At 36.9% G+C, this 144179-nt stretch overlaps 1 protein-coding gene and 1 long non-coding RNA gene across 6 annotated transcripts; one reads left to right on the top strand and one right to left on the bottom strand.

The window, feature by feature from the left end:
• Positions 1-21887: 21887 nt before the first annotated feature.
• LOC113121246 (uncharacterized) lies at positions 21888-25519 on the bottom strand. Its single transcript, XR_003294694.1, has 3 exons — positions 25301-25519; positions 22706-22795; positions 21888-22166 (listed from the first exon to the last, which is right to left on the bottom strand). It is a non-coding gene; the product is annotated as an uncharacterized LOC113121246 (long non-coding RNA).
• Positions 25520-26318: 799 nt separating this feature from the next.
• Positions 26319-138593, top strand: nrxn3b (neurexin 3b). 5 transcript variants are annotated; one of them, XM_026291552.1, is made up of 7 exons: positions 26319-26568; positions 66248-66429; positions 98398-98569; positions 106314-106403; positions 107433-107743; positions 124154-124232; positions 135601-138593. In XM_026291552.1, exons 1-7 carry the CDS (start codon positions 26334-26336, stop codon positions 136554-136556), a joined length of 2025 nt encoding a protein of 674 aa, XP_026147337.1. In that variant the 5' UTR covers positions 26319-26333; the 3' UTR covers positions 136557-138593. The 5 variants fall into 5 exon arrangements, with proteins under 5 accessions (XP_026147337.1, XP_026147340.1, XP_026147336.1 ...); XM_026291555.1 differs by having other exon boundaries at positions 124151-124232; positions 135925-138593; XM_026291551.1 differs by having other exon boundaries at positions 124151-124232.
• The last annotated feature ends 5586 nt before the right edge of the window (positions 138594-144179 follow it).

Below are 144179 nucleotides of genomic sequence, written 5' to 3'. Positions count from 1 at the left end.
GCACAGGTCTCTCTGGGTGACTGCAAGCCTATTTTCCACATGGCTGAATGAGGTTACAATACTGCTGAGCTCTCGTACAAATGATTGATTTCTCCAAACTCTGCAGCAGAATTGTAATTGTCATGCATGCTGCTTAGCTTTAATATAATCCTCATGTCTGCGTAACAAACTCAACCAGGTCGATCAGCATGTTGAGCGGAGAAAGTCGACTTATCACTAGAATGCAGACAGAACTGATGAAAGCCTCATGCTTAGACAAATGTATTAAAAACAACAACAACAAAAATCATATTTGTAGGTCAAGCGCTATTTTTTCAGTGTTCTACACTTGAAATGTGGATTTAATATATTTAGGGTGTTTAAATCATTCATTCAGCCCATGGATTTGTGTTCCATTGATTTTACATGCAGCCATACTTCTCCTATTATATTTAATTCTATATCCCATGATGCCACATTGTTAACATTGGAAAACCTCCCAAACTTTATGTACTGCTACATAGCATTCTTTTCTGTTTCTAGTTAATTAGAGTGCTTGTGTCCCTGTGGTGTTGTAGCGGACGAAGTGAATGGTTTGAGCTGTGGCTCATTATCAGTGGGAGGCAGCCTCTATCAACACATTGCCCTTGCTGTTTATGTAGGGCTATCTCCGTGTGCAGGAATACATCAGCACTCCAGAGTTGAAGAGTTCACATATACACTTGGGAATTACCTCCATTTGGTTACCGGGAACGATCCAACTGCACAATCTGCTAAATTCAACCCTCTTGCTTGCTTTTCAGTTGCAGATTTATGGGTAAAACAGTCTAAGTAGGGGTGGCCTTTTAGAAAAGGGATTTAAAATATGCCTAGTTTGGTTGTACAATCTGATCAAATCAGCATAAAGACAATAGACATACAAAGGTGATACTGGCCTAGCATTAATATGTTTTGCATGTGAGTTTGTTAGTTGGGATTTTTTATCATCAATATTTAACATAAAAAAACATACATTTAATATATTAATTTAATTCTGTCAATTTACTATTATTTGTATTGTTATTGCAGTAAAATGTATATGCTGTTTTCTGTACATATATTATAAAATTGTGTTTTTTTTTGAGAACCCCAGATAACATTTCTTCTTCATTTCCAAACTGTGAATGCTTGCATATGAAAAGCATGATGGTATCGGCAGTAAAATTGCAGAGGCAACACCACAGAGAGGTGAACTCTGAAGAGCCTTATTGATAACATTATTCCCTGTCCCAACATTTGTTTTCATTTCACAAAGGTTCTCTGTTTGTGTTTGTGTATGCATGTTTGCTTTCTTAGTTTGCTCTTGCTGGACTTTCGATCAGTCCTGTAGAACAGAAAACAAACACTCTGTATTTCCCCAAAGTCCATTTTTTTTTGAGTGCAGCTCACTGCAGTGCCATGTGCAAGCAATCGCTTCTTCCCCTTCACTGCCATCATATGCATTAGACCTATGGATGGCAGATTCAATGGATCTTGTGATACTTTCATCTCTATTTTTATGGTTTTGCTCATACATTATTGAAAGAATACACAAGACCCAACGTACATTGGAAAATATCAGCAAACACATTGTGTGTGCTCTAACATGGCAGTATGAAAAGATCAGGTCGTTCCATCTCTCTAAATGAACAGCTGCCACATTGATCCTGACTGTGGCTCAGAGCTGTGGAAGTACAGTGTGTCCCAGAAGCACCTGTGGACTTGTAATGTGGAATGCGTGTGTTGCTCGACTGTAATGGCGCACTCTTATTTATGTACATGTAACATAGATCTGGTGTGAGTCCTAACAAATGAGGTAGTTGACGATTATGCCATCACTGTCAGCATTATCGTCCCGGCTGCCCATAATTTCTCCTGCCACAATGTGCCTCTGTGAGATCCACATGAGTGACTTTATTGACATGGCAAGAGCTTGTTCATTTCATGGACGGGAAATCTTTAATTTGACTTCCATTTTCTGTCTGGGCTATTTATCCCTACTGTCTGTCTGGACACACTTTACAGCCTCCATCTCCAGATCGATAGCTGATCGGCTGTCGACCCACCTTCACTGAGGGTGTCTTTTAGGACTCTTAATGGGGGTGATGTCCATGGAAACATTACATAACTGTGTGACCTTACCTCAAAAACATTTCCAGACCTAAAAAAAAGGATATTGCATTTATACATTTGTTTTTATTTAAAAAGATCTCTCCAGGCTCATATTGTACAGTGTTACAGGCAGCAACTGTAATAGTCTGTAATCATCTATTACAATTCTGTCATCAATTACTCCCCAACATGTAATTCTAAAACCATAATACTTGTGTTAATCTTCAAAACATACACAAAAACAAATTATTTTAATGAAACTTGAGATTTCTGAACCTAAATTGGTTTAAACCAAGTCTCCTTAAGAGACACTATCACTTTATATGATGAACATTTATTCATTTACATTTAGCTGACGCTTTTATCCAAAGCGACTTACAATTGCTATATATGTCAGAGGTCGCACGCCTCTGGAGCAACTAGGGGTTAAGTGTCTTGCTCAGGGACACATTGGTGCTTCACAGTGGATTCGAACCCAGGTCTCTCACACCAAAGGCATGCGTCTTATCCACTGTGCCAACACCACCCCACATTTGTGCTTTTAAGATATAAGCATCAATCCGTGTACATAAATAGAGCTCAACTATGGTAAATGGACTAGTTTCTAAATTATTTGGGAGTCAACCCTACAATCTTTGCTACCACCATGCTCTGTCTATTGAGCTAAAGGAAAACTACTTTACTGAGATTATGTGTCATTTGAATGAGCAACTTTTTATATTGAGCTGAGGATGTCACCTTTTCACGTCTGAAGTGAATTAGAGTTATTAGATAGAGGACATAAACAGCAGCAAAATGTCAACACCTAATCAGCTCCCAACTGTGAGGTAATTCTACAGGAATCAAGACAGATCAACACATGCAATTTTTAGCTATTCCATTCCCCTGCTTTTATAGCACCTATAAAGCTCCTTTGTGTCATGTGGCTCATTTTGCTTTGCTGCTCACATCCATCTACCAGACATATACTGTGTAGCAATGTTGAAATTTGATCTGATACCAAGAAATGGCCAATATTACGACTCTGTAGACTTTAAATAGGTTTGGAAATAATGCTGTATATGAAAGACTTACAGTGGCATGCACTATATAAAGGTCCTAGATCTTGAATTTTTTTAAAACTCACAACTTGTTTTATAGAGTTTTATTCTACCTAAAGTGTTTTTCAGAAAGATATTTTGTTAGCTGAATAATCATTGCTGTTAAATAACAGTACAGTCAAATGAATACACTGTATATCTGTTTACCTTTGTTTCAAGTAAAGAACTCATGTTCAATTAAACCTGCACAGCTCTGGTTCTGCTATAATAATAATAATAATAATAATAATTATTATTATTATTATTATTATTATTATTATTATTTTGTCTTTTTATTAGTTTTGATATTTATACACAATAGGGAAAAAAACGTAAAAAAATAAATAAAAAAAAAGTAAAGTAGAAACCTAAAGTAGAAATCACTCTTTAAATGTGTATGCTATTTGTCTGTTTATTCAGATGCAGAAGGCAATTTTGTAGACATATGATTAAGAGTGTTTTTTGCTCTGTGGAAAGTCTAGTTAGGATTAACTATGTTAATATAGCAGGTTAGTGAGTGCTTTCTATCTTTTACAATGGACATTATCTTTTATTACAGACCGGGTGATTCACTGTCATCATTAATTGCACCTGTGTTTATGAAGATGTTGTGCCCCGCATGATGGGCTGGCCTGACAATAACCTCTGTCTAGTGGAGTTATACTATTACGAGTGTTTTCGCTCCTTATAGTCTTTGTATCACATCTGATATTTCTATTACATCAGGTAATATCAGCACTCTGAAGAATAAATAAATAAATAAAAAAAACATTTTTCGTTAGTATATGTGGCACCCAGAGTGTTTTTGCCCAGGCTTTAGTAAATACTGTTGTGGCAGCATGGAACAACTTAGCCTGACATCCACTGTGTCTATGGCTCTTCTACAAGACTATGATGGACACGACAGCTGCCCATCTTTCTTGGGTGTAGAACATTTGAATTGTCTCAGATGAAAAGTATGAATTGTCGCACCATGTCGTGGGATCAAATGACTTCTAGGCTAGCCGCAGTAGAGGAACTCTTGACCTCAGAAACACTACTAAAGCAGTGTAAAGAGTCGTCAACGCGTAAAAAGGGTAGAAACTGTGAGTGCTTCTGCTAGTAAGATACGTAAAGAGGATGTCTTAGTCAAAGAGTAGATGCCCTGACATCAGAATTCACCCAGAGTCTTTATTAATTAATCTGCTACCACGTGAGGCTTAACTACATGAAGTGCCAGAACTGCATCAAAGTCAGTTCTGTGAAGGGAAAGAGGATATTTTATCTGAAATGCACTCTCAGACCTCTCAAGATGAATCTCACATCAGAAGCACATGGATCAGGGGAATGAGTAGAAATGGACCAAGATGTTGTTAGACAAGCAATGCAGATGTTGCTGGGCACGTTTGGACCTGGACACTTGTTAGAGGTGCAGCAAGACCTTCCGTTCTTAGTATTCCTCCTTGCAAAGATTACATCAAGGAGCTTCAGAAGCGTTGGGCTAACCCTAAAGCATTTACTCATCATACCAGTGCAAGTAGGGCTTTGGCACCAATGCAGAGGGCAGAGTCTTATGGCCTGGGGCAGATGCCTGAAATGGATCCATTTATTGCCTCTTTTATACTTTCACCAGAGGAAGTATTGAGACCTAATGCTCGTTGTCCACGGCCTCAGTGCAGAATTACAGATGCACTTCTCATTCAGGCATATAGTACAGCTGCATGCATGGGTCACATTGGAAATTCACTCTCCCATCTAATGTTAGCCTTTTTTCCATCTCTTCAATCTATGGAGGGTGAGCCTTCTGTCCAAAATATAAGTGATGCTTCGTTGCAAGCATTTGCATTCATGTCAAGAGACTTGGGTAGATTAAACGCTTACTCAAGCATGCCGCCAAGTTTGGCTGGCACAGTCTCCATTATCAGAAACTTGTAGGAAAACACTACATGACCTTACAGTAATACCAGGCCAGCTGTTTGGCCCAGCTGCACAGGAAACCCTGGAGCATAGTGTTCAGATGAACAAGACCAGACAGGAGCTAGGAAGCTTAAGAAGAGCACCACCATCTCAGGCTAGACAAGAACCTAGGGGAACTGCTCAAAGGAACAAATCAAAGCAATTAGAACAGCCTGCTCAGTACTCTAGAGCTCGAGGTCAAAAATTTTATCAGATGTCTAGGGGGAGAGCACCAGGTCAGCACCCCTCCCCCAAAATAGACTAAAGATCAGGCTTATAGAGCATGATATATCCGGCCCAGCCGTTCAGCAGCTCAATTAAAAAAAAAAAAAAACACCCTAGACCCATGGGTCATGGCAATGTTATCTCATGGGTACAAGTTGCAATTCTGACGACAGGCGCCTTTTTCTTACGATGCAATGATATTGGCACAACAAACAATAGAGCTCCTAGGAAAGGAAGCAAGAATGTTCAGCACAGCTAAGTGAATTTTATTCAATATACTATATAATTCAAAAGAAAGATGGAAGTGTTCGACCTATTCTCGACCTTTGGGAACTGAATCAGTTCCTGAAAGTTTTGGCATTTCACATGCAACACACATTGGATGTCCTTCAGACAATAAACTCACAGCAATGGTTCACCACGATAGATCTGAAGGATGCCTACTTTCAGGTGCCAATCGCACCACAACACAGACAATTTCTTCGCTTTGCATTTCAGGGTCAGGTCAACCAGTTTTGTGTTCTGCCATTTGGCCTGTCTCTGTCTCCACGAGTGTTCACAAGGTGTATATCAACCGCGTTATCTCCAATTCAAGCTCAGGGGGTACAGTTGTTCCTCTATCTGGACAACTGGCTCCTGTGTGCACCATCTCGAGAGCAAGCAATAGAACAGACCAGCCTTCTGATATCTCATGTGACACAACAGGGCCTCAAAGTGATCTTCAACAAGAGCCAGTTAGTTCCATGTCAGCTTGTGAAGTTCACAGGTACAGTACTGGTCTCGAATTTGATGAAAGCCTCACCAACACCTCAGAGAGTGGACAACATCCTGCTCCTCCTTCAATGTTTCTGGATGCATGTCGAGCTTCTATTTAAATGTTTGCTCAGATTGAAGGGCATGTTAGCAGTGGCCTTGATTCCACTTGGTCTGCTTTGGCTATGCCTTTATCAGGTGAACAGTCTGCCTTATGGGTTAACCCCACATGGCACAAGAGAAGAATAGTCAAAATTACAGAAATATACCTTGTTACCTTGAGACATTGGAAAACCTTGCCGAGAAATAGTTCAAAACAATGCGTCACTGACTGGGTTGGGGGGCAGTGTGGCAACACAGAACGATCAGGGGAAACTGGAATTGCTATCAAAATATTTTGGAGTTGAAAGTGGTGCAGCTAGCTCTGGAGCACTTTGGACCGGCCTTACTGAATCATCATGTTCTCATAAGGACAGGCAATACTTCAGTGGTATATCATATCAATCATTAAGGCGGCACGAGATCCAGTCGCTTTCTGAAGTTGACATGCGACCTTCTGACATGGGCTTTCCCTCGATTGGCAAGCATCAGAGCGATGCATGCACAGAGAGTTTCAAATGTGGTGACATATTTCCTGTCCCATCACAGACCTTTATCGGGGGAGTGGAGAATCAATCTGGAGGTAGTTCAGATGATTTGGCATCAATTTGGCAGAGAAAATGTGGATCTCTTTGCCTCAGAGGAGTCAACACACTGCCCTCTGTGGTTCTCATGGACAGAAAAGTCCAGCCCATTAGCTCAGGGTGCACTAGCACATACTTGGCCAGATCTACTACTTTATGACTTTCCTCCAACTCCCGTAATCCTGCCAACTCTCCACAGGATATGGAGAGGACACTACAAGGTGCTTCTAGTTGCACCAAATTGGCCAGGGAGACCATGGTTCCCATTGTTATACAGACTTCTCAGAGGGGAACCCTGGAGTCTGCCCAAAAGACAGGACCTTCTTCTTCAGTTGCAGGTACATATTTTACTGTTAACTTTTCATATGCTATAGTGGACCAAAGAAGGGGCAGCCTCAAAACAGAGGCTGTCACACTGGGTGATAGAAGTATTTATCCAGGCATATAAGGTCAATAATCTTAATGTGCCAGCTGGTATAAGGTGTCATTCAACAAGAAGCATCTCAACATCTTGGGCAGCACTTAAAGGTGTTCCTCTGATGGATATTTGTGCAGCTGCTAATTGGTCATCTGCTGACACCTTTTCTAGATAGCCTACTACAGAGTTAATGTGGCAACCTCTGATACTATGGAGAGAGCAGTTCTGCTGGGATCCTCGACTATTAATTAGGTAGGAGAAGCCTCCTTGTGACTTTATTGTTATGAGGCATCCAGTGTGAAGCACTGCCTCTGGCTGTCATGTAAAATTGAAATAGGTCGAGAGTTACGCATGTAACTGTGGTTCTATGAGTTCTGAGAAGGCTGTCACTCTGAGTCTGGGCGAGAAGATTCCATAGAGAGAGTTTGCCAAATGTCATGGGATTAAATAGGGGAGATCTCCATTAAACTCTGGGTCACGTGATGACTTTGTCATTTGACTCGACCTGTGCATGAGCAAGACAGATAATATTCAGTGTGAATCACTGTCTCTGGCGGTCATCCAGAACTCATAGGACCACAGTTACATGCATAGCTCTCGTTTCCATATCTCTCTCTCTCTCTCTCTCTCTCTCTCTCTCTCTCTCTCTCTCCTCAATGCAAATTAACTTTATGCAAATAATTTTGGATGGAAATGCAAGCCAAATTTATATTAATTCAAAAAGGAATGGGTGTGAATCTGGCTAATTGGTAGTTCCTACTAGCAGGGGCTTACTGCTGTAAAACTATTATAGGGAGAGTATTATTATACTTAAAAGCATTAAATACTCTTGTATGATTGGTAAGAGTATTAAATATCAAATACTGACAAATATGGAAGATTACAGATATTAGAAAATTATTCAAAACCAGCAATAATTGAAACATTCATCCATAATAGTTTGAGTCCTATTGAGAACAGATCTTCTGTTCTCTGTGTCCTGCTGAGTTTCCTTCATAGGCGTTTGGTGTTATAAAAATTTATTTTATTTGTAAACCCTCTGATTTTTTTTAAGCATCAGCAAAAAACATTATTACTGTGAGAATTGCTCTTCAGAATGATGGCCGTTAAGTCAGTGAACAGCAGTCATGTCAGGCTGAATTTTGATTCTCTACAGGTCTCTAGACCCCTGGCCTTTATCTGGGCATGTGGGTGGGCGGAGAGTGACCTCGCTCAATACAGTATTGATTTCCTCATTTGGGTTCATAGCTGGAGTCTAACAGTGGAGCAGAATGTTTCAAGGCTTCATCTTAATATATAACCAAGAGACCGAAAATTAAAAGGAACTTTGAATGCTGTCTGGGCTTGTATAATGGTCATGGTCTGTCGTAAGGCCTTGTTGTCTCAGAGGACATCAAGGTGAAAGACTTTTAGTTCTTTGAACAAGAGATTTCAGTGAATGTAAATGACACTCTTCAAAAGACACAACACAATGTTTATGAGTGTAAAAATTTAAACATTATAGTAAAGTACTCTTGCAACCCATCTGTAATGTTTAGTGTTTAAAAGACAACCCTGGTAGATTTGGGTGGGATTAAACGGGTGGGGAGGGGGTATAATAATAATATCTGCTGCCAAAAAGGATAGTAATTTCAGAGGGAATAACAGATGCTCAGTGTTTCATCAAATCAAAATTAGAAAATTATCATTATTATTATTATTATTATTTTTTTTAAGAAAGGTAATTCATTACTATTTTTAGCCTGCCATTTAGTGGCATGTGGCACTTTTTTACATTGAAGCCAGCGGGTTGTATGGTGATGTATCTGGCATATCCATTGACATAAGTGAATTGCCTTATTATTATCATCTCTAGAACCTTTGAAAAAGTACAGTATTACTTCACGAGCAAGGATTTTCTGAGGGTCAAATTCTTTATCTGGAACTTTATTTAGATCCTGATTCCTGCGGTGGAAACACATTGAGTACTGGCCCAAAGTCCCAAGTTCCTGTGGTGGAAATGGGGCTTAAAAGACTAAGTCAAATGGCAAAGTTGAAAGCATGTTGTAGATTTCAAAAGAGTTTTCTGAAAAGCTGTCGTAATAAGTGCAAGAGCATAATAACACCTTTCATAGTCCTTAGTCTACTGTTTGAACTGAGAATAAACCACCTGTTGAGAGACACATGCATTCATATATTCTGAGCTAATGCCATGGCATGATTGTGGACACCTTAACGTAATTTTTTCTTCTCAACTTTGACTTTTCTCATGTTTTCATGAGTTCTCAGCTCAGACTTTGTTTGTTTTGGGTGATAAGAAAAGCTTCTTTACTTGGTACATTTGCCATCAACTTTAGAGGATTTTCTGTTGAAATTTCCATTCTTTTTATTAGCTGATTATACTTGTGGTCTGAAAAGACAATATGCTACACCATGCTTGAGTGCATCAACGTTCATTTTCTTCTTGTGTTCCTTATTACTCCCAGCTCCTCTCTTGATCTCTCAGTGTGACGGACCTCAGCATGCAGTCAAACAGGCCTGCTTCTCAAGTAGAATGGTGCTGGTGTCATTTTAAAAGCTTTGGTCTGTCGTAAGCTCATAAAATGTGAAAGGGTCTTTGGCGGATGTTCCAGCCTGAGGTCGATTCTGTGGATGGGCACCACCCAGGAATGCACTCAGCCCTTGAAGTCTATTCATCTCGTTTTACCACCGACCACCATTTCTGGTGACTACCTCTTGAATCTCTTCAAGAGAATGCCAAGAGTGTGCAAAGCAGTAATCAAGGCAAAAGGTGGCTACTTTGAAGAACCTAGAATATGACATATTTTCAGTTGTTTCACACTTTTTTGTTATGTATATAATTCCATATATAATTCCACGTGTTGATGCCTTCAGTGTGAATCTACAATTTTCATAGTCATGAAAATAAAGAAAACTCTTTGAATGAGAAGATGTGTGTCCAATATATATATATATATATATATATATATATATATATATATATATATATATATATATATATATATATATGCATCTAAATAAATTAGAATGTAGTGGAAAAGATAATTTATTTCAGTAATTCAACTCAAATTGTGAAACTCGTGTATTAAATAAATTCATTGCACACAGACGAAGTAGTAGTTTAGGTCTAGTATTAAGTTTTTAGTTCTTTTAATTGTGATCTTTTAATTTTGCCAACTTTCAACAAATTAGAATATGGTGACATGCCAATCCAGGCCCGTCGTCAAGGGGGGGCATTGGGGCCAGTGCCCCCCCAAATGACTTTTTGTGCCCCCCTAAACGTAACGCACAGAACAATTAACCAAACTTGCATTACTGTGCATTCACACCGCCGGCGTCGAGAGCGTCAAAGTGGCCGGAAGTCATTCATTTTCAATGTAAACCAGAGAGGAGCTGCGCGGCGCGACTTGGCCTTTGAGAGCGTCGAGCAGAGTTTAAATCAAGGCAACTTTATGGTAATGAGCTATGACGCGGTTGGGCAGCAATCAATCGGAACGTAAAAGTCAACCGCTTGAGAGGATTCCAGAGGACGCAGCTCCGATCACATTAGTTCCAAAGCAAAATAGAAGACAGGTTGATTATTGCTGTTTCGCATTTGCAGTAATCTATGATGTGTCCCTGTTTGCGTACAGGGACATAAAAAAATAATTAAAAGTGATACGTGGACCAAGGTGTCTGAGATCGTTCATTTTAAGTAAAGGATCTTAAAATTTTGTCCACAACAACATTTAATGAGATCAACTTATAACGTTAACCTCCTTGTGGTTAGTCCGCATAAGATCAGCAAGTCTGTTTACTTTGCGGCCACTTTTAATACAAAATAAGAATTCAGTCTACGTGACTACGTCAGACCATCTGAGCGCTCACGAATCTTTCTGCAGCGTCGTGAACAGAACAGCAAGGGCGGTTTTTCACGCTCCCGACGCCGCCGGTGTGAACGCGCAGTTAGACGTATAATATTGAATGTTATTGAATTAGATCATTGCCCTAATAACGTTGTTTCGGCAGAACTTGGCTCACATGAACAGTAATCACTACAACGGTAACACTAGAAATGCATAACACATTACCTTCAGAAATGATTCAGACGATTCATTATTCAACGCATTATTACACAGAACATAATTTTAAATATAATTATACTCATAAATGACTGTTAGAACATCCCAAAACAGCACCCAAACCTTGCAAAGACCTACCTCATTAATTATTCAAATACAACAGCCAATGGCAAGTCTCCAGCAGCAGACCTTTCAATATGTTATTTTTGTGTTAGTAGTTTTATTAATTCAAATTACAATATGCAGTTTGTGTGTAAGTATATGTATATTTATATATAAATCATGCAATTCATTTAGTTAAGCATAAAGTATTGTATTGTTTATACGCAATTCCTTTGCGCAGCTGAGCTGCGCGTTGCATGTGATCTCCGAATAAATTTTTGGCGGTTTTGGAAATGTTAAGAGACAATAAACAGAGACGTTGAGATCAAACGGTGAAGTATTTTATTTGAATAATTGAACAAAACAAGACTATTGTGGTCTATTTTAGTTATAGCCTAATATTGGTTTATGTTATGGTCTGTCTCAGATCATTAAAAAAAGTGTGCCCCCCTATGAAAATTAAATGCCCCCCCATTTGGTTTGTTCTGGCGACGGCCCTGTGCCAATCAGCTAATCAACTCAAAACACCTGCAAAGGTTTCCTAAACCTTCATTCTAGTTCATCTCTTCAGTTTGGTTCACAAGGCTACGCAATCATGGGGAAGGAGGTTGATGGATTATCTCGGCAAAGGAGAAGTGCACACTAACACAGATTTAGACAGATTTGTGAGAGAAATAGGACTTTTGTGTACAAATAAAAAGTCTTAGATCTTTCAAATCATGAAAAATGGGAGCAAAAACAAAAGTGTTGCGTTTAGCATTTTGTTCATTATATATATATATATATATATATATATATATATATATATATATATATATATATATATATATATATATATATATATATATACCCCTGTTCTACAGTAATAGTTTAGGAGTATGAAGACAGCCTGGATGATGATGGTGTATTGTGAATAACGTACCCTGCAATGACCCTTCATCCTCGCCATCAACCATATTTCACAAAATGTACGCTTTGTATATTTTATCTCTATTTCTGGTGGGTCTTTTGTAATGGGATTATTCCACAGGATTTCCAGGGATGAGGAATGGCTTTCCGCTTTCAAAGGCACCGAATGTGTGATGGAAGCCACCTGACACAAAAGAGGGCTGATGGGGGATTGTTTATTTATTTATTTATTTATTTTTGAGTACACCATGGAGATCTGTTTAATATTTGCATTAGTCAGTGCTAGCTGTCACCTTCTTTTCCCTAACCAAAAGAGAAAGGCTGAAAGCATCGCCCACGTAGGTCGATAAAAGCCCATAATTACTGTTCTTTCCATATGCATGAGGCATCTGCATGCAAAATGTCAGTGATGCAGGGTCCCCCACACCACTCCCCCAACCAACTACTGCTTCAAACTGAGATGGCACAAGTGAGCAATGCTCACATGGAGCAGTCAAAACTGCTGTCAGATGATGATGTGCTTAAGGGGCCATTGAGAATCTCCCTCAAAACATAAGACACCTTTACATTAAATTAATTAAAAAAGAGAATATGGAAAATTATTAACGGAAAATTATTCATTTACAGCATGCACCATCATCAAGGAATACAACCTGTGGTCTTTTATATCATCACTCACTGTTCTCAAATAATTTAAGAGAGCTAAGGCCATTTTTCCTTGAGCAGAAAAAAAAAGAAACCATTTTTTTTTTTTTTTTTTTTTTTTTTTTTGCTAGGGTTGTTGGAGCTGGGTTAATGCACCTGTAATGGCTCTGAGAACTAATCACTCTGATTCACTCTGACTAATCATTCCCAGAGATTCATTTTCAGAAACAGTGACGTTCTCATCTCTCCCTGTTAAAATCATCCCTGGTTGAGGTAATCTAGAGAAACCTGCGATTTAGGGAGAGCGAAGTGTGCCTTTTCAATTTGCACTTCTTCTATACTAACAGCATGGCGTAATATCGCAAGAGAAGATCTCTGTCTAATGAAAGTGTTATCCACTCCACTCAACTGTTATCTTTGAAACCAGTCCCTCCCTAAAAGCATTAGTCAATGATGTTTAGCATAGCAACAAAGGAGTGTAAACTGAATTAGTTATTGACATGAATGTGGTATCCATTGCAGAGCAGTTCAACCTGTTCTTCCAGAATTTGTTCTGGTAGGTCGATCCACAAATTGTTGAAATGGTGTTGAACATCTTTATCTTTCACATATCTTTTATATGGTATATTATTGTCCCATGCCATTTCTGAAGGTGGTTGTTTGTTGTCTTGGCTCTTCTGCATTTGCAGAGGACTTTGAAAAATAAAGCTGGCACTCTTTTCTCCAACCAGCACTACACCAGGCACAGTCTGAACAAACGCTAAGATCTAACATTGAGCAATTTACAGTCTAAAAAGAGGTAATTTTCCTCCAGTGAAGCAGTCATGCTTGACCTAGGTCCAAACTTGTGTGCAGAAGGGAAGTAAACGTGGATAATTACCATATCCATTGGCTCGTATTTCTCTGTCCAACTGTGGCAACTCAGACTGATCCTTCTCTGCAACTTTGGGATAAGGGCTTTATACAATCAATTGTTAAAATCTTTATATGTAGTAAAATTATATGTAGTAAAATGTAACAGCACAGCTTGTGGTGGGGTGACTGGAAGAGTTTACTATATAGAAAAAAAATATTATCAACATAATTTTATGATGCATTTTTTATTATTTCATGAGTTTGCACTAGTGCTGCAACGATGCGTCGATGTCATCGATTGTGTCGACTACAAAAATACATCGACATGCGTGAAATGCGTTGACGCGTCACACAGTTTACATCTCGCGTAATGGCATACTTGGAATAGAGAACTTTGCATTCTATCACAAAAACAGAGACCACTGTTATCAAAAGTATGGGAATACGTTAAAACAGAGGCCAAATAAAATGGCCCTTTGATCCCTTTGCAAAACCAATGTGAGCACCTCAGAGGAAAACATCCTGGCGCTCTGCGGTGTTATGGTTTAACTGGTTAACGTGTGATCTGGTGAGCAACTTCCTGGTTCAGATCTCTGCTGCAGATGTGATGGAACGACCGCAGCAGACTCGGCAATTCTAAAAGCACATACAGTTGTGATATTATTAAATGTCTAATAAATGCAGATTTGCTCATCGCATGATTATGATATTCTTGTAAAGATTACAAGTTATTGGTATGATCACCCGTAGCGGCTGAAGTAAGGATAAAATAAAAAATCAAGTAAGTCTGTGTTGGCGCGGGTTTAGGGGAGTTCACATATCATGCCTAAAAACGCGTGGAAAACGCTAGTCGCGCCACTTTCTCCTTCTTTCCAAAGTGCTCGGGCAGTTGCGCCCCTGGGGCGTCTGCCGTTGCTAAGCAACCATGGCATGCTCTCTCCATGAAGACGCGGAAATTTTAACAAAGGATAAATGTATTTGCAGCACTAAAAATCGCTTGCAGAAGCTCTGCTCATAAATTTATTTCAAAATGGCAATCCATATACAGCTATGATCAGCTGTTCCCTCAGCTGAGCTTTCAACGTTGTTACTGGAAAGGATGAAGCTGATTGGTTAGTTCTTGTCACATGACCCGCGGTGCGCTTGCGGCATTCTGAAAAGTTCAGATGTTTTTTACTCGATGTGGTGCGGATGCACCTGTTTCTGTTTGCGCGTCACTTCCATTATGAGCGTGCATACCGCACGCCTACATTGGAAATCCGCGAGACAACAGTCACAAACCAATGAGCTACCCCGAATCAGCTCCAGATCTCTGGAAACCATGAAGAAGAACCCTGACTACATTTTATTGTTTGTGATGCTAAAGAACATTTCATGACGTCTCAGACAACTGTAAATTTGTGGCTACTGTGGTTTAATTATAAACGCTATAATAAACTCATATTTACCATAGTAAAATCATTTTCTTTGCCTCTTTATTTTTGTATACTGAAAAAACTTCAACCACATTGGTTGAAAATGAATAAAGGTTGAAATATTATATTAGAAGTTGTACTTATATTTTTTTTTGTAAAGTTATCCAAAGGATTCATTAGCTAATCAAAAAAGAACATTAGATTAATTATTTATTGTAATAGAGTTGTCGACTAATTGAAAAAATAATTGTTAGATTAGTCACCAGAAAAAATAAACGTTAGTTGCAGCTCTAGTTTGCACCTACATTTAATAGGATTTAGCAAATAATAAGCATATTTGGCATGCTGTCTTGAAGGAGGACTCCAAGCTCGAAATAAAACCTGAACCGATAGAACCCTAATTCCTAGTGAATTCCAAGTGATTTAAGAGTGAGGTGTTGGGGTGTAGGTAGGTAGGGAGGGATGGGATGGTAGGGATGCTGGAAAACTGTCATGGGACATGGGTGAGTTGGCTATGTATATATACAGTATACATATCATGCTATTAAGTTGATCAACTAGACGAGCTCCACTTTTGCTGAATTGGTTGATTATCTGATCTTGCTCCTCCTGAACATTATTAAAAGCACATCATTCTGTACATAAATTAATAAATCAGATCTTGCCTTCCCGAATCTCATTTTAAAGTGACACTTATTGTTTTGTTTTTTTACACTTATTGTTTTTTTGTTTTTGTTTTTTTGTTTTTTTGTGTTTATTGTTACGTTTTGGAACAGCAAAAACAGATGTAGCACAGCTCTTACAAGTATTCATGTGAGATCTGTCTGGTTTCCATAAAGAAAAGCTCACACACTTGCTCCTGATTTATGTATTTATGTAGTCGGGAGTTGTGGCCTATTGGTTGGAGAGTTTGACTCCTAACCCTAGGGTTGTGGGTTTGAATCTCAGGCCGGCAATACCACGACTTAGGTGTTCACAGTGTGTGTGTGTGTGTGTGAGTGTGTGTGTGTGTGTGTGTGTGTGTTTACTGCTCTGTGTGTGTGCACTTTGGATGGGTTAAATGCAGAGCACGAATTCTGAGTATAGGTCACCATACTAGGCTGAATGTCATGTCACTTTAGTCATAGAAAAAATACCTGAATATGGAACACACCATATACATTTTTAAGTTTTCTATAGAAAGAATAACAACATCTTTACAAGTGTGACTGACCAAATATATATATGGTCACACTTTATTTTAAGGTCCAATTCTCACTATTAACTAACCATTAAGTATGACTTTTGCCTCAATTAACTACCTAATTTGCAGCTTATTACTAGTTTATAAGGTAGTTGTTAAGTTAAGGGTATTGGGTAGGATTATGAATGTCATGCATTATATGTAATGTATAAGCACTAATAAACAGCCAATATGTTAATAATGGGCATGCTAATAAGCAACTAGTTATTAGTGACAACTGAACCATACACTAAAATGTTACCGGAAAAATAATCATTCATAATGTCATGTTTTCATCTACTCTAACTTTCATCTACTGAAACAATGTAACAATATACAGAAATAAGCATTATTAATTACTGCGCTAAGACTTGTATTCACATTTTTACTTGTGTACATTGTTACATGTTACTTTAATGTAACATTTTATATTGCCAATGTAATTTTATATTGCCATCTAAAAACTTTTCGCAGTATACCAGTTATGAGAAATGTCTGACCTCCAATAAAACAATGCACACACGTAGTTATTTATAGGTATTTTAGCATCTTGCATGCTGATGACTCTATGGTTGTTAGTCAGGGGTGAAAGCAGGTCAGCTTCACTGTAATCATTGCACATGATTCATTCAGAAAGCTCAATTAAATGTTTGAACAAAGGCATTGAGAGTCAGCCTGTTGTGCGCCAAGACCAAGCACAGCCTTCTTTGTCTCATCAAAAGCTCTCTTTCCATTCACCTGTGGAGCTCCATATCAGGGACCTAGTGCAAATGAGGTACTGGAAACTTTCAACCTTGAGAACTTATATTCTATACAGCAACCACTAGCCATAAATCACAGTACTATGATTGAGCAAGAGGTGTCAACATCAGATGTCTGGGAAGACTGCGACGCTGCTTAGGTTGGAAATGGAAACCTGTAGACATGAGGGGCAAGATTATGAGAGGCAAAACCTAGCAGGGGTTTTCTGCAGTATAGACAGCTCTCTTAAGTGCTGATTGGAGTTTGACTGAACTAAAGTGGGTGGTCATAATTTGGGCTTGATATGAATAGGCTTTGGTTATCTGAAGAACATTCAATATTCCAGATGGAAATTCAGATAATTATGGCTTTCTTATATATAAATAAGTAGATGTTCTATTATATTTATTTTGGTCCATGAGGCATTATTCAATAAATTCATATTTAAACATGAATCATGATAATTAATTTAATGAACATGCACATTTGCTTATTAATTAAATGGGCCTACAGTTTCTCATCATCAGCTTAGTCCCTAGTCTCTGGGGCCTGTAATCTTATACTGAAGCGTGTCATCAAAAAATAAGCATAGACTGCAAAAAAAAAAAAAAAAAAAAAAAAACATTATGTCATCAATTTTGTGTCTTGTTTAAAAAAAATATCTAATGTTATGTAATATTAATGTCATGTAATAATGTGAAAATATGTAATGAAATAATATAATCTTAAACCAAGATAACAATTTTAACAAGCAAAGTTAATATAATAAGATATTTTTTTATTACTTTAATTACAATTTTGTTAGATTTACACAAGGAAAAAAAGTTTCTAAAAATAAATTCTGATATTAAATATACAAATGAAGTGTTGAAGTTTTGCATTTCAAGTAGACTTGTTGGTTTTATAGTTTTAATTGGAAAGCAGTACCAAAATACTGATTAAGAAAATAATTTTGTATTTTTTCCCCATTTCAGAAATAGGAATTATCTTTAAACAAACTATATGCAAACTATATACTGTACAAACTCATCTAGAAATTACACAATTAATAAAAACATCATGTGTGTGATCTACAAAGAGAATTGCTAATTACTGTGAAGTGGGATGTGCAGGGCTCAGGACGTGAAGCAGATGCATTATGAGCACTGCAGGCGTGTTAAAGCACAGTCAATCTCCTCTAGTTTGCCCACTCTCCACATCGCCTGACTGTTGATCACAGCTCATTCTTGTTTAAAGCTTTCCCTCCATGACTATCGAGTCATCACAGTACAGTGGAGACACGTATGTGCTACATTTATACAATAGGCAAAATAAATGGGAACCCATTTGAGACCCCATTATGGCCCTTGTGGGGCTGGTTATTTTCCAGAGAGCTGTTTGTGATGTAATGGCTCTGAATGGAGACAGCTGTGCATTCACAGTAGCTCTGCAGCCTGTGGATGCTGCCACAATTGATTCAAATCTCTGCTCTTTCCTAGAATGATGCCTGGAGCCACCATTTTTATTTATTTCTTCTTCTTCTTCTTCTTCTTCTTCTTCTTCTTTGTGAACAATATGTGGACAATATGGTTGGTTGGAACGACCCGTTGTTTTGCAAAATGTTATATATAAATAATATTAGGTAATAATAATAATAATAGGTGTACACTATCATACTACCTAGCCTAAATGAACCATAGTATATCATGAAATTCAAAGCTGTTATGACAAATTCTTGATCGTCTCACTGTTTTTTTTCTCAATTGCTTTGACAATAAAATCCATTCCATTTCATGAACCAAATATCATAAACCACAGATCTGTTTTCCAACAGAACATTTCAAAACTGTAAACAACATATCTGTTGTAAATGATTGTTTGTCTGATAGTTTAAACAAGATTGAACATTTTTGGCATATGATATGGAGTTCATTCCATTGTGTGAAAGGCCCAGCAGAGGTTGTACTTCCTTCGTCAGCTGAAAAAGTTCAACCTGCCACGGGCACAGATGAGACAGTTCTACTCAGCTGTTATTGAGTCGGTTCTGTGCTCTATAAGTGTCTGGTTTGGGTCAGCCAGCAAATCAGATTTAAGAAGACTGCGATGGACTGTTAGGACAGCAGAAATGATCATTGGTGTGCACCTGCCTTAAACAGATAACATATCCTGCATATAATCTAATTCAAACCTTGCCTTCAACTAGCCCATAAAACCATCAAACACACACCAAAGTATTATGTAAATACATATGCATATCTCTTTATTTATACATTTCTATACAGAATAAAAATGCTCAAATCTGTACATAAATCAGTCTACTGGTCCAAATTCATACACATCATTTATTGTCTTACTATAGAAAGGTGTTTTTTTTTCTTTTTTTTTTTTTTTTTCTTTTTTTGTTCTCATGTCAGATGTGTTTGTATGCATGTAAGTACCAGGAGCAAAAAAACAAACAAAAAAAAACACCATTGTTCCTTGTGTTTTTGTGCACACCTGGCAAATAAAGCTAATTCTAATTCTGATCCATATCCAGATTTATAGTTAGTTTTCGATGTGTATTTGATGGTTTTATGGGCTAGTTGAAGGCAAGGTTTGAATTAGATTATATATGATGCAGTTTTAAATTAAGTGTTTGATGTTCCTTTTAAAAGCTTGATATTTGCAGAAAACAACATACAGTAATACAATTTTTTATAGTTTTCAGGAAATGTGTTTTAGCAATTTCATTATTCATTTATAAAATCTTTATTTCATTTATATTCATAAAATCTAAAGAATGAAATTCCCAGTATAAGTCATGTATTAACAGTATTGACTAACATCTAGCTACTGACAGAAAGCATATGAAATAAACTACAACCCAAATGTGTAGCCTCTGTTTATGCACACAAGCAGAGTGTCTTCACACCTTTATGATGTCCACATCTGTCTCTTCCGTTGTACTCGTTATTATTCTTTATTTTTTTGAAAGGTGGGAGTGAAACATTCATTCATAAGTGATCTCTGTGATGCAATTTTAATCCTCACAATGTACATTCCTCTTTCAATTGCTTCTGTCAGTTTTGATTCTATGAATCATTCATATTTAATGTTGTAAGCCAAGCTGTGGTATCAGAATTGGCCACCCTCCTTCACAACCCATACAACATTAGATTAGTTTTTTTTTACAAACACAACATGAGATTGCTCTAAAATGTGGCTTGCAAATCACTTCCAGTAAACACGAGCATTGGTCAATGTCCGTTGTGCTGAATAGTGCTGAATCAACACTCTGATTCATACACAGAGATGTTGTGTGCTGTTCAGAATTAAATTCATCATACATTTATTTCCAATTCACACTGCTGCTCATAAAGCTTATGTATATCTAGCGTAAGAATACATTTAATTTTTCAGTATGAATTACTCGCCTAACAACAATATCATTCTAATTCAAGTTTCAGTTTCAAGTTTCAGTTTCAAATTCAGTTCAACATTCTGAGTCAATTCGATTTAAATTCACACTGAATTTTCACAACTAATTTTGAATTCAAAATGTAGCCCAGCCCCGATACATTCAGACTTACACATACACAGAATCATGATAACTTTATGGATTCTGTTCATCATTTCTTAACATCTGAAGCAGTTATATCAGATCAGCAAATTGATCCTTATGCAGTTGTTTTTGCTATTTCTATCATACAGAGAGCTTTTTTATCAGCACCCCTTGGCTCTGCTGTGTTCTATCTCTCTTTTATGCTTTTTCTCTCTTTCTGTTAAAAGGACTGTGTGTTCGTATGGCTAAAATGCTGTGAGCCGCACCGTAAGGATTAGCAGTGTGGACATAAAATGTGTTTTGATGATAAAGTGATTTGTTTGTGAGTGTACAGCGCTTGTGGTGTTGCAGATAGTTGCCTTGAAACCAACATAAAAGAACCCTTCAAGTTATTTTACATTGCTCCTGTCGATTATATATATATATATATATATATATATATATATATATATATATATATATATATATATATATATATATTATTATTATTATTTTTTTTCAGAGAGGACATTATTCTTAGCTTTTTTCACCCTTTTTGGACTTTAAAATGTGGCATCATTTACTCCTTATTTATCAGCATAGATTAGCAAACTTTTTTACAATTAGTTTTTTCTCATAATGTTATTGAAATGTGATGCTAATGGTAAAATATTAAAAATAATAATAATAACCAATTGTGTGATGGTTAAACCTGTATTATGCTTTGTAAATGTCCTTTGTAAATATTAAAGTCAACACTGGTGTGAAGCATGAACAGCTCAAAGAGAAACCATTTGGCTCTCTGCCAGCTACTCCAGATCATTGATCAGCATCCAAGGGGATTTTAGAAACCTTTAATAGTTTGTTTGATGTTTGTTTCTTTATGATTTGATTAAGTCTTTCCACTTTGTTGATTAGATGCATTCAAGCATAATGGAATTGGGCAAGCTTGTGAGCTGAAACATAACAACGATCATTAACTACAGTTTTAACTGGCATAGCAGTGTTGCTATTCTTTCTATACACAGCTATGTTTTGTTCAGGTTTAAGGTGTTTACAGGATACTTTTCATGTTTTTTGCTTTTTGATTTGATCAAAAGTTTCTCATTTTTTTTTTATTTTTTGGTTTAGAGGATCAGGCACTTAACCAGCACACTGCTCCAAACATTATTATCATCAAACCTGGATAGATTTACTGCATAAGACACTATAGTAAACATTTCCCTCTCATGAAAACCTACACACAAATTACCAACACGTGTCACACGGTGTCAGAAATCACAGTCATTTAGAGTGAATGAATGCAAATTGAGGGCTGAGAGACTTTTCATCTCGGAGTCAAATTGAATTGGCAGTCTATGGTTTTGCTCTGAGATTGATTTTTATTTAACACCATTGCTTTAAGCGGTCCTCAGAGCCACAGGAAAAGGGACCCTCACTGCCACAAGTGAAACACACTAATGGCACGCAATCTTCAGAGTCAGAAATCAGCCGTTCAGCTGTTCTCTCACTTTTCTGGAAAAAGACAGAACTGAGGTTTTTTTTTTTTTTTTTGTTCCCGAGAAGACCTAATGAGCCATCTGGAGAAAATGAGCCTTGTTTACAAATGTCATTACAAATATTGTGACTTTTACAAGAGAAAAAAAAAAAAAAAAGTTCTGTGTGAGTGCAGTGAAATCATACAAATGCATGGAGCAGCAGTGATGGGATATTAAACCTTGTCTTTTTCTTATTCTTTTTTTCTTCTTTTAATTTTTAATTTCATTTAGAAGTAAGTACAGACAGAATAAATCACATATCTGAGATATGTGCAGTATTCAGAAAGACATTTACAAAGAGCTGAATAGACTGCTGACTATTTTTTAACACCATCAAGAGACAAAACATTCAACATTCCTGATTGTGTAAAGGAGAGGAGAGGAGATGATATACATTAGGAGAAAGGAAAGGAAAGGAAAGGAAAGGAAAGGAAAGGAAAGGAAAGGAAAGGAAAGGAAAGAGAGGAAGAGAGGCATCATAGAACTGTGATGTGAAAATGCTGTGTTGATCTGTACCAGTGCCAAGGGTCTGTGAAACAGTAGTTAAAGAGGTTTGCAGCAGACTTGCAGCGTCAGTCTCATTAAGGCAGACCACATCCTTCCCTCCTGTGAAGAAAATGAATTTCTCATTACCAGACTGCTGAAAGTGAATTATGAAAAAGGTTTTGGAGCATGAGGACCATTTAAATGGTTGGGCAGTGAGTAATAATGTGCTTCAGATGCTTTTTAATCAGTTAGTGAAAACCTGAAAATGTTTGCAGGTGTTTTATGGAATTTGGTCCCAAATTCATTTTAGAATCGGCGTTTGACAGACAAAATACATTCCAATTAATGAGTGGTAATTATGAATAAATTAGATCAAGTAGTTTAAATTAATCAAGGTTATACTGAGAAGTCGGTTGCAAGCCACAAATATGCCATGGTTGTGTTATGTAGAGTTTTGGCTAAATTTTGCATGAGCAACATAGGAAAGATAATTGAGATGAGATAAGGTTGAAGAAACACATGCTTTTTGTTGTTGTTAAAAACGTGTTCTCGTTTTCTAGGGACGGGTCACTGTGTCCTCATCTGGACTCTCTGTGGCTGTGTTAATTTCCTCTCCGATGCTCATGTATATAGCTCATGTTACACGAGGACAATGAGTAAACAAGGCTAATCTCCGCCATACACACAGATTCAAATCTCTTTTGATGAGCCTCTAAAAAGAGGATATTCTTGATGTTTGAGCGTAGGAGGTGACAGATGTTAGATGTGTTTTTGGTTTACACTATTTGTTTTGGTAAAATCCAAACACAAACCTTTTTCCAAGAAAATGTTGTTCTGAAGAGTAGTGGGGGTAAATTAATGGAGTAAATTAATCCTTTTTTTTTTCCAGATTTTTCTAAATGAAGAAGATACGCTAATTGACTTGTTTGACTAATATGTTGACACAGGAAAAGTATAATTTGCTTTTGAAAGAATTGTTTGAGAGTTGTTTGGATTGTGCTTTGGTGCCTTTCAAAATCTGAGCACTAATTTTAATAAAAGGTTGTTTATTTTTTTTTTTTAAGAATGTGTACACGTTTTAGTAAAGAATTTGTACTTGTTTTAATAAAAAAATATGATTGGCAGTTAGCAGCCTTAAAGGTGTAAGAAAGCTAAAACAAAATATTTTCAAAATACTTTCAGCATGTTTTAATACCCCCTGGGGTACACATATCACTAATCAGGAAGATCTATTTGTTTAAAGGAAAGTCCTTTGTTTGTGGTTTATATATATATATATATATATATATATATATATAGTTTGATTCAATTTAGCAGTACTGTTCTGTTGGTATGGTATGCAATTTTGTCTGTTTCCATTGTCAGAAGCTGTGGAGCCACTTTTTTGGTACCCTTCCATTGGGGTACCTAGCACAGTAGTTTGATACCTAAAGGGTGGAGCTAGACTCAAGGCAGAATTAGTTAACAGAGAATAATTACTTTCACACAGGCTTGTAGCTAGCAATGAGGTGACCAAGGTCCAGACCTCTGAAAATATTTCATGTCTGAAAAAAAAAGTTCTCGGAATGATAAATTAAAAAAATAATAATAATAATAATAAATGAAAATTGCCAGATGCCGCTGGTGTGTACAAGTCTTGAGTGAGTTTTGAGAGAGGGCTCAGGTGCAGCCAAATGTTGCCAGATCCAGCTATAAGTGTTTTTGAACTTGTCTTTTCCACTTAATTAGACAGTTTATGAAGTTAAACAAAGTGGGAAGTTGCAGTTTGTAGGCACAGTGATGTCTTTATCTTATCTTGTTTGCAAAATATTTGAAATAAATGTGGTTTATTTTTCATTTCTTTTTCATTTTAAATTTGTTTTTATAGCAATGTTTGGAAACACTGCATAAACTGACAGTTATCAAAAAAGGCCCATGAAAACAGTAGCATTCAACAATGGTACACAGAATAGCAATGCAAACACTAGCCATGAAGAAGCCTATCCTATGTCATTCAGTAATAGTGATAATCTTCACAAATCAAAAAAGGGGTTATAGCATAATTATTAAGCCCACCCCAGAACTCTAACAAATTTTTGAATTTATTTAATTTTAAACTCTGGCTGCAGCCATGCTTGTGCATGCTACAGGGAAAAGCAAAAGATGAATTTTAAGTGTGGAATTGATGCTCCATCTATGACTTTAGCATTATTTCTCATTATTTACTCATATAATGATGTGAAAAAACATAGTTGAAACTGGTCGTACAGTCATCAGCTATAAAACCAACTGAGTTGGAGTATTTTGGAGAAGTTTTACTGCTATGCTCTACCAACAGCACACAAAATGCATACAAACTGAATTGGACAATTAATGTTCAAAAACTTTTGATAGAAAACAAGTAGTTTTTATAATGATTGAAGCACTCCCAAAGTCAGATTTGAAGAAAATCCATTGTTCCCGCTCATAAACACAAGTTCATGTTGGCACTTTAGTGTTCTAGTTTTTCACCTAAGAAATATGATCATTTCTAGAAGACCTGAAAGCAACATTGTCTGCTGAAGCCACAACATTTATTTGCATCGGGCAAAAACTGTATAATCTCAAGATCGGTGAAACATTATACATATTTTGAATCTCTCTCACCATGTGGGATATGGGATTTCAACCCCATCCGAAACATGGAGCAGATCTCTCAGCTCAGATGACATCCTTATCACCAACCTGCTGCAAGAAATGTGATTCTATCGCTGCCTGAAAGGAATCTCTCGCTTTCTCCTGGGTTCTCTCACTTTCCTTGCACTCTATCGCTCGCTCTCACACTCTTCTCGCTCTCTGGCTTCTTCCCGCTGTCGTTTGCAGCTCCCTCTCTTGCGTGTTCTCTCCTCCTCGTGACTCGAAGGCAGCTCACTCCTCTGCAGAGGCAGCCAGCCCTCCTGATTTGCTCGGCGCTGTGAAGCGATTTGCATAGGGCTGGCCCACATCTGAGCAGCTCCCGCCTCCTCTTCCACATCCATCCCATCGTCTCTGTTTAGTTTCACCTGAGTCAAGCCTCCCCATCCATCCCCCCCTCGCTCCTTTCTCTCTCCTCTCTGCCAGCTTCTCTTTCTATCCTCTCTGCTGGAGAGTCTCTGTTCTGTGTCTGTTTCTTGCTCAGTGAGTGTTGGAAAGGGGGCTCGGATCTCAGTCAAGACTTTTGCTTCACTAGCTGTGTGAGCGGACGCAGCATTGGAGAGAGTAAGTGAGCGCCTCTGTGCCTCAGTTAGGGAGAAGAAGAGCAGCACCATTGGAGTGTGGTCACGAGACAGATGATCCAAAGCAGTGGCGCAGGTTGCTGGTCACCACCCATTGACACCCTGCCTCGCTCTTTCTCCTCAGGAGGTGAGCTGGGTCAACCTGGGATACACGGCTCCTTAAATCTGCATCTCAGAAGAGCAGCTGATAAATAACATCTGCTGAAACTGAGGAATAACTATATTTGTGAACTCTCTAAGGACTCCCGTCATCGCTGGCAGAAAAAGTCTTGTCCTAGGATTTTGCTTTGGATTTCGTTCAAAGAGAGTGCTTGCATTCTCTACCATGGGATCTTAACGGACATCAGGTCCTGCTTACCTGTTTCTCTTTCCATTCTGCCTGCTGAAAGCTGTCTACTCTTGCAGCGAGGAGGGGGGCGATAACTATGCGCCCCCATTTCAAGACCCGATATTCCCTGTGGCTTGCCCGCATACTACCCCTGGCCATAGGGTGCATGTTTGGCACCGCATGGGGCTCAAACCCTGATAACACTGTCGTCCTCTCATCCTCCACATTCTCCCATTCTGAGACCCAGCACCACCATCACCCAGCAGGAGCACGGCATCACCTGCCTCCCGTTGCCATCTACCGCTCCCCTGCCCCCCTGCGAGGTGGCCATGGTGAGTTCCTCCCTTCTCCCACCTGCTTTGAGGTGTTACAGATATATGGTAGAGGTCTCGGAAACAGATATATGACAAAGGTCTCAGAAACAGATATATGACAGAGGTCTCACAAGCCTTAACAATTAACATTACTGGCTGATCAACTTACTTGGAGGAGAACTTCAAGATTTGTATATTTGAATACTGTGAGTTTGAATGTGATGGTGCAGCCAGTATGTCCAGGTGTTTGTATGTGCATTAATTTATAATTGAACTACGAATGAGGCTGGTTATTAAGCTTGACTCCATTTACGTAGTTCAGAGTAGTTTCCCCACTATGCTATCGGCAGTGCTACAGCAGATGGGGGTGACAGGAGGAGAGAGTGTGTGCATCGCTAATCTGATTCTGTCAGGTCGTCACCACTCACACACGCACACATTCCAGACCTAATGAGATTCTACCCCTCTGTCCCTGTCCTTCTTCCTCCATCTGTGTGTGTGTGTGTGGATTCTGACTTCCTTCACCCTCCTGGATACAACATTATCTCTGCATCATTTTTTGTTTTGGGGAAGTGTTTACAACTCGCCTTAATATAGGTGTCTTGAGGTGTCTTTTTTTTTTTTTTTTTTTTTTTTTTTGACTCCAGTGGTGTTGATTTCCTTATTTGTTTCCGAACTTTTTAAACATGTCCTTTCACATTTTGACTTTATGAGCCACCCACATACATTACGATGCCCTGGTGGCCCCACTTCTTCAAAATCATCAGAGCACTCTGTGACACTCTTTAAGAAATCCTTGTAGATGTTTCATCTGCCAGGATATAACTGGATATCCAGTCACATGCAGACATGGTTTGATTTTAATTAGGGAATCACACATGGCATATCATTGGGTTAACATTGCAAACTGAAATAATAATAATAATTTCGCACTGTTTTTCATTTGTCATTTGCATCACATTTGTTGACTTGTGTATTTACAAGTAACTCTGCATATTAATCTAGAATACAGTAAATTATTTAAACAGATTAAATTATTAAATATATGAAAATGAGAAATTCAAAATTAATTTGAAAAATCTATACAAAATAACTGACATGCAAAAACTATAAACCTTGGTCTGAGCGGGAAAAGATTTTGAGTATGTGTGTTTAAAGAATGGGGGCTTAGACTGCTCAGCTGTGTTAGAGTTAACTGGATTTCAGTGAAGCAACAGTGATTGGGATTGAGAAAAGGAAACGGATCTTTCTCTTTCACTTCCCTGTTTGAAGACCTCCTCTGTCCTCTGGGATGTGATGCTGAGCTCTGCCAAGGATGAAAATGAAAAAGACACTGTCAGGAGACAGACCCACTACACATAAACACACACACACACACACACACACACACACACAAAGAACGAGAGTCAGTGGTCGTTCTGTCCCTGCCTTTGAAAAAATACTAATTATACTTGAGCACAGCTTATATTATGTGGACAGGGCAAAAATAAAAAATGTCTTTGAAATGTGAAAATCCCTGGGGAGGGGGGGTTATATATATATATATATATATATATATATATATATATATATATATATATATATATATATATATTATACTTTATATAGCTTGGCAAATTACATCAGATGCAAGCAATTCTAAGTATAAATCTAATATAATTTAGTAAGCTTTATTGATATTGATATTGATATTAGAAGAATGGTCCTTTTTGTTATTGTGTTTTATCCGATAAACTTTAGATACATCTGTTACTTGATTTGGAATTTGCTAGCCAGAGGTTGTTATTTGGAGGTGTGGACACAATCTGCTTTCTAGAGAGCATTTGATTGCGCACAAACACAAAAAAAAGTAATTTTGTTTCCCAGAATATGGAATGTTTATATCTGCTAAATGTACATTTTGTCTTTTAAAAGTACACTACCAAGAAATATTCAAAGACATGGAATAAAAGACATAATTTTAAATAAATTGCAATAGTTTGTCTTAAATTTCTCTGGAATGTTATCAATTATTTTTAAAGCGAGTCCATCCATAGTTTTTTTTTTTGTTTTTGTTGTTGTTGTTGTTTGTTTTTTTACATTTGTCATTGTCTCACTTTTTTACTTTCAGGAATATTATCCATAATTCCTTGTAATTATATGTCTTTATATCAACAAAAAAATATACCATAAACATTAGAAGCAATCTGCTGCTGTGGACAGCTGTGTTTTGAACTGGAAGGCCAGTTAAACAAAATACCCCGTAATTTAGAGTTCTCATTGGGAGACATGTACACTCAAACACACACACACACACACACACACACACACACACACACACACACACACACACATACACACACACATATACACACAAACAGTTTCATTTCTATATCCTCCATTTTGGCCTTAGACAGCAAATCAATGGCAGTCTTTGACTCTGCTGGTTATAATAGAGGTTATTTTAGTTTTGTAGGTTTTTTTTTTTTTTTTTTTTTGCTAGTTGTTTGGCAGTCACTCAATTCCCTGGACATCAGAGTCATCGCTAACTAATAGCCATTACAATCCTATGTAATTATGCTCATGGAGCTGAAAAGAGAATATTTAAAAAACGTCTCTTAATTATCTGAAAAGTGATGTTTATTCATTAGAACACACCCCTGCTGATAACTGCCCCATCCATGATGCAAATTCTGTCTTGGATGTTCAAAATCCCTTACACCCTGCAGAAATACGTCCTGCTTCTTACGCTATCCATGCAGCTGATCAAATGCCTTCACATTGCGCGCTTTTACGGAGAACTATTTAAAGCTCAACAAAGAAACAGAGAACTTGATCAGACTAGAGAGCTTTCAAAACTTTCTTCTCCTTCAGTTGTGATCTTGTCAGGAGCTCATGAGCTTTCTTCAAGCTAACACTCTACATTTTCATTGCATCAGTTCAGATAGCAAATTTGTTACACAGCCTAGATCTTACTGTTTATTGTGACATCTAAAACATTGCACACCAAAATGTGATGTTTATATAGTATTGAATGACATGCCTATAAATCACGCACCAAGTGCACTTGAAAGAAATTAGAAAAAATGTATCATGTTTGTTTTTAGTAGCAGTTATTGGACTTTATGTTATCATTTAAACCTTGCCCATGCCTGGTTAAGACCATGGATTGCTGCAGGATATGACTTGACATTTTCCCCTGAGGTTATCAGAGGTTTCACGAGTTCATGCTTACATATAATTTGCTGTGGTATGGTATGCATATTTGGCGTCATGTCCGTCTGTTTATAAAGTCAACTCAAAGTGAGGAGATGGGGTGGGGGAGGGATGCTGATAAACCGTCAATGGATAGAGGTAACTCAGCGATATTAATACTATGGGATTGATTACTTGATTATGGTCCACTTGTGTTGATTAGGCTAAGTATCTGATGCGCTCCTCCCGAATCTTGTTAATAAAACATCATTTAAAGTGAAAGGAAACTTAAAGAAGATCAAGAAAGCAGTTCAGATTGGAGTGTTTAATTGACTTCAAAAAAAAACTGATGACTGCTTGCGCCTTCATGAATGGAGGTGTGTGTAGTCTCACATTGCCAGACTTTTGAACATTGGTCTGTTCCAAAGAGTCTGTTCCACATCTTGTCTGCAAATTATTCTGGCCAAGAACCACCCACTTAAACAGGAAGATCTGAATGACATATACAACAAGGTTGCAAAGGCAACACAACAAAAATGAGTAGAAAGTGGTTTGTCGACACATTTTCTGTCTGTCAAAGAATAAATGAATCAATTTAAGATTATTTCTCCATTTTGAGCCAGTTTAACAATCACATGTTACAGCCATGTATTTGCATTTGTTGGCACAGTTATGCAGTGTTTGAATACAAAGTTTGATCAGGGTATTGGTACTAGAAACTGGGCAGTGTTTATGTTGACAAAATCTGCAACATTTGCTTTGAGGAATTGGCAGGAAGTAGGTGGACATCAGTTATTGTTGAATTCAGATTTGTCTGAAAGCTCTTTCATATATACAGTATGTACTGTATTTACTGAGAAACGTGACCCACAAAAAACATTTTGACCAAGACAAGTAGGCTGTCATTCACCATAAAACTTGGCAGACGTTTGTATGCGGACATTATTTAAATAACCCATATGGGAAAAGTATGCTAGCCTCGTATTTAACAATCACAAACCAAAATAAGTGGAAATTTATTTTTAGTGCTTGTTTAAAGGTACGCTAATATTTTAGAAGCTGCTTGGATTTTGGCCTATAGACCAGTTGTTTCAGTCTGCTGTTTTAAAGATTTGATGCCAGAAACCTTGGCATATGTAGGGAGAAGTGCTTCCTTTGAACCTTAGCAATTATTTAGAAAATCCAGTGCATCTGGACTCTGCATCTGGAAATTGTGTAGAAACCAGCCAGTTAGATTGGAACTGTTAATTTAAGACATTATGCCATTTTTCCATGCATCTGGCAATCTGTGAAACGTGGGAATGTATTCTGGAGACTGAGGCTAAAGAGGGTAAAAAACTTGAATTGGGATCTGACCTATTCAATAAAATCAAAAGTGACGTACCGTATTTAGTTTATGGTGCTATGGTTTCTAGGTCTTTCAGTGCAATCATTGCATTACTGTGTCTTTTGTGACAGTTCATTATGACAACTTGTGATATTTTGTTACTAATTGGAGTTTATTTATTTATTTTATGATGTTTGAGTTATTGAAGACACCATAACTGCATTCATGTTTGTAACTTAAGTGCAAGAACTTTAAAATCTTAGTGTGAAGTTTCACAAGTCAGTTTTAGTTCCTTGATGGCTTCCAATGGAAAAACAATATGGTTGTCAGTGTGTAGCTAATTATCCAGGGTACACTAGGTGAGTGTGCCATTGAGACCATTCTCTGCTCATTAGCTGCCCTGATCGTTAGTTGGTCATTAGAAAAAAAGAAGCTCCTCTTTTTACTTTTTTTTTCTTTCTTTCTTTCTTTTTTTTTCTTTTCTTTTTTGTTAGCTGTGTTTAAGGTTTACTACTCTGGCTGATTAAATTTGCATGCCTTTATTGTGTTTTCTTGTTCAACATTAGGATGTAGTAGGTGGTTTTGTTAAGAAGCCGGGTTCAAATGTGACTTCATTATTGGTTTCAGTTGATGTCACTTTATCATGTTCCTCAGGAAGTATTTCCTACCGTTCTACTGTTGGTAATTCTCTTATCTCTACTGGAGGCCTAGCCGAAAAGGCTAAAAAGGGTGGCTAAAATGTAGTGTGAAGATATTGAGGTGGGATTTGGTCGGGTTCCACAGGTGACATAAGACGGCTGTCCAAGAGGGGTGCAAAGCTTCTGTAATAATAATAATAATAATCATGTTGCAAACTCAGAAAGTAACAGTTTCTAAACTGGTAAGCCACTTTTTGGTATAACAGTGTTGTCTTTTGAGGTTTGTAGCCAGGTTTGTGCAAAACTGGGTATTGTGTCTGTTTGATGTGAAGTTATGTCTTCGATCATGCTATTATCTACTTTGCCTAAATAAGTGCTGAAAAAAAAAAACAGTAAACATAATTGAATATTTCAACTCCTATATAGAGTTTAATTAGCCAAAATATGATTATATAAAGGATGATTTAAATCTTATAATAGTTTTTTTTTTTTTTTTTTTTTTATCCTGATAACTAGACAGTATGGAATTTGATTACATGGCTGCATGTGGAGAACCTGCAAGGGTGGATCATAACAAGGTTTTTGGATGCTTTCAACATAAGTGACCTGGTTAAATCAAACCATTCCCAGTCTTTGTGAAATGAAGAATCCTGCCAAGTACTGTCAGAGTTTCAGTTACTGCCCCAATTAATACTTGTCATAGAAGTATTCCTTGTAATTATAGATTGTCATTGTGATAGTGATCTAAATTTAGAGCAAGTGGTGGGGTGAACTAGCTGGACTCAAGGAATAGTGCCCAGTGTGTATTATTAGCCTTTCACAAGTGTTCAAGGAAGAACAGCAAAAAAGGTTAAAGGCCATAGATGAAGATCCCTATTGAGACTGCTCCTCTCCTGACCTTAACTTTGTCTATCCCCTTTAGTGTACGACGGAGGCCAAATTATGTTCTCTAATTATTCCTCTGCGCTCCATTTGTATCATCCAGCTTTCTACTGAAATCCTGACCTTATCCATTGCTAACTTGATTCTCTTCCCTGAGCCCAAAGTTAAAGTTAGTTTAATGGGTTGTTAGACACTGAGTGAAATATGAAATTGTGTACTAAAACTACAACCTGAACACCCAAGGCTTTTGCAACCTTCAAAAGACTCATTCATGAACACCATCAATCCTGATAATGTACAAGCTCTCTCAGTCTTTGCTCTTACTTGTACTTTCTTAGCAGGTTCGGAACTTTGTGTTTGCAGAATATCTCATATTGAAGATTAATCGCTTTAGCTGTATTCCTCGTTTGCAAGTCATTCTGAACAAAAGCATCTGCTATATGAATACATGTGAACGTATAAAGTAGCAGATCTCACTAGCTAGCTGGTTTCTAAGTTTTGATGTTAACAATGTTTGTGCTTTACAATGACTTGTTCTCTTTTATGGGTCTCCTCTGTCCATCCACCTTTCTTCTGTTCTGTGGAAGAAAATATCTGTCAGGACGATTAATTCTGAGGTGTTCTTTGAGAAGAATGTGATAGCAATAGCATGACAGTCATGCCAGGGAAGCTGGAGGTTCAGGTCATTGTGGAGGTCAGTTTGGGTAGGCTCTGTCTCCTCAATGAGCTCAACCCAGCGAAGAGGAAACGATTCCAGAGATGGTTCTGGGGTAGGATGTGAGTCACACACTCAAACCGCTGTCTTGTCCGTTTAGCGCTGTGAGCTGGATAATATTATTGGTGACTGACCTCCTCACTAACCACCCCCGTCCTTGTCATCTATGTCTTCATCTTTCTTTCTTCTTCTCTTTCTATCATACAATAGCAATGGCACACACATGTGCTTTTATTGTTGCTGCAAATCACCTGGTAACCTCTTTTGAGCTGACACATACAAACAATTCACACAAATGTACAGCAGGGTTGAATACAAATTCAGAATTTCAATTACTGAGTGTGAATTTAAATTGAATTGGCTACACACATTGAAGGATGTTGAACTGGAATTTGTAGTGAAATCACCAGAAAATAAACATTTACTGAATTGCTTTTACACAAGCACATGTTCTGCATGCATTACATTTTTGTCTGATTTTTGCAAACTAGTCTATTTGTGAGTGCCACCAAGTAACAGTTTTACCTAACAATGGTGGCTCTGGGCTTGTGACCAAAAATACACTTATAAGAACAATTTAACATATTGTTGCAGTGATTGGAAAAGGGATTATGTAACTGCATTAACAGGCAATCATTAAAATTAATATATTTATTGTACCGATTTCCATACTGATCATCCGTCTTATTGTGAGCAGTCATTTAATGTAAAATATTTACTAATATACAGGTACCTCTAGAAATTAATATTTACTCAGATTATTGAATGCAGGGTCTGATAAAGTTTATGATAAAAGTTGATAAAAGTATCTTTTACCAGATTTGATGTGATGATCTTGGAATGTGTCAATTGCCCCCATGATAACTCCAACTCCACACTCCAAATAAATGCTGTCAAAAGACTGCTTTATTGTGAAATGCAAACCTGTCATTAGTGGCTGGTGAATTTGAAATGTTTCATACAGGTTCATTAAAAAGCATATATGTGTAATTTATTGTGTCTTAAAGGCATGAACGCTGAGTTATTTGGCCACAGACTGTGAAGGAATTAGTGTTAGGACATTCAGAAGACATGGTGTCACTTCCTGCAATTTCCATATCATCAAACACAGTGTAGGAGGGATGATAGCTTTGTGCACCCACACAAATCCATAATGATATTTAAATCCAATATTTTGCACACACTTGCATAAACACAATCGGGATCCTTACTGATGCTTTGGCGTATGACAGCCTTTCGAGTTTAAGAGATGCTCTTGTCTTGCATCTCTTGTGTATCGGTGCATAGCAGAGTGTCTCTGGGTTCTTCAGAACTCTAACAGCTGTAAAGGGACAAAAAAGAGTATTTTCTTGACTGCTGAACAAAAGATATTGCAAATTCTCTGAAAATGAACGGTGAGACTTATGAGTAAAAAAATTTAAGAGCCAATTTTAGACTACAGAGCTCTCGAAGGAGAATAAAGCATTCAAGGCCTGATCGATGGGCTGGATCAATGACGAGAAGCAAGATCATAGATTATTCAGTGGCTTATTGATGTGCCAGTGGTGAGGAGATCGCATTTAGACTCACATGAACACAGATGCACTCACACATACTCTTGTGTAATGGCAGCAATAGCACAGCAGCAGACACAAACACGTGCAAAGTTTTGTAAAAACTTTGTTATTCACTGGTAAGAAAAATTATTTATTTACTCATAATCTATACTAGAGGTGTGCGATAATATCGTAATTATCGTTTAGCGATATGCAAGCTGACATTATCCAGTCTGTAACTCAAAAAAAAAACAAATCTTGAGAGAAGCTAAAGCTGTATTTATGTCTATCATATCAACATTGAAGTCTTTCATTCCCCAATGATTCTAGTTTTGAATTATTAATTTGTGTCAATGATTCAATGATCAGTTCATAATTTAAATGAACATTTAAATGAATCATCCATTCTAAACATATTGTTTGAATAAATGATTTAGTGGTTAGCATAGCTATAAAAAATTTATTCATTATAAAAAGGCCCATTAGTTTTAAGATTTTAATCCACATTACTTTTTAAAGGTTTACAAATAGGATTTTTTATTATCAATATGTGCATTATGCCAAGCAGACTAATATGTCTGCCAATATCCCATTAAATAACTGGGCTGAAAAAATCCTGTCACACTATGAACAGTACTGAGAAGCATGCCATACAGTACACTACAAAGGCCATTATGCACACAACAACTGCTACAATGCTTGTGCACCTAAAGTATACCCTTATTTCTAAGGGTATGTAGAGGTTTATTTGTCACTTACCATCATTACTTGTTACTTGAAAAAAGGAATCTGATGCACCAAGTTACACCATGTGTGTGTGTTCATCCTCTGCAGTGATGAAAGGGTTTTGGATGGGTTGTCTGTGAGTAAATGCGATGCAGTCTGCTTCTGTTTGTCCCACTCTAACAGCCAACGGCCACTGTCTCTCACAACAGAAGGCTCTCTGTACGTCTTTATGGCTTAAAGCACAAATCAGATGCATGCAGAACATGTGCGTGCAAATATGCATAAGCAGACGTTCATGTATTGTGCGCACTCCTATACTCAAACCCACATGCACACACATACACACAGCTAATAAAAAGAGTGATGCATCGCCCCTGACAGATCATTCCACGCTGTACCAGAATAGCTCCAAACATCTCTGAGCATCTATTGCAATGTTTTCCCAACACGTGCTTTGAGTATCATATCGAAAAGCACTCTGTCTCTCTCACACGACTGAGAAGAGGATTTGTATTGGACGAGTGACTCTTTATGCTCGCTGAATCCACATTTGATTCTAAAATCATTCTGCCGCGCTAATAGCCACTCAAAACAGGGAGGGTATATTCTGACTTGGTTGTATTTCAGAAAGAAAATCTAACCTAAGCTCAATCTTGTCAAGCTTTCTATTACTTGCGGTGTGTAAAAACTATCGCACAATTAACAGAAACCTAAAAGCATTGACACCAAAGTAGTAGATTAAAACTCAGCAGCTAATTTGCTAACGCCACAGGTCTGCCGTTGTGGATCTTAGCGTTGTTGTAAAAGACTGTGGTTGTATGTGATTTCCAGATGGCCTGTCATGCTGATGCTATGCATTTCATTGAAATGCAGGGGGCGAGAGAACGTGAGGGGAAGGGACAGCAAAAGGGGAGACAGTTCGTTCGGAACACATGGACCCATCAGAGCTCTGCGCCTGGCCCATGCAAACCCTGCTAGCAAAACGGGTTGGAGGGAGGGGGCATCGCATCGTGCCTAAACACCGACTATGATCTCATCTTTGATGTGATGACTTTCAGCAGGGCAGAAGGCGAACAGGACTGACTGTCATCCACCGCACAACTCACAGAAAGCCCACAAAACCTCCTGTGTATTCTCTTCTGAGTCTTTATGAACTCAAGGTCTTGGGTGAAGTTGAGGGTTAGATAAATACTTAGCTTCTTATCTACTCAATTATTTAGCTGATAGTTGGGAGACACCTTGATCCAGCGGTGGTTCATTTCAAAATTTCAGCTGCAAAGTGTCTGGTAGAGAGGGACTTTGTTCAAAGTCCTCTCTGATATATGTGGTTGCAGTAAACCACTGAGGTGGTTGTAGTGGTTAAAGATCAGGGCTGGTAACTGGAAGGTTGCTGGGGTTGTTTTTCAAATGAACGAGCATTCACTTATGGGGTGGGGGGGGGGGGGGTTGTGCCTGCAATAAGTTCATGGCACCTTTCTATAGCCCCTTTCACACTGCCATTCCGGCAAATACACAGGTAAAGTGTTCCTGCAATTGTTCCCAACACTGCCAGTGATGACCCGGGATATGTGCGTGCTTTCACACACAACCCTTGAAGATGCCGCAACGACACGTGACATCAGCGCGTGACGTGTAATGTGCGTTAGCGCGGAAAGTGAGGAACTAACTGATCTCTGCTTCATTATAGTTTGCACATATGTTTTCGTTGCGAACGTTGATCTTCCTTCAAAACAGCCGGTAAAAGAGTCGCACGATAACGCGCGTCATCACTTCGACACGGAATTAGATCTGGCTTTTGTTCACACAGTGCTCGTCCCGGGTCGAACCCCGCAATGTTACTAGGTCCCCGACCCGGGTTCAATGCGGTAATCAATCCCGGGACGTGGTTGCTTTCACACAGAAGGCGACCCGGCAATGTTCCGGAAATATTGCGGGTCCGACGTGCAGTGTGAAAGGGGCTTATGACAAGATCACATAAAAGTCAACATAATACAAATTTGTTCTACCTTGTTCGTCATAGTAGACTGATAAGAATAATTAAATAATGCATAAAAAGACACTCAGGGTTCTGGACTCAACAATAAACATTTGTTTTGGTGGTCTGGATTTTGTAGTCAGTCATTTTTCTTTTTCATGCCAACCATTTTTCAATTTTCACTGACCTCACTACTTAGGCCATGTCCACACATACACGGGTGTTTTTCCTTCTTCTGTTTAAAAAAAAAAATAAAATCTCCGTCCACAACAATGGGCCTAAGGATTTTGTCACGGTATCTCTGTGCATTCAAAATGCCATCAATAAAATGCACCTGTGTTTGTTGTCCATGACATATGCCTGTCCATACCATAACCCCACCGCCACCATGGGCCACTCGATCCACAACGTGCATTCCTGTAGTCAGCATGCCATTGGCACGCTCCCTCAAAACTTGTGACCTCTGTAGCATCGTGCTGTGTGATAAAACACATTTTAGAGTGGCCTTTTATTGCAGCCAGCCTAAGGCACACCTGTGCAATAATCATTCTGTCTAATCAGCATCTTGATTTGCCACACCTATGAGGTGAATGGATAAACTCGGCCAAGGAGAAGTGCTCACTAACACAGATTTAGACAGATTCGTGAACAATATTTGAGAGAAATAGGAATTTTGTGTACATAGAAAAAGCCTTAGATCTTTGAGTTCAGCTCATGAAAAAAATGGAGGCAAAACAAAAGTGTTGCATTTAGAATTTTGTTCAGTGTATATTTTAATAAAATATAACAATAAACTATTTTATAAAATTAAAACCGAAGCAACAAGACAACAAGAACTTTTTAAATGCAACTCCTTGACAGCTATGTTTAAGAAAATGTTTGGGAAAGCAACAATGTATAATCACTGTAGGTAATCACAAAGCCTAACAGGGCAAATGCCATTTAATTCACTTGTTCCAGAAATCTATTGTGTTGACCAAGGAAGAACATTAAGTTACTTTAGTGTTTATGGGCACAAAACAATTTAATTTCCAGTCAACTTATTAACACTGCACAATTTAGTCAGCTAATTATCACTGAAGCACAAAATGAATCCAACAACGCTGTAATCCTCCCTCAGTCTTATTTCTTCTTTGTGGAAAAATGTGTCCTGTCCGTAGAATTTAACCATTTACTTACAAATTACATGATCACTCTCCATTATCCTACCACAACATTATGTTTCTCCCCAAACTATTGGTCACATCCAAAATGGTTGTTCCCTCTGCCTCTGTACCTTGGAGACAGCATGTACATGCTAATAGCAAAAAATGCAATTATGAACGTTCTGTTTTTGGTGAGTGCTTTTAATGGAGTTTGGGCACATGTAACAGTAAAACATGTTTCCATTTTCATAGATGAGGTCAGAAAGGTAATTATTATTTGTATTGTGTTTCACAAAATAAAATAAAAAATAATATAAGCTTTACTTTGGTAATAAGACTTTTTTTAAATTACACACACACACAAACACACACACGCATGAGTTTCTCATTCACTCGATTTGGGTTCTGGAGAGTAGGGACACACAGAGGACATAAAACAATGTCCTCTTCTTGGTTATCCTACTACACACCCCATAGGAAAGATCTTTCACGGCTCAAGACGCCACACTGTCTCCCCCAATGACACCCTTGCTCTCTCACAATGCTGTCTGCCAGCCCAGAAACTCAAACCTTCAAGATTCAGACAGGCCAGGACAGCCCACAGGTTAATATGTCCGCACTGTAGACAAATCATTTCCTCATAAAGCAATCCTTTAAAATTCTGAAGGGACATTATAACTTCCAGTACAGAATGTATGGATTCAGCATGACAACTCATGAACCTTAACCTGACATAGTAGCATATGTTCCTGGATAAGTGTCTATGCTTATAAACCTTGCTTATAAACCACATTTAGAGTTAGAAACTATTAAGGTTTGGCCATTTTTTAAGCACAAATAGGCATAAGAGTCGATCCAGAAACATAGACCAAAGACCGTTGCATATACTGTTTAAAGTTAACTACTGTATGAACAGTGTGGTTTAGAATGTGTTAGAGAGGGCTGTAGAAGAGAGGTAGTGATCTGTCTTCATTCTGCAGACAGCAGCAGGGACTCGCAGCATGTGATTATAACTAATGAGTTTTAATGTAGCGGTATTCCTTAATCAGAGGGTTATTGGATGGTGAGTTGGTGTGCAAGAGAGGTAACCAGTCAAGTGAGAATTTTCACACATACTCTCACTCATGACTCTTGAAGTGATTTATCCTTCATCCATTTGTTTCGGTATTTGTGTCCACTTTCCTTCCTTTTTTTCAATCCTTCCTTCCACATTTCTGAAGTTGAATCAGTGGCAAATTAAAAAAAAAGTATATATTTTAATCTTAATTTTTCTTTCTTATATATTTTTTATATATATATATATATATATATATATATATATATATATATATATATATATATATATATATATATATATATATATATATATATATATATAAATAAATTATTAACTGTTGGCTAGATAATGGTAGCTATATGAACTAAAAGGGTAGCTTCGATTTCTTTTAATCAGCCACTGGGCATAAGCCAATTGATGATGATCTGTCATTAGTTCCTTTTCTTTCGATGTCTACAGTACATGTAGCCTTGTTCTCAACTCAACAGTTACTCCCTAGTGACACTAGTGAGCCTACAGGACATTGTAGGACATTAGAGGATAATACTAAGTACTGACTGCTAAATGTTGTGTGCTTATTCTGACATGTTCTTTTGGGAATGGCCTCTTAAAGGTGGCTACGCCAATGAGGGAATAGGCCCAAGGACACATATGGCACATTGGACCCTTGTCCAGCATGTCCAATATAACTGATGCCAGGCCTGGAGGGCACCTGGGATATACACCAGAGAGAGAGAGAGAGAGAGAGAGAGAGAGAGAGAGAGACAGAAAAAGAGAGGCCCTTGTTGTTGTCTCTTTTGCTGAGCTTTTTATTAATTCTTCTTTTTTTTCTAAAATAACAATAATCCGGTAGTATTCAAATCGGCAAAAAGAATTGTCACTGAACCATGAGCATCATCATTCATGTTTTTGAATCATGTTTTAAAGTAGCTTTTGAGCTCTGTAACTTAAAAGCATTTATATGCTTGTTAATTATCTATACTTAGAACTATCTATACTTTCTATAACATACATTTAAATATGCTTTGGCCAATTTATTTATTATTATTATTTATATTTATTTATTTGAAAACTTTGGTTATAATACAATACAATAATACAAATATATTGCATGGTAGGAATAACCCTTTAACATACATGCTTGGTTGCTTGCTTGCTTATTTATTGATTGATTTGAACAGGCTTTTTTAGACAATCGTAAATGTCTGGCTGCCTGTCTATGAGAGGGAAGTCATACTGAAAGCTTTAAGGGACAATTTGCATTGGTAATGGTAATTAAATATGCTGTTTAAATCCATGCACAAAGCCAGGATCTCAGGTGTGTGCTTCCGTAACGGCTTATATAGCTATAGGCAGACCTTAATCAATTTATATCACTCAGTCAGTATGGAACAACAGACTTGGATGTTGAAAGATCGTGTGTGTGTGTGTCTGTCTGTTCCTGGTATTCATTATTATTATATATTTTTTTTTTTTTCAAAAATGTGTGAGGGCTAGGTTTAGGGGTAGGGTAAAGTGGTAGAAAATACCATTTATACAGTAAAAAATCATTATGTATGTGGAATGTCCCCATAATTATATGAATAACAGTGTGTGCATGTGTATGTGTCAGTGTACAAGTGCTATTCATTTGATGGATTTTCTACTCGTGGGTTGGAAAGTGTTGTCAAATGTCTTTCATCAGATAAAATTAACTTCTTCAAATGGAGGTAAATTGCACCCTAGGGAAGTTTGAGATGGTGAATGAAACAGAGAGAGAAAGAGAGAGAGATACAGTACTTGTCAAAAGTTTAGAAGCATTATGGTTTTTAAATGTTTTTTCATGAAGTCTCTTAGCAAGGCAGCATTTATTTGATAAAAAATACAATAAAAAAGGTAAAACTGTGACATAAAATGATCCTGCTCTGTAAATGCGCTTACATCACATCATAGATACTCCCATAGCATGACACAATCGGTCACGAGACACAAGAGCCAATGGCATTTCATAACAGCATTACATAATCGGTCACGAGACACACAAGAGCCAATGGCTGATGTAAGGCTTCTTCTGCCTGCATTTTTTAATTTGCACACAGAGACAGCACACTGGAAGAGCTTCACAGCGGACTGAAATGGGGATCGCGTCTATTCCTGTCACAAATTAAACATTTAGCCTCAGAAGACTTGTAATATAAATATTATTTTTAATAAATTATGCCGGTATTTGGGTTACCTCCTCAGAAATGTGTAAATAAAATAGATGTGACTGTTTACATTGAAAAATCACACCCCAACATATATGCAATAATATGTTTCTTACTTAAAGCAATGGAAGACCCTGCACCTCAAAAAATGACACTAAAGGAGTACCCTGTGCGTCAAAAAGTGACGCCAATGTGTCCTGACCAAGCGTCAATATATGACGAGTTGGGAGTGTAACTGTGTTGGTAACAGAATATGCGAAAAGAAAAACAAAACAAAACAAAACAATAACAGACATTCAACAAAGTCAAAGTAGAAATAAGGATGCTTAGCGCAAATAAATGGGAATATGTAGTCAACAACAACAACAACAAAAACACTCTTTTAGAGAAAACTAGTACAAGCCAACCACCGTGACACTTTCTTGGTGAGAGAGAAAGAGAGAGAGAGAGAGAGAGAGAGAGAGAGAGAGACGCACAAACAAATACACAGGAAATAATACAAACACATGCTTTAATGTTCAAAAAACACATTATTTTTCCAATACTGTCCATTATTGTAGGTCCTCTTATCCCTGCCTCTCTCAAACATGTTGTTTTCTATAAAGTCTCTGGTTCCAAGTGCATTCTGCTCTGATTGGCCAACTGACATAGTGCATTGTGATTGGCCGAACACCATATAAACAACATATAACCTTTTACATATAATTGTAAGCTTCATCTTTCAAAATACATTTAAAAACAGTAAATAATGTCCTTAGGTTTACCATTAGTTCAAGCCAGAATGAGTAACAGACTCGTGTGACAGACACAGTGATGAAGCCCATATTTGTTTGCACTACACAAGCCACAGACGGTTAAGACAACTGACTGAACCCTCTCTCTCTCTCTCACACACACACACACACACACACACACACAAAACTCTGCATTTGAACAGTCAGTACTCAATAGCAAATACTTAAAATAATAACAAAACATACTTACAGTAGCTGATTCAGAAGCTCCGAATAGTTGTAGCAAAATCAGAATTACCTCCTCTTCTAGGTTTACGAAATGGTCATCCATAAAATGGGTTGCTGGTCTGTTGTAAGTAATCTCAAAGATTCCTAAATGCATCTACATTTGGAAACACACAGCATCTCCCTGACATGGCTGCTTCAACACTAACTACAGTTACTGAAACTCGACCTTCTTTATTTGCGTGAACATTTTTGCGGCATTACGCAAATATTTCCACATCGTGACGTAGACGTGGGGGCATGTTTGAATGAGCCGTTTTTGGGGGGCGTGGCAGAGTCTTAACCTTGATACAGAATATCTCTTTGGTTTTTAGACTTTAGTCTCTGTAACTTCAGGGACCTTATCTATGCACAATCAGCTTGTAACACTCCAAAGAGAAAGGAAAACTTAAAAACGCATCATTTTACCCCTTAAATAAGTGAGCAAAAGTTAAAGCGTGGACCCAATTGCACCCTAACCCTTCTTCAAGTGTGAACTCCAAGACAGTTTTTTAGCAAACTGCCATGCATTCTGTCCTCCAGTACATGGTTGAATGACACATTCCTAAATAAAGCCTAATTTGTATACACAGTTTGAGACCATCCTCTTGAGTGCACTGCCACTCAGAGCTCCATTCAGAATCCAGATTCCTGATTAAAGCACTGTAGTCCAGATATACTAGCAGTAATGCTAATCCCCAGCCTCATCCATCCTGTCAATCAAGCAGACAACCCTGTAAACTTAATGATTTATTGATTTTTTTTTTCTTCAAGAAGCTAAAATTATCCTTTTATACCATGCCATCAATAGAAACATGTTTTATGCTGTCCAGACTGTTTTAGAGCAATCACTTAACAGAAATAGTAAGAAGAGGCTTTTGTTAGTTTTCAGGCTGTTTTCTTGTTTTGCCTGAGGAGACTAAATGCAATGTGAAATCTAATGTAGCGTAGCATATTTTGTAGGTAAAAATTGAGTTTGACAAGCACAAAGTAGAAATGATTTAAAGTAGGAGCTCTATCTATTCTATTGTATCACATGGCTCTAGTAATTGTTGTTATTATCAAAGTCTTGTCAGTTTCCACCTGTTAAATTCACAGTTGAATTAATTTGCAACTTCAGAACCCATCCCTTGCTAGCAGTGGCAGCATCTTACGGCAAAATGAGCAAACTGTTCTTTGATTTCTCAAAAGCGAAATATGTTTTTTTAGCCTTAATATGAGCAAATGTAGTTAGTCTTGATAGCCCTTCTTCAGGAGACGTAGGTCTTTGAAGAGGTTAATTGCTTTGTATTGCCTTTTACTGCTTTTGTATTTATAGCTGCAACCATTTAATTAAAAGCAGAGGCCGCTTGTGAAGGTTTGTCAATGCATATTAAAGGCAAGATAAAGCTGTTTGTTTCTAGAAAAGGTATGGTGTCTGTGCTTTGCTTATTTTATATAATCTGATTAAAGGACACTGGTTTGAAAACAGCGGAACTACAATTTATTTTATTTATTTATTTATTTACTTTTAGTTAGTTTAACCCCCACACTGCTGTGCACATCTGCAGTAGCTGATGATGTAATCATCTAAAGCTAGCGCTGTTTCCTTTGTTCTTTTTGGGAGACTGTTTTAATCATTAAGTAGTTTATTATCTTTCATTTAAACTCTTTATTTGCTTTTGATTTAACTCGCTTTGAAAAATAACTGTCGATCAAGGCGATGTAGGGTATAGCAGAAAACAATATGATCTTTTTGTTGTCATGTTTTGTGCAGTCGTTACTCATTTCAAGCTCAAAAAAGGACCGTCATAGTCTCTACACCATAGGATCTGCATCGGTCTTCATTTAAACTTCTGCGCCGTTGTCCACATTTACATGCAGTACACATGCAAACCACTAGTCTGCAGTGTCCACGGGCATGTTGCTTGTGTAACCAGCAGACCACGGCAAAAGCTGAAGAGGAAGCAGCTTGTCGGAGAAGCAGCAATGACGGCGGCAAACGGATATTAAAGAACAGATCATTTATTTAAAACTACAAAAAAAGAGAGATGACAACGGAACAGCAGAAGATGGCATTGTTTCAATCTCCACAAGGACTTGCACCATGGCAGAAAAACTGTTTGTCGTGGACAACAAAGTGACGTAATGAACAATAAAATATATTAGAGTTCAAAACACACACTCACTACTCAAATGTATACGGAGGGAGAGGTACTAGCAGACCAATCACAGTTCTTGCAGTCCGCGTAGATTTGACGTGTTGTCACATTTTTGGAGAGGTGACATTCTTGTCAGGCTACGCCGCAGCCTGCACATACTACACACAACCTATGGCGTAGCTAGGGCGTAATTTTGACGCAGAAGTATAAATTAGCCTTAATACCTATTATCATCCTCTCCTATAGATTTGTTCAGGCATTAGTAAAGTGAACCATCTTCCTGTCAGAAGCTGTTAGTCTCTTTAGCTGAGGACTGTCATGAAATCAGCCCTTCTGTTTCACTCTTCCACAGATTTGACTTGTGAGAACACACACCATGATGTTGTCATGCTTTGGCATGACCATTTTGAAATGCAAATTTGAATTTCCCTCAAAGGTGTACTTTGTTGTCCTGTCACTCGAGGTTGTTTGTCTAAAGTGTAAACATTAATTTGCTTGTTTAGTTAAAGATTATTAATAAACAGCTCTAACAGTTACAGTGGGGTTCTTTTAAAATTATGCTGATGTGAAATTGTGTATTGACTTGGTGTTTAGAGAACTTGTGATGATAAAAAGTGTTAAATTGCACCTACAGTAGCTGATTTTTTTTTTTACATTTTCCAATAGACTCTTCTAGAATAATAAATAATGTAGTTATACTAATGTGGCCAATTCAGCCTGTCTCTTCGTTGTAGCCCATGACTGATTGATGTATGAATATTAACTGCTGAGACTTTAAACCCAATAATGGCAAATCCCATTTGGCCTGTCATATTTTTCAGACTTGGTTTTGAGTAAAGGAGGTATTCCCAAACGGCTTGGGGAAACATTTGACTGCAAAATGAGTTTGTGCTTCTGAATAAATGTTATATTATCTCACAGGTCAGGTGTTATAGGTACACCTTTCCCTTTCAGACTTTGAACAGCTCATTGGCATGTGTGTGCTGTAGGCAATAATGTGTCCTGGCTGATTTGGAGGGATTGCTGTGCTTTGCATGGCAGGTGTTTGCTTGTTGCTAACTCATAATGCCAGTTCTTCCACCGCCTTTCATGCCGCTCCTGAAAGCGTCTGTGCTCTCCCTGAAATTTCTCATCAGTTCAGGCTAAGCACATCTTCAACAAAAGTGTAGAGGAGAGAGAAAGAGAGAGAGGGAAAATGAATGGATATGAATGAGCAAACAAACAGCATGGCATTTATACAAAATGTAGAGAAAGGTTCAAGAAAATTTCTGGCTTGAAAATAATCGTGCAACGTTCAAACTTGCATGCCATCATATTTTAAGACATCACTGTTTCGCTGTTTTGTTAGAAACAGATAGAGCACTGCAAGACAAGTTTACAATGCTATCAGGACCCAGCAGACTGGCAAGGCTGGGATTTCCTATAGACGTCAAAAACAAATAATCCCAACATTTTTTTCTATAGAACATTGTCAAACACAAGCAACATGGCTGGTCCCCCAAAATTTTAAATCCAGTCGTTATTCACTCATTCACCTGTCTTGTCAAACCTGTATGATTTCGTCCTTGAAAAAAAAAAAAAAAGATTACATTTTTTATTCAGTTTTACTTTTCCATTTAATGACAGCATATATTCAAAAGGACAATAAAGGTACCTTTAAAATAGTGCATGTGGCTTTCCCACTTTCTGTGTGAGTAACAGATGGAAATGTTAGTTGTTCTCAATTAAAAGTCCTCCCCTGTACCATAGATCTTTTTGCACTTATAAGCACTTGTCATATTGAGAATGGTCACTAGATACACGGTGTCAGTAGTGACAAACTTTTGATTTAAACATTTGAGTTTACACAATAATTGAATTGACTTTGAGACTAAGGAATGCTTTTATTGTATAAAAAACGATTGTGCCAACATTCTGCTAAACCAAGAAAGAAACTCCAAAGGGTTTGAAACAATGTACCGTTGCATCTCAATAAATTAGAGTGTTGTGGAAAAGTTAATTTATTTCAGTAATTAAACTCAAATTGTGAAACTTGTGTATTAAATAAATTCAGTGCACACAGACTGAAGTAGTTTATGTCTTAAGTCTAATTTTGATGATTTTGTTTGAGATTCACCTGTAAGTAAAGGATCTGAGTAAAGTAAATGGGTGAGGAGATTATAATAGAATTTGCATTTTGTATATTAACTAAGCTTTTACCCAGTAAGAATTCCTTGTAATGGATTTGTTTGTGAACAAACAGCTTGAACTAGCATGGAAAGGGTCTAGCAGGGTTGTTTCTCTTTTTAGTCTCTTCTGAAAATTGCCTCTTGTTTCTGAATATCTTTCCCTTCCTCACTTATATCATCACTGTCAAGCTCTTAATCAGCTGCTTTTAGGAATTTGTGAGACTCATTAAGCATTTCTCTCTTGTTGATAAGGATTGAATACAGATAGCAGGCAGACCTTTGCAGGCCAGTTCATTGGCTTTCCAAGGAGATGAATCACCTGTCCTCCCAGTGGGATCTCACTTCTCTATTTTTGTTTACACCTCGGAGTGTCCCAGGAGAGTGTCGAGATGGGCAATGACATCTCAAGGAGGATATACTTGGATCAATTTGGATAGCTGTAGCCTATGGTGATAAGTCTGTTTGCAGATACAATAATTCACGATTAGAGTATTAGCATGATATCAGTGTTGCAGACTAACTAACTACTGACACCACTAATTTAACAACAGTTTCCAGTGTGGCAGTAGCTCGGCTAAAACAGTGTCACTTTTCAAGTTATAACTGTGTGGTAGCAATCATGTGAAGAGCTAACTATTTTATGTCATATTGTTTTTATCTTACCAAAAAGGTGGACACTTTGCAGGTTTCACTGAAACTTTTCTTTAGTACCTTTAGTACTTTAGTACTTTAATTAATCTAAATACTTCTTCAAAGAAATAGCTGGGCTGTAGCTTCTCTGATATTTGATTCCTCCTGTGCCTTACAGTGTACTTTGTAATAACTTGAATATATTATCAAATTAGCCAAAAACACTACATTTATTAATAAGCTGAGTACCCTAGTGAAAAGGTATTTGAAGTACATTTATTATTTCATGTTAAGTATACTACAAATCCATTTTCATATTTATTTATGTATTAAAAACTGCCCTGCAATTGCACATTTATCATACAAAACTGTTAAGCTTAAAGTCTGCTAAACTGAAACAACTAATTTTGTACTTAATACAATTTATTGTGTGGAAGTAGTCCAGCTAAAGATATATTGAAGTATATTTGATTGTATTAAAGTGAAACTATTGCAAGTATACTTTAGGTGCACTTTAATTACTTAGATTTTAAAGACTGATATTATTCAAAGATCACATAATCCTCTTTAAAATAGTGATATTAAAACACATTTTAGGCTCAATATTAAGAAGTGTGCATTGTGCACAAGTGATACTCCTAATAAAGTTTTCAAAATAATGATACTTCAAATAAAGGGCCCTATTTTAACAATCTGAAACGCAAGTGTCAAAGCGCGAAGCGCAAGTAAGTTTGTGGGCGGGTCTCGGCGCTGTTGCTATTTTCCCGGCGGGATAAATGGCTCTTGCGCCCGGCGCAAATCTAAAATGGGTTGGTCTGAAGTAGCTTCATTATTCATAGGTGTGGTTTGGGCGTAACGTGAAATAAACCAATCAGAGCGTCATCCAACATTCCCTTTAAAAGCAGGTGCGCAAGTTCCATTATGGATTGCTATTATTATGGCGTATTTACCAGGCGCACGCCAGGAGCGGTTCACAGCCGAGGAGACTGATGTTTTTGTAAGAGCAGTGAAAGACAGAGAAGTTGTGTTGTATGGGGATGGGAGAAACCCACCCAAAATAGCGTCGGTTAAACAGGCGTGGGAGGAAATAGCCACAATTGTTTCATCGATTTTTATTTTTTTTTTTCTGGTTCTTGACGGACAAACCAATTTGTCAGATGTCCTTATACATATATGACCTCAAACAGGTCTGATCCTTAATTACTACAATTAGCCTGAATAATTTGTAAGCTAGATTTATGCCTATTTTTTCACATCTTCGTGGCACACCACAATGATTTCCGTCATCTCATGTGTTAATATTTTTTTTAAGTGTAACAATTTATGATTTGCAAAAATAACTGTTGCATCTGTGTAGATTACATGAACAAAGTGTATGCGCGTAGTGCACGCTATACATTATGGTCAAGCATGCGCCCTTAAAATAGCAGAATGAACAACACGCAACGCGCCACTGACTTTAGACTAGGTTTTTTCTGGTCAGTGGCGCAATTGTTTAATGGAACATCAAAATAGCACCAGGGATTGTTTGCGCCGGAACACGCCTCCTTTTTTGCGCTGAACCGCCCAGGGAGCGCAAGTTCATTCACTAGTTTAGCGACGTACTTCTGTGGAGGGAAAAGCGCGCTTTGCGCAGGTGCAAAATAGGAATGACACATGCGTCGGTGTACAAAGTCAATTGCGCTGGGTGCAAGATAGGGCCCAAAGTCTTTGAGTGATACTTCAGTACATAGATTATGTGCTTAGTATGAAATAAATTCTAATCCAATGCAATCCTAATTCCTTGGTTTCTATTTATGCAGTAATACACATTAAGCTAGTAGGTAAATAAACAAACACATACTGGACTATATTTTGCAAGATGATTCTAGTCTTTCTACTTAATAATTAAGCACAAATGCTATTTTGGGGATTTCCGTTTTTCCATTTTCTTTCCTACTTTGTAAAGCTTCCCATTCTTTCCTGCAAAGGTGTAAACCCTGAAATTTGGTATCATTTTAAAGGAAACCCTTTGAAATTATATAAAACACTGTTGAAATTGATAAAAATGACAATATATGCTGTCTGTGTTATAATAAATAGGGAAAAAAACAAGGCGCTTTTTTATTTTATTTGTGTAAACTGAAGTTTGAAATAGTATAGCTCAGGCAATGAAGGGCCTAGCAACTTCAGACTAATGCCATGTGTTTCCAGCACATGTTATCTAATAGAAGAAAAAGGAAATTTATTTCTATCCTAATCTATGCAAAAGTTATTCTATTCCAACTGAAGGAAGGAATAATACCTTTTTTGTATAAAATGTTAATCTAAATAAGTATGAAGTCATCTTTTGCACACTTGCAGTATGGAATAATGTGATATCTGTATATTATTTTACAGAAAACACTCAGAAGTTACATAAAAAGCTGCTGTTTGTGACAAATAGTATTATTTATGTTGTTTCACATATGATGAACCATCTCAAATACAATGTGCTTTTTTTGTGTGTGTGTTTTCTGAACAGTCTTTGAAAGAGAGTAAGTCGGTGTCACACCGGCGGAAGAAGGACTGGGCAGTCACTGTCCTCTGCCTGCCCCCGCTTTTGCGCCTACGTGCTGATATTCGCACCTCTGACTGGAGGACACACTAGCAACATGCATAAATTTATAAAAAAAATATCTGGTCTATCACAATCTAAAATAGAATCCACAATCTCCAGCTTCATATCATTTCATTTATGTCTATTCTGTATGGTGTAAATATTGGCAGACCTCGCCTGTCTCAATCATATATAATATTTAATATTTTATCATCCTGTCTGTTTGTTTTGAATCAAAATCAGCGCTTAATCCGCTCCTCGAAGCTTGTACGCGAACTTCGGAGCGTCAACAAACAAATTTATGTTCATCCACCCAGTACTGTACTGTTTACTGTACCTTCACTGAGATGCGGTCAAGTACTGCACAATTATGAAAATAAACAGATTAGCCTATCGTTAGCGGAGCTTCCACGCTTAAAAATAAAGAATCAAATATATAAAAGCAAGTAGCACGCGTATACGCTTACCAGATGCGCGTCCTGACCTCTCCACGGCGACGGTGGTCATCCATAACTTGTATTATGAATATTATGCATTGTTAATCCGGCGATTCGCCCGCTTGTAGTTTCCCCTCGCGTGGTCTTTGTTTTGAAGCAGCCAAAAACACAATTTCCCATCGGCCAGAGCTTCGTCGGTGTCACACCGGCGGAAGAAGGACTGGGCAGTCACTGTCCTCTCCCTGCCCCCGCTTTTGCGCCTACGTGCTGATATTCGCACCTCTGACTATATTACACGGCTTGTGAATGACAGCTATAATAAAGAGAAAGGCTTTTAGGCACATCAATATGAGTTAGAGATCTGGTCAATCTCACAGCGCTTTGGTCCTGTATGTGCACTTGTACAAAACGCTTTATATCTCAGCAATGGAGGCACGCAGAAACATAAAAATGGTCTTGTTTGAAAGAAGAGATTCTAATCTAAAAGATTATATTGAGTATATAGGTATGTGTGGCTATTTGCGGCTGAATGAAGCGGTGCTAAGATGGATAAATAATAATTTGCAATGAGGTGAGAAATGTTACATCGCGATTCTGTTGAAGATCATTCGATCTGTGATTGTCACACAATAAAATGATCTACATCATCAGATTCCTGAGAATGAGAGCTTTCTTGTAATATATGATTTGACTGTTTTGTGAAAAATATTTTAAATACACATGCTTATGAAAAATTATGCGCAATCGTTAGACGAAAATTTATGGGGGGGGGGGATATATTTCTTAGCTTAATTTGACTACTTTATGTATCATAAAACCCCAATAAAGAATACTCTCTAAGCTTTCAAATGAACCCATATATGGGATGATACCATATAAGGAAGGCTTTGCAAATGAAACACGAACATTTTGCATGCTATTTTTGGACCCGGTACCGGGTCTGCAGAATTTAAGTTAAAAATCTTTTGTAATTGTTTGCAAAATGTCTGAGTAAAAACATTTTTCCAGTGTACACAGAGACTATTAGAAAAACTTACTTGTCCAAAATCTCAGTTCTTCTAAGTAAAAATTTTTGTGTGTTCACTTGTGTATGTACGTTCATTTATGTGTACATTATGTATTATGTATACATACTCATGCACGTTGGAGTGTGGGGTCCAGTGTGTCCGCTGTTACATGTAAGGTGATGATTGTATTTATTCAGGACACACACCGGCTATAAATCATTCACCAAGGGTTGAATAGAGGTAAAGGCTGTGTCCCTTGGTGTCTGTCCATGTCCTTCTGCCGCTGATCAGAGTTTGTGGAAATTCACTCACTCTCACCCTGCAACAAATTCATCATCTCCCTGAGTGCTCATGGATAAATAGAGGACGCTCAAGAGCCCCTAGGTGTGTTAAATTGCACATGTTCAGCAAGAAGGCATCAAAGCGTGTGGACAGAACAAGACTTGTGAAGATCATACAGAAAGAGCTCAAGCCATAGCTTCACAGCCTCACAGAGAAGATTAATACAGCCTGCTCTTAACCAGCGTAATATTTCTTGTTCTTCAAAGGTTTTGCTGAAAGAATAGATGGGTTCATTTCTCATACAAATATGATTTTGTTTTGTTGTTGTTGTTTTTGTTGTTGTTGTTTTCATTGGCCACCATTATTTCATACCGGGATACTGTTGAAATAACCTTCTTCTTTTTTTAGTATGGAGTGATAAAGTGATAAACTGTCATTGATCAGCTTTGCTCAACACAGATTTAAGCAGTTGTTGTGAGATGCCGTGCGTGGGTGTGAAACTTCCCCAGCCTAAGATCATCACATTTTTTTTGCTAATTGAAACCTTTAAATGAATATGTAATAAATGTGTTTTTGTCTTGTTTCCCAGTCAAACATCTGACATCTTTTACATCTGACCTTTTCTGATCAATAAAATAATGAAGCAGTCTTAGTATTAATATTGCCACACAGGTTTGTTTGGTACTTCTCACCATACATTATCATACATTGTCATCATAAAAATTATTAGCAAAGACAAACCTAGCATGACATATAGTGCTGACAGAGGCAAGCACTTATGTAAAAGCAAAAAAAGGTAATCTCTTTCCCTTGAAGTAAACAAAAAAATGAGAATAAAATTCATTCAATGGCCAGTCCCATTCAGTACTTATTGTAGGAATGCGAGTCCAAGAAAGAGATAGTTGTCATGTCAAGATTCTTATCCCATTGAGAATGTATTCACTGATGCCAGAATTTCATGCCAGTATCATCAGTTTGTCTGCTAGCTACATCCTGATCTCACATTTATTACAAAAAAAGCTCAAAGTGATAGCCTTATAAGTCATAAAGATACAGTATACAACAGTTGTTTCAAACAGTAGCGTGCTGTGTTGTTTATGATGTTGTTGCATGTTTAATTCATGTCCATTATCTTAAAAATAAAGATGCAATGGAGGAAAAAAAAAAGTTGTTTGCTTTAGGTGTGTACTGCACAGTTTAAAAAATGCAGTAGGTCATGTGGGTATTCTTTATATGTGGAACATCCACATAAAGTAATGCACATAGTATACACACTGCTTACTGCTTTTCATAAATAGTGGATAATATCCCATGATGAACACCAAGTTTCAGCAGACAGGTTTCATATGTAAACAACTTTTGTTTCACTGGTTTCCAAATATTTATTTTATTATAATAATTTTATTATAGTATACACTGCATTGTATCTCTTCAAGATTACATATTCATATGTATAATGGAGTTATTCCTTTATACCAGCCTTCTATACCTGGTTTTCTCAAACACACAATCTGTTCATTGCTGGAAGGCATCGGAATGCCAAGAAGCCAGTAGTGTCTCCCCCGAGATTATTAAATTATGAATGAGATTGCACTTGCAGCCATCTTTCGATGGGTTATTCTTTCTAATAGTGGATGCTTTGTGTCCAAGGGTCACCACACATGCTGATGCACCAACACACGTTTACTATGATGTTTTAAGGTCCATGGTACCTTATGAATGTGTGTGTGATGGTGCTTCTGATGGAGCTATAGAATAGAATAGAATTTACACTTGCAATTTCTAAATATCCAAATATTCCAATATTATAACCTGCCATCATCCTTTTTTTTTTAGAACAGTAAGCTACAAGAGCAAATTAAATTTTCAAAACCTGCAGTACTCAAACAAGAAAAAAGTGTGTACATCTGCTCAGACCCTGACGTGATGCTTTGCACTTTTCCACGTCAAATATTTTTTTTTACAAATCAAAACGCTTTATAAATGAAGCCTATTATTTTTACTCCAAATATCACCTTGAAAGACCCAACCGACAAGTGTACTGACCAACATTGTCATGGTAAATTCCCATAACCTCTGAAAGGATACTGCGACAGAGATATAGCTTTCTTCAATGGACATTCAAACTCACTTTTTATTATGAATATAAGATTTTAAAAATTATAGTTAATTAGATGTAAGTAATCACACTCCCTCAGTAGTTATCTCTCTCTCATGAAATTCTAAATACAATACAACATACATACAACAAGATTTTTACTTTCAACTCAGTGTACCTACATAACTAGTTTTAAGGTGATATTATCTAATTGTAACAAAGGCTTTGGCTCATCTGGTAAACTGTCATCTTGAGAATTGAACCTATGGCAGAAGGAAATTGTTCCTCACATAAGATACACCCCATTGTTACTTACACACTTGTCCCTTTGATCTGTTGTATAAATGTAATATCACACTTGAAGTTGTGCTTTTTTTTAATTATTATTATTCCAAAACAACTACACGATCACATGGTCCCTTAATAGCATGGTAACTGAAAACTGAAATAAAAATCCATCTGATCACAAACAACAAAGAGTGTATCAGAGCTGTGGTAGAGGTGGAGTGAGATATGGAGTGGAGTGTATATAGTGGAGTGTGTGTGTGTGTGTGTGTGTGTGTGTGTGTGAGAGAGAGAGAGACTTTAAAGAAGTCTTTGAGCAAACCGTCATTCTGTTGCAGTTTTGGTGCAAAACAGAAGACAGCCTTCATGGAGATCTGATTCTCTTGTTCACACACACAAACACACACAACATCCTCTATCTGTTGGGCTGATAGCAAATCAAGCTGTTCTTGAAATTCTCTGAGGTTCTCTATCCTTTGATTGAACCAGTGGGGGGGCTAAATGTCAATGGCTCTGTTCCAGAACCTAGTAAGCTGCCCTGGTGTGTGCTGTTTTCTGTGGCAAAATCTTAACTGAAATGGAACTTTGTCAGTGATAAATATGGCAGCACCACATTGTGGTACTGAATAAATTATACTAAAGAATTATGAATATAATTAATAATGGATCATAGTAAATATCATATACCAACATAGATGTTGCTCTATGTAGAGTACATATATTATTTTACATAGACATTGTGGTAAATTTCCCTTCGCTATCTGTAAAAGTGCATGGAGTAGTCAGGCACCTTTGTTCATTCTGCTTAATCAACAATTAATTTAATTGGCTTGAATTTATAGGCATCCCCTGATGAGGTCTTTATCAATGAGAAAGGTTAACTGAAAAGTAGTACCTACTTTCCATGATTTCTCTCATTCCGTTTTTACAACTCTCTTATCTCCTCTTCTTTATGCTGTCCCTGCAAACTGCCAGCGTGCACAGGGTGCACAAATGTTTTTCAGCCTGGTTTTCATAAGAGCATTTTAAATAAAAGAGCGAACAATATAAATACAACTATTGTATAATACAATACATTACTTATATTGTACATTTTTTTCTTTCTTTTTTATTACAATTTTTTAGGGATTTTCAAACCAAATATCAGCAAGCTTTTATTTTGGCCAGTTGCCAGCAAGTCTGTCCACTGCCCGTTTTAGTGCTGCCAAACGTGAAGCGCATCAGTGAATGAAATGTTCAAATTAAAATCTTATATTAACTAAAACACTGATTAACAGCTGTCAGATATTTTGTATCCAAATGAGTGGCCTGAACTTATTACTGAGCGCATTTATTTATTTTTATTTGGTTGTGCATGCACACATATGCACCACTTATGTGCACCCCTGAGCATGCACTAGTCCTGCTTACAGAGACATATTCCTGAGAGAGATCGCAAGAGACTCCAAATGTCATTTGTCACATCACATTAAATTTCCTCAGTATTTTTATCACCCAATGTTGTACAAATGTTGAATCAAAATCTAAATGAAATAAAGCACAAGAGTATCAGCAATAATCAAACCTAATGGTAAAATGCAATGTACTGCACTGTTATTCAACTGTTCAGTCAAATATATATTATCCAGTGTCCAGAGAAAGCAAACAATGAAAATAAATTAGCTGATGAAAAAAGGAAGTGGTTTATTTTTTCTGTATTTGCATTCAAAGGGTAAAAAGGGTCTTTGACATCAAGGTTTTATTTTATTTATCTTTTTTCTGCTATGTCATTAACACAAGTTCATGCATTTGTCCACTAGTTTCTAAGAAATGTCTGTAGCGTGATTCTACGAGTGACCAGTTTGTGGTCGTCAATTAATGAGCATTAATGAATGTCAAGTTGTCTGTGGAATTACAGTGTATATATGTATATAATGGTATATCTTATATTTGTTTTAGCTGTTTTGGGGGAATATATATTAATATATAATGTTATGTCTTATATCTTAATATATATTATAGATATTAAACTATTAAATGTTATTGTGTGTTATATTAGCTTAATCTGGATTATATTAGTTCACATGAATTTCACATGAAGCTCACCATACTAGAAGCCAAAGAGTACATTTTCCCACCCAATGTCTATCTTCTGATTGTGTGACATCCTTGCAACTTAAAGACCATTGTCTATGAACCTAAAGTATACAATTACAATTTCTGATGTGAAGATGATGCTGGCCTGTGGCAAAGGCATGGTAAAATAAAACAGATTGTGCGATTAGGCTGATGATTTGCTGAATTTCAAATACTGAATTCAGTGAAGAATTCCCTAAATTAGCTAATTGATCCCATTACTTATAATTTATTAAAATATTTACCTATGGGCTTATATTTTCCCTTACAATAAATAAAATATTAGTCTCTTCTTTTTTGTTCTGTTGCTAGAGTAATGTACAATATGTTTTGACAAACTTTTATCTGGAAACCACCTAATTTAAAGAAAACATATTTTTTAACATTCACTTGTATCGCTGTGTTCTCTCTGTTATGGCTTGGCTCTTGGCCACACAGGTGTAAGAACGGTGATTACAAGATTACAAAGAGTGATTACAAATAGGTCAGTCTCTGAAAGACCTACTCATATTAAATTGGAAAACTCCTCTCATGAACCATTGTCTGGATCTTGATGCTGGACAAGGAGGAAATACATCAACGCTTTGGAGAGAGAGAGCATTTGTACTGATTTTCTTGTACTCCTGTGTTTTCATGTTCATGGTTCTACTGTATGTTGAACCACACGGTGAATAGTTTCTGCACTTCCAACATATTGCTTTGTTGAAAGCCCATGAAATACCACCTTAGAATTTAAAATCACAGCTAGCACCAATTGTGCGTGTGTGTGTTTACATTTGTATGCGCCTACTCTGGGTTTTTTTGCAAGTAGTGCAGAATCCAAACATGTAACCAGTGTATGTGCTAATAGATCTGTGTTTCCATGTGCTGTTTCCATGTATTCTTTCATAATGAGAGGGACTGCCTCGAGGACATGCATTCACAGAGATTCAGTTCTTCAACTGTTAAATTGCTATTTGGGCATTGCAGGTATATGAGCAAACAACTAAACACTAGCAGAAGCACATTTTCTTCTTTAAGTGATACACGTTTGTCTTGCTTTGTTACACCTCCACCCTCTTAACCTTGGTGGTATCGTGCAGAACCACAGTTATATTTAGAAAGAGATCAGAATGCAACCTGTGTCAGGGATCTAGGAAGAAGGACCCAATTGCAGAGAGATATAACAAGGGTTTATTGACAGAAGACTGATACAAGAGGTAGTGAAGTTCACAATAGATACCACAACAGGGACACAGTAAACAAACAGCTAGGGAAGGCCACTGGGAAGCTTCAGAAAACAAATGGCAGAATACTTTGGCAACAGAGGGGGCAGCAAGACCAGGCTGATAGAGAAGACCACACAAGGCACCATAGAGCGGAGCTCAGACACTTGTTGACCACCGACTCTGAAACAGACCAAAGGCCAGGCAGTCCAACCAGGTCAGGACACAGGGACAGGTCAGGAACTCGAACAAGACTAGACGGGACAAAGCTCCACAAAAACACAAATTAAAGTCAAGACAAGGAAAAATATAAACAAATTAACTAAGAAAAGTTTAAATAGCAAAATAAGAAATTACCAATTTAACCAACTCAGAATAACCAAACAAAACAATCAACAGAATCAAGACTAGAAAAACTAAATAAATATTACAAATTAAAGCAAAAGGCATAAGTGAAACTTTGGACAGTTGGTGGCGCTAGAGGGAATGACTTTGACACACCAAAATTGGTGTACTTAATGTTGGCACTGTCCTCTATCATAATGTCAAACCATTACAACTTTCCCACAATCGGTTCTATGGGCTGCCATAGACTCCTAGTCGGAAGAAGGAATAATAATAATAATAATAGGAACTGGAATATACATATAATAATAGGAACTGGAATATACATATATTACTCTCATATATACATATATTACTCATATATAAAACACCCATTACTCATGAAGATAATAGGGACAACCCGTTTAGACCAATGCTCCCGGGTGCCCCAACTGTTTTTCCATCGTTAAAATAGCAAGAGTGGATTTGGACATGCCCTGAGTGCAGCTCCGCCATGCCCTTTAAACTTTGCATTTAGATTGTTAAAATAGGGCCCCAACAGTTTGGCATTTTTGGTCATGATTGAGAGTATTGATTGGCAATTTTGTGTCAGTTTATTTCATGTTCTGACATCCAGTTCAAATAAAAGGGGAGCCTAAAATTGCAAGTAGATTCTCTGCCGACTGGAGCCAACAAGTACTTTGTTTGGTTGGTTGGTTGTAGTATGTGCATTAATTAAAGCCTTGTCCCAATGGCATTTTTAGCTCCTGTGATCCTCCTCCGAGTCCACAACACGATGGACTGTTGGGTAATAGTTCACTATATTGTCTGCACCAGTGCAGGGTAGGTATAATGGTGTTTCAGGGGTGCATAGCATCCACAAAGAGCACTCGTGAAGGCCGCAAGACCATGTCTGTGTCGTTTGGGACTGGGCTTGCTTTGTCATAGCTATTTTAACAATTACAAGATGTTTTACAGTAAAATAAGTACATGACAATCTAAAAATTTTGTACCAGGCAGCAAAAATTATAGCAGACCTTATTTGGCTTAAGACTGTATTGAAAGGCATCTTAACTGACTGGTGTAAAATGTGAAAAAGTGTACTTGCAGTACCCAGTGAAAGCAATATTTTGTACAGTAAGTTCATGATCTTCATAGTTACCTTTATACATCAAACAAACACATTGTAAGAGCACACACATACACAAAAACCCTTTGTACACACTAATTTGTGTTAGTATATTAAATTGTAAATGAATGCCATGCATTACACTTTATCAGTGCATTTCTGTAATGAAGTTTTTTAATGAAGTTTTTACCAGCCTGAAATTCCATTAAGAAGACACAAACTGTGGTATGTATTGCTCCAGAAGATGCAATTTGCCCATAATGAATTCATACATAAAACAACAGACTTTCAAAAGCTTTCAGTATTCATTAAAAACAGTCCATTTGTGGCATTATTACAATCTACAGTCTACCTGCCAATTTGGCAGCATTTAAATGGACATGTGCAATTGCTTAAAGCCTTGATGTGATTAAATTTGGTAAATAGCTTTTGTGTGTGTCAGGCATGTGCTAAGTCTACCCGTGCAGGGTCCGCTAGAAACATAGTGTTGTTAGGACTGAATGGTGTCTCTTTTGTTACTTAGCAAATCCAGTGGAACAATTGGCTCTCTGGGGTTCAGTGTGGAAGCAATATTTCATGGCATTCTACATCACTGAGAAGTCATGGTATATGAGGACAACTCCTGAAGACTGAGCTCAGATCTGTGTACATCCTCACAAGAACTACATTTGTAGACACTGAAGAATTCTGAGTGAGATCCTGTGGTTTTGTCTCGATTTCACTCTGTGCCTGAAGCGTGCAATGTATATAATAAAATTGACCTAGCATAGACAAATTAGTTTGGGGAAAGGTTGGTTGGCTCAGCACAGGTCTCATATTTATGCAGTGGCGGAGCTAGAGTTTTATATTGGGGTGGCCAGGGGGTGGCCAAAGTTAATTCAGGAGGTCCATGACAGAAAATCAGTGTATGTTAAAAAATATTTCTATTTCAAATAAGTGCTGCTCTTCTGAACTTTCTGTTCATCAAAGAAACCTGAAACAATTCTACTCAGCTGTTTTCAACATGATCATAATAATTACTTTTTTTGAGCAGCAAATCTGAATATTAGCATGATTTTTGAAGGATAATGCGTTTGGAGTAATGATGGTAAAAATTCAGTTTTGAAATCGCAGGAATAAATTACATTTTAAAATAAATTCAGATAGAAAGCAGTTATTTTAAATAGTAAAATATTTCACAATATTACTGCTTTAGCTGTATTTTGGATCAAGTAAATTTAGGCTTGGAGAGCAGAAGAGGATTCTTAAAAAAAAAATGGCAATGTACACTTTATTCTTTCTACATTTTTCTAAATTAAATTATACAGGGAACCCTAACAATCGTTTTGTATACAAGTTTATATTAGACCATTTTAATAATAACATTATATCTATACATTTTTATTAATTATTTTTTAAAAGTATGAGTAAATATATAAATGTAATTTTTGCATTACATTTTTTCCCCTAGTTTATGGACACTAGTGAGTGGATTTTCTGCTGTTATTACCTTCTCTGTCTTTCCACGGTTGAAACACTCGTTGAGTGATTACATGATACACTATACATTCAGTAAGTTGTAGTGTATCTTTCAACGTGGATCGGATATTCCTTCAGTGTTTACTTCATGCTAATAAGAATGCACTACTGCTTAGCTTGAACTTGAGGCAAAGCAGGAGCGCATGATCCTGGTTATGCTACTAAAGAGCTCCAAAACCATATTTATTGTTTGAAATTCTTAATAAAATTTGAATGAAGATTTTGAATGCTGAGACTTAGTTTCTTGCTGTGTCATGTCTGTCAGCTCGTTGTCTGTGTCCTCGTTGCTCTGCGATGTTTTCCACTCCGTAAGAAAATGAACGCAAGAGCGCGTACACGAGAGGCTGGGAATAGACACGATGAAGTGCGGTGCAGAACACTAGACCAGACGCGTCACATCCTTGATTTTGCGGCTAAAATAAATGCTTCTTTCAGTACGATTAAACAAAGAAAATTAAATAGTAGAATAGTAATTATAGGTGATGCACCCGGGGTGGCAGATCAGATTTCAGGGATGTCCAGTGCCACCCTAGACACCCCTCTGGGTCCGCCACTGTATTTATGCGATGCATTCTCTTTCATCTCACTCACATATGTCTCTCTTTCTCCTGAGACTTAAACCCCATCCACTTGGCATGATGTCTCTTCCCCTTAAGGAATATCAACCAGCTGGGCCTTCAAGCCCAGATGTGCAAATGAGATGTTACAGTTTTAATAACAAATGAATGGTGGAGAAAACGGTGGCAATAAGCTGCCAGTGCACCTGTGGTCTTGTTCCATCTGTACAGTGCCCAAAAATTTTCACAAACATGTTCATTCCTCAATTGCTTCTTTGATCTCATTTTCTTTTTTTCCAAAACCTGGTGAGCTGCCTACAGAGGCAACATTTTAAGACGTCAAAGGCTGTTCCAAAACATAAGCATTTATACAAATGTGTCTCCAAAGGGAACTGACAGTCTTAAGAAAAGTTTCAATGGCATTTTCTTTTAACCTATGTGTAATGCCTAATAGCCTACAGTTGTGTTTATTATAGCACAGCACTCACTGCTTTGTGTACAGGTATTGTACTGTATTTCTGCTTTTCAATAAGCACCATCTGCTGTCAGAGAGTGAATTTAAAGCCTGTCTGTCAGTTTTGTCATTTTTTTTTTTTTTATTCAGACAATGTATCATTATATGTACAATAATAATTCATGATTTTGACTCATGCCTTTTCTTAACAAATGGATTTAAAGGCTGAAATGTGATATTTGTCTTTTCATAAAACTATACATTTAATACCAGTAACATTTCATAATTATTCACTCCAATTTACAGTCATAGAGAAAAATGATACTAGTCTAACTAATATAAAGTTAAATCATTAAAAGCAAGTAAACAGTCAATAAAATAAGAACAAATTAACAAATTACAAGCAACATCAAATAAAAACAATGGAAGAAATATACAAATTAAGTAAGCGGTACTTTACAGTGCTAAAGTAAATATATACAGACACTACGGTTGCCACCCGTCCCTTAAAATACTTAATAATATTTAAAGGTAAAATGATGCATCCCATATCAAGTCAATACGGGACGCGATTTGGCTCGTATTTTACAAATGCCAACACATAATTGAATTAACAAATTAACAAAATATTTTGCAATGTTATAATACTAATAACAATTAGAGGTATTTGAGAAGCTCATTTGTGCGTGATTGCATTTTGGCAGCTTTGATTTCATTCAGAACACGTGCTTTTAAAGCTCTTTCACATGTGTGCATGCAGTAATGCAGTAAACCTGTGCAGTTTAAAACTTCTAGGAGCTCACATCTGCCCTTTGAACACAAAGCTCTCCAGATGTAGGGCTAAATGGGTAAGTTATAAGTGTGTCTGTCCAGTAACATCTCTGTTACATATGGTATCCCTCGTTCCCTGAAGGAGGGAACAGAGACGTCATGTCGGATGAACAATAAATTGGGATATTGCTTCGATAGACCAATCTACTTCGAGTGTAAACTAAACGAGCCAATGCACATTGCCATGCAAATATTGCATCGAGCTACAGCTGATCACAGCGTGAGCATAAACAGGCAGCAGATGCAATGCATACCATGTTTTTGCTGAGAGACCGGGCCGGTGACAATTCCCTCTTGATGGAGGCCAATGCAAGCAAGAGCTACCTTTTAAGGTAAGTCACCTAGAACCTCCGTGTCCCATCCAGGGACCAGACATGAAGAGGTCTGGACGTGAGTCCCATAGGGTGCCCCGTCTCTGAGTCAGAAGATCATTCCTCAGAGGAATTCACCAGGGAGGGACTGTCATGAGGAGCACTAGTTCAGGGAACCAGGTCCAAGTGGGCCAATACAGCGCCACAAGCAAGACCTCCTCCTTGCCCTTCCTGACATTGCACAGTATCTGTACGAGAAAGCTTATTGGGAGAAATGCATACTTGTGCAGGCCCCGCAGCCAGCTGTAGAACAACTGGCAGTGAGAGGTCTCTGGTGAGGTAACAGGTCTACCTGAGCAGCTTTGAAACATCTCCAAATCAGCTGGACCGTACGGGAATGGAGTCGCCACTCTCCCAGGAGTTTAGCTCAAGACAGCTCATCAGCCATACAGTTGAGCAGGCAGAATGTGAATGGCATAAAGTGACCTCAAAACCTTCTGACTCCAAAGGAGGAGGTGGCAAGTGAGTTGCGACATGCAACGGAAGCGCAGACCACCTTGTCGTTGATATACACAATGGTTGATTTGTTGTTCATTCGGACCAGCCTCCCAAATGCACTTTGAGGCGGTTCAAGGCAAGGCGCACTGCTAACAACTCTAGGGTATTGATATGCCAGTGCAGATGGGGGCCCGTCCATACCCCTGACACTGCATGCCTGTTGTACATTGCCCTCCAGCCGGTGGTGAAGGCATCTACAGTATGTAAACCACATCATGCCTACAGACCCATTTCAGGGCCACTCCTGCCCGGAGAAATGTAAGATCTGACAACGGAGTGAAGGTTTGCCACCAGGCCTGTGTAACTTTGACCCGCTGGGTGCCGCACTTCCACGCCAACCTCGGGACTCGGCAATGAATCCAGTGCTGAATTCAAGCAGGTCAGAAACGACCGTGAACATTCCTCTGTGAGGCATGCTCTCTGTTCAACCACATCCAACTCTATTCCAAGAAAAGAGATCCTCTGCATCGGGGAGAGTTGGCTCTTTTTCCAGTTGACCCGAAGACCCAACAGGCTGAGTTGTCGGAGCACCAGGTCCCTTTGCTCGTACAACTGATCCTGAGACCGTGCTAGTATAAGCCATATACTATCGAGATTGTTGAGGATGCGAACAATCTGCTCTCTGAGGGGAACAAGAGCCACCTCTGCGACTTTCGTGAAGACATGGGGGGACAGAGATTGGCCGTAACCTACCGCCTTTCTTGGGTACAATGAAATAAGAGCTGTAAAACTCTGACCCGAACTTGGGGGGACGCCAGACAAACTGAATCGCATAGCCAAGGCTGATGGTCTGCAGAAGACATCGAGACACGTGTGGTAGCACTAGCCAGGCACCCAGATACCTTGCAGGCGGGACAGCGGAACCACAGCCGTACCCACAGTGGGCAGCTTAGTGGACCACAGGGACCCAACACGGGAGGCTTGTGTGGAGGTGCCTTCACCATCCCCCAAAGGCAGCTTCCTCTTTATCTCTCTGGGTTGCCCATCCAAGGGCCAAAAAGTAGAGTGTATAAAAATAAATTTAACAAATTTAATGGAATCCACTCTTAGAGAAGTCCCTCGAAAAATAAAATATGTCTGTTACTCTTAATATATTAAATACATAAAATTTAATGTGTTGTGTTTTACCAGTTTTATATATATATATATATATATATATTTTTTTTTTTTTTACATTATTATGAATTACGCATTGCATTGTGTTGTGTATTAGCGTTGAAGGATTTATATGTAATTTTAACAGAGAATGTACTGCACATTTTCTGACAGGTCATTGTAGATTTTTCTACAGAGTTTATGTAGAATTTTCCAGATTTATTACCTATGAGATTCTGTGACCATTAGAATTCTAGTCTAAATGGCACCTTCTATGTTGCTGTCCATTATGTTGAACATCTGTAATTTTGTCTAAAGTATGGTCCCAGGAATAGATTCCAAAAGGTTTTGATGTTTTAACAGTTACTGGGCATAACTGATTACATGTTTGTCCAGACATTAGTAAATGGTTATGATTTATGAGCAGTAATTGCTATAATTCAAATAAACTTTTTGGATTGTTGCCACTCGTTTTATGTTTTGCAATGCAGGTGATTTTTAAGCATAATGAGAATACCTCCTGAGGAGCCAATGTCCAGCTTATTTCGTTTGCCCTTTTGTTTTTGTAAAATTGCACTTTGAAAAAAGGTTGTTCAATTTTATTTCTCTGCCTGCTTTTGTTCTCTGGTTGCAGATTCATGTATAATGTATGAGGATTTTGAGGTGTTTTTTTTTTCTTTCTTATTCTGGGCGACTTCAAGCTTTTCCCTGGATAGAGCCCCATTTAAGAGGCTTGAGGGCCAAGCATTGATCCCACAGCTCAGCTCAAGGACTGGACACTTCAGCCAAGGTTTAAGAGTCACCATGAAAATTAGGTCACTAAAGCTAGCATAAAAAGATATGTGCTTGTTTAGTGCCCCCAATTGAAGGTTTCACAGTGATCTCAGACAAACTTCTCATTTATTTTGCATGAATCAAAATGATAAATCAAGACCCTGATCATAGGGTAACCAAGGTACCATTTGAAACATATACTAAAAGGTTCTTAAATACACCATGTGATCTATGAAGCTGAGGATTTAGCCAGATGTGTTTTACGTATTAATTTTCTTGAATATGTAAACGCTACTAGGGTTTAACAGAGACCTATTTTTTTTTTTATTATTATTATTATTGTTGTTGTTGTTGTTTTCTCACTCTACAACAATGCAATCTCATGCCCCATCAAGAATAGCTAATGTTCTATTGAAGACACAAGCAAATTACTAGCAATAGGCCAAACATACAACAAAGAGCTGATTGATTAGTTTAACTGTTTTTATTTAGGTCTTCTAAATCTAGTAAAACTCCAGTCAGGAGCAGTGGGTATATTTTTTCTTGCTAAAATTGTTCTTTAGAAAATATTAACAACATAAACAAAAAATGCCTGTTAAAATGCAAGGATGTAATGCACAGATCTGATATTTTTGACACGTCTAATTTTATGCCCCACCTGTTTACATTTTCGGGGACGAACTGATTAAATTTAAATTAAATCCTTTCCGAGACATTTTGACAATTTATGCCTGTAACTGCATCATTGTATTCTTTTCATAAGTTTTTTGCTGCCTGCTTGTTCATTTACAATGCAAGATCAAAGTCTGATAACCCTATTCTTTCTCTATTTCTCCCTGCAGCTGGAGCTACATACATCTTTGGAAAGGGAGGAGGACTTATCACATACACATGGCCCAATAACGAGAGGCCCAGCACTAGAACTGATAGACTGGCGGTGGGCTTCAGCACCACCATCAAGGACGGGATTCTGGTCCGCATTGACAGCGCCCCCAGACTAGGAGACTACATCATGCTCCATATCGTGAGTGTCCAGTCTCCCATAGTGTTTAACAGTTTTGACAGCTGGCATAGTGGCAATTATACAATAGAGCTGAAAATCGTGACTACCGCATTACACTGTGAAACATAGGGATAGGTATCGTTTACATTTTATCGATACTGTTAGCGAAACTATTTGGTGCAAAAAAAAATGTTTAAAAACATTAATATTTGAAAAAGTTATTTTAATAATTCTGAACTTTAGCAACTATATTAAAGTTATTTAGTCAAGAGTAGTAAGTTGTTTTCTCTGTGTTTTCTTTTTATTAACATTAAAGGAATAGTTCACCTAAAAATTACTGTGGCATCATTTACTCACTCAAGTTGTTTTAAACCTGAATGAGTTTCTTTCTTTTGTTGAACATAAAAATATATTTTGAAGAATGTGGGAAACTAAACAGTCAGTGGGGACCAGCAACTATTTGGCAGAATGTGTATTACTTTCCCTTTAAGAGGTGCACGCATATGTTTTCTGTAAACTGCTTACTTTCACTTTAGACATTAACCTTGTTTATATGTTAATCTTGTTTTGATAGTATTAGCGCAATCAGACGATAACTAAGTAATCAGCTGCTATTTGACTGGTGTTGCAGCATGCAAATCAAACGTTTAACCGAGAAGGCTTTAAAATACGCGGAAATAACGAATCAACATTTGATGTGAATGTGTCTCACGAGTTTCAGCTGGAGCCACGAGACATAATACAAAACTAAAAAAAATAATAAAAAAATACCAGTTCTCGGTACTCATCCCTAGTGAAACATAAGACACAAATATATTGCAGTGCTTCATTATATCATAATTTGATCATTACATAAACTGTGGCAAAAATGCAAATGTAACCCACAATCACACATCATAATAGCCTCTCTGACAGCACATTGAAATGCTGGATTTAATTTTCAATTTATAGACCAAAAATAGGTGAATGCTGTCTGGTGTCTTGTTCACTGTTGGGGTGAATTATAATTAGATAAATTTATTAAAAACCGTTTTCAAAGGTGCTTTTGGTGTACCTGTGACCTCAAAGACAGCAAAGTCAAGCAGTAATATTCTGGAATTCACAGAAGTGTTTGTAGGGAATACTGCTGATGCAAGAAAATGGTGATAATGTCTGTAAGAAAGCCAGATTTCAACAGATTGAAAGTCTTTTTCTCCTTTAACGTGTCTGTGAGAGATAATGTACTCAAAGACCATCTGTTTCAAGGAACAGCAACCAAGGCATCTCAGTTTTAAGAGGAAATGAGAGAAAATGTAACTCACTAAGATGAAAGATGTATTGTTTTGATCCCCTGTGAATGGAAGGCCCTCATGGTGTGTGTTCAAGTTGAAATGCTTCTGTTGAATTAGTAAGAGATACACTGAAACGCATGAAATGCTTGTTTATATGGTAATGCATTTTATATTTTTATATGTTTATTACATGTTTTTGCAGTTAATTAAACAAATTAAAAGGTATCTAAAATGAAGTAGTGAAGCTACTAATCCAAGCTACTAACCATTTGTCTCGATTGATTCTCAATGATTGATTCACAGTCCTTGTGCAGTATCTATATATATATATATATATAGAGAGAGAGAGAGAGAGAGAGAGAGAGAGAGAGAGATAGAGTAGCTAAATATTTAATTATGTATTCATCTCTTCATCACTATGTTTTTTAATTGAATAAAAATGTTAATCATTTTTTGCTTTATTAGATTAAAGGGGTCATATGACGTTTTTAAAAGATAACATTATTTTGTGTATTTCGTGTAATGCAATGTGTTTATGCAGTTTAAAGGTAAAGGTATAAAAAAAAAAAAAACTATATTCCACGTACTGTACATTATAGTTTCTCCTCTATGCCTCGCCTTTCGGAAACACGTACATTTTTACAAAGCTCATAATTCTGAAAAGCAAGGTGTGCTCTGATTGGCCAGCTATCCAGTGCATTGTGATTGGCCCGAATACCTCAAGCATGTGACAGAAATGTGACCCCCACTTACCATACTGTGATGATGCCGTGTCCCAGCACGATGCGACAAAACCAATAAAACCATTCTAAACGAGGCATTTGTTTCATTCAGTGGGGACAAAATTACTGATTACAATGACTTACACTATCTTTTAACGCATTGTGTTGCATATTGCACCGTGTAAACATAAAACCATATCTACATTTGTGATCAGAGAAAGACAAACAACAAGCGTTATTCTACACTGCTTGCTCACATTTGAATCAGTGTTAATTTTGACACGAAATTTTAATTTAGTTTTAGTCTTAGTCTTTTGACTATAATTCTTTTTAGTTTTAGTCAAGTTTTAGTCATCTGATTTGTTTTAATTTTAGTCTAATTTTAGTCGACTAAAATTGCTTGGTATTTTAGTCGACTAAAATTGCTTGGTATTTTAGTCGACTAAAATTGCTTGGTATTTTAGTCGACTAAAATTGCTTGGTATTTTAGTCGACTAAAATAAGACTAAAATCAATAACAGATTTACTAGACAATTTTTTACAGCTGGTATAGGAAACAAACTTAACCAAAATATATAAAACACAAATTCAACTTTATTTCAACACAACTGTGTCTTTATTTCGATTCAAAAGCTTTTATGCAGCAACAAACACTGTCATGATAATGTAAACAATAACTAGCTGCCAACTGACCATCAATAAAAGAAAAATAACGTTAGGTCCAGGACCTTAAAGCTTACAGCTGAGCTGAACAATAAGTGCATACATTTAAAGTAAATATTTAATAAGTTGGCAGCTAGGTGGATAAAAAAAGTAACAAGATTTTATAAGGTATTCATTTGTCTAGCAATATTGTATGTTTTAAATACTACAATATTGCTAGATTTGTATGTATAATGATAGGATGTGAACATTCATGTTTCACATGACTAATATAGAAATATTTGTGATATTGTCAACAAGTAGAACATTATAAAATATACTAAACATTAGTATTAATCAAATGTATTTATCATGATATTACGTATTAGTATTGTGCTCTCATCTAATTTGAAGAAGGGGCTATTTTACAGTACTTTTCAGTTCGTAATATTTAATGCTACAACATCTACGCACTGCACTATTCCAATTTTGCTTAGCTCAATAAACAAAAGAACATCGTTGTAAAATTACATTTGAGAAAATGTCCGGGTGGCTCGTCTGTAAATGTCTATTCAAATTGGTGGTGTTCTTGCCACGAATGAGCGCTCTGCGTGCTTTACGCTTTGTTTTGTTTTGTTCGTCGTCAAACGTGAAGTGAGCTGTGGACATTTTGTCGCTCTTTTAGACAGTAGGGACTTTAAGCAACAGCTGCGAATGGAACGGCTACAGCGACCGGAAGTTTGCCGTCACACCGCTGTAGCCAAGAACGTAAAAGTCACTAAGCAACGGTAAAACAGATCAGCGCAACGCAGCATTAATTCATGTATTGAGATCCAAAAAAATATATAATTTAAAAAAGCAAGAGAATGATTGCTTTTGGCGTTAAATGACAATCTTTTGTCAGAAGAGGAATTTTTAATATTGTATGATGTAAATAAGTCTAAAAACAAAACATTTATTTACCTAACCTCTCACGTTGTAGCGACTCTGGCAAATCAGCTGTTCTCCCGTAGTAGACCGTTAAATTAGAACGTCACAAAGTAGCAGTTAAATTCGCGCAGGCGCAATACAACGCCAGAATGGCGTTGCCGTTCCACCAGAGGCTGTTGCTTAAAGTCCCTATCACCTCTTCGAATGCCGACTTCCCGGGAGCTCATAAAAACTGAAAACCTTCGCTTCACGTCTCAATAAGTCAGGCTCTGATTGGTTCTCTTCTCTCATGCAGTCTGTTCTGTTTTGCCGGTTCTTTTGCTCATTCCTCGCATCTCTCCCGTCTGCTGATTTGATTTTCGTCACAGTCTATTTTCGTCTCGTCCTTTATTCGTTGACGATAATGTCAATCAATTTAGTCATAGTTTTAGTCTCCATCAGTGCCTTCTATTTTAGTTTTCGTTTCGTTTTCGTCGGCAAAAATATATTCGTGACGAAAATAATGACGAAAATATTTAGTCAACGAAATTAACACTGATTTGAATCATCAGTGGCAAATTCTTTAAATACGAAAACGTACTTGACTGTGAGTCAGAAGCCCCAGACTGTTGCATCATATGACCCCTTTAACTTGGAAAGTATCTAATTACTGTAGTGTAACTAAAGTTTCAAAGTAGCTTTTCCAATACTTGCATTCAGCATTGTTGTTTGCTCTCTGTCTGAACAGATCTACAGCACATTTTTAGATCCGATACCCCCAGTTGAGAACCACTATGCCAAAAGATAGAGAGAAACTTTACACCTGCTTGTTTGTGATGTGTATGGTGTTTTGAGTCTTGATCAATTCTAATTTCATCCAAGTGGAAATTATAATCAGGTTATCATAGCTCATACTGTTTTCCAACCCAAATGATGAAGAACTGTCTAATAACATCATCAAATCCCACTCAACAATGCACAGCAGGAAACACAACACTCAATATCCCATCAGTTCAGTCAGAAGGGATTCTGATTGGACAAGCAATATGAGCCTATGTGAAGAGACTATACACACAAACACATTCTAAAGATTAACAACATCCCACTGTGAGGCTTCAGTGCAAATTAAATCACTGGCTTTAGACTGAGAAGAAGTGGGACATCATGGGAATCAGCACAGTGAGATCTCTTTGTCAGCTAATTCCTCTAACTAAACACCACATTCTTCACTCAGTCAAATGATCATTGGGGTATTGAATTTAACCTTTCACTTGTTGAAATGCAGTTCTTGAACATCTCAAGAAGTCATGTTGATGATCCAAAGAACTGGATACTTTAGCCAAGAACAAACTGCAAACTTTGGGGGATTGGCACTGCCTTTTTTTTTTTTGCGGGATTGAATTCCCTGAGACAACATTCTGTGTGATTCTGATTTAAACAAGGTTTGTGGATGCACATAGTGTTTATGTTACACCAAACTAACATTAACAACAAGATATGCATAATCATCCAGCAGTTAGTCATATAATAAAACTCCATGAGTTTTGTTTATGCTCTGTTAGCTGCTGCTTGTAAACAGCATGCACACTGTTGATCAAAATGTGTGGGTTGCCCTGAGACTGCAGGGCTGGTGGGAACAACCACAGTGAAGCAAGACAGATGGCATCAAAATTTGCACTTACAGATTTAATGTGAATGTTGGTTGTCCTAACCTGATTTTTCAGGGACAGAGGGAATTCATTTTGAAAATATGATACATAACTTAACTCTGTGTGTGCAGAAATAAGATGAAGAAGAAGGATGACAGCAGTGTTTAGCTGCAGTGTGAATGTGATTTTTGAAATACAGATTTTATTTTTGGCCTCATGCATTTCACCCATAATTTTTATTTGTTTCTTATTTCCGAGTAATTACTCAATCAGTATTCTTTCTAAACAAAGCAAGGGTGGTGTTGCTTATTGTGAGAGTGAGAATTTTAATTTACTCACATTGCCTCCTTTTTCATTGCCAAATCCCACAGGAAAATCAAGTCTTAATGAGTTGTTCCATTGCTGGACTAATGAGGCATTGAAAGAGTTTAAATTCCAAGTCAATTTAACAGTTTCTGTAAACAGGGATATTATCACATGTCTGATTTCATTCTGATGATTTATTTTAGAGTAGAGTGGGTGTGACACCACACTGTTGTTACTGTGTGGTACTCCCAACATGGTACAATAAAATTTGGCCCAACAACAAAAAAAGACTAAATGTGGTGGCAGGGTTTAAAAATCATCAAAACATTGTCTCTCAACTGAAATGTAAAGACTCTAACATTTTTTGAATATTATTTAGCATCTAACAGCAGTGGCCAACTCACCCATGCCCATGCTCACCAGCCAAACCCTGACCTCTTGGTTCCAAATAATAGTGAAAGTTTTCCTCGACAGGTTAATGGACAATAATCACAGCCCTGTTAACAGGGGGACACCATGGACACAGAGAACTCTGTGCATGAGTAATCAGCATATATGCATTGAAAAATGCTGAGCTTTTAACATCTCAGAGTCACAATCAACCCTTTTAACTCTGTCTGAACTTTTCCACTTTAATTCTGAGTTTCCTATTAAAGTCACATCAGATATTTACTGAATATACTGCACAGAGAGCATCTTAAGACATGATGTCAGACAAACAGGGTGCTCCATCCAAATGTATCAGCTTGAACACGGCGTTATTCTATCTCACTCTCACCTGCTTGTGTATTTCAATATTTGATGATTTCTGAAGTGAAAAAGTGCTTTTCCGGGAGTTTAGGAAGAGGCGCCCTCTCTCTATTTTATACATTCAGAGAGTTAAGAGAATAAATGGATTGGATAATGTTGTTGATTTAATAATGTTGTTGTTGTTAGTAGTAGTAGTATATTATAGTGTCAATTTAGAGTAGGAGTGTGGCCAGGAATAGTCGTTATGTGGCCATCCCTTCCAACATTTTCACACACACACACACACATATATTTCATGTATGCAAGATTTGCCAAGCATGAGGAAAACAAACAGCAATAACAATCCTCAGAAATGTTCACTTTTGATTAGTTTGTTCAAGCATGTTACCAAACAAATCTTCACTCTCTAAGGCAGAAGTCTCCAAACTTATCCTTTCTTATCATCCTACTTCTTGTCTGCTTAATCCTATTCCATCTCATCTTCAGAAATCAACTCTGGACCCATCTCTTTTAAAGAACTACAGACGGGTTTCCCTTATTCCTTTCATTGCAAAAACACCAGGATGAGCTGTGTTCAACCAAGTCTCTGCATTTCTTACAGAACACAGAATAACCTCCTCGACAGCAACCAGTCGAATTCTTCAATGCTTATTTTGCTGTATTTGTCCCATGCTTTTGATACGGTTAACCACCAGATCCTCCTGTCAACATTATTGGCAAAGGGCATCTCAGGAACTGCACTCCAGTGGCCCGAGTCTTACCTCTCAGATAGGTCCTTCAAGGTCAGAAAAATGGCTTTTCATACCACTGCTAGGCTGATGACGCTCAACTCTACCTCTCATTCCATCCTGATGATCTGACTATTGCTGCTTGTATCTCAACAACTCAAGCTTGCCAAGACAGAACTGCTTGTGGTTCCATCTATCCCATCTTTTCATCACAATTTCACCATCCAGCACATCAGCCATAACATAAAATCAGCCAGAAACCTTGGAGTTATGATTGATGATCAGCTGACTTTCTCAGACCACATTGCTAAATTCTGCAGATTTGCTTTATTCAACATCAATATGATCAGGCCCTTTCTTTCGGAACATACTTAACAACTCTTTGTTCAAGCTCTTGTTTGGTCCAGACTGGACTATTGCAATGCCCTCTTGGCAGGTCTTCAAGCCAGTTCTTTCAAACCTTGACAATTAATGCAGAATTCAGCAGCAAGATTAATTTTTAATGAGACGAAAATAATGCATGCCACACCTCTGTTTATCAATTTGCACTAGCTTCCATTAGCTGCTCGCATAAAATTCAACTCATTAATGTTTGCCCAGAAAACCACCACTGGCTCTGCACATCTTTACCTAAATTCCTTACTTCAAACGTATGTGTCCTCTTGAAGTTTGCGTTCTGCAAGTGAACATCACTTAATTGTGCATAACAAGAAAGCAAAAAATTACTTTCACCGACTTTAAAATGAAATGTTTCCTCCTGGTTAAATGACCTGCCCAACTCAATCCCAGCAGCTGAGTTCTTAGCCATCTTCAAGAATTGCTAAAAATACGTCTCTAACTCTTGAACTCTATATTCTAATTCTATTCTTTAAAAAAAAATACTATCCTTTTAGACTTGCACTAAAGAACATAAAGCTTATGATGATTAAGACGATTTTCACATCTTAACCAATTTTAAAACCATGGAAGACCATGGGAGACCATAGACATATATATATATATATATATATATATATATATATATATATATATATATATATATATATATATATATATATATATATATATATATATAGTTTTTCTCTATAGATCTCTTGTCCCTGTGAAATTCTTAGAATCATCAAGTGTGTGGTCTTGCAGTCTGGTCGGATCATGTGCATGTTCAAAGGATGTCAAAGCTAAAAATCAGTTGAAACTGTATATATAAAATTAAAGCTGTCAGATGTGATTGATTGATTGATTGATTGATTGAGTTTCAAATATTACAGTATGGCATATTGGTCTATGTTTACTTTACATTTCATTAAGCGGTATAATGGCAGTATACCAATGTACTTTAACTACCAATATCTGTTTAATTTCAAATGTACTGTAGCCATCATAATAATGTAGAATATTATATTATAACAGCAAGCCATATGATTATTCGGAGTCCATCACACATGGCTTAGAAAGAGCACAGGAGAAAAGGCATATTTACCATTAGGGTAACACACTAAAAATAATAATACATTTTAAAAAATCTAGAGGCTTCATAACATACTGCTCAAGCTAAGCAAAACCTATAGAATTTACATATACAAGAGATGTTTGCCAACTCCTTGAGACCGTGAAGCACTTTGCAAGTGTGTCATGGGAATTTTAGAACCCACAATCTGACACTCCAAACATCATGTGTGAGTGGTGAGGAGATAAGGGACCTGTCAATCATATGCCAGAGCTCTGACGGCTACTGAAATCAATGCAAATGCTCAGAGTGAACAGAGGAGAGTGTGAGAAAAGAGAGAAAGAAAGGTTGGTTCAAGTCACAAAGAGTGGCGTTTAATTGTCTGTTTTCCTGTGGCTTTGGCTGCATATTTCCTCCTAGATGTTTATTTCATGGATTTAGATAAAGAAGGAAACACAATGTCTTATTTTCAGTCTTTGGCATTTTTTCTATCAGGAATCAGCACGTTTCTCTCTCTCTGTTTGTTTCCTGCTCATAGCTCAGTGCGAGATGGTACAATGTCACTGTTTGCAGATGTGTATGAATGTGTGTTGGTGTGTGGATGGGAGAGCAAAAGAGTGAAAATGGAGGAGGATAGTGTATGCAGAAATAGAAAGAAAAAAAGAAATAAATAACAATAATAATAATAATAATAATATATATATATATTGGGCCTTGTAAACCTTTACGAAATGAACACTTTAAACACTTTTTGCACTCACTGCAGTAGCATTTAAAAACAATTATTTATCTACTAACAAGCTGTATATTATACAGTATATGCCACATTAAATGTATATTGTTAATGTAATGCATGTTGTTAGTGGTATACATTCTGTAATGTATATTGTATAATATATTAAAATAACAACAAAAAGATTTATTTTACATTATTTATTTTTTATATATATTTAACTGTAATAGCTTTCAATTAACTGAACATGGAAAGTGAAAGCAATGTTATACTTAGTATATGGCACTGTGGGTTTGAGTAACCTGCACAGTGTGTTCTGTATATACTACACATTTTGACAAATTTAGTAACCTATGTCATTGTATCATTGTCATTGTATGTATCCCTTGCATTCATAGCATTCACATGCTATGCACAGTGTACATATATAAAGCAGAGATAGTTAATAGAATAGCTAGTTGGCTGTTCGGAAGATTATTTTGCAGTTTAGTGATCATAGAGAAGCCATTGCATGCTTTTTATTTTTGTTTGTTTTTTGACTATAGAGGGCAGAAAATGTTTACCGTTAACAGTGTCTGTTAAATTACTTTGTTTTGATTAAAAAAATGGAATTAATTACAGCGCTTTCTAAACTTAATTGTAATTAGATTACAGTAGCAAATTAGCTGTGATCTGCTACACCCAACACTACACACAATCATCAAAAAGGCAAGTGTCAAAGAGCTTGTTTATGTGCTAATCCTCAATGCTGGAGAAAAAAACAAACACTTTTCATAATAACAGTTTTAATATACTGTAATATGTACTTATTTGTTGTTATAGCTTTTAAGAGTAATTGTTTATAACACAATGAACACATACTGCTCATAGTTATAATGTATTTTAAGTCTCATATCTTGCAATTTTACTGATGCTACTTAAAGCTGTCAAAGACCACTTGTAAGTAGTAATAATATATATATATATATATATATATATATATATATATATATATATATATATATATTTTTTTTTTTTTTTTTTTTTTTTTTTTTTTTTTTTTTTTTTTCTCAAACAGCCATAAGATCAGATTTCACATTAGTTGAATGTGTAATATGACACATTTGCTTCGAACTATTGTTGTAACCTCAGTTTGATTATTTTTGATTGTACCCTTTAGAGAGATGATGATAAGTCACTCTGTAACTACATAACAACTAGCGGTCAATTAAGTATTAGTGTGTCTGCTACTGTAAATATATGCTAACAATTTATTTTTGATGCTCAACCAACAAATAGACTGACTTTGCAAGTACATCAGCTTATTCTACCATACTAGATTCTACCTTTCTTGAGCATACTAATACTCTAATAAGATGTTAGTTGACAAGTAGTTGCAAAGTTGCTTAAACTATTTACAATGTTAGATTTCTAAGGTTTTCAGTGAAAATGAAATTACTGGTATACATAGTTTGACCATTTCAGGAATTGTATTTTATAATTTTTTTTTTTTTTTCTTCTAAAAACCATAAATCACAGAATATTTGTTAATGCCAGTGGTCTTTGATAAATGAACAGTTATACTCTTTAGTACCAAACAGTAGGAGAGGAGGAATGAAAGCTTATGCATGAATTCTGGCAGGAAGTCTGTTAAGCCATCTCCACATGTACACAGATATTTTCCAATTCCATTTTTAAAAAGTGGAAAAACAATGCACTTCACACCTCAATCATTTGTTTATCAATTTGCACTAACTACCAATAGCTGCTCACAAAAAAATTCAAGGCATTGATGTTTGCCTACAAAACCACAACTGGCTCTGCACCCCTTTACTTAAATTCATTACTTCAGATTTATGTGGCCTATTGAAGCTTGCATTCTGCAAGTTAACGTCAATTAATTGTGTCATCCCAAAGAAGCACACAATCACTTTGTAATATGTTCCCTCCAGGTAGAATGACCTGCTCAACTCAATCCAAGCAGCTGTGTCCTTAGCCATCTTCAAGAATTGGCTAAAAACACATCTCTTCCATCTTTATTTGAGCCTCTAACTCTAGCACTCTCTATTCTAATTCTATTCTAAAAAAAAAAAAAAAAAAACGGGGGGGGGGGGGGAACAAACTAAATTTGTTTAAATCATTTTGTATTCTGTTTTCTTTACATTTATTATACAATTAAAAAAAGCAAAATAGACCTCTAACACTAGCTCACTCGATTATTTTTTTTATATTCTGTATGTTTTCTTTTTATTTATTATATAATTTAGAAAGCCCTTGCTATGTGTACTGCGTTAAGCTAACTGAGACTTGTTATAGCACTTTGCTCATTGCTCATTTGTTGATTTTGATTGCTTCTATTGTCCTCATTTGTAAGTCGCTTGGATAAAAATTCTAATGTCAAAAGCCAAAAACTCAGATTTTGCTGTCTACATGATAACACCACAAAGTGAGTTTTTGAAAATCCTCATGATGTGGTTGTGTTATGTCATTGTCATGAAATATTGGCATTGTGAATCAATCGTGTTGATTTCTGTAATTGTGGCTCCCAATCGGTGGTCCTGTGTCATACAGTGAGAAAGGTTCAAAGAAGGCTTTGTCACTGTCTTTCCACCAAAGATAGCCTGTTATACATCATGATCATTGCATAGTGTGTTTGCTGTTACGATTCACATTATTGACCAGCCAATAAAAATGTGACATGATATAAACACAACATGGTGCTAAAACATAAAACATCTCACCTCAAGCTCTAATGCATTCCTCTTTGGCTGCTCCCACTTTCTTTCAGCACACATAAAAATAAAACTGCTAAATTATGATTTATCATGCTCTTTATGTTTAACACTAGTGCATGCTGATGACCTTTTGTTCTTAATCGTCAATAGGTGTCTACACACGTCATAGCCAATTTTATTAGATCCATGTCGCACAGTGTGACATGCAGTGATCTTAAAGGATTGCTAAAATCATATAATGTGTTTATAATGGGCATATAATGGGCTTTATTCTTTCAAGTTGTGAGGTAGGGCCTCCGAGGATCAGATTTGCTGGTCCAGCACATCCCATAGATGCTCAGTCAGATTGAGATTTTGGGAATTTATAACTCTTTGAACTCTTTGTCTTGTTACTCAAACCATTCCTCAATGTGGCAGGGTACATTAACCTGAAAAGGCAACTGCCATCAGGGAACGCCATTTCCATGAAGGGGTGTATGTATTGTCTGCGACTGTCTTTAGGTAGGTGTTATGTGTCAAAGTAACATCAATCAATCAATCAATCACCTTTATTTATATAGTGCTTTAAACAAAATACATTGCGCCAAAGCACTGAACAACATTCATTTGGAAAACAGTGTCTCAATAATGCAAAATGATAGTTAAAGGCAGTTCATCATTGAATTCAGTTATGTCATCTCTGTTCAGTCGAAATAGTGTCTGTTTTAATTTGCAATCAAGTCAATGATATCGCTGTAGATGAAGTGACCCCAACTAAGCAAGCCAGAGGCGACAGCGGCAAGGAACCGAAACTCCATCGGTGACAGAATGGAGAAAAAAACCTTGGGAGAAACCAGGCTCAGTTGGGGGGCCAGTTCTCCTCTGACCAGACGAAACCAGTAGTTCAATTCCAGGCTGCAGCAAAGTCAGATTGTGCAGAAGAATCATCTGTTTCCTGTGGTCTTGTCCTGGTGCTCCTCTGAGACAAGGTCTTTACAGGGGATCTGTATCTGGGGCTCTAGTTGTCCTGGTCTCCGCTGTCTTTCAGGGCAGTAGAGGTCCTTTCTTGGTGCTGATCCACCATCTGGTCTGGATACGTACTGGATCCGGGTGACTGCAGTGACCCTCTGATCTGGACACAGACTGGATCTGGTGGCCACGGTGACCTCGGAACAAGAGAGAAACAGACAAATATTAGCGTAGATGCCATTATTCTAATGATGTAGAAAGTACGGTGTTATGTGAAGTGTTCCGGTTCCAGTTTACCTAATTAATGCAGCCTAAAAATCCTTTAACGGATTTGGATATTAAAAGCATATTAGTATGTTATGTGTATGCCAGGTTAAAGAGATGGGTCTTTAATCTAGATTTAAACTGCAAGAGTGTGTCTGCCTCCAGAACAATGTTAGGTAGGTTATTCCAGAGTTTAGGCGCCAAATAGGAAAAGGATCTGCCGCCCGCAGTTGATTTTGATATTCTAGGTATTATCAAATTGCCTGAGTTTTGAGAACGTAGCGGACGTAGAGGAGTATAATGTAAAAGGAGCTCATTCAAATACTGAGGTGCTAAACCATTCAGGGCTTTATAAGTAATAAGCAATATTTTAAAATCTATACGATGTTTGATAGGGAGCCAGTGCAGTGTGGACAGGACCGGGCTAATATGGTCATACTTCCTGGTTCTAGTAAGAACTCTTGCTGCTGCATTTTGGACTAGCTGTAATTTGTTTACCAAGCGTGCAGAACAACCACCCAATAAAGCATTACAATAATCTAACCTTGAAGTCATAAATGCATGGATTAACATTTCTGCATTTGACATTGAGAGCATAGGCCGTAATTTAGATATATTTTTGAGATGGAAAAATGCAGTTTTACAAATGCTAGAAACGTGGCTTTCTAAGGGAAAGATTGCGATCAAGTAGCACACCTAGGTTCCTAACTGATGACGAAGAATTGACAGAGCAACCATCAAGTCTTAGACAGTGTTCTAGGTTATTACAAGTAGAGTTTTTAGGCCCTATGATTAACACATCTGTTTTTTCTGAATTTAGCAGTAAGAAATTACTCGTCATCCAATTTTTTATATCGACTATGCATTCCATTAGTTTTTCAAATTGGTGTGTTTCACCGGGCTGCGAGGAAATATAGAGCTGCGTATCATCAGCATAACAGTGAAAGCTAACACCATGTTTCCTGATGATATCTCCCAAGGGTAACATATAAAGCGTGAAGAGTAGCGGCCCTAGAACTGAGCCTTGAGGTACTCCATACTGCACTTGTGATCGATATGATACATCTTCATTCACTGCTACGAACTGATGGCGTCCATATAAGTACGATTTAAACCATGCTAATGCACTTCCACTGATGCCAACAAAGTGTTCAAGTCTATGCAAAAGAATGTTGTGGTCAATTGTGTCAAACGCAGCACTAAGATCCAATAAAACTAATAGAGAGATACACCCACGATCAGATGATAAGAGCAGATCATTTGTAACTCTAAGGAGAGCAGTTTCAGTACTATGATACAGTCTAAATCCTGACTGGAAATCCTCACATATACCATTTTTCTCTAAGAAGGAATATAATTGTGAGGATACCACCTTTTCTAGTATCTTGGACAGAAAAGGGAGATTCGAGATTGGTCTATAATTAACTAGTTCTCTGGGGTCAAGTTGTGGCTTTTTTATGAGAGGCTTAATAACAGCCAGTTTGAAGGTTTTGGGGACATATCCTAATGACAATGAGGAATTAATAATAGTCAGAAGAGGACCTATGACTTCTGGAAGCACCTCTTTTAAGAGCTTAGATGGTATAGGGTCTAACATACATGTTGTAAGTTTAGATGATTTAACAAGTTTATACAATTCTTCCTCTCCTATAGTAGAGAATGAGTGGAACTGTTCCTCAGGGGGTCTATAGTGCACTGTCTGATGCGAAACTGTAGCTGACGGCTGAATGGTTGCAATTTTATCTCTAATAGTATCGATTTTAGAAGTAAAGTAGTTCATAAAGTAACATCCACATGAATGCCAGGACCCAAGGTTTCCTAGCAGAACATTGCCCAGACCATAACACTGCCTCCACCTGTCTATAACCTTCTTCACTTTGGGTGGATGTGTCAAACTCACTGCAAAGCTAATTAACTATTAACACACATTCCTGGAAGTTTTTAGCACTCCTAAGGACTCAGATTAGTTGGATCGGGTGTGGCTAATGATGGTTAGGGCTAAACTACTGCCATAACTTTCCAAGTCAAACAATACACACACCCAGTTGTCCACCTGATCTGAAGGAAAACATGAGCTCTTCTGTGTGACCGGACTAGACAGGCTTGCCACTAACCACTTTTGGTAGATACTAAGCACTGCATACTGGGAACACCCCATAAGACTTGCAATTTTGGATATCCTCTGACACAATCATCTAGCCATCACTATTTGGTCCTAATCAAAGTCATTCAGACATTGCTACTTTGCAGTTTCACCTGTAAGCATAGTGGTTAATGTTAATCGGTGTATATTTTGTTTTATTTAATTTAGCACAGCAATTAAGTAATTTTTTGCAGTGCTTTACTAACAATGTTAAAAATCATTGTGGCATTGTGTTGCTTGGCTTGACCAGAGTTCTGAAGCGCTACACAACTATTGTGTCACATTTTATTCAGCCATCGTTCTATACAGTACTTTCCTGGAGTTCTCGAAGATCTCCTCACTGTAAAATGCTGTGCCAAGAAATACACTTAGAGCTTCATTAAACTAAATTCTCTGTGCAATGCATTCTGGGCTCAGTAGCAGCCGTCAGCCACTCCACATGTGTTCGCACATACCTGGCATATACATGTCTGAGAACTTCTCTCTTGCAGCTAAGTGGAGTACCCATCCGTGCTTAATTTGTGCGGGAACAAGCCAGGTCCAGATCCGGCACCTCCGAAATCCGATCCGGCACATAATTTTGGCAGATCCCGCTCCTCCAGGAGCGGCGTTTCCTTATAGCAGACTATGGCAATTCCATATGCTAACCCAGTCAGGTGTGTCGTGGAAAAATATCCAAACTTCATATCTCTATTATAATTCATTATTATTTTAAATTAGAGTATTTTACAAATATTTAACCAATGATTAGTATTAAGAGCTTGTCAGTAAAACTTTGTAATGCCATTGCATCCTCAAGCTCTCAGCGAAACCTCATAACTTCACCCGGCCTCCTTTGCGATTGACGGGCCGCACACACCCGGAGAAGAAAGATCTACGCTGTAAATAAATAATAAAGTGTACATAAATAACTGATGTTTGAATAGTACAGCATTTTCTTTACTCAACACTGTGTCTGTAAAGGCTAATATGTTTTGAGTGTTTGAAGACCAGATAAGTAGGTTATTTGCCATCTAGTCAATATACTTTTGTAAGTTTTAAATATCCTGTACATAAGCGCTTAATCATTTATGTCATGAGATCTCTCTATCTGCATTTCAGTTGAGTGTGCCATGGAATTGTTTTATTTATCAACACCCACAACAAACATTGCATTGTGTATATTTGTTTGTTTAAGCTCAACAAACTATGAAAAATAACTCTTATATAATACCTTACTCGCAAGGCAGCTTTATACGCATGAACTTTGGATCTGACTGTGAGGGCACATAATACAGCCTCGGGAGCGCGAGAGTACCACATGGTTTAAAATATTTAAAAAGGTGTGCAAATTATAAATTGTTGTGACAATGCAACAATGACAGTGACATTTCTGTCAGCTGTCCCGAAATGTGAGTGAAAGTCCTGTATCGCAGTGTGCAGCAGGTCGCTATAGTACAGACAAGATGCGCTGATGTGAAGCATACTCTGAGAGAGTTCGTCAATTCGAATGGTGGTTTCGAATGACTGATTTAATCTTATAGTTTGTGCGGATTTATTTTATTATTATAACCTACATGCTATATTGAATAAATGCAGGAATTCCCCCATTGTAAATGCTGCAGGAACTATTAAAACCATGCGATGTAGCTACACACAGTTCCCCACCTAAATTTAGGTCCTAATTAAATATAACTCTATTATACAGAGATTTGTAAAATAAAATCCCAAAATCTTTTTCTAAACTTTTTCAAGCCTGGAAACTGCTTTTTTTTTTTTTTTTAAATTGCATGGCATTTCAAAGTTATTCATGACCTTAGAGACCCTAAAAGCAACTGATGCACGCTGTTAATCACTTAAACTGCTCCACCAATGTGATTGTGCAAATCCTCCATTACATCTCCCTTCTGTAATCACGTGCCGGATCCGTTACCCCCGCTTTGTTTCCGGGACCTTGCAATTTACAAATTAAGCACTGGAACCCATCAACCCAGACACTCATTAAGGCCCACAGTCCACTCAGAGCTTTCACTACCTTCATGTCCCTGCAGACTTGGGGAAGAACTGCCTGCCACAGATGCTTTTGTTCTCTGCTCAATCAGCCTCTGTACGGCTGCATTTGCCTTGAAGGGGCTTTGGTGTATTGTCTAACTGTAGGCTGACATAAGCCCTGTGGATATTGCCTTTGAGATGCTACAAACAGAAGGTATTTCAGAAGCTGGAGGAGGTTAAAGTTGATCAGAACATATGTGTGTGAATGAGAGAGAGAGAGAGAGAGAGAGAGAGAGAGAGAGAGAGAGAGAAAGAGAAAGTGTGTGTGTGTGTGTGCGTGTTTTGTGAGGTGGTTTCTGGGCCTCTAAAGAACAAATGTGACATGGGTTTGTATTATCTTAGAACAATTCCAGATTATCTTTCTTAAACAAAAAATAGAGAGATAGAAACCAATTGTAATCAGTATTTTTTTGTTCTTCAGTATAAATATAAAAACGTTTAAAACGTTACATTTCATTGAAAATATCAATCTTTCAGTGTTGTGTGAGAAAATTTGCCTGAGAAAAATATAATCTACAGAGCATTGATTTGTGGGGAGGGGGGAGGGGGTGGCAATGTTTTCATCATCTTTTTAACACATTTTTCAAATAATCCATGTAGCAATAAGTCCCACACTTTTTTCTTATCATTGAGGTGTGTGAGATCAAGATATCACAACTGTGCATATGTGATCACTCCTTTTTCCTATTTTTAACTGCATAAGGAAAATGATTCCATATTGTCTGAACCAGTTTAAAGCATTTCTGTAAAATTGTTGTTATGTCTGAGAAAAACAAACCTGCATATTTAGTTGAAGTATATTCTGATGTGGTGTGCATTTAAATACTTAAAGACTTCAATATTTAAAGACTACACATACTTACTCTACATTTTTCCATTAAAATGCTTAGTATCATATAAATAATTTAAATATAATATCATATTATAGTATACTATCAATATAGTATCAAATAAGCATTTTAAAGCTGCAGTCTGTAAGTTTTGTCTCTCTGTTTGAAAACCTGCAATTACAGCTGTGTGCAGAATTATCTTCCTAGCGTGGGTTATGGTCCGGCGCGGCTCCAGCATGGATGAATCTAATGTTTTGAGGAGTATGTGTGTGTATTACAATAAATTGCGCTACCAATGGTGATTAAGTGCAATGATCGGTTAGCTCATATCACATCAAACCATGCAAATTATTATTATTGTTAAACTTTTTTCTAAAATTATTGATGTATACAAAATCAGCATTGCGTAACTATGTGTAAAGCGTGCATCAGCGTTTAATTTCAGTTTAGCCCAATCTAATTTCTAATTGCCATACCATTCACATTTCATTTTAAGAAATTCTTTAAACCCAAAAAAGCAAATTATGCTCCCTTCGAACTGGTTTTTAAAATAAAGATCTTGTGTAATCCAAGGCTATCTGTTATCAGACGCACATTTGAAAGTGTAATATAATTTAATTTCATTCACATGTGTTTCATAAACTCATAATCCTTTCTGAATTACAATACACCATCAAAATGATAAATGTAATTATTCCATCTCCAGTGAGAAAAGGCTTTAAACGATCCATCATCTGCAGGATCCTCACTTGTGATTTAGCCTACTAACCGGTACAACTTCTTTAGGTTTACAAACGTGAGGTTATACACAGTGCCATGCTCAAATTTTGAGAAAACCTAGCCATACCACTCAAATTAGAAAAAAAATATTATAAGCTTACCGTTGTGAATTGGGCTAAAGCAAGGCGATAGTTTTGAACACTGGCTGGTCATGTGGATCATCTTTAACCCAAAAAAAAATTATGGACTGCAGCTTGAAGTACAAAGCTAAATTTAAAAAGTAAACCTACATTTTAGACCATATTACCATTTGGTGTGTCCTATGTGTTGCACATTACATCGTTCATTCATTCATTCATTCATTCGTTAATTAATTCTAAACCTTTGTGTTAATTTCTAGGTTTAAATGTCTTTTTAAACCCCATATTTTAGCCTTTTGTGCTCTCTCACCAAAACACCATAAAAATATATTGTGCTTGCAACAGTTATTAGAGTGGGTGGTTAAATTATGGAGTTTAAGTAAGGTCTTGAATATAGTCTGTGCAAGTACACGGAAAACAACAGTTTCCAGAGAATCTTGTATAACAGGTTGATCAAATAAAAGTCAATGAAATTTAATACAACTTTTGACTTGTATTTATCTATAATTGAATTCATAACTAATGTTATTTGAACCAAAGGCCTCTTTGCTGTGAGGCGACAACCACTGTGCTGCCCTAGTATCAACTTTTTTTCATAGATATTTTATCTGAGGTTCCTTTATTTATGTACAGTCTATACATTAAAATTTAAAGCATGCATTTATTTTTTTACAAACATATGTGTTATTTATTGAAATTATCACATGATTTGCAACTGCTGCTTCAAAGGATATGGATTATGTGTAGGGTTAGAGCTATGGGTCAGGACTCCATGAATATTTGTAAATATTTCCATATACTGTATATACATGGGAGATTGTTCCTGTTAGAAGTGTTTCTATTTACTGAATTCATGTTTAAAAACTTCAAACGTTCCTCTTTATTGTGTGAACTCCACAGAGGAATGTCAATGAGCTCATCAAAAACCATCCGTCACATGCACGTATAATCCAAAAAGTGCTTTTAACTGTGCAGGCCTACAGAACAGTTGACAGTCATTTCCATTGGGTCGCTCTTTGAAGCTTTTCTGATCTTCTGGCTTCATGGTCATAGGATAGCTAGAGGTATGTGCGTGTTCCTAATATGCAAGTCAAGTTTCTGAGACAGCTTGATTTTGAAATGTCTAGTGCACCAATGAACTAGGCCACTCACAATGATCGTGTTGTAGTGCTATTCCAAAAAGAAGACAGACGACCTGCATTCAACTTGCTATTTTTCCCACCATTTTACCTATATTCATTCTTCCTCTTCTCTGTTGGATAGATCCTTCTCTGTCCATCTTACGGAGCGAACATATGGCTGGTTGGCCAAATGTAACACCCTGTCTCCTCTGATGCAGAGCATGGGGGATATTTTTTTATTTCTTTTTTTAAGATGGACTTTATTAAAAATTGTTCTAGGCTGTTTCACAGCAAGGGGTCCTTCCACATTACAAATAGTCCACCGTTTTCCTTTCTTTTTTTTCAGATGGTTTCTGTCTGTAACCTTGGGTTTTAATCATTGCTTCATTTAGGATTCATTTTCATCTTTAGCCATTGATCATTGCTTAAAAACTGGACAAGGATTCATTGATTAGCGTCAGACATATTGGCAATGCTCATCAACACAGCAGGGAGGGAGGCTACACGCAGAGCTAGATGAGGTCTTCATATGGTAATGGTCTCTTACTGTGAACTTTTTTTTTTTTTTTATGTTGGCATGCTCTAGAGACTCTTGATATGAGAAATAAATGTGCATTAGTGTGCTATGACCTGAGACAAAGAGACCATCACAAATCACAGGAGGACTTCTCCATGAAAGATTTTCTCATCTTGTTTAGACAGCAAGGAACCATTTATCTTGCAAACTGGTTTTCACATCACTTCCACTATTACATTACTGCCCTTTCCTAAGATTTGTTTATTTTGCTGGAGTTTAATACAGATTAGTGCTGGCCAGACAGCAGCCTGTGTCTGCAGTCTTTTGATGCTTTGGCAAGCAAATCTGGGACTGTTGGGGAGCGTGAAAAGGCTCCTTTTGTGCTTCATCAGCATGGCTGACATCTTAGTAAGACTCCATAGCTGGAAAACATCCTTACAATGCAACGGCAGGTTTCAGGTACCCTCCTGCCAAGGATGAGCTTCATTTTTGGACTGAAATCTTGCTATACCTTGCTGAAAAGACAATGTCCGTGCTGGGTCAAGATGCTTTGATGCTGGCCTTGATAGTTTATCTGCAAGACCAGCACTAAACCCACACTAACTAGCATATGTTGCTCTATACTGTAAGGTTGAAAGAACTAAACCAGATTCCAGAAGCTTAATACCGCTTGGCGTGTGACTCTAGGTGACATCCTATCCCCAGTGAACAAACAATGAAAGTGTTCAATTACCAGAACAATCATATAGTCAGATAATTAAATTAATAATAGAATCAGAGATTAATTGGAAACAAACTATTTAAACTGCAGTAATTCACAATAAGCCTAGAAATTCCAAGAAAGGACAAAACAAGGTAAGGTGCACATTGTTTGAACTAATTATACACACACACACACACACACTAGTGTCACGCTAATCATTGCATTAAATGGAGGAATTGCTTGAAGTTTAGCCTCCATCTATCCTACAGTTTTTTTCTGTTACTGCCTCTACATACCAACAATTTTCTGTATTGCCCAACAGTAGCAGGTTGTTGCTGAAAGTCTAGAAATCACTCCAGATTTGCTCCAATACTTCTATGATATTGCTCATTTACTGTAAGTTTCAGGAGCAGGTGATGGTAGATCTGTTTATGCATTCTGCCAGAAGAAAATACTAAATCTAAAGAGCTAACATCTGTTACCATGGCAACCCAAAGCTATCCGTCCATCATCTGAGCTTACTGAACTTTACAGAGCTTTTGTAGCTAGCTAGAGGATGGCAGTGGCCACTATTGACTTAAACTAGGCCAACCCCATCACAATCACTGTTCTGTCTCTTATTTTCTTTACAAGAATTATGTTTATTTAGAACAATCCCTTTATGACCACAACACACAGAGATCTGTCAAGCATACACAACAATTTGAATAGTGAACAATAGATATACAAGATTGTGGAATTAAAATGATTAATACAACACGATTAAATATTGAGGCAATTTTTTGCATCAGCATCGAAAATGTGCATGCATATATTTGGTGTATGTGTCACATTTAAGATTATGTTTCTCAAATGTATGCACAAAAATGTACTGCTATATGAGATCACAAAATACAATATGGAACAAAATGTAATTTAATGCACAAATAAATGTGAAAGCTGTGCAAACTAGAAAACAGGTGTATTTGCATTTAATAAAATAAATCTGTATCACATTAAATGTGCATAAAATAATTAATTTTACATTCTGGCATTTATGCGTATATTCACATTCTTGCACATGGAAACTTTTTTTCCCTTTGTTCTGAGTACATTTCAGGTATGAACTGTTGCAATTAATTTATTTATTGAATGTTAAACAGTGTTTACTTTTTCAGTTGAAAGTTTTTGAAGCACATCTTAGCGTGTAATTCATTATATACTGTAAAATTTAATGAAGGTAGACTAATATTTGAACTATGTAGATATCCATTGTGATGGAATGATGGAAGGCAAGGTGTTGTCAACCAGGCTGGCTGAGCTGACTGAACAAGCTGAACTTTAGTTGCAGTGTGAGACTCTTTTCTATTAATATGCCTGGAGATGGGGAATTGTTCATTGAAAATTGTCAAATGCACTCATTATTACTTCTATTCCACCACCATTTCGATTATAATGAAATGTAAACTAATTGTATTCAGTTGTGTTGCACTAAAACACTCTACTTAGTCAAACACTACTTAGTCAAAAAAAAAAAAATTATGTTTAAAAACACTTCTTTGTAACCTGAGGGCCCAGTCTAGCCATCCCCAAGAAAATATCCTGTTCTGACTTCTTGGCATTCATTTTGTAATGTAACAGTTTTCACTTTTTGTTGTTCATTATCCACTAGTCAGCATAAAATATGAGGTGGCTACAGTGCTGTCAGCTTTGAAAGTGACCGGGTTGTTGACATTATAGTGATTGATTTATATTGAGAAAGACAGAGACAATGACTGTGTCAACCGAAATCTCACTCAAGGTCATAACTGCACCATTGCTGCCGCTCTCTTCTCAATAGAAAGCCAAATCATTTAGTCTATTCGCACTTAAGTGTGTAACAGGCAGCTCGTAAACCAATGCTGCATACATGGCTTGATTTATTTGAGAGGGTAATTGAAATTGCTGCTATGCCACTAGTGAATGCAAAGGGCATTAGTTTGTTAGGTGTATCGCAGAGAAGCTATAATACAGAACCTGATGTTTCCTGATCATCCATGGAGGTCCTGTTGAATTTAGCATACACTAATGATTACGTCCAAGGACAGATCTGCAATTCCCTTCACTTATGGGAACTATACTATTTATACTATTTATCTATATTTATTTTTTCATCATGAGCTACAAACTTATAATATATGTTGTTTTCAACAAAACTTAGCTGTAATACATAATAGAATCACATAAAAGCAAAATGTATTTTTAACAACTGTAATTAGCAGTCATGAGTGAGAGTCTTTAGTAGTACATGGTCTATTTTTAATGGTCGTTTAAGATGATGCAGTTATGGCAATACCAGCAAGAACTATATTAAGATGGGGTTAACGTGATTTTGCCAAGTAAGACATCCAGTTCCTGGATCAACATTTTCTGACGATCCTGGATCAACATTATTGTCCAAAAATATAAACTTAACTCAATCCCTACCCCTAAACCTAACCCTACCCATAATTTGTTCCTAAAATCAGTGGGAAATGATAGTTGATTAACAAAGACCTAAGACCTAACCACTTGGTGAAATCACACTTGCCTGGGGTTAAGGCAGATTTTGTCTATTAAAAGGGCTAAAGTCTTTGGGATATCCTATTCAGAGAGAACTGAACTCATCAAGGCATTTCATAGGGTCTTTAAGCAAAGAAGAAAAAGATAAAGTAATACTCGTTAGCTTTGCAGTGTGCTAAAAACATTTTCAGGAGTCTTCTTGTTTGCATTCAGTAGGAACAACAGGCAATGCGAGATTAATATTTAATAACTCTGACCCAGAGAAAAAAAGATCAAAGTGAAGATTGGGTGTTTGACTTTGAGCGAATAGTGAGACAAAGCCTTTACCCTCCACATTCTCTCCTCTTTTCCTATTGCAAAATGTTGAAGGCTAATGCTGGGTAACACTCCTACAAACATATAACACATGTAATCATGTAAATTATGTTTAAGTAGACAAGACTGTTTTCATACTAAAGTGAAAATGCCATTTTCACCATGTCTCTCTTAGCACAAGGAACGAGGAGTTGCACATTGCCATCAACATTCAGATTTGGCAGGACTTTTTCTACCTATGTCTGCACCCGTTTTGAGTTTAAATTAATCAAGGGCTCAATATGAATATGTATCAACTTTGACTCAGAGAACAGGGTAAGGAGAATCTGCCTTGAAGCACTTAGAGTACTGAAATCAGTAGCAGAGAGATTGCAGAGAAGGCTGAGGTTCGAGGCTGAGGAAGTCTATAATGAATGGAGAGGGAAGTAATTCATGTAATTTCTTAACTAATTAGGTTATTGCTAGCATGTATTCAAAAAGACATGTTTGAAAAACTTTATTAACATTTCCACTTTCATGTTAGCAGGAGTGACATGACTTTAACACCTGCAAACGTCGTGCCTTTTTCACTTTGTATCTTAAGGTCAAATATAATTTTCCCAAATAAGTCTGCAAATTAAATTTCTTTTGAAATGTTAAACTTATTCTTAATCTGTGAGTTATAAAAAGAAATGTAAATATTGATTGTAAATCCTTTAGGGAATATTTATACAAATAAATGCAGGATGATTGTCATGTATTATAGGAATTTTATTCCTGTACTGTACCTTATTTATAAATGTTTCAACTGACAGCATTAGAGCTCAACCCATATTACAATTCTGTACAGTACAAACCAGATTCCAGAAAAGTTGGTACACTTTAAAAATTGTGAATAAAAACATAATGCAATGATGTGGAAGTTTCAAATTTCAATATTTTATTCAGAATACAACATAGATGACATATCAAATGTATAATTTTGAGAGAAATCAATTAATTGATTTTAAATTTCATGGCATCAACACGTCTCAAAAAAGTTGGAACAAGGCCATGTTTACCACTGTGTGGCATCCCCTCTTCTTTTTATAACAGTGTCTGGGGACTGAGGAGACAAGTTGCTAAAGTTTTGGAATAGGAATGTTGTCCCATTATTGTCTAATACAGGCTTGTAGTTGCTCAACCGTCTTAAGTTTTCTTTGTCGCATCTTCCTCTTTATGATGCGCCAAATGTTTTCTATGGGTGAAAGATCTGGACTGCAGGCTGGCCATTTCAGTTCTCGGATCCTTCTAACCTTTCCAGATGTGTAAGCTGCCATGCCACACGCACTCATGCAACCCCACACCATCAGAGATGCAGGCTTCTGAACTGAGCGCTGATAACAACTTGGGTTGTCCTTGTCCTCTTTAGTCTGGATGACATGGCGTCCCAGTTTTCCAAAAAGAACTTCAAATTTTTCGTCTGACCACAGAACATTTTTCAACTTTGCCACAGTCCATTTTAAATGAGTCTTGGCCCAGAAAAAAAATGCCTGTGCTTCTTTATCATGTTTAAATATGGTTTCTTTTTTGACCTATATGACCTACAGTATTTGACCATTGAGTTTTAACCAGCAACGGCGAACTGTAATTGTGTTCACCGACAATTTTTCTGGAAGTATTCCTGAGCCCATGTTGTGATTTTCATTACAGTAGCATTCCTGTATGTGATGCAGTGCCGTCTAAGGGCCTGTAGATCATGGGCATCCAGTATGGTTTTCCATCCTTGACCCTTACGCGCAGAGATTGTTCCACATTCTCTGAATCTTTGGATGATATTATGCACTGTAGATGATGATAACTTCAAACTGCAATTGCAATTTTTCTTTGAGAAACTCTTTTCTGATATTGCTCCATTATTTTTCGCCACAGCATTGGGGGAATTGGTGATCCTCTGCCCATCTTGACTTCTGAGAAACACTGCCATTCTGAGAGGCTCTTTTTATACCCAATCATGTTACCAATTGACCTAATAAGTTGCAAATTGGTCCTCCAGCTGTTACTTATATGTACATTTAACTTTTCCGGACTCTTATTGCAACCTGTTCCAACTTTTTTGGAATGTGTAGCTGTCACAAAATCCAAAATGAGCCAATATTTGGCATGACATTTCAAAATGTCTCACTTTCCACATTTGATATGTTCTCTATATTCTATTGTGAATAAAATGTACGTTTATGAGTTTGTAAATTATCCCATTTCTTTTTTACTCACAATTTGTACAATGTCCCAACTTTTTTTGGAATCGGGTTTGTAGATTTATATGCCATATAATAACATACCGGAATCCATTGTTGGTGTTATCTATCCCTCTGCAATGAGACACATTTATATTTATTTTATATGATTTTGCAAAAGTGTGTCTCTGCTTCAGGCATGTTTCTATTCCATTAAGTCTGTAATATTAATGTTGGAATTACTGTAAGTGTGCAGGAAGGTATTGACAGGGTCATCACTTACTCCAACGATGGGGGCCCTGCAGACTTCCAAATGCTACAAATGTTCCCTGTCATTCTCCAAATATCACAAAATCACTCTAGCATTTCCAGAATTAATGGTGGAATATGCCTGCAGATCTTTGCCCAAACCCAAGCAAGAAGCAATTAATCTCATTCAATCGATTCATCTGCATGTGTCATGATACCTTTTTGATGAGCTCTAACCTAATGCTAAATTGAACTCTTAGGTCATGTACTGTAGATGGCATATGTAAATCCATACACAAGGATTAGATATCTGTTTGATACTGGATGCCCTCATCAAAGGTCGCGTGGTTGTTTGATACTTAAAGCCACAAGTATTTTTGTTCATTTCTGAATCTCCTGAGTAGACATATGAAAGGATACTAGCATTTCCAAAGTGTATATTGTTTACGTGCTCTCAAATAAACTAGATGATAAACTACATTATTAACATTATTTTGATGGTCACTTATACTAGTAGTACAGTAGAAAATTTTGATGATGTGAAACTTCATAATGTTTAAATTGATTAGATATTTAGTCAGGAATTATAGTTTGAAAAATGACTAACTAGTAAAATGTGAAAATGCTGTTGAAAAATAATACAAGTAGATTAATAAAGATTTACTTATGTTTTTGATCTCTGCTGGATCAACCGCTTCATTCTTTTTTCTGAGGAAATTCAAAACTCAAATCCTGAGGTAATCCTCAGTGCATCTTCTTGGGGTAAATTATTTCTTATTCCTCTCAGTGCAAAGCGAACAGTAAAATGAAAAACAAAAATGTAATAAAATTCTCACTGCTTTGTTTGCTGTGGTATGGGCGTTTACACTTCATTTGGAACATTATAATATCAATTACGCGCTCAGCTGCGTGGGCGTGGCCGCATTAGATATAATGAAGGGAGGCATGAAAGATGGGACATCGCATTGTTTTCATATAGATTATTTTATCACAAAATTTGTTTTTGGTAAGACTGGCTTAGTTTAAAAGTATGTCAAGCTTTCTATAGATATATCTCTCATGTCTCTTTGTTGAGTATTTGCTGAATTACAGTTCATTTTAATGACACGTTTCTAAATGAAGATCACAGCAGACCAAGGCTGCAGACAGTGCACCCTGTTTGTTTTCTTTATTTTTTCTTTATTTAATTTTTTTTTACATTATATAATGAATAGCAAGCTAGTGTTAGAGGTATTTTTTGATTGTTAATTGTATAATAAATTAAAAGAAAATAGAATAATAAATGATTATAATGCTAGTGTTTTTTTTTCCTTTTTTTTATCATTAGAATAGAGAGTGCTAGAGTTAGAGGGTCAAATAAAGATGGAAGATATGTGTTTTTAGCTGATTCTTGAAGTTGGCTTAAGAGTCAGCTGCTCAGATTGAGTTGGCGAGGTCATTCCACCAGTAGGGAACATTTCATTTAAAAGTCCATAAAAGTGATTTTGTGCCTTTAGTGGATGGCACAATAAACTGATGTTCACTTGCAGAACACAAACTTCTATAGGGCACATAAGTCTGAAGAAATGAATTTATGTAAATGGGTGCAGAGTCAGGGGTTGGGGGGGGGGTGAGGGGTTACTAAGAAACCAGGACTCGATTGCTTTCATTCCAGATCTACTTGCTGAAATATATTGATTACAGATAATTTGCCTATTATAGCATAATGCATTTCTCATTGCTACTTGTCTCTGTTGAAATGAACTTCAGCAAGCAATTTGCATCCATTGTATCTGTGACAGACAGATACAAGTGCTGATTTGTGTATGTTAAGATTTTGTCATTATAAAATAATTTTTTTTTAACAAAATGGTTAACTTGTGAAGCTGACTTCTATTCCTAGATTGATACAGGGATCACCAGATTGTACTACAACACATGCAACGCATTTGGTGCAAAATGATTCTGTGTAAATACAAACCTACAGGGACAGTTTGAAAGCTGTTCTTTGCACTACACTTTTATACTAATTGTTTATACTAATGATGGTTGCATATGGTTTAGTCCCTTGCCAAGAGATCAAGATTCTGCGTGCAGTGATAGAGGCTTTCTGGGAGAGATTTGATGCCTGGGGCTGGCTTTTTGTTGGAGCCATTGATCGGAGGGACAGAACTGGATTGTGTAGCTTATTACTGGTGTCAGCGAACATTACACGTGGGAGAGATCGAGCCCTTCTTCATCATCGCAGGGCCCTGCTGCAACTCAAATTACTTTTATCACCCTTGGCTACGCTGGTACCACCCACGGCGGAGAAACACCAGACATTATGCTCTCCATCGCAGTGAAATTCTGCAATAACCTTCTAAATGTTTGCCACCATCTGTGAGACATCAGGTATTATATCAGAGAAAGTGCAACATTCAACAAGCATCAATCTTGTGTGCTGTTTCCTTTCTAATGAAAAAAGCAATATAGTGTGTGCTGTCTTAGTGTGCTATATCTTGAATATCGCAATTGATATGGACTATAATAGCATGTAACAATAGTGAGTCATTATTGTTATCATCATTGTGAATGTTTTTTTTTTTTTTTTTTTTCTTTAGAATACAATTTACCTTTACCAGCCCATTCTCTGAAAACACAATGTAATGTTGGCCAATGCAGTGTAATTGAAAATGTCAGTCAAACCAGCCTGGATATGCAAGTAGGGAACCAAGCAGGACTCCAGCTATGTACTAAAACTTGCATTCTGTTTACAGAGTGAGTGATTTGGAAAACAACTAATGCAGCAACTCCATGTCACACAATTGTGCTCCTGGAGGATTTGACTTAGGGCTGATTTCAGTAGAGTTTGGCATTAGCATGTTGCTCGTACATAGTACATAGCATTATTGGGAATCAATTTATTATTTTACACTCTACACCCTTGTTAATCAGTTATCATTTCTTACTGATTTTATGAATAAATTGTGGGTAGGGTTAGGTTTAGGGGAAGGGATTGGGTTAAGTCTATATTTTTGGACAATAATGTTGATCCAGAATCAACTGAAGATGTTGATCTGGGAACATGTCTTACTTGACAAAATCACGGCAACCCTAAGGAGGCAGCAAAAGTTAATTTGTAACATTTTCGCTTAGAGTGCATTAATGAGGACTTAAAATGCTGCCTCTGTAGTTATCTCTCTAGGTTTTAGAACTGAGCATATGTTGCTTGTGGTAGAGAGCTGGTGAGCTGGAAAGAAATGCTTCAGAGAAATCTGTAAAGTCTCCTGACTCACTCCCATTTGTTATAATTTCAACCCTCACAATGGAAAATGTCTAAAATAAGATACTAAGATATCTAATAATCAGATGGTACTGCCCAACCAGCCATTACTTTACAGGAGTTTGCAGATCTCAAGTTGTGCCAGGCATAGTATAGCTGGAATCAGAAAGCTTAAACAGAATCTTAGATCAGCTTGCTGTGCACTGCACTGCTTTTCTTAGCTCTAATGGAGAGCACAAACAGTGCATATTAAAGGGGTCATATTATGCAATTTCTATTGTTCCTTTTCTTTAGTGTGTTTAGTAGCTATTTGTGCATGTATAAGATCTGCAGAGGTACAAAGTTCAAAGTCTCCAACAAAATGATTTATTCCAGGATAAGGTTGTTCCAGACCCCTAAAACAACTCATTCAAACACACCCCCACATCTCTATGTCACGATGTGGAAATATTTGCGTAATGCTGTACAAATGTTCATGCAAAGAAAGAAAGTGTGGTTTAAGGAAATGCAGTAATGTTGTTGCAGCCATGTCAGGGAGACACTGTGTTTCTATGCGAAAGCAAAAGCACTTTATTTGGCCTTTCAAAAGTAGATGCAATGAGGAATCATTGGTTATTAAGATTTATTTACAACAGATGAGCACAACCCAGATGTTTGAATTTTTGCAAACCATTTTATGGACAGCAGTTTTGTGAACCTAGGAGAGGTTAGCTTTTCAACTCTTTTTCTCACCCTACAAGTCTGTTTCTTAAAAAAAAAATAATAATTGGTCAGTTACGACTTTCTGGTGCTTATTCTGAATCAGCTACTGTAAGTATGTTTTCTGAATAGTTTAAGTATTTGCTATTGACTGTTCAAATGCAGAGTTTTGCACTGTGTAGAGTATTGGGTTGTGTGTATGTGTGTGTGAGAGAGAGACAGTGTTAATCACAGTCGAGTCAGCTTTCTTAATCACGGCTTGCGTACTGCAAATACATAAGAATTGATGGTAATCCTAAGGACATTATGTAATGTCTTTACATTTATGTTGAAAGCTGAAGCTTGCAATTATGGAAGGGTGTTACATTTAAATGAAAGCTTAAATAACAAAATAAACACAAAATCTGGGTTGTGCTCATCTGTGCTCAAACAATGCCAAACACAAAATAAAATCCAGTCCTGGTCCTCTCTCATCCTTCACTGTCGCAGGTGGCGCTCATTTTTAAAATCACTCCACGGGCCTCGAATCCGTTCCCATGGCTCTCGGCCCCGCCCCACTCGACAGATGCATTTTAGAGAGGAGGGGCACAGAGTAACAACAATAATGTAAAGTATTTAAAAAAATAATGTGTGCTTTTTTACTTTAAAGCATGTACAGATATTCTGTTACACCAAATACACAAAATAATGATCTTTAAAATAACATCATATGACCCCTTTAATGTAGCCTTCTCCGGCTTTTGGTCTGTCTTCACAAAATTAACGTTCATCATACACCTCTCATTAAAAATATTCCATGCACCTTCTCATGCACTCATGCAGTTGTCAGTTGCGGTAGTTGTACTCTCACCAGCAGACCTTAAGTTACGTTCACTGAAAGTAGAGCATGCTGAGAGTCTTGGGAAGCCCTCAGAAAACACTGAGGATCGGTGAAAGTTGGTATGTGTGGTTGCAGATTAATTTATCACACACTTCAGTACAGCACATCCATGTACTTATTTACCTTCCCTTTTGTATGAAAAATGGCTTTCTCTGAGCCATGCACTGAGGACAGGTAATTACGCTTTCGAAAGGCCTCGTGGGGATTAAATCAAATGACATAGGACAAGAAATGCACTCCATCGAGTCTGGCGTGCCTTGAAACCCTTTCATGATAGCTATGTAAACATGAACAATGGGACCTAGTTCTCCAACAGAGAGTTATGAAGAGTCCCCAAACAGGAGCCATATGGGATACATATGTGAAAGGTGGAGGAGCATATGTTTGTGAATTTGCAGTATGTCAGTACAAAGCGCATTAGTCAACGTTACGTGGAAGTCCCACATTTCTGTTGGTAGCACATTCTTATCAACTGGATATAAAAATGCAGCAGTCTTGGCATCCACATCAGTTTGCGTGCTCTAATTGGCAGCATCATTGCAGAGGTTTCTGAAAGTTGTGTAGCTCCGCTGAGATTGTTTGTGTTGTTTCTATTCCAGGAAGAAGGAAAGGTGGGGGTAACATTCAACATTGGCACGGTGGACATAAGCGTGAAAGAGATGACTACGGAAGTTAACGATGGAAAATATCATGTTGTGCGCTTCACAAGGAATGGGGGAAACGCCACCTTACAAGTGGACAACTGGCCAATCAACGAGCACTTTCCATCAGGTAATAAACACAGCCTGCTAACTACCCAAAGCAAAGATTCTCAGACAGAAGTGTGTTTTTACTGTTTAAACCCACTGGATATCATATGCTCCCAAGGAAATCATGGGTTGGAAGGCAAGGAACAACATCATTTCCCTGCCCATGTAATTTATAATCTGCATGTTTCAAAGCATGCAATTTTTTTGAATCAGGAACAGGTGTTCATAATTACAACACTGATCTCATTTCTGCTGAGGGAAAGGTGTGGAAGAGAAAGGACACAGCAAAGAAGAAAGCAAATGCCACTTAGTTCTCGATCAACCTGGCTTGCGTTGCTTTCTTAATTGTCCTTAGAAACATCCATATGTGGGAGTAATCAAGCCTGGGCACCTGGCCTGCGCACAATGGCAGGCCAAGCTGTTGCCTTTGTCCCCGCGATTAGCACCATGACATCTGGCCAGCTGCTTTTGAGAGGCTTTGAAAGGCAGAGGGAAGAACGGGGCACAGGTTTAAGGCAGTATTGTGGCAGCTACAGCAGCTGTGGGAAAATGAGCCCCGGACCTCTGTGTATCTATGACTCCCAGACTTAGGAAGCCAGCAATGATGGATGAATATAAATGAGTTCATCAAATGCAGCAGAGGTTTATTATAGAAGCTCAAGCGTTTCCTACACAGAGAAATAGGGCGTGCTGAAATACTTCCCTCAAACGCTATCAAAAAAAAAAAAACTCAAAAACCCTTCACACTCAATTAATTTGGGTTCTGTGTCCTCCACTTTGATGTCTCTGTTGCTTCGGCGCCCTCCATGGGATATCTGGCCCATGCACTTCTCGTCCAATTAGAAAACAGCTCTCGTCAGGTTTACTTAAGCTGTATTCAACAGCAGGTCTTTCTAAAGTGAGAAAGGCCAACAATCAGGCGAAGGGGACAAGCAGAAGGACATAGGCTAATGCTGTGCTCCCTATTCAAACTAGTTCTGTAAAAAGACACTGAAAAAGAGCCAGAGATAGCATGCCATTTTCCTTACAGACTATTAGCCCACTCAGAGCTAAATACAGTATACGTGTAAAATGTATACATTGAAAAATAAACCTGTGAGGGGAGGTGTATAGTGGCTTCTGTTGAAGCTGTTGCATCACTCAGTTTTAAATTAGTCTCAGAGAAATGATGTAATGATATAATGATGCAGTCTATGTGAAACATTCATTCAGGAGACATTCCTAGTAGCAACTAGCAGTATTTTAAATGAGGAGATATTTTTACACAGATTGCAGGATATCTGCAGAATCGCTGTAAGTCTTGTGTTTTTTATTTGTATCCAGAGTGTAAACCACAAATTTTTCATAACCTTGTTGATATGAGAATGTTTGTAGTGGAAAAGAAGATATCCAACAAAAGATTTGCAAGGATATATTGCCATATTAACATGACTCATCAAACAGAAAAACCTTCTGAAAGACAAATCTGAACAATTGTTTTTTTTTTTTCTTATTCAATTAGTTTACATCTGTCAACATGCATATGTCGTTGTATCTGTGTGTTCCTTCCATCCATAACACATCTACCTTTCTAGTTACTGTACCTGGCTAGTGTGCTACATTGTTGATCTTATTGTTGATCTTTTTGCTGTATTGTTTGTCTTATTCAGCCTGTATTTATTAAGCAGTTATCCAGTTTATCTAGATATTTATGCCAGAAGAAAAAGAAAAATCTACTTTTGTCACAATAGTAAATACTGAGTGTGCAGTCTATAGCAGGATAAAGTATTCCACACATTCTGTTTGGGTCGTATACTGTTTTAAACGTATATGCCCATTCATGTATTCCATAAATGCAAAAAAATAGCATATTGTGCACAGCATACATACTACAAAATGTTCCTTGTTTGTTTGTTTCTCTTATTAATTCTGGTTAAACATTATAGTACTGCTAAACTCCAGTAGATCCAGTAGTAGGTCATCAAGACCTATTGCTCCCATGAATTCAATCATTATGATATATATTGGCCTCCGTTAAATCTCACATCTTTGCATCAGACAAGTACCCAATATTTAAATACCAATGTATTTTCATAAAATCTTTTGTGTGTGTGTGTAGAGAGAGATCCTTGTCTCCCTTTAGCCATCATTCAGTTGCAAATTTGGAATTCTCTTTCTTTTTCATAGGCATACACACACTGATAATACGCAGTTTGTAATTTGAAAGTTATTGATTTCAGTCCCTGCACCATCTCTTGAGTAATTACAGGCTAGGATTCAAACTCATAGACTGAATAGCACTTGAAGTGCTTCACATCAGTGATGCTCTGCGTTCCTGCCTCACTCAATAAACTGCTATCAGATCCATGCAGCTGTGTTGCCATGGCATGGGATAAGAATTTTGAGGTAGCCATGATTCCTTAGCTTATTCATATTTTTTAACCAAGCCTGAATTGTTGGGGCACACTGAATGGCAGTCAATAAGAAGATGTTTAAAGATATGTAAAGTTATTTGACCAATAAAAAGTTAAGATATTTAAAGTCAAGAAGTGCACAATTAGATTAGGTTAGATTCAACTTTATTGTCATTCTGCAGATTACAAGTACAGAGCTAATGAAATGCAGTTAGCATCTAACCAGAAGTTCAAGAATATAGTGTTTTATATACATTTAAGTGCATAGTAAGTGAAGATGTGATATACATAATGTACAGTGGAGTTGCTATATACAGTATTAAGCAGAGTATGTACAGAATATAAATAGGAGTGCAATGAAGGCATTATATGTACATTATGAACAGCAGCAATGAAGGATTATATATACATTATGAACAGCAGCAGTAAATACAGTTGGATGAGTTTACAATAGTATTGTTAAACAATGTATTCAATGCAAAATAATAGTAGTGCAATTATATTTTTATAGAAATAGTTTACTTTGCTTTGTACTGTAACAACTTTAGACAGTTTACAGTGTAATGGCTTGAACAATGTGCAGTCTGTGCAAAATATGAGTAGTGCAATCCATCTGTGTAAAGTACTGTGACCAGTGCAGTAAGAGAGCAGGTGTAGGTTAGATTGGTGGTGTGGCGTTCAGAAGTGTCACAGCCTCGGGGAAGAAGCTCCTGAGCCTGCTAGTGCAAGAGCAAAGGCTCATGTAAATGCCTGCCAGATTGGAAGGAGGGTGAAAAGTCTATGGTTAGGATGAGAGGCATCCTTGATGATGTGCCTTGCCCTGCCCAGACAGCGCTTATGATAGATGTTCTCAGTGGAAGTTAACTGGGTGCCGGTGATCCATTGAGCAGTTTTCACCACCCGCTGGATTGCTTTGCAGTCAGATGCAGAGCATCATAGTGCAAGGCTAACCAGAGTGACACCAGAGAAATACAATTTTGTTAGAATATGCAATACTTTTGAGCAGCTGTTAAAGATGCTGTATGTAAGTTTTTTGACTTGTCTAAAGCATAAAATACTGTAATATGTTTACAGATTTAGAAAATATGCTAAGTTCCCATACTTGTTTCTCAGAAAATTGAAAACTACATTTAATCATTATTCAATAATTTGTTAACTGTTGGTTAATTTTGTGACATAGACACTATTATTAAACTGAATGAAATCAAGATTCATTCATGTGACCTAAGAATACTAATGTTCAGCTGGAATTACAAAGTTGAAAGTTTGTCTTAAGTTGATGGGCTCTGGCCATGTTGTGTCTGCTCTGAAGAAAACAGAGAAAAAGATAAATTAAATGTAGCAGCAAGGTCAAGCTCCTCATGGGAAATGTTATGAACCTTTCCATCAGGGTATGTTATTAGTAATTGTTTGGCAATAGATTTAGAAGGTGACGCTACAATTAATGAAGTTAAAGTTAAGTCTGCTTTCTAGAATTAATGTTCCTTAACACTAGAACTACAGGAATTCTATGGTCATTCTGACCATTCATACTAGACTGAACTGTATTCCATTTTTGTCATATAATACATTTGAAGCTTCTTTCGAGCTTTTACAATGATTCATTACAATCATATTTTATGATGTCATCACCCTTGCGTAAGAGCTATGTAGACCACTCTTGATGTGCGTATGTCGTTTTATGTCCGCAAAGTTTTTCACTGCAGTGAAAATGTTGTATTTGAAAGTCTAAATGCCCAAAAATATGAGCCAAAGCAGAATATTTCTGTAGATAAAACACTGTTTTCGTCACTGTTCCTAAAACAAAAATATTGGAGGTATCCACCCAGTTTTTTCAGTAAAAGGAATTTTAGCTTAGCAATAGAATATAAAAACAACTAGAACAAAAGTTCTGGACAAAAGGCAACAGTGACGTGCATCTTCAACCTCGGGAAAAAGTGGCAAAAGCAGAAAGTATATGTTGACTGTAATGCGCATGGTCAATTTGACTGTTTTGGCCATTCAGGGTAGAAATACTCAGAACTCTTTTGTGTTTTGTAAGTTAAATAAAGTATCAATGTAATAATAAAATATATAAAAATTTAGGAAAAGTCTGGGTATTATAGTTTAAGCAGTTTTATTTCAAAAGTTACATTTTGCATTTTAGAAATGGTCAGAATGAATACATTGGTAGTTCTAGTGTTAACTCTTCCATTTGTCCAGCAGACTTAATCTCATGGACTAAGTCTAAAACTGAATAGTTATAATGGATGGGTTCTATTCACTTATTCTGGTTGCTTGCTGTTTGCATGATGTTTGTGACTGGAACTGTATAGACAGGTGATAGCAGCAAGGCAATGGTGTGATAATGTAAAACTATTAATTGATGTCCTGCTTAGAGGCAGTCATATGCAGATTTATTGCCCATGTGAAAGAAGAAAAAAAAAATATATATATATATATATATCCTTATAGCCAAGGTTAGATTGTGTCCCAATAAGGAACAGAAACTTTTCACTTCTTACCAGTAGACCATGATGAACTGGCAAAATAATTCATTTCGCACATTGTTTGTATGCTTTCAGCATCTGCTGATGGCCCCCTACCGCAAATCTCTAGTGCTGAAAGAGGACATAGTGACACCATGCCAGCATTTGTTTTGATTAAAGCTGTGCCAACTAAAGAGAGTGATTCAGATATTGTTCTAGTGGGAAACCTACACAAATGTGCTGATGGATGGGAGAAACCGACACCATTGGCTTGTTGGACATCTCTCACAGATTAGAGCTCTTCTGTTGCTCTGATATTTTATGGATGAGATAAGACACTCTAGGATTGTGTTGTGAAGTTAAGCAAGTTCATGCAAACCACCAGCAAATAAATAATGACATACATTATTATTATTATTATTACTGAGATATGATCAGGGCAAATGTTCATGAGATTCACTCATAAGGGTGATGCTGATGATAGCCAGGGTATAGAGAATGGGAATCTGTGTCATGGCATGTTGCATTCTGTGTAATGGTTGCCATATTTTAGACATGCTTAGAAGCACATAGTGTAAACATTTAAAAATCACCACAAAATAACCAAACCTTTTTATATAAGTAATTTTCAGAAAACCATTTACAGTCAGTTATATTTAATAAAAAAAACTATTATGTCAATCTATTAAGTAAGTTGAAAAAAAAAAGTGTTTTGCAAATAATGTACAAATAAATAACTTCACTTGAATGCCTTGAATGAAATTCAAGGTTTCTTACTATTAGAGATTCTTAGTAAGCAGAAGAATGCAGTAAATAAAGAAAATGACTGGGCTCAATCATTCACAGGCAAATCATTGTATTTATAGTATACTGTATAATAAATCTATAGTCAAAAATCCACATTTAAGTTTACCTTACCAAATTTTAGTTTAATTTGAAACCTAGTTCAGTAGTGAATGTAGACATTTTATATGATAACTACTCTCACTGAATAATGTTAACATAAAATGATATAAAATGTTTACATTCACTTCAATCTCTTCTCTAACTCCCAATTCCAAAATTCCCACAATGCATTGTGCTGTAACATCAGTTTCCCATTCTCTATAGCCACTGAACGTTATTTGGAGGTTAGATAGCTTTGCAAAGATCATCGTAATATATTCACTTTAACATAAGAAATATCAAGCACTGGCAAAGTGTCTGATGTCTAAAATGAATGTCCAAACCCTCAAGTTCTCCTGGATCTCTCCAACATGCAGGCCTCCATCCAAAAAGCCACTCCAGCCCCAGGCTTGCATGCGCTGCCCATCAGAATCAAAGGCATCGTCAACCCTGGAAGCTGCTTATTCCCCCCTCTCCCCTTTACCTTGCACACATCCCCCCTGCTTAGCAAGCAGTAACCAGCACACTTTGAAGCCCTTTTTCTGCGTATTTAAAAAGGAAAGCAAAAGAAAAGCGCAGCCTTGAATCGCCACCGGCCTCATCCATTTCACATCTCTGTCACTGCAGAACCTTTGTGTTTCCGAATAGCACTCCTATTCTATGCACCTTTTTCTCTTTCTAGTTTTGAAAAGGTACACTGTGACTCAGCGCTCAGTGACTTATTTAGCTAAGTGAGATGTGTGCTGAGTAACTTTGTTCTTTTGAAGTCCTATTTGCATTTTTTGCTCTCAAGCTGTAGGTTTTTTTTTTTTTTTTTTTTTTCGACTTCTTCTTTTTACCATTACAGGCTCTTCAGAGTACAGCTGTAAAGTAAATTTTCTCCCCACTTGATGAACATGGAAATCCATAGGAACTCAAAAATGTAATTCTGTAATCATCTACTTACCCTCCTGTTGAATTTTACTTACCCAGCATGAAGAGTGTTCATGCTGCTCTTTCTCATGCAGTGAAGTGAGTGGGTACAGATGCTGAGTTTGAAAAAACTTTTAAAAAGCACCATAAAAACATAATGATATAGTGCACTATATGACTTGTTCACTGTATTATCATACTTATAATGCAAAGTATAAAAAATAATTAGCTTAATATCCTTTAGTTTGAAAGACAGACATCCCATTTCATTTACTATGACCAACATTAATCTAAATCATGTTCATGTGCTTGAAATATGAAAAGCTTGACCTTTCTTCGATGATCTGGTTACAACTGGTGCTGTTGGATGTGACATACAGTAAATATACCCAAGATTGCAGATGTTAAATCACTCTAACAGCCCTAACACCTCAGTCCAGTCGGAGGAAGAAGTGTAACAAAGTACGAATAATGGCAAAAATATTCAAGCAGCCCAATGCCTCAGAGGGTTTCCAGGGACCCCGCAGCAGCAGGCCTCACACCATGCTGTAATGATCTCATCTGTATGCAGTGTATTCCTCAAATCGGTGTCATCTCAAGCCTTATTTCCCAGCAGGTTTAGAGCTTCTACATATTATCTCTTTTTATTTCTATCTCTCTCTCTTTCGCATTCACTCACTTTCTCTCTTTCCCTTACATTAATAGTTCATAAAGAGTTCCTTTGCACCTTGAAATGTAAAAGAATATGATATCCAGTGGGAAAACAGTCACACTTCATTTGATTGTTGAGCGGTTGATCACCTGTTACAGACGCTCAGTGGAAATGCAGTTTGAAATGAATTGTTGGCATGTCTCACTTAAACGGTTGCCTGTATTTTGTCTTAAAGCCTGAATGTGGTGTGTGTGATTCTTGTTGCAATAATTATGTGTTAAACTGTTTATTTAGTTGGCTACTGTTTAATAAACAATGCCTTATAATCTTACAACTGAAGAAAATCTTACAATGAAACCTAAACTGCCTATGATAACAAGACCTAAATCATTTTAAACACGGCTAAACATTCTTAAACAGTGTATAAATGTGCAATGTGTCTTTCAAACTTTAAAGGCAACAGCGACAATGAGCGTTATCAAATGGCTAATAAGAAAATTCCATTCAAATATACCCGGCCGGTCGAAGATTGGCTACATGAGAAAGGTAACCCTCACAAGAACTCAGTGTTTCTTTCGTTGATTTTAATTTGCGTTCATATGCTCCTTGTCATGTCGTTTCGTTAGATTTTTGTCCAACCAGGTCTGATGATTCTTTGCCACTAATTAACCTAAAATGTTCATAATTTACTTCCCTTCCCATTACGTAATATTTTTTTATTTTATTTTTTTTTTATTTTTTTTTATGTGGATTGTGATCCTCTTTTGTTATTTCCATCAGATCATTGACCAGTTAAAGGGACTGGTAAACAAGAATAAAACTGCATAAGTACTTAGTAAACCAAATCTCAACAAAAGTCAGGGTGTTTGTTTTTAATTTTCTTTGTAATGATCTTCCATAGTGGTCGAATAATAATAAAAAAAAAACAACAACTTTAATACAGTGCGTTTCCAAAGACAACAAATTGGTGGTGAAGTGAAACGCCACTTTGCTGACCAACACACTTTTTAGTTTGAAGCCGGTGATGAAATCGACCAACACCTCTTCAGTTTCATTCAAAAACAGGATGAAAGGGCGGGGTGACCATTTATCAAATTTACCATTAAAGTGCTTTGGATTATTAAATGCGCTTAAAGGTCATTGCCTAAACTACATAAGATGATTATAAAGTCCCTTTAACACAGTCTAAAACCACATTGAAATCCTATTAGTGGTTCCACATGCATGAATCAAAATGATATTCCTTTGAAATGTATGAAATCCATACACTTCCTTGCCCAATGTAATATAAAATTGTAAATGTGTAAAAGTATTAATTGGCCTGCATTTCTATTTCTAACCATATGAAAAACCATTTGGAATTTTCCCCAAAACATTTGCATGAGAAGCATCTCACAGTGAACATGGCAAAGAAAAAGAAAAAAAGTTAATCATAATTTAGAATTTTTAATACTATGCTTGGATGTTAAAATATAGCCCATTAATGATAACATTAATCAATTAGCTAAATTAAAATATAAATAAATAAATAAAAATCATTCTGATTGTGCCTTCCTTCACTGGTCTTCCCCTCAGGTCGTCAGCTGACCATTTTTAACACTCAAGCCACCATCTCAATAGGCGGTAATGACCGCAAGCAACCATATCAAGGCCAGCTGTCTGGTCTTTATTACAATGGCCTGAAGGTTCTCAACATGGCAGCTGAAGGTCATGCTAACATCAAGATAAATGGCAGTGTGAGACTGGTGGGGGATGTTCCCACCAGCAGAAGTCCCTCACGTAGCACCACCTCCATGCCACCAGAGATGTCCACCACCTTCATCGAGACCACCACCACCCTGTCAACCACCACTACCCGCAAACAGCGCTCACCACCCACCATTCAGGTAAGATCCATTGATTTTCTCCATTAAGTCCATTAAAACAAAGATGTAGACAAAAATGTGTGGATGGCCGAATACCCAGTGTAAATATGTGTTTATTCTGCACTTATGTTTTCATGTAAGACATGAGAAGTTAAGAGACCTCATGTCTAAACCCTTGCCATCTGGTTTCTTAGTATTAAAGTTATCAAATTGTCCCATGTTTCCATGTGTTCCCCTTTGCCTTAGCCATGGCAAGAACAATGGAGTTTGCCATTAAAAAGCATCATACCTTATGGGACTAGTGTACCAAAAAGTCAGCATTTATGTGCTCCAAATAAGGGGAAGATTGTCAGTGAAAAGCATCTTATTTAAGTTTGTTCTTCACACAAAGCTAGCATTATCAGGTGGTTTAGAAAATATTGAATATATGCCTCGTGGAGTATCAACTAACAGAATGCTTTCTTTAACACAGTATGGCATGAGGCCAATGAATGTCTGAACACGGTGACCATTTTATTGATGCAAGGGGGGAAAATGAAGCAGCAGTCTTGGTATTAAAGCCATAACTCTCCCTAGGGCACCGCTCACCAACAGGCCAAGAAGACTTATTCTGTCCTCACCTTTAAACAGATCAACCAGCATAATAATAACCTCTGATGTCAGTGCTGACTGCAGCGTGACTTCATCAATGCGTTGACAACCCAACTAATGATAAGAGCCCTCAAACTCACATGCAGACAATTTCAGGACATGAAGTCTCTTTATCCTTGTTGGCCTTTTGGCCATCTATATTTCCAGTAAGACAGGAGCTGAACACAAAATCACATATTCCATGTCTAAACATGATAACCAGTGTTGCCAGATATCGCGAGACAAATAAGCAACCAGGCCTGTGTAAACAAGCCTAAAACAAGCAACTTTTTCTAAGGACACACCACCCAGGTTCTGGGAAGAGAAAAATAAATAAACTGGATGTATATTGACAATATGTAGCCACAGTTTAAAATCTGTCCCCGCGAATTATAAAAACGTGCACACAGATTGTCAATTTACATCCATGTGGACAGATTGGTAAACTGTGCGCAGTTTTACAAAACTGCACACATGGTACAGTTTATTTATTTTTCCCCCTGAGCTTCAGGACAATGACCACAAGAGGAAGTTAAACCACCTTTTAACATTACAAAACTGATGGGATATCAAATATAGACTGATGTACCCGAGTACTTTATATAAACAGTAAACATCTGATAATTAAATTTTCCACACACAAATAAATATCATCCTGAATTCAAAAATTATTTGTTTATTATTGCATAATAGCAACTCTCCTATAGTCCAGTCAGTCACCATCAGTCGCAACTCGCGCACATTTATTTAAAGTTTACGTCACTCACTGTCGCCGTTTTCTTAACCAAAAAAAGATTGCCCTGCTCTGCCTCTGATTGGCTAGTACTCATTGCCATCTGGCTCAGAGCCAATTAGAAGCAGGATGTGGGTGTAACTCTGCTGTCTCTGTGTGTATGGGGACAGAGAGAACAGGCTAGAACTACGTTTAAATAACATATAGAAAATATCTGCTTGATAACTTATTATGGAGCTGGGAACAAGCCCAAATAAGCAACTACACTTTAGAAACAAGCCCAAAAAACTACCAATATTTGTAAGTGACTTTACAGAAAAACAAGCCCAAAGTCGCGTTTAATAAGCAGACTTGGCAACACTGATGATAAATAGTAGGTCACAGCCCTGAGTGAATGTTACTTATATATTGTGTTAGGTGTTATAAATGTTACCTCACAGCAAAAGGTCCCCAGTTGAGTCATGGCCAACTCAAGAGATCATTCTGTGTGGATTGTGTATGCATGTAGCCCTGTGATGGACAGCCCACCTGTTATGTTTAAAGATGCTGGGATAGAGTCCAGTATTCCTGTGACTAAATGGATGAATGTTAGTGCATGGTTTTGGTCTGTGCTTTTGATGAGCAGTGTTTGGAATAACGGCGTTTAAAGGAACGGCGTTAGGTAACAACGTTATTTTTTCAATAACGGGGTAATCTAACTAATTACTTTTCCCGTCGTTACAACGCCGTTGACGTTGCTGAAAGTATAATTGCGGTGCATTACTATGCATTGATTTAATAAACTATGCAATCCGAACGCACCCCTGGCTCACACAGCGAGTGAGCAGGTGGGTTAATAACGAGATAAGCGATTATGATTGGCTAAGGCAGAGTCACGTGTTTCATGGTAGCCAATCAGAGCCAGTGTTTTTACACACATGCCGGCACATGCGGCAGCGCCAGCGGCGCCAAACACACACACACACACACGCAACAGCTACACAAAGATTTGCAGCAGCAGCAGAAATGGCGAGTCAGGAGCAATCCGATGAAAAGTTGGCATTTTCAAGGTGGAGATACAAGCACTACTTCAAATTCATTGTGGTCAAAGGCAAGAACGTGCATGTAATGTGTACATGTAATGCGTGACGCGCATCTACAAAGCTAGTGGCCAAAAACACTTTTCTTACAAAGATAATACTTGAAGTGCAGGATAAAACTCTTGCTGTCTGTTGACGTGCAATAAATATCGAAAGTTGTGTACGAACACCTGTCTGTTCTACTCATTTCAACTGACTTGTGAAAACTGAAAGAAAAAAAAAATTCTCTGACATATAGCAACATATATTTGTTTTGTTTTTTTTACAATAACGCAAATAGTTACTTTCCCTGGTAACGAGTTACTTTTATTATAGAGTAATTCAGTTACTAACTCTTACTTTTTGAAACAAGTAGTGAGTAACTATAACTAATTGCTTTTTTAAAGTAACGTTCCCAACAGTGTTGATGAGTAAGGTATACTCCTGAATTATTTTTGTTGGGCCTGAAATAACATCAAAATTAAGTGATGTAGGATTAGGTTGAAGGCTAAGGACTGTACCATTCTGATCAACCAATCATTACCCTTTGATTTTTATCAATCGTTGCCCCTTGAGTTAGTTGGGGTTAGGTTAGGGTTAGGAAAATGTATTCCCTACAATATTATGGTCAATGGAAGTTCTATAGAGCACTCATGAAAGCAAATTAATCTGTTATGCATAATAAAAGAGATTCAATGAAACAAATCTCTCATTTTATGAGAACTATATATTTTTCTGCTTTGATTTGTACATTTTGTAAGACACTCTTACATTAATAGCAAAATTAGAGATTCAGGTTATGACCACAGCATTTTTAATAAATTGTATTTAATAAATACTTCTACAGGAATGTCCCCACTCCAGCAAGATCTCCATTTTGGACTTGTTGTAAGTGTATTTTTTTCTAAGACAAGTTCTCCCAGATCAATTTCTAGGCCCTCAGGCAGTTTGATTCATGCTTTGCCCACAAATTAATTTTCCATAGGTCTCACTTTTAGTGTTCCCTTGCTGCATGTCAGCATAGACAGAAAGAGAAATACCTGTAAAAGCTGACAGGTTTTCCAACCCCTGAAGGTCCCAGAATGTGACCAATGTTGGGCTGTTCTGAGTGGTTTGTGGTCTAGTGGCTACACTTGTAAGGTGCTATTTGGCACAGTCCTCTGACTACCCACCCTTGCAGGTCACCCCAGGGTCCGAGAAATAAGAGGTGTATGATCATATTAGCAGATCCAGAAAGGGACAGTAGTGCAATTTCACGCTTAATTAAAGGGTAAGTTCACCCAAATAGCAAAATTATGTCATTAATAACTTACCCTCATGTTGTTCCAAACCAGTAAGACCTCCGTTTATCTTTGGAACACAGTTTAAGATATTTTAGATTTAGTCCTAGAGCTCTCAGTCCCTCCATTGAAGCTCTGTGAACGGTATACTGTCCATGTCCAGAAAGGTAAGAAAAACATAATCAAAGTAGTCCATGTGACATCAGAGGGTCAGTTTGAATTTTTTCATGCATCAAAAATACATTTTGGTCCAAAAATAGCAAAAACTACGACTTCATTCTGCATTGTCTTCTCTTCCGTGTCTGTTGTGAGAGAAAATTCAAAACAAAGCAGTTTTTGAAATCTGGTTTGAATTGCAATCATCGCAAATGACGTCATTAGCGCAAAAGAACCAGTGAACCGTTTTCTTCAACCGGTTTATTGAATCGAACTGTCCGAAAGAAGTACTGATGAACCGAAAACCGATGCAACCGGTTCTTGACCCTTGAACAATTCAATCTATTGTTCATTATCTGGCTCGGCTCGGTGTTCATCTTCAGTTCTCTCTTCACAGCAGTGTGTACTGTTTGAGTAAATGAATTACTCCGGGATATTGGTTTGTTTGAACTCAGATGGAGTGTCAGCCACATTAAAAAAGTTAACAGCTTAAGTCATTTGTGGATTAATGCATATTGCAGACGCAAACCATTTAAAAGGAATCAGTTCAATTTGGTGAACTGGTTCAAAAAGATCCGGTTACATCGAATCAGATTTTTCAGATGTGAAAAATGCAGTTTTACAAATGCTAGAAAAGTGGCTTTCTAAGGAAAGATTGCTATCAAATACCACACCTAGCCCAGACAGCAATATAGTGTTGGCCCAGATCCGGCCCACTTCTGGCCCGTGTGAAATCCATGCGGGCCAGATATGGGCCGGATCTGGGCCGAAACTGCTTGCTGTCTGGGAGGTTCCTAACTGATAACAAAGAATTGACAGAGCAGCCATGTAATAATATTAAAAACTCCATAATCATCGGGAAGAAGGAGGCGGGAACCGGCGCACAATCAAACATCATTTTAATATTCAAAATAAACACAAAACAGCGCACCGGCCCCTCACGGACGACTGTTGCACTCAAATAAAAAGCAAAACATAAAATAAGGCCCAGGCCTGGTCCTCTCTCGTCCTTCACTATTGTCACTCCAGTTTTATATCCTTCCATCTCCTACGTGGGACTCGAGACCCTCCTTGTTCTCACGTCTCTGGGCCCCGCCCCACTCGCCACAAGCCATCAAGTCATTTTTTGGGCTGCTCTCTTCAGGTTGCAAATATGCTCAATATTCCATGGTGTCAGACTGGTTTCCTTTACCTTCCTTTAGTGTAAATGAACAACTGTATTTAAAATGCTAGAAAAGAGAGAGTCCATAGTTTCTGTTACATCGTCAAGTTGTTCTGAGGTTTTGGATATGCTAAGGAATTTGGATACATCAGTAAGATAACTTAAAAACCAGTCTTTTGTAGTAGAAGTGATGGTTCTACTATACTTGTAACGAAGTAGAATTTACAATTTTGGCTATATGAAGTTTGCACAAAACTAAATAATGATCTGAGATACCATTACTTCGCTGCATAATTTCAACACCATCAACATCAATTCCATGTGACAGTATTAAATCTAGAGTATGATTTCGACAATGAGTTGGTCCTGAAACGTGTTGTCTAACCCCAAAAGAGTTCAGAATGTCTATAAATGCTGATCCCAATGCATCTTTTTCATTATCAGCATGGATATTAAAATCACCAACTATTAAAACTTTATCTTCAGCCAGAACTACCTCGGATGTAAAATCACCAAACTCATTAATAAAGTCTGTATGGTGCCCTGGTGGCCTGTATACAGTAGCCAGTACAAACATAACAGGGGATTTATCATTAACATTTGTTTCTCTGGATAATGTTATATGATGCACCATTACTTCAAATGAGTTATACTTGAAGCCTGCCCTCTGAGAAATCCTGAAAACATTGTTATAAATTGAAGACACACCTCCCCCTTTGCCTTTTGGGTGCGGCTCATGTTTATAATGGTAATCTTGGGGGCGGACTCATTTAAGATAATGTAATCATGAGGTTTTAGCCAGGTTTCAATCAAACATAGCACATTTAGATTATGATCAGTGATCATATTATTTACAAAAAGCATTTTCGTAGAAAGGGATCTGATATTCAATAAGCCAATCTTTATCATTTGTTTATCCATATTGCATTGTTTTTTTGTTTGTTGAACCTCAATTAAATTGTTACTCTTAAATTGGTTTGAATGTTTTTTGTATTTCCTAGTTCAGAGAACAGACACAGTCTCTATAGTGTGATATCTAGGTGAAAGAGTCTCTATGTGCTGAGAATTAACCTCTGTAAAGTGAGGCAGCTAGCAGACGGTCGGTTTAGCCAGTCTGTCTGCTTCCTGACCTGGGCCCCAGTTAGTCAAGTATAAGCTCTAAGACTATGTGCCATATTTCTAGAGAGAAGAGCGGCAGCATCCCGGGAGGGATGAAGACCATCTCTTTTCAACAGGTCAGGTCTGCCCCAACAGCTCGTCCAATTGTCTATGAAACCTATGTTATTTTGCAGGCACCACTTAGACATCCAGCCATTGAGTGATGACAATCTGCTATGCATCTCATCACGGTAAGCAGGGAAGGGACCAGAGTATATTACAGTGTCTGACATCGTGCTTGCAAGTTCACACACCTCTTTAAAGTTATTTTTAGTGATCTCTGACTGGCGAAGTCAAACATCATTAGCGCCGGCATGAATAACAATCTTACTGTATTTATGTTTAGCATTAGCAAGCACTTTTAAATTTGCCAAGATGTCAGGCGCTCTGGCTCCCGGTAAACATTTGACTATGGTGGCTGGTGTCTCTATATTCACGTTCCGTACAATAGAATCGCCAATAACTAGAGCACTTTCATCAAGTTTCTCAGTAGGTGCATCACTGAGTGGGGAGAACCTGTTTAATGTTTTGAACGGAACAGAAGAGCTGTGTTTTGACCCACGACTTTGCTGCCTCACTGTTACCCAGTTGTCTTAATTTAAAGTTTGGATGTGTGTCTCTAATTCTGAAATCTACTCTGTTAGCCTAACTATTTCCGTGCATTTATCACATGTGAGTCCCTCATCACCGACAGAGATAGATAAACTGTACATGTGGCAAGAGGTGCAAATAACAATAGCAGGAGAAGCCATTACTCACTATGCTTGATGAGATATTCTTACCAGAGTTGTTTGATTAACTTGTGAAAAACTGGAGTGAGAGAGAGTAGCGAGAGAGATCCATTCATCTCCAGCAAGGGCTATTCACTGAGCCCTGGGCCGCTGTCTGTTCAATGATGTAAGAGGCATTGTAGAAATGCTGACATGACCAAAGACCACACTGAGCATGTTAACAGATGCACACACAACCAAATGTTGTTTAGTAGTGGTAGGTTTTTTTTTTTTTTTTTTTTTTTTTTTTTTTTTCTCACAGAGGGTGCAATCAGCGCCCTTAAAGGAGCAATTATAGGCGCATCAATACTAACAGCTGCAAGCAGTTGTCCATCATATTCTTTTTTCTTAGATGTTGTTAGGCTGTAAGTATTTTTCTCAACCTGGGTGTCTCAGCGACAAATTTGCCTGAAGGTAAAAGGCACATTCCCTCTGTTAACTCTCCTTTACTATGGTTTTTGTCCTGGAATTTTATTTTAGACCCCTTGTCAATGTGTTAGGGCACATACTGTATAGACTAGAGGAAACTCTGATGGAGCAATCTATGGATAGATTGTGAAAGACTGTGAAAACAGATAATACAGTGAATCGGAAGCACAACTAAGCTTGCTTCTCATCCATCAATGGATTTATGTGTCTGAGTTTGTTAAGCAAAAGTTGCAAACATCATAATGCCAGTCCTAGTGTTATGTTGTCTTTGTAGTGCACCATTTTCATTGAAATCAATGATTTTGCAGTATTCTCTGATACGACACAATTCTTGGTGTGTAGGCACCCTTAATCATTGCAGTTGGACACCTGCTGACAGTTATGGAACAGATGATGGGCTTTATCTAGTGTTGCATTATGCCAGATTCCAGCTCTAAGCCTTCAATTCGTTTAGCTGTTTACGTCACCTCTCATCATCCGCCTCCAAACTGAATTACTAATTCCAGTGATTTCAGCTATGTGATGTTTTAACGATGTGTGAGTCACGGATAAAACCTGCAAGCCTCACAAGCATTAGATATGCTATATGACTACTCCATCACCACTATTTGAAATACATGTATGTTGAGGATGTAGTCATTGTGTGATTGTCCAAGTCGTGCACTTAAAGGAGAGTAGTAGTAGGAAATTATCATTTCCACTGAGCAGAAAAATACTATGGCTTCCAATTACTGTAGTTAATGTAGCTGACAGGACACGACTTAATTGTTTGCTGTTTAAGTGTGTGGGAGGAGAGAAATGGTAACGAGATGAAAGTAAAAAAGAGGTCAAGAAAAGTAATGTGAAAATGGAAAGACAACAAACTCACACACTCTATAACAGATTGGGATTTTCTAGTGTCATTTAGTGGCTCAGTTGTTGTGAAAAGTCTGAATACTGTAGCAAGCTTTGTGTGAAAGAACAGATTTACAGTTTGTGTAAAAGAACAGATTTGAGTTGCATGGCATAAGTGTTCTCTTTTTATAGCGGAATATTTAGTTCAATGCTTGCATCTGAAATCATGTTGAATCTAATGTAAATTGTATTTGTGCCAAATAGATCATTGCTTTTTAAAATCACATTGTTGGATCGTCATGTATTGAAAAAAGATATTGTTTCCGTTCTTCAGTAAAGCTTTATATTAGAGAATACTACTGGCTGATAATTATTTGCTTGTTTGCATGCTTATTTCTAGTATACTGGCTGTTTGTTTGTACTTATAAAGCACATGACGTATTTTGAATGATCATATTCTAGATCCCTTAACCGTACCTCATTAGACACTACATTTAATGCAAATGTGTATGTCACTATCTTTTTTGAAGAGCTGCAGTATGTACATAGCCAAAGATTATTGAGTTGTAAGATGTAAAGATTATGAAGGATTTAGAATTTACTGTATGATAAAACGCCCCACTGCGTCTTATACATTTGAAGTTTTCATTTGAACAGCTTTCACTTCAGAGCATTCTCATTCAATCTCCAGGTGTATCTGATTCATAGCAACTCGCACACACAACAATACCTATATGTTGTCACTTCAGGCTGAACTTCCTTCCTTGAACATTGCCTTATGGCTCAGCAGTGGTTGCCTGCAGATGAGCACAGAGCGCATGTACATTAAAATCATGTAAAGGTCAGCAGAAACTAGGTACTTGTTTGCAATCCACGTGGCAATTTTATTTTCCACTCTTTTTCTCATGCGGCACACAGAGAGATGGATGCTGGGTGCCTTGGGACAGCTTGGTGGTCCCAATTACCTGAAGGTGGCAGATGGATGGGGGACTTCCAGGTTGAAGGGCTCATTAGAAAAAAGCATGCAGGGGATGTGTGCGAACATGTGGCCCAGGGAAACAACAATCCTCTGCTCTGCATAAACGACACATTTCCCCTCAATCTATCTCAGCTACCCTGACACTGAGAAGCTATAGGTGTTACAAAAACAAATAGCAGCATTCATGTAAGCATGTAACACAAAACTCCATACAACAGCTTGTGTAAAAAGTATTGGTAAATTACTTGGATGCTTTAGTTGAAGTGGTTCAACTATCAAGGCAACCTTTTACCTAGTTATCTTAACCAAAAACTGTAAATAAAAAGTGTCTGACTACACAGTCCCCAAAATGCATTGTATTGCCCCCAAAAGTGATTAAGTTAGAAGCGTAGTACCATTGCAGTTTACATTTTAGACCAGGGCTCTGAACCGTTTCAAGGAACGAAAATGAAAACCAGGAACAAATGAAATTTTGAGTGGAACAGAACCAGAAAAAAAATCTAATTTTAAACGAGGCTTTTGCATCTGAACTCTTCATATGAAGTAATTAATTTACGCTATTTGAAAATAATATTTTATTTTAAAATGTGCACATTCACTCTTATTCATATGCCTAATAGTCTAAAACACAAAAGTCTTGTCATGTTCATTCTTGATTTATATGAATTATGATCTCCTATTTCCATATATTTTTCATATTATTTTAAACAAATTATCAGAACTTTGAACACTTGGACATTTATGATGTATTATCTTTCACTTCTAGGAACCATGATTTTATTATATGTTCAACATACATGATATTATGATGAATGGAATTATCATTGTTGACAACGTTCCTCAGTTTCAGTATAGGTCTTGGCTGGAGTAGATTTGTATGGCAGCCTTTGTGTGCTGAATCCCACATTGTGCTCACTGAAAGCCCTTTTGAGCTCAGACTCCCTGCAAGATCAGTATTCAAATCAGTACCACTCACATTTAGCCTCTCTAGCCAGCAAGAAGATGACAGTGAGTATATAAGCACAGGGTAAACACACTGCAGCCTTTTCTGACGCTATAATGAAACATCTCAAGAATGATTTATTGTCTGAATGTGGCTGTTGTCTGGACGATGGTTTGGAAGCTCATGGATGCCAGCTCAGATAACCTAATAAATTAGACGCTTTTTCTAGAAGAACCAAAAGATCATTTACATTCATGTCCTGATTTGAGTGTTTGTCTTGACAAAGTATGATTAGATTTTGACTTAAAAATTAGGAGATAATTAATTGCTTTCCATGAAGGAAGTGCCATGATTAATTTAAAAGCAAGAAGATGTGTTATATGGTCTACTTTTATGGTTTGATTGAGTTGATTTTGATTGTTTGGAAAAGAGCATCTTTTTGGCCTTAATCTCTTATTAAGGCCAAAAACATTCTGCATTTTCTTATCTTGCACATTGCACAATATGGGTTTGGAATGACATGAGGTAATGAGTAAAAAATTATTTTAGCAGTTGATTTCTTCAAAGTGTTCCAAAATTAGCGTATCCTTCCATTTTAATCTTTTCAGAAATTTGCCTCAAATTGCTAATTACCTAGAGTTCAGCATTAGCAGCGAAATCCCTTCTTCTTGGCTAACAGACTTTTCTATAATATTTGTAGATTCCAATTATCTGTGTCCTTTGGCCCTCTCCCCCTCTTCTCTGTCCTGTGTGTCTCTTCCCAGATTTCCCTTTCCCTCTGCATCTCCATTACATACGGAGCCACATGTAGTAACTGGACGCTTCATTTTTTCCTGTCCTGATCTCGGGCTGTAATTGAAACATCCTGTTGGGCCAGTGTCGCTCTCTAATTTTAGTCAGTGAGTCTCAGTTCGACGAGGGCAGTTCTGTACGACTGTTTGTCACCACTTCTCTGATGACCTTGCACACTGCGGCAGGGGAGTGATTAAAGATCAAGGCCAAAGACCATTTCCTTTGCCCTGGAAGATAAATGGGCCTGTTTGAAACTGCCTGCAATGGCTTGGAACAATAAGAGTGTGCTGAGTGGAGTCACAGGCATGTACTGTGTATGAAAGAAGGTGCACAAATGCACTTCACATTCATAAAACTAATTCTTTTGTTGTTGTTGTTGTTGTTGTTGTTTTTACAGAAGTTCTAAGTGGCCATGCATTATAATTTATTTTTTTATAAAGTTTTCTCATTATAAAAACATGACAGTTTTACTCTTGCTATAGTAACAAACTCAACTTTGACAGGCATCTGATGGACAACAATGCTGGCGCTCTTACTGTAGCCTATATTTCAGCAAATTTTGCTTTGCCTAGGTAATGACGTCTACAATACATAAATACATTGTTTTTGTAATTAACATGTTTAAATGGCAACAGCGCGAACACAGACAGAGTGCCTTCAGAAGGATGCAGAACTATTCTAAGATCTTTTATAGATGCTTGGATTAAACTCACTTTTAATTTTCCCTTTATCTGAAATAAAATTATATATCTAATTTGTAATTTTTAGTAGTCATTATATGCTGTGACAGATATCATGTGCTTTACAAGCTTCTGTTTGAAAAGAGCGTCCATGTGTACGTGTAGTGTATGTGTGTGTGCAGAAAAAACTATAACAAACTGAATTAAATTAGCCTATGCACTTTACATATACATCACATTTCTCATCAATATGGTTAACAATAAAGATTAAACAAATACATTTTTCAAAATGTTTAGGGTTGAGGAATGAAGAATGAATTCTGCAGTGCCTCTGATTTATTTGCACTTATTTAGTGTTCTCAATACACAGTGTTTCGTTGGAAACAGGGAACATTGGCCAGGCTCCTAAAGGATACAATGCAATGCTTTGTCACGTCTGCAGTGCAGTGTTACATATTCAAAGTCCTGTAGGACACTTGGTGAAGGTGACATTAGCCAGACAACAATGCATTTCATTCTGAAGACAGGCTTGAGCAAAAAGACTTGTGGCAGACCTTTGACAGGGATACTGCCTGACGGCATTGATTCATTGTAATACAAGCTTTTCTCATGTCCGTCTGTCAAAGCCAAGATCTGACATGATAATGCAGATCAGAAGTGACCCAATCGAAATAAGTGAGATGGCTATCTTGTTGGGATTGACAGAGCAGTAGGGTGAGAGCTGATATTTGTTTCTGGAAGTGTTTTCATTGTAGAGATGAAAGTAAACGTGAAAAATGCAGTCTAAATTTGCGTGAAAATGAGACACATGAGTGTCTGGCTATTCACAGTTCCATATCCTCCACCCACTCATATTTCTGGGTTTTGGCGTCTTGTAGACACTGGCATTAGAGAAACAGTTAAATATTTTTGATGCATTGCACTGATGACACTGTACTCATGAGCGTGCTCCTATTACAGGCCGTTACAGTTATTAAACATGCATGAGCTCATAGCCATGGCATTGCACATCTCCATCATATCAGCAATCTGTACATTCTAGACCTCCTCGTGTCTAGTCCCTCATGACTTGTGGTACTGTAAGAGAATCGGGAAATGAAGAATGGAGAATTATTTCCACACAAAATGAGGAATATTTTGCTCCCAAAATAAATTTTTTGTATGGCATGGAGATTTTGTGACAAAATTGGATTTAGCCAGCTGTGAAATTGTTTTTTGTAAAGTACGCCAGCCAGAGAGAGTAGATTTAATATCACAGTGAAAACAGGCTCATCATTGTCAAGCAGGCTGTAAATTCTGTCTAATTCCCGATACCTCCCCATTTCATTTACTTGTTGAAATAACTTTGTCATGTATGTCACAAGAGTAGACTACTGCGAATTCAGTTTGTTTTATGTCCACAAAGCAGTTTCCTTTACATTCATTTTGGTTACAGATATTATACTGTCAGTTTAATGACGTTTTGAAGAAGTACATAACGATTTTGACATACCACCTAACATCATGTGGTCATAATGAGGAGAAAACATTCCTATTGTAATTGCACAATTCATGAACTTCACCAACATCATCATATTGCTCGTTCTTAATCAGATCTAAAGTAACTTGTAACTTACTACTTGAGAAGTCTTTTCATTTGAATACTTTAACTCTCACTCAAGTAATTATTAACATTACTTTTCCTTTTCTTGAGTAACTATTTCTGTCCATATGTGTACTTTTATGATGTACAGAGTTACTATGTTTTAAATCAGTTTCTTAGGATGTACCATTTTAGCTATGATAGAGCCCTTGCAGGGAGCAGACAGCAAAGCAGCACAACTTAAAAGAAGTCTGAGGTTTGTTCTACTAGATTGTAGACTTGTACATTAACACTGTTATTAAGTCTACCCTTTACTTAAATAGGATACACTTTGTTGTTCTGTAGCTGAGTAGTTCACTCTAGGCAGTCTGGAATTGCTTTTGTATTGGACTCATATTTTAGCTGTGGTCACAAACAGTAGATGGGACATTAGTGTCATCTCTGTGGTGCTCTGTATGGCAGAAAGTCATTTCATGGTCAGGGCATGGACTAGCCAGTCCTTTGACACCATTCTGCGACTGGTCATGCACGAACGCATCTGTCAAATCTCTGCTGTGAACTGTAGTGAACAGCAGTAGGGAATTACGGGAGGTGAGGATCCTCTGATCTTGAAGAGGTTTGTCAATGCCACATCTGCTGGTAATGTGACAGGATCACATCTCATTTAACTGTCACTTTGCTGGATCAGTATCCTGTTATACAGCACCATTATAAGAGCAATATGATATTTCTTTTGAGAATTAATTTCTGTGCTGGTCCTAGCTGGTCTAGCTTTCGCCATTCTGCTAACCTGCAAAAAAATAACTGAATTAAGCAGATTTTGAGATTCTGATTATGAAGATACTTTTTGCACAAAGCAGCATTTACAAACAATCACATGTCAAATCCTAAACCTAACATTGGACAGAAATCTATGGATGTATTATGGCAGCAAAACTAAAGAGTGTGTTGCTTTGAATGTAAGAAATTTTCATATTTATATTCATACGTGTAAGTTAAAATTTACACTCACAGCTCTGATGTGAAAAGCTGAATCTCTCGATTTGCAAAAAGGGACAATAATCTAAGTTTTGAATTCAAAGTTTCAGATTAATAGTTACAAATGTGTAAATTAAGCCAATACATTTGACTTGGTATTCAAGTATTACCTGGCAGACAAATAATGTAACATCTTTTATATATTTATCATATTATGTACTGTGGGAAGTATGGTTGTAATATTGTTGAACCACTTTATTTAATGAACATTAAGGCCAATATTAAGGCATACTGTAAGTGAAAATGATAAAAACTGATGCAGACAAGAGAGTAACTTACCAATACCAACATTTGTTTTTGTTTTGTAAAATTCCTGCATGGATTTCAAGTCCTGAGTACAACACAGAATTATCACAAGGGCATAGGTTACCAAAACTGAATTGAGATAATGAGCAGAGTGAGATCTATAGGGTAAAGTGAAGATATGCATGTTGAATTGCTGAAGAATTTACTCAATCAGTCCATTCGTTTACAAGTACGAATATTAATATAAATTCTCACATACAAAACAACGTGCTTTTGTTACCTTCCTAGAAATCTGTAAGTTTTTAATTAAATGATAGCACCTTAAATTTCTAACTTGAAATATATCCCTAATTAAAGGTGAGGTAAGTAATATCTGAGAAATGCAAAAAGTTTATCTTTTAAATTTAAACCCAAATCCTAACCCGCATTTTAACAAATAATCTCTCCAAACCTCCAATCCTTAATTCTAACCCCTACCCCCAATTTCTTTTTTCTAGTCTAAACTCTCAAATCCAATACCAAATCCAGATCATAGGGCCAGATTCATGAAAAGTTATCTTTAACTTCGGTTTTCATCTCCTTTTCTAATGTAAGAATAAAGTTAAGAATATTATGTATTTCCCCAAAACATTTCTTAAGAATATTACAGTATATAAAAAACTTAAACACAAAAACTTAAAAATAAAACAAATCTATTCGCAACACTAGCTACATATAGGTTAATACATATTAATGTTTACTAGTGGATGTGCATGAGAACTCTGAAGTTCCACTAATGATTGATAATGTAAACCATGACTATGATTATGCATGATGTGATTTTTGTACTAAATTCAGAATTCAGTAACAACCTCATTTTTGATTTTCTGATTACAACATCATTTTCAGCAGCGTCCAGCTCCATCTTGAGACACGCTCTTTCAAAATAATTATTTAAAATATACAGTGCATTTATAATTACACATTCTGAACTCCCCTCAAGCTTGTCTCCTTTCTAGAATAGTGTGTTCTTATATACTGATATAAGAACTGAATCAGGCGTTTTAAACATCTAAAACATTCTAAGAGGTGGGTCCCAAAAGCTTATTGGCAAAGAGGAAAACCATACATTTTGCCAGCAGTGAGATTAGGACACAAAGTTTAGACATATTTACCTATGCAGTAGTTCTTACCCTAAAATATGATTGATCAGTAGTAATGTGATCGAGACTTGGCTAGATCACATTAAGATAGTAACATAAGCATACCAGCATCCCCAAACATGTTTAGTATTTTTGTGGCAAGTGTCTCTCAGTCAGACTTTGAGCAGATTAATACAAATGTACTTTTCCCTACAGCATCCTCTGTATCAAAGTATGTAGGCGCTTTCCTAGGCTCGAACCGAATTCTGTTTCATTAGCCTGTCAAACTCAATAATAGTTAGAGCCTGTTTTCTCACAGAGCACTGCAAACTCAATCAGTCCTATGATTTCATAACCCTTGCTTTGTGACAGGGCTTATTTTATCGAGACACAGATCCACTGTGATTAACAGGCTGTGTGTGCATGTGAGGTGAAATACAACACTGCCAGAGTGTCCAGGCTGGGATAGAATGAGAAGGCGGGAACAAGTGTGTTCATAAATCAGAATTGTGGGCTAGAGGAAGGTGCTGATGAGCGAGCAAAAGGCGAGTGTCCAGGGATGGTGATGATCTGTGACGGCCCATGAGAAGCTGGAGATGGTAGGAGATGTATGAAGAGTCAGCTACCATAAATAAACCCAAATAGAAAAACAGCCCTGACATTTAAGTCCCCGGTCTGCTGCCCTTGAGAAATAAGGGTGAGAAGTAAAATATAATTCTTGCTGCAATGATATGTTTTCACTGTTTTTACCTTATGTATTGGTATATTTGACTTAAACCTTTATACTTAAACCTTTGTTCTTTTTGTTTTTTCTCCACACACCACTGGTTGAACCAGCAGACAACAGATGACATTGTGTCCTCTGCAGAATGTTCTAGCGATGACGAGGATCTGGAGGAGTGTGACGGGGGACACACAGGTGGGATGAATGTGTTACGGTTGTGCTTGCTTAAATCTGGTCTTTCAGTCTCTTCTGTTTAAGTTCTCCCTCTCAAAGCATCACCCCCATGACAACCCAGTGTAACTTCAAAAGTGTCACTAAGCATTTTTTCAAGCTCAAAAACTATAGCAGTTAAAAATATATCTATAGTGATATAAAGTGGTATATCACTGATGTACAATAGTATTTGGACACTTAGTTACAATAAATGTCTGTATGTTACTGGGTTAAAATATAAAATATCAAACCAAATGGCTTCTGCAAACTTTTAGGTAAAAGTAAAAAAAAAATATCTGACTTAAAGAAAGCATCTGTCAAGCAATTACATTTAATATAGTGCACATATATATATATATATATATATATATATATATATATATATATATATATATATATATATATATATGTATATATATATATATATATATATATATATATATATATATATATATATATATATATATATATATATATATATATATATATATTTGCTTCCAAGATATGGTTAAAAAAAACATTATTGCTCCAGATAAAAGAAAAGGAACACAGTTTTCTTAATTTTTATATAATTATATATATATATATATATATATATATATATATATATATATATATATATATAATTCTTTAAATAAATGTCATTTGCTTTGATATTTTGTTGTTTATTGTGCAGTGACATTGATACGTTTTAAGACTTGATCTATGTGTCCAAATTCTGTTCAATTTAAGTCTGTGGGCTGATTTCTCTAAATCAGTTAACATGCAAATTATATTGTAAAAGAATAAAATGAGCCAGGAAGCAATGGGCTGTTTCAGAGTTACACTTGAATATGGGGCCGAACATCACTAACATGGTTGTGTGTATATACTAATTTTGTCCTCTCAGCAATCAACAGAGAGCCAAACTTTATGACAAAAGTACAAAATTAGTATCAAACTCCATGTAGTTCACTCTGATGCTTCAAAATGTATCAATCCTGTACACAATGGATTTCTTGCAGTGTGTGTGTGTGCGTGTGTGTGTGCATCTTTGACAGATGATACATTTTGAGTTGTTTAGAAATCAAATAATAATAATGCTTCGAGCATAGAGATTTCTGATGTGTAGCGGACTAACTGCAACAGAAGCAAACCTCCTTCCTGTTTGTTCCTTTGTTTCCTCACATTGAAGGCTTGCCTTAAGTTAAAACATCTAATAGAGAACAGATATCTTCGAATTTCTGTGCTCACGTTTCTCCACACATAGCCTCTGTTTCCTCAAGGTTAAACAAACAATTTTGTGCAGTATAACTATGACATATTAATTAGTATGGTTAAGATAAAACATCATTTTCAGAGAACTTGGGATTCACTGTAATTGTCAGACTCCTGCTGTCAGCCATCGCAGTATATGAAACACTGCTGTTGATTTTAGTGCTTACAAGGCCATTATGGATGCAAGGCTTGTTTGGTTTATGAAAGTTCGATGGTCTGCCTGCTGACCTGTACTGGTACTTCTTAACCAAAGAGCCTTTAATTGCTTCTAAATGTCATCAGAACACTAATTAAGGCCCTTGAATTTACCTCAAACCACACCCTGTGTTATACAAATCATATGTCCTGCATTGACTAGGTTTTTTTTTTTTTACCTTCCACTCCTAAATACACCAATTAAAACCATGTTTGCTGGCATCATGCTTTGATAGTTTATATTTTCAGTTGTAAAAAAAATATTAATTAATTCCAGCAAAAAAAAAAATTGTTTTGTTTTTATCATTTTAAAGCGTGTCCTACCCGTTTACCTTGCAAGCTAGTATCCATATGGTCCGTCATTACCTTTGACTTTACAGATGGCCCCTATTTATTTCTTTGTTAATTTTACCTTATATTTTTCCTCAAACTTACAAGGTCACTCTGCTCATTATCCAAAGATATACTCTGTACTAGTTTTGAAACCTGATGGCAGACAGTTATGCTTTGGATAAATTCTCCCTAACTGTGTTAAATCTAAAACCATCCCCAAGTCCTCTCAAATTCAATGGCAACAGGAAGTATGCCAAGGGACATTTCCAGTGTTACCTTTCATTTCTTCTCATATGACATTCGAAACGAGTACTCTTAGCCACAAACCACCACACTCATGATTTCATGTTGACACAGAAATTCACATAATCAGTCTGACCTTGAGTTCAGATTTCTTGGACAGTTTGCATGATACTTTCTGTTTTGTTCTGTTTTGGTTTAACCTTTTCATGTGGAAAAACATCTTCCTACTGTATCCGCTCTTTTACATTCCATTCATGTGATTTGGGTTTATTTGCTGTATTTCCAAGAATTAGCTCATTTTTACCCTCTTGGGGGACTTTTTCTTTGGTGTCCTCATCCTTCCATTTTCCAGGATTAAAATTAATCCTCCTGTTTTGCCTCATCTTGTGCCGCATGGAATTTTGGTGGTTGAAAAAAAAGAAAGAAATTTTTTTTAATAATTATCTTCCTCATTTTTATGTTTTGTGCCATTAGGCTAAAATAAAACATTGCCATTTCTATACAACAGGAAATAAAAGGCAACAAAATCTTTTCTTGCCATCATATGTTTTAATTATTATTTTTGCCTTGTGTAGGCAACCTCATTCTGTCTCAAGAAAGTTGTGTGAAAGAATGACCACTCCCCCCACCCCTCCATCCCTGATCTTACATCTTTATTTCCTGTGCCTTTCTGCATAGACATGTCTGTTTGAATGCAGATGGCATAAAAAGACTTTTATTGCCACAAAGTATATCTGTTTTTCTATTTGTTGCTACTGATGAGTCGCATTTGAAGCATGCATTGATTGCAAAATAATTTATCCCCAATGATAGATCTCAGTCATGACTCTTGCATGGGTGTTACTGGCTCCATCTTTTGTGCTTCTCCATCCATGAGTTTGCTAACAGGCTGACCATGTGTGCTGTTATCATCTGTCTATGTGCTGATGTCTTTGTCTTTAAATGCTGATTGCTCTATCTGTCTGATGCCTTGCCGTTGTTGTTCTTTCTTGTATTTTTGCACTGTAAAACACATTCTGTGAAACACAAATGAACTAATGGGAATTCCACAAAAAGGCTAAAAAAACATTTATACCAAAAACAGGGATTACGTTGGACTTTTGAAGATGGGGAAACCATAAAATATTATAGTGATTCTAAGTGTGGTGATAGAGGCCAGTTTGCCATGATATGAAATAAACAAATAAATTATCGGTTTTACAAATCAACCGGCTTGTCATGAAGTTCAAACAAATACACTGCATAGAAACTAACCTAGGGTCATTGGAAAAACGTGCCTGTGGTGACATTTCTGCAAATCAATAATTTGTAGCTTCTTGCAAGTGCAATGCTGTACCAAGAATAGCTACCAAACAAGTGTACTACTACGGAAAGCCGTACATATGCATTTAATTATGTGATAATAAATATCAAAATGTTTTATTTTACAAATCATGCAGTATAGTAAAAGTGTTTTTGAGGTCATAATATAGTATTGTGCTTAACTGATAATCTGTCACTGTAATCATATGTTTTGTTGTTTTTTTGTTTTTTTTTACTGCAGATAGTGTTCATTTCAGCAGGAAATAACGTTTTTCCAATGAGACTATGTGTATTTTGATAGAAGCACAACCACAGTGTATAAAAGTAATCACCTATACATGGTTTAACATGGATCACATTAATATATATATATATATATATATATATATATATATATATATATATATATAATTACGAAACAATTTTGACATCCATACTTCAGCTTTAGGATAACCAATAAGTTAAGTTTAAGTTTATGTTTATGTCCTGAATAGATCATAGGAGTGAACTTTACCTGAAGACTAAAAATAAACTCAGACAAACTCATGCACAACTGACACAATTCCAAGTACTTGATGTTTAAATCAAAGGGGAAAAAGCTGGAACCAGTGTAGTTCAAGAAGGAAGAGTCTTTTAAAGTAAAACAGATGCTGTAAGATCCCTAAGGTTTCATCATGCTGTCAGGTGATTGAGATAGAAAAACAAGCAAGACATCAATCAGGTAAAGCATGAAGAGGTGCACAGAGAACATGAGACCCTGAGGAATGGGTCACTGAACCACTGACACAGGCTGAATTTTAGTGTAGTTAGGTCTCATTGGACCGGCTGTCACTTTGAAGCAGCTCTCAGATCAGTTTAAGGTTGTTTAGTTGACACATTTAGCTTAATGGCCATTAAATTGAGCAGAAGACAGTGGTCGCATGCCTCTGGCTGAAGATATTAATTTAACACCTTGGGTCACATCGGGATATGACATGATGAAATTACAGCAATCTGTGACACTCCAAGCCAAAATATGCCTGTGAGAGACATTCAGAAAGACAAACTAGAGAAAACAAAACCACAGCAACTAAACATCACAACTGGGAAGGCCAACAAATTTATCCTATGCTTAAAGCAGCATTATGTAACTTTTTCTATATTCAACATATGCAAAATGTATATAATGACCAAGTACATCATGAATTAATCTTCAAACCCCAAGTTTATGTCTTATCCCGAATCACTACAGTACACTTAAAATAAGTGCTTATGTTTGGATTATTGAAGCCTGGTCAGGTCTTCACCACTGTTAAGTAAAACATGCCTGTGTGAATCGCCATAGATCAGTCCCTCCAGAAAAACACGATTTTGCAATCGCTTGACTTAATGCATAATCAGATATTTATGCACACAAGTAAAGCGCCATTTTCCCCCTATTGCCATGGGAACCTTATGAAGTGACATAATTACGTGACGTGAACATCATCTGCAAACTCCGCGGTGAAACCAGGGTGAAACTTGAAGCGCGCAAATCATTCTTATTTGCCAACAAAAATAAGCGCAAAAGAACGCGCGAAGCAGTTTCCCGATTTGTTACATGACAGTGGAGCCAAATTATATTACGAGAACTTGCGGAAACTGCGGTTTGATGAAACGGTGATTCCCCCAACACCCCCTTCTTACTAGGCTACTAACACTGTTGTAGTTTCATTCAGAAGTTGATGCAACTTTACAGTTGTAAGATTGCACTTTTTTGTTACAGAACAGTACCAAAAACTTACAGTTGTAATTATATTAGTAGTATGTAAAATAATTTACGTTGCAGTAAGAGATTGCAACTTAAATATTCTGTGATTTAGTATGCTTGCTTATCATAGGAAGTGATAAGAAATTACTCTTTACATTAAGGTAGTAGCCTAGTGAGAAAAAGGTGTTGGGGGAATCACCTTTTTTCTCTTTTTCATCAAACCGCAGTTTTTGCAAGTTCACGCAATTTCATCGCATAAAATTGCAAAAATATCCCACATATTCCATCACATTTTTTAAGGAGACGTGCCGCAAAATCAAGGATTTTTGCCCGCAACAATCACAAAAAAATCCGCGTTTTTCTGGAGGGACTGATAGATGTAAACTTAGAGAAGTGGCTCTGTTTAGAAGGTTCTTCCGCGGGATGTGTGTGCTTCTGTTTATTAATCGTTAAAGCGCCAAAAGTTTCATTGTGCTACTTTAAAAAAAACAAAACTTAAAGTTATTACTTTAGTTAAATTAAATGGATAGTTTCTATAGGATTCAATGCTTTCAAAATATATACATTAAATTACTACACGCATGAATTATTGGAGACCTTGAACAGTGTTCATGAACCGCTTCTCTCCTTCAAGCGCTCCACTGTTTACCACCTGTGACTATCACAGGATTGCGCTCGCGCACCGTTCGTCTCTGACGCAGCTGATGACGTGGCTTCTTCTACAGCGATAAAAATTTATAATTGATGCAGTGCTAATTGACATCATTTATTACAGTAAAGAAACTATATATTTTCTACCTTATTCTGTGTAGAAAATTTAAATAATAGCTAAGTAAATGTACTAGCCTATATAAAACAATCAGAAAATTGCCATTAGGAAAAAATTATCGATAACAAATGATTATTGTCAAGCTGTGTATTTGATTTCTTACAGCCAATTAAAAGTAATAAAAAAGAAGAAAATTCATTGTAAAAAATAAAATAAAATTAATTATGATAATACATAGGCTACCTACATAAAATGATTGTATTTGACATTTCTGTCACTTCTGAAATGATGGCTACGCCCCTGGTGTGACAAAATGTTAGCTGTTACATAATAGCCTACTTTTAAAGATCTTTTTTTTATTTTTTTTATCTTGGCTTACCTACATTTTTACAACATGTATGCCATGTCATGACATAGCATCATTAAACTAGCATCTAACAATGGACTTTTTTTTTTCTAACCTATGGCCATAAAGGCTGCTGTGAAATTTGCCCCCTGATTAAGCATTTAATAATACTATGAATGCACTTAAAGAATGCAGAATCAAATCATTATAATCAAACAGAATCCGATTTAATTGTGAATCAAATCACATTGAATCGTTCTATTTGCAAAAATCATTCTTGAATCGAATTGAAAACCTATAAATTGTGAATTGAATCGCTGCCTACCCAAAGATTCAAAGCCCTAGTAGCTGTGCAATCAAGATGACGATATCGCTGCATATTAAGTGTTCCCAACTAAGTCAGAGGCGACAGCAGCAAGGAACCAAAACTCCATCGGTGACAGAATGAAGAAAAAACCTTGGGAGAAACCAGGCTCAGTCTTAGCCACAACAACCTCGGAATAAGAAAGAAACAGACTAATGTTGGTGTAGATGCCATTCTTCTGATGATGTAGCGAGTACATTGTGTGTTATTGGAAGAGTTCCCAGATCCAGTTGTCCTAATTAATGCAGCCTAAAAATCCTTTAACGGATTTGAATATTATAAATGTGCTTTATGTGTAAACCAGGTCTATAATCTAGATTTAAACTGGATAAAGAGATCACTACTTCAATTCATACATGATTAACTGTAAAAGAGGAGAGCAGAGCTCAGAGATTGCCCAATCTAATGCTTTGAGGATATGTCATAAAAGCCAGTTCTTGTATCCAATCTCTGTGTGGAGATCCTCTGCTCCTATTTACCTCAGCACTTCTCATTTCCCACATGTTTTAGTTCTTACACTGGTGATGAGTAAGCAGAGGCTGAGGTGAAGGAGAAGAACCACAACAGTTGCAGTTTGAGCACAATGCACGGCAGCCACAAAAGGATTTGACTGTGGCGAGCTTTCTGAACCACAGGGGCCAGCTCACACAGACTCTTCTTTTAGGGGATCAGGCAGGTTTAGCCCCACACACCTGCGGCATCATCACTGTTTGGCAAGACTCAGCGAAAGCAAAATGGTCAAGGAGTTTAGACACGGATATCCAAACCAAGGACACTCAGATTTGGTTGGGGGCACAGGAGAGAGAGCACTGCTGTGAATGTCAGCTGTTATGGTTGATTTCGTTTCAAATTAACTCCACTCTGAAAGTTCTGTGCAGAAGACATTGCTTTTTTGAGAGTGTTAACAGCTGAGAAAGAGAGTGATCCTTCAGATTTGTTTACAAGAATTAACTCCTGTAAGCAAATGCAGAGAACACTGCAATCTATCTGAGCTGGAGGGTTAATGCAGTGTAGAAGTGTTTGCTTTGTAATTGGGCTAAGCCCAAATAACATTTCCTCCTATCTCCACTCTGCAAAACAAACATAGTCCCCTAAGACAAGCACACAATGTTTGCGCTGAACTAAAACAATGTGAAAATTATCATTGCTTGTTGAAGTGCTAATGTAAGATTAAAGTATTTACCAAGAAACATGGGGGTCCACTGTGGTGCTATTTTTGTGCCTGTGGTTTTAATAGATGCTTTTATCTTAAAGTCATCTAAAGCAGCCTTTAAATCACTTAAATCAATAAGTTAATTTAGCTCACGATGGTCCAGGGAATCAGTAAGCAAGGCTGTGATAAAGTAAACTTTTTGCTGGTTGCTATAAGAAGCTTACTAGATCATCAGTAGCAGCATCAACTACTATTAAACCCATACTGGTCAGCCACACAAAATATTATTTTCTCACATGTACTACATGGATATATTTATGTAAATGTATTATGGTTATTCAGTATATCAGTTAAATGGGTTCTGTCTTATAATACCATTATAATACCATTTTATGGAATTCCCATTCTTTATTGTGATTAATGTTGAGCGAACGGCTGTTGGTTATAAAATGATCTCTGCCAAATATTTCCATTCTAAATTGGCTAGATGCTAGATAAGTCTTTTTCTTTGTATTGAGATTTTGTTGATTCACCTGTATCATTCAAGTTGTTACAGGTGTGTACAATATCCCACAGCCTTTTGCCCAATATCTTGTGACCCTGTTCTCAGCCCTTCTTATCCCAGCTTGCAGTGCTGTGATTCTACTTTCCCTAAATGCAACTTGTTAAAAAGCACGATATCACCTTGCAGTGAAATAAAAAATAAAAAAAGTGATTTTCCCTTTTTTTCCTGAAATACATCCCTGCTTTGTGCTGTCAAGCTACTAACAAAAGATTAACAAAAGAAAACGAATAATGTTATTATTAGTTGTGAAGGTGGTGACTGTACAGTGTCCCTTGACTTCACTATGTACTTTCTGATTATTTTAATCTTGATAGTGTGAGAGAATTGTCAGTTATTTCTATGTGTTTTTATTGCTTTTGTGTTTATACGTGTATACATATATATATCCTCTGGTTTGTGTATATTTATATATGTATATATTTATCTATCCACTGTATATGTATATCTAAATGTTTTTGTATAAAATTATTCAAAAGAGAATTCTATTCAAAATGCTGTATTTCCATAGTTTTCACGAATCAGTATACTGACTAGAGGCATTTGAAACATTTTGTGCTTAATTAGATTAAACAAACAAACAAATAAGCAAACACTTGCATTTCAAGTCAGTTCTATTTATGATTTTTAAACAAACCTAAAAATAATAAGTAATAAAAAATGACCATGAGCTGTCTGTTTGATATTTTAATAAAGTAAGGAATAAAGTGGTCCAGGTTTTTGGATGGAATTCTCCTCAAGTTCAAATAATATTACATTGGTATATTGTTTTATTATTATTTCTATACTGATTCTTGTTCAGTTTTTCTCTCTTTTTTTCTTCTTGTTTAGCTTGGTTAATATTTCAAAGCATTTGAGCATATATATATATACGTAATTAACAAAAATATATGTATATATTTCCTCACCACTATCTACTCCAAATGTTTAAAGTCAGTTAAATACTGATCAACATTTTTCCCAGTTTCCCAATCTGACCTATAAATTGATGAAATCGTAAAAAAAAAAAAAAAAAAAGAAGGGGAAATTGCATGGGACAGAAGTTGCAGCTTAGGGTCTGTAGAGTGTCAGTCTTGAGAGTGCTATATGATCTGGTAGATGGGCATGTATATGCTCATTGTTTGTATATCCCCATCCCTTCCTTACAGCCCAAAGCTCAATTGCCGCCCGACCGCTTCGTACCGCCCTTACATGGACATGGCAACTGACGTACACGTTCACTTCCATCTATGTCATTTCCTACCTAGTCTAGGCTTTCCTCTCTCTCTCTCTTTCTCTCTCTCTCTCTTTATTTCTCTCTCTCTCTTTCTCCCTCCTTCTTTCTCTCTTTTGCCCCTCCCCTTCTCCTCTTAGCAGTGGTACAGTATATACAGTCATTCAATTGATTAAATAATTATTTTTTAAAAATAACAAAGAAAATATGTATCTGTAGATACTTCAAAGCAAAATCATCTTTAAAAACAGAATGTACAGTTTTCTTTTACAGAGAAAAGGATTTATTCATCAAAAGAAAGAACAAATGAGCAGAATGGTGAAGTTATTTTTCATGTCATGGTGTGAATGTATGTGTCGTTGCCTCCCTATATCATCTTGTTTTAGAAAAAAAATATATGATAAAATCAGATGATAATTTGATTGCCTAATTAAATAATCACAGATGAACCATACTTTCCTCACGCATTCTTACACAACTTTCTTAATATATTGTAAATGTTTTCTTCCTGCCAAAATCATGCGGGCAATTTGTTGATGTAAGTCACAGAACTGATTGTATGCTTCCACCTTTAGATGAATTGTTTTATGGGCTTTATTCATTCATTTATTTATTTATTATTTTATTGTATTTTTTTATTCATTCATTTTTTTTGACTAATTATCTTTTTATGTACTTTACTACACTCTTTCTGACTCTCTTTGCATTTGGTTTGCGAATGTTTCTAGTGCTTTGCTCTAACCATCAACCATTGTTTGCATTATTTTAATTTTTCTTTCCTTTTCTTCTTTCCTTTTCTTTCTGTTGTTTGAGACCTGTGCTGCTTTATAGTGTCCTCTGTTTGTAATCAACAAAGCCACCTTGGCTCAAGTTTGAGCAGATTCAACCAACATCTGAATGTTTAACTTATGTGTGTGTGTGTGTGTGTGTGTGTGTGTGTGTGTGTGTGTGTGTGTGTATATATATATATAAATATATATATATATATATATATATATATACACACACACACACACACACACACACACAAGAACAAATCTATACATTTTACTATAAGTCTATACATATGATTTAAAATTTTAACTAAAATTTAGTCTGTTTCACTAAGTCCAGTGTGTTTGTTGTTCTCAAAATTAGACCGTCTCTGTTAAATTGAGTGATGCGAATCGTGTATGATACTACATAGTGCTCACATGTGAGATTAAGTATTCAGGTGTTGTTGAACTGTCATGTGACTTGTGCCATTGTGGCAATTTCATAAGAACTGTCAAAAGGCAATTGGCTTTCATCTCAAGTGTAACAGACTTGAAAGGGAACATAAATAAAGTGATTTTTTTTTTTCTACAGTCTTGATAAGCCACTCAGAAAATTAGAAATCTCATAACAATAATTTTATTTTTTGGGAGAGTTCTATATATTACGCTCTTCATTGGTTCATTGATCCAACAGGATGCTTAGACATAAATTTCCTAAATGAATTCACAACGTGAGCAGTTGCTCAGCTTACAAATCTACACATAGCAATACAAAGATGTTCATGGCTGAACATCAGTCACTCTGAGTTGCAGGGGTGCAGTAATTGTGAGTGATTGGTGTTCTATGTAGAGGTCGGTTAAACAGAGTTTGCCAAAAAGAAAGCTCAAGATATTGCATGTCCCTTCAAGCCTTTTGATAAATTTACCTTGCATTTTTTACATTTCTGTTTTCTCTTTCAGTTCTTTCTTGGTTTGTTTTGGCCATTCTTTTAGACAAATATTTTTTTTTTTGTCATATTTCTTTCCTGATGGTCTTGCTTTGCTTTAATTGGTCATGTACAGTTGCCTGTTTACAAGCAGCCAGATTTGAATGGACACTAATTTCCTTTCTTTTTCTTCTGCTTGCCAGGAGGGGAGTTAGTTATCCCTATTCTAGTTGAGGATCCCATAGACATCCCCCCTGTTTCCACTCGAGCCCCTTTCATCCCCCTTCCCCCGACCCTTCACCCTGTCCTCACCATTATTGAGACCACAAAAGAGTCCCTGTCAATTGCCACTGAGGCGGGGGTACCTTGCTTGTCGGACCAAGGCAGCGATGATTGTGATGATGATGGTGATGATGATGATGGTGATGGCTTGGTGATATCGGGGTTTGGCTCTGGGGAGGCCTTCGACTCTAGCCTCCCCTCTACTGACGATGAAGATTTTTACACCACCTTCTCCTTGGTAACAGATAAGATCTTGACCACGTCGACCTATGAAGGTGGCTACAAAGCTCTTGCGCCCAAGTGGGAAGTAAAGGACTTTAAACCTAGCAAGGCCTCTGAGGCAGGCAGGACTACGGCCATCCCGCCTCTGCCTGACTTCAGGAGCTCAGCGGCATCACCCGTCACGTCTGAGACTGCTCTTAACATCCCAGCTGGGAAAATGAACAACCGTGAGATCAAACCCCAACCTGGCATAGTGCTACTACCACTCCCCACATCTTTCGACATGGACGGCACCAAACCCAGGGGGCCGTATATCACCCAACCCATGTTGCGCACCATCCCCAGTGCTCTGCCCACCATGCCAGGTATCAGGAGAGTGCCTCCTGGTGCCTCAGAGGTAATACGTGAGTCCAGCAGCACTACGGGTATGGTGGTGGGTATTGTCTCTGCTGCCGCCCTGTGCATCCTCATCCTCCTCTATGCCATGTACAAATACAGGAACAGGGACGAGGGCTCCTATCAGGTAGATGAAACACGGAACTACATCAGCAATTCCGCACAGAATAATGGCACAGTAGTCAAAGACAAACATCCCAGCACTAAGGGTGCCAGCAACAAGAGACCCAAAGACAAGGACAAGGAATACTATGTATAAGACAAAATCTGAATGAAAAAACATACACAGAACAACATCTGAGAAATCTTAAACAGAAAACAACAATTTTACACAAAAATCCTTTAAGAACTCAAACACACTGAGTCAAAATGAACCCATTTCCAAGTTATGTGATTTGAAGCACACTTAAGCATATGGTAAGCATAGTGAGAAGGCAAATAGGACTCTGGGGACCTTGATACCTAACTTTCTGTCTGGTTGTGGAACAATGCCAGTGTAAAATATCTCATTGTTACATTGTTATCCCTCAAGTGACTTTCTGAGGTACAAAATCCTTGGTGTAAAAAAAAAAAACAAAAAAAAAAACAACAACAACAAAGCAGCCCTTGTCCGTTGTAACCCTGTACAAATAAATGATGATCGTGGGTAATGGTCATGATTTTGGACATGCATGTGATGTGTGTGATGTAGTACTGATGTCTTTGCAAAGAGGAGAACCAGAGGATGTTGTTTTGGAGATGCAAAGTTGAAAAATTTGCCATAAAACAGTACTTTCCTAACCCACACTGGAGAAGTGTTCCATTAAACAAATTGTATGTTTTTTTGTTTTGTTTGTTTGTTTGTTTTTTTTATATGCGTTTCAGGGGTTTCATGTGGATAAATTACCTCTTTTTTATTGTATTAACATGCATATTTTTCCTTAGTTTCTTTTTTTCCCTCCTTTTTACAGTACATTCTTTTCTTCCAGTATCAGTCAAGGACTAATATACTTTAACTTTCATATTCTGATTGAGCTCTGTCATCTATAGCCAGATTCAACTAAAAATGCATCGATCTTTTACAAACTGAAAATGAGACATTCAACATTAAATTCATGAATCCCTATTTCAGTTTTGACTTCTTAAGTCATATGCTACACACACACAACTCACATATGGATCAACTGAACATAGCATGACGACTGAAGGAGGGCTGAAATATGAATTTATTTGGGAAAGACAAAGTATATATTTCATGTTTTCACAGTCATCTGTGTCAAACAATAAATATGTTTACATATTATATTACATCATAGATGAAGTACTTTGTAGATCATTATTGTACATAATAGTTGATTTTGACATTTTCATACTCTTTCTGTACAAATTGAACAAACAACTTTGTTCACTGTAGCTTGTCCTGTGAAGTCCAAAAGTCTGTGCAAACACTGAAAATCTGATATTCAAAATGTAATATAAGCAGGGAAATTAACAGAAGGTTTCAGGATTTATGGGAGAAAAATAAATATTACTTTATTGTGAGCAATGAAGACGAAAAATATAAGGTTCTAAACTAATTTCTGTTTTGCTAATTAGATAACCTATTTGTCTAACTTCAGATCTGTCAAAGAGTCAGATTTCCCTGCGTCCATTTATGTACACAAACTAATTCTAACATTTTATTCAAATTGCTTATGTTACTGTATTATTTTATGACAACTAAATTAAAAAATTGATAAATTCAAAACAGAAGAATTTTACATCTGTGGTCCCAGACGTTTGGACCCAACTGTACCTGCAAGAGTATTGTATGTTATTCTGTCTCTATGGTGTTAAATCAGATTTTTGAAAACCATAAGACATTAACTAGTAGAAATCACTCTCCACACAATCAAAGCTCCATGTAACTGGTTATTTTACAACTGTTTGTTGTTTTCTATTTAAACAAGGTTACAAGACCTCATAAAATAACGGTGGATGATGGATTGGATTCATACTGCCACCACATTTCTGAAAAACTCACAATTAATAATTTTTGTCTGTGTCTTGTCTCATTCTGTGTATTTATGATTTTCAACATGTTGCGCTGTTGTCGTGCAGTCTTCTAGGTTTGTTGCATTTGTGCTGGCAGTAGTTGCAAACTTCTCATTTGTTTCGCATGTATATTTATTCTTTTATTTATCATCACAGCACTCAAGAGTTGTGTGCTGTAATTCTGATTTTATGTTACTTTATTTTATTTATTTTTTTCCTGTTCATCAGTTACTGTTTTCACTTTTGACAGCTATGTCCAGCAATAAAATGTTCCCAGTTGTTTTCAAGGCTACTGTGAAATTTTCTTTTTCTTATCCCAAGTTTATAACATTCCACTGGATCCTGAAATTGCAAATGATTATTCATTTCTTGGTTTGTAAATACTTTTTATAGTTGGAATTTTTATGGGTTTTTTTTATTTTAATTTTTTTTTAGAATTTCTGCCTATGGGGAAAAATGCTTGAAATACTGTTAAGGCAAAAAAAAAGAAAAAAAAAAAGAAAACGTGGACTGGTACTACTGAATATTTGAGGCATTTCCTGCAGAGCATCTATTAAAGGTAGCACTACAGTACTAGTAACATATTATAAATCTGATTCTGGTAATGAACAGAAAAAGATTTATCATTTGGAGACATTGGAGAGAATGGTGAAAAAGAGGTACTGGGTTACAAATTTGTCTGCATTAAATGGTCAAGTTACTTAGACTGTATAGCTAATGGCACACCATAGAGTAGACCAGTAATCAATGATGCAATCAGAGTCTTTATTAGAATTTAAAGTCTATTCTGAATGTAACTGAAAAACAAATTAATGACCACACTGTCATTTAGAAATCTAACACTTCCCAAGTGGAAACAAAGCATTAGGCTATTATATTATTCCCTCTTTCATTATCTCCTGATTTATTTGACAGACCCTCTGCATTATTAAATGATACATGGCCGGTGCGTCATGTGAACTAAGTTATATCTGATCAGTGTTGTGGCTAATGTTGATGAATGAAATGAGAGCATGCAATCATCTTTCCTCATCATATTGCAGCTGGAGCCCAAATGGAGCATTTGATGAGCTCTCAACGCCACTAATAAACGTTGGCTTCACAAGTGCTGGCCAAAATTGGGGAAAGCTGCAATTATGAGCACTTAAGTAATGACATCTCAGACTGATGAGATTAACTAGAGAAATAGTTCACCCCAGTATGAAAATTCAGTTATTATATACTTACCGCCTCATGTCGTCAAGTTATTTTTTTATGGAATAAAATAGATGCATATACATAGATGTTTTCCCTATCATTGCTGTTGAGCTTAAAAAGGCAAAGTACCATCAAAACATAAAAGTTTATTTGACTGGTGTACTATACTCTATATTTCAAGTGCCATGAAAGCATATGAAATAAATATTTGTCAATTTTTCTTTTTTTCATAGAGAATCAGTGCAGTGTTGACAGAACCGGGCTAATATGGTCATACGTACTGGTTCTAGCTTACTAGCTGCTGCATTTTTACTAGCGGGAGTTTGTTTAAGCGTGCAGAACAACCACTCGATATAGCATTAATATAATCTGACCTTGATGTCATGAATGCATGAATTAATGTTTCTACATTTGACAATGAGAGCACAGGTTGTAATTTAGATAATTTTTTAAGATGGAAAATGCAGTGTAACTGAAGTTATTGTGTGTTGTCAAAAGAGCCATGCTATAGACCAAGCATTTTCAAACTTTTTAATAGCAAGCCATATTAAATTAATTAATAAAACAATTATTTATTATGAGTTTGGGTAAATGTTTTTCTACATTTCTTTTTGCATACCCTGGAGTCTCTGATAATTTTTTAACTTATACCTCAGCATTTTGGCAAATAATTAAAAAGCATTGAGAACTGCACACACACACACACAAAATGCAATGATCTCGCAGACTTTATACCAAGACAATGAATATAATTTAGAATTAAAAATGACAGAACAAAGCTTAATTGTTCAAGTTTTTTTTTTCTCTTTCTGTCTTTTCTCACTTTTAAACTGGCAGTTGTTAAACACCAAAATGGCCTGTCATCCCCTAAGAACAATTTTGTCTTGTCTAGAACAAAAGATTGTTCCTTTTCCAGAATGTTCAAACAAGCCTTTTCTTGGAACGAGCTAATCGAATATGACAGCTGAAATATGGAGCAGATGACCTAGTGGCTTTGAAAAGGTCGACACCCTCTATTAACAGGAATATTTACCACCCCTTCTCAAGACAAACGCTGTATTAAAAAAAAAAAAAAAAAAAAAAAAAAATTCTTCAATCTGAAGGGATATTTCACTCAAAAATTAAAAATGTTATAATTGTTTGCTCACTCTTATGCTGTTTAAAAATTGTATGGCTTCCTTCAACAAAATGGGATATTTAGCAGCGTATCCAATTTTTTTCAATACTAAAAAGTGGATGAAAGCAGAAATATTAACTTATACATTCTAAGGAAAAGAGCAGCTTGTTTTGAGTGAACTAATTAAATGTTATGCTTTTGTCTGATATGATTTTATTGTATACTGTATGGAACCTTATGAAAAGTACCTCCACAATCTGCCATACGTTTTCTTTCTTAGCTCTATATTGCAGGTAGTCTCAGCACCCCTTTACTGCTGCTTGTCACTGCAACCTACTGCACTGATGCAAATCCAGAATGAAAATGAGTAAAACAGGAATGACATCATCAGAGACAGAATATGCAGATTAGATTAAAATGAAAAAAGTCAAAGATTTTATTGTGCATTTTTGTAATTTATAAGGCAAAATCCATTCCAATTCGATCCATATCAACAAAACAAAGTTTACACAACTTTCAGTAGTTTTTATTCCTTCCTTTTGAAGGAAGTCAAAGTATTTCACGTTGAATGTCACAAATTTCTTTATTTTATTAATGAGTTAGTAGTGCAGAATCCTACATTATTCTTAATTTTACATCAGAATCTTTATTTTCGCCCAATATTTTAAATTCCTGATTTTCAATGTAATCATATATTGTATGTTAATGCAGACAGTTGACTGTCTTAAAAATAGAAACTAAATTTGTATCTGGGCATAATGCCTTTCGTTCTCATGAAACACTGTAAGGCCCAAGGTAAGATATCTAGTGGCGGCTGAAGGTTTCCTGCATGTTCGGCCTTTTCACATGCAAAGTTATCAATCAAAAAGTTTAATTTTAATCTGAATCCATTTTAGTATCTAATCTGACTCCATTTTAACATGACCTCGAATTTAGATTGTCATACGAATTGGTTGCTTGACCATTTCGAATTATTATTATTCTGAGATTTGATTATTCTGTTTATTCTTTAATATTATTGTACTCATTTATTTGGGTGCTCATTTCATCCAAAAAATATTGCTTTGGCCTTAGCATATCTTACGGTCACATTCTCATCAGTCTTGGTTATTAGACAGAGGCAGTTGATTAATACTTCAAACGGCTTGCTTGCTCATTCTAAAAGTACTTTTAATTATCCCCCATAGATTTGTACAAACTTGAATAAAGCAACGTTATTACAAGTCAGAGTTTACGACCACTACTATGGATATAAGCCAACCAACATTACTTTCCCTAATAGTAGTATTGGTATGGTCACACCATGGTTTACCATGTACACTTAGCTATAGTAATATTTCAATAAACAGTGGTTAGGCTCACCCTATTTAGATTGGTCAAACAACAACCAGATGACCTAAACAGAAATTCCCTATAAGCCTTTACAATCTAAGTACACTTGAAGTAATACCTAGTGTTAGACAGATCTCTAAAGATACAGTTGATGTGCCCTATGCTCCATCTCAACAGAATTTGAATCAGTTACTAAACTGACCCAGGAAATGCGGTAACAAGTATACAGCGTAATCTACTAGAGTCAATAATTACAGAGTAAAAAATAAAAAAATCAAATGTAACAATTTATTAACAGTCAGGTAAATGTCTTATGCAAAAAAAAAAAAAAATGCTTCAAGTCAAATGAATGAACAAACAAGTGAAAGCGATTCGAAAGCATAAGAAGCCGTCTTTATAGCTCTCATGAATGTTACACAACGATCAATCTGCACAGTGCAAATAGCCAAAACCTTAATATTAAATATTAAAATCCTTGCTGGGAAGTGTCCCGTATGAACGGGGCATATGGTCACCCTAATACAAGATATCAAATTCTCAGACCAGAACACAGAAATCTTCAAATCAGTCGAAAAACATAAAATACCTTTTGGTAGATAGGGTCTCATAACCCAAAAGGTCACACACCCAGATTTAGGGGTGAAAAAAAATGGTTCCCAAAGATATTTATTGGGACATCTCCCACATTAGAAGAACAGGTTTTGTTTAGTTTATTCTTGCCTTCTCTGTTGATGCGAGAGTGACCAGTCTCACCTGAAGTATTTATATTGACAACACATAAAACAGCTTGAAACAATAGATTTGTGAAATGTATATGATTGATTGAGACCTGAGGGGAAGGAGAGGGTGTGAGGAGTCAGGAAGGGAATGAGGAGGAACCAGTGCATATATAAGAGGTGTTTTCCCTCAGTGAGATGTGGGAACAGATGTCTGTATGTTATTAAACTCTGTGTCTATTGTATGTCTCAGAAAATCAAAGTGTCTGAGGTTCTGCAATTCTTACAAAATGAAAGTGTGAAAAGGATGTGGAGAAGGAAAAAAATAAACAAATTCAAGGATTTGTCATGGCACAGTAAGGATTGACAGTGACATATTTTTTTCTGAGAAGCTGCGGTTTCGCATTCTGTAGTGTGATTGGATCCAATGAGAATCCCAATGAAGCTGCAAGCATTGCAGCTGAAAACTGGCACTGAAATCAGTCCCTGTTGATTTCAGCTTAGGTGACAGAAATGCATTATCCCAGCAGGAGTCCACTGTAATAACGTATCCACCCACAAGCATCAGCTTCTGTACAGCTGCTTCTATGCAACAGGCTAAAGAACTCACAGCACAGTACAATTCAACTACTTTATATGAATAATAATGGACTTAAAAAAATATAAATAAATAAGGTTTGAGTACAACTGTTGCAGCAGAATATAATAAATCAATTCATGCATTTAGCAGATGCTTTTATCCAAAGCAACTTACAGTGCATTCAGGCTAACAGTTTTCACCTAACGTGTTGCCTGGAAATCTAACCCACAACCTTGCGCTGCTAACGCAATGCTCTACCACTTAAACCACAGGAACATATACAGGAATATAGATAGTTAATTTGCCAGAGCCTTTGAGTATGTGTGTTTGTGTATTAAAGAAAATTAGTCTGATGTCAAGTCAAGTCACCTTTATTTATATAGCATTTGTCAAAGCAACTGCACAGCATTAATGAGGAAAATAGTTTGTCATTAATGCAAAATTACGATGGTAAACAAAATTTTCACTTAAAGGCAGTTCATCTCTGAATTCAGTAATGTGTAAGGGAAACAATTTAGCTTAAAGGGAATCATTTAAGATTTTAAAGGGAATTTGAACATTTGAATGACTGTTTCACGGCTGATCACTGAAACAGCCAGCGATTCGTTGAATAAGTCGTATAACATCAACCCTGCACTGGATATTAATATCCAAAGTATAGGGAAAACTATATTAATTGACACAGTAACAAGATCGGTAGTTTAAGACATTAACTTGTAAGCACAAAACACAAGATACTTCTCTTTTCAATATGAATAAGAAAATGTATTAGATAAATCTAAGACAAACTAATCTAACACATAAGCACAAGCACTCACACATTCACACAAGGTGTAGGAAGATAGAAAGTTAGGAAAGAATGAGTTTAAGAAAATAAAAATGTGAAATTCCAAGTTTACAGCAATATGTGAAATTGCATAGGCATGA

The sequence above is a fragment of the Carassius auratus genome, chromosome 20 (assembly GCF_003368295.1).
Source record: "Carassius auratus strain Wakin chromosome 20, ASM336829v1, whole genome shotgun sequence".
In the NCBI taxonomy this organism is placed as follows: domain Eukaryota; kingdom Metazoa; phylum Chordata; class Actinopteri; order Cypriniformes; family Cyprinidae; genus Carassius; species Carassius auratus.
Note: the sequence above shows the minus strand (reverse complement) of the source record. Positions and strands in the feature narration are given on the sequence as shown.

Bases quoted from the DNA above. Each gene is read 5' to 3' on its own strand.
- nrxn3b (XM_026291551.1), top strand. From the start codon at position 26,334: ATGCGCCCCCATTTCAAGACCCGATATTCCCTGTGGCTTGCCCGCATA. The intron at 98,570-106,313 runs GTAATAAACACA...CAAACTTTAAAG, and splicing joins CAACGAGCACTTTCCATCAG to GCAACAGCGACAATGAGCGT. The intron at 106,404-107,432 runs GTAACCCTCACA...TCTTCCCCTCAG, and splicing joins AGATTGGCTACATGAGAAAG to GTCGTCAGCTGACCATTTTT.